The sequence below is a fragment of the Eschrichtius robustus genome, chromosome 3 (assembly GCF_028021215.1).
Source record: "Eschrichtius robustus isolate mEscRob2 chromosome 3, mEscRob2.pri, whole genome shotgun sequence".
In the NCBI taxonomy this organism is placed as follows: Eukaryota; Metazoa; Chordata; class Mammalia; order Artiodactyla; family Eschrichtiidae; genus Eschrichtius; species Eschrichtius robustus.
In genome coordinates, this window is record NC_090826.1 from 47,883,158 (window position 1) to 48,027,336 (window position 144,179).

The 144,179-nt window shown below is 43.3% G+C and overlaps 1 protein-coding gene across 1 annotated transcript; it reads right to left on the reverse strand.

The window, feature by feature from the left end:
* Positions 1–27,163: 27,163 nt before the first annotated feature.
* Positions 27,164–112,851, reverse strand: PLPP3 (phospholipid phosphatase 3). Its single transcript, XM_068539973.1, has 6 exons — positions 112,178–112,851; positions 68,333–68,490; positions 53,926–54,206; positions 53,463–53,520; positions 42,506–42,682; positions 27,164–29,073 (listed from the first exon to the last, which is right to left on the reverse strand). Exons 1-6 carry the CDS (start codon positions 112,314–112,316, stop codon positions 28,948–28,950), a joined length of 939 nt encoding a protein of 312 aa, XP_068396074.1. The 5' UTR covers positions 112,317–112,851; the 3' UTR covers positions 27,164–28,947.
* Positions 112,852–144,179: the final 31,328 nt, after the last annotated feature.

The window sequence follows — 144,179 nt, forward strand, 5'->3', positions numbered from 1 at the left end:
CTTTAATGAGAAACACGTGGAGGTGGAGGGGCACGGAGGCAGGGACGGACAGGGTTCAAGAAGATCCCCCTTGCTGGTGTGGTTGGAGGGTGGTTGTATCTCTCCAATGGCTCCACATTCCTAGCGGGAAATGGCAGGGAGCAGGAGTCCCACTGCAGCCAGCAGCCTGTGGGTCAGCAAAGGTGACTGGTGACTTCACTCCCACCATCCACATTTCCCAGCAGCTCTCTGCTCTGTTCTGGGCCTCTGTGCCCAGTTCAAAGTTATGGATTCAACCCAGAGAGGTCAAGGTCAGATCCAGGAGCTGCAGGCAGCCCCAGTCCGCCATGTGAAGAGAATCAAGCTTACAAAGCATTTTGGGGTATAACATCTCAAAAGTGGTCTAAAACTGAAGGCTCTTCTTACCCCAGGAAGCCTGCTTCCACCCCTGTGTTCTCAAATACACCAACAATATCCACCTCTCATTCAGGTGGAAAAAACTCAGTCCCTTCATTCCATCCTTGGATCATTCCCATAGTCAAATGATGAACAAAGGCAGCTGACCTTACTTGAGACACGTCTCCCCAGGAGCACTCCCTCCCCATTCCTGGAGCACCTGCCCCAGATCTGGCCTCATCACCTCTTGCATTGGTATTCTTATTGGAGCAGGCCCTCCCTCCCCTGACAACCTACCCCATCTGTTGGCGTGATCTTCCTGCACAATTAACCTGATCAGGTCAGACCCCTGCTCCAAATGCCGGGTTCCTGTTTCCCTTGAGATACATCCGGACTCTTCATCAGGGGACACGAGGCCCCGTGTAACTATAACCAACCTCACCTCCTCCTCTCCTACCACCTCCCATTTTTCTCTCCGGCAGCTCTCAACTGCTTGTAGTTACAGGCACACTTTGCCATTTACATCTCCATTCATTTCCTCATGTTATTCCCTTTTCCTGGAATGACTCTCTTCCCTCACCATCTTCCACCCGCTATTGCCCGGCCTTACTGCTACTCATTCTTTGAGGGCCGGCACAGGTAATCATCTCCTGGAGGAAGTTTTGCCAGTTCTCCCTCACACCAGGCCAGCCACCCAGCTGGGGCAGGTGCCTTCTCCATACTCCCACAGCCCCCTCTTGCTACACTGTGCTCCCAGAGTGACAGCCACCTGTTCATGTCCCTTTCTTCTGACTCCTCCTCAGGGGCCAGGGTTCTGTTTTACTTATCTCCACATCACCGGCTGCTGGTTAAAGCTCTGACAAAAAGTCAGAACTCCATAAATGTCTAGGGGCTGAATGAATGAATGGTTGATGGACTTGATGTGACTTATGAAGGAAAGTAAGGAGTCCAGGAGAGTTCCAGGTCAGAGGCTACAACAAGGGGCTGGATATTGATGCTTTTCATAAGATTGGAAATGAAGAATGAAGGTTTAGAGAACAAAGGGCTACCCCCACTGGGTAGAGACGTCCACTAGGCAGTTAGATCTATGTACACATCTGGAGTTCAGGAAAGAACTTATCTGCATTTGGGGAATCACTGCAGTGGGAAAATTGCTCAGAGAAGGGTCTAGAGTGAGAAAAAAACAGGGGAGGAACACTGGCATTAAAACATGGGCAGAGTCGTGCTTTGTGACCACCTAGAGGGGTGGGATAGGGAGGGTGGGAGGGAGACGCAAGAGGGAGGAGATATGGGGATATATGTATATGTATAGCTGACTCACTTTGTTCTACAGCAGAAACTAACACACCATTGTAAAGCAACTATACTTCAATAAAGATGTTAAAAAAAAAAACATGGGCAGAGAAAGATAGTTCCATGTAAATAAGAGAGGGGGCATGGCCAAAGAGGTAGGAGCTACTCCATCAGAATGTGATGTCACCCAGACCAAGGGAGGAGAGCATTCCGAGAAGGGGATGACCAGTGTTTCCAAACGCAGCAGTCACTTCTTAAACAATGGGCAAAGCCCTTTATAATCTAGCCCTTGCCTAGATTTCCCACCTCATCCCCTCACACCATAGATTCCAGCCTGTCCGCATGGCTTAGCATTCCCTGAATATCCTATGGCATCTCACCTTCCGGTACCTTTGTTCATTCATTTCCTCTTCCTGTAAGGTCCATATCCACCTATCCTGAAACTGTCATCACCAATCAAATGCCATCTTAAGCTTTTCCTCCTATAAAGCTTGCCTAACCTGTTGACCACTCCTTCCTCTAGGCCTCTACTCTTCTGTGAACTTGGCTCTTACACATCACCTATAAGACTATATTTTTATTGCCATGCCTCTCTTCCCCCCAAGATTGAGTTGTCTGGGGGCACAGGCTGTCTATTTATTTCTACAAGGCAGAGAGCAGACACAGGGTCTGGCATAAAGTCAGGAGCTCATATATTTTATTGAATGAGAAAGGCTGAACAAAATACTTTGCAAGTCAACATCACTCATAGAACAAATCAGTAGAAGTGCAAAAATCAAGATCCAGTTAACTGAGGGTTTTCCTTTGCTGGGTTTTGGTTAACTGAAGTTCCCCTGGGTTAATGCCTAGATTGATGTTTTACAGAATGCATTGAATTTTGCCCTGGCCTATATGAGCTCCTGAATATAGTTGCAAATGAACTAATCTGGGTAGGAGGGATCACCTTCGTGGGGTTACATAGAAACATCCATTTGTGTTGAGGCTGCCAAATTGGCTTTCCCTTAGCCCCACTGCACGGAGGGTGTCTCATAAATGTTAAATAATCATATTAACCATGCTCAAGGGGTTGTCAGTGGTCATAAAAGCTGGATTTTATGGATGCTTCTCTGCATCTCCTGGTGGGTGGCTACAACTTACACAGGCCTGGTGGCCAGAGGTCTCCATACAGCCTGCATCTAAGAGACCTATACGCTTGGGTGGCTTGGATCCAATCACAAGCTGGGACGCCCAACCATTGATTGATTGAGGAAGGCCACCCACACTGAGCCTTCTGGAATCCATTGGTGAGTCACGGGCCAAAGGATTATGTCTTCAATATGGGCCATCGGGCCTGATACCAAGGCATTTCCTGCTTATAGCTTAGCAGAGCTGTCCTTAATGAGGGTGATGACCTGTAGGTCCAAGAAATCACCAGATGAGAGGAAAACCCTAGCCTCGTTTACACCTCATGGGACATGGCTTCCTAAGCCTTTTCTGTTTGATTCTACATTCTCCAGCAGACCTCAGTTTATACTCATGCTATCATTTATCTGTTGTATTCATTCATTCCATGGACATTAGTTGAACACCTGGGCTAGATAGATGTTAGAAGCACAGAGATGAATAAGACATGGTTCCCAACCTTTTGGGCTAGCAGTAGAGAGATAAGTAAGAAACCATTCCCATGCAATGTGTTATGTATATATGGCCATAAAGGTACATACAAAGGGAAGAAAGGGGACCATGGAGGTGACATTTGTACTGAGTATTAAAGGATGGATAGAATTTCAGCTGGCAAGTGAAAGGGAAGAAGTGAGGGTGCCAGGTATCCAGGGGGGTGGAGGAGGCATTTTAAACAATTAGATACATAGAATGAGAGGGGTGCTGAAGTGGGGGTCAAAAGCAGGATCTCTGCCTCCATAATTCCAGGGATACCACTCACATCAGAGTCTACAGAGTAAGCTGGTGGTTATACGCACCTCATGGCCCTCATCAGGAAACTTGGGTTCAATGCCTGACTCTGCTATTAGCCAGCTGTATGACCTTGGGTGATGCTCTTCCTGTTCCTCACTCCCTTCAAAAGTGGAATCAAGAAACTGAACTGGATGGTATCTAAATAATCTCTTCTCTCTAGACTCCTCTATGAGTCTGTGAATCCAGGGTGAGATGAAATGACGTAGGAGTTAAAGCTTGTCATTTCAGGACTGAATTAGGCATTGTCCTTGGAAATAAAACTCTAATCTTCCCCAAACTCTTGATTTGTGTACATTTTTTACATAATGTTGGTTAAACATTGATACATAAAATATGTGCGCTAAAAGGGAATTTAAAGATCATTTAACCCAAGTGGTTCATTTTTGAAAAGGTGAGACTGAGGCCCAGAGACAGTAAATGATTCACCCAAAGGCACATGGTAGGTTAAGTCAGGACTAGGACTCGACCAGACTCTTTGCCCCAAGCCAAGCAGTTACCAAATTTGACCCCAACTCCTTCCAAGACATTGTAACTTTCTTGGCCCAAGTTTCAGGTTTATTAAAAAAAAGAAAAAGAAAAAACCAAACAAAACAGAAAAAGAACCAGTATTCTATTAAGAAGCATGATGTTGCTAATGAAGGCTGCCTGCAGATCTTCCCCCGTGCCTCTTGGACACCCTATTCCCACTCTGCTGGCTCCCAAACATCAGAGCATCCAGTTGACCAAACCTGCAGATCTAGGACCATAGCACACTTCCACCTAATATTTCTTTGAAATACAAGAATTCCAAACCCTTTTCCTCATAAGTAAATTAAATCTATGTATATATTCAAGTCACTTTACATGTGGCCAAAATATTCCAAGCACCATCCACCCAGATACTCAAATGAGAAACCCGAGTATGATTCTAGCTCCTCTTCTCTCTCCCATTCTCTCCTCCTAGTTCCAAAACATTCCCTCTCTCCAACCTCACTGACCTACTTCATAGCCTCATCCTTTCGTACCTGAACTATTACATTAGTCGCCTAACTAGTCTCCCTTCCTCTCATCCATCTTCTTCCTCCTGCCACCGTGATGGTTTTGATTCTGCCCTGCTCAAGGGCAAACAAGGGGCACTCCCACACCTACCCAGTCTTAAGCATGGCATCTCACATGGTTGCCACCTTCTCCCACCCACCTTCACTGTTTATCTCTGCCTTTGTACTCCACCAGAGTATGTACAGTTATTATTTATGGTTCTACAGGTATGCTGTGCTATCTCAGGCCTCCACACCTTTACTCAGGCTGTTTCCTACGCCCGGAATGCTTCCCCCATCCTCAAATCCATCTGCCTTGTACCTGCCTCCTGTTCAAGTCTGCTCAGGATACCACAACAAAATACCACAGACTGGGTGGCATAAATGAGAAAAATTTTTTTCTTCACAGTTCTAGAGGCTAGAAGTCCATGATCAAGGTGCCAGCAATCTCAGTTTCTGGTGAGAGTGCTCTTCCTGGCTTACAGACAGCTGCCTTCTCTCTGTGTGCTCACGTGGGCTTTGCTCCATGTGTGTAGGAAGAGAGAGCTCTCTGCTGTCTCTTCTTCTTCTTACAAAGCCACCAATGCTATGGGATGAGGGCCCCACCCTTATGATTTCATTTAACCTAATTGCCTCCCTAAAGGCCCTCTGCCTATATATAATCACATCGAGGGTTAGAGCTTCAACATATGAATCTGGCAGACACAATTTAGTCCATAACACCTCCATTATAGCACTCATCTCTATGTATTATGATGTTTTATTTTCATGTCTTTCTCCTCCATTGGATTCTAAGTTCTTGAGGAAAATTAGAATCGTCTCTGAATCCTTATGTTGGTGAAGCCTGGTCCAGGTTTTGTGAAGCCCGAGGCTTATAAAATGTGATGGGCCCTCACTAAGGAAGGGGTTAAAAGTTAGGTCCGAAGTGACTTGAAAAAGGGCTCATGCAAGTGAGGAGCCCTGGAGCTTCAGCTTCATAGCTTCACAGTTTACTGCCTCTGGGCTAACAATAAAAAGCTTCATTGGGTCCTACAAAGACCACAGGCCGGGGCACATTCAAATTTCTCATCTGACTTTGGGCAGGTAACTTCATTATCCACACTTCAGTGTTTCTGTGTGTGTAAAATGGGCTTATAATACCTGCCATGAGGTTGTTTTGAAGATGTAATTAAATAACCTGAAAATACATTAAATATTTGTTTACTTGCTCATTGTCTGTGTTTCCAACTACGATGTAAGCTCCGTTCGGAAAAGAGACTCTGCCTTGGTTGTGGCTGAATCTCTTGCGAGATGGTGCCTGGAAATGGGTGGATGGTCCATAAATATTCGTTGGGTGAAAGAATGCAGTGCCTTGTGGGACCTGAAAGAATGGTGCTCGGTAAGTTCTCCCAATTGTAACTATTGCTACTATTAATGAGTCTTAGTTAAATGAATAAGGAAGAGACAGAAAATACCAATGATCAGAAGACATAAAAAATCACTGATAGCTAGACTCTGGAGAGCATTACCATTCAAAATCTCTTATTGTCTTAAATGTTTTTAAACTGAGAATAAGAATACATCTGGAAGGAAAGAAGGAAGAAAGGAAGTTGAGGGAGGGAGGGAAGGAGGAGAGGGAGGGAGAGAGGAAAAGAAAAAGAGAGAGAGAGACAGACAAATAAATAAATAAATAAATAAAACAAAAGAACACTGAAAACCAACCAGGCAATGGGGAGAGTAAAAATAGGAAAGCCCCAGAAATTTGACATCGTTTCTTCCAGGACCAAGATAGCTTACATCAGCTCCCTTTGTGCTCTCCAGGGAGTAGGGAGTGCTGCTGGGTGTAGAATGTTCTCCAATCAGCCGTCTAAGAGGGGGCAGGCAACCTCAAATCATGTCAGGCCCCAGTCTCTTCCAGCTTGGAGCTGAAAAGCCAGTCCTCCAACTTAACTCTGAACTCCTCACCCCAATCAATTAAGAGAAATCCCCTCAAAAACCCCAAGTAAGTTTGCTTGGCCTGACCTAGCTGAAGAGGCGTTGCTCCTGCTGGAAGAATCTATCATTTTTAAATGGCACACACTGATGGTTGAGGAATTCAGGGAGAGAGGCTGAATCTCAGCACCTCAAGAGCCTAGAGGGACCCCCACACTCACAGAGGGCCCCCTTCATTAGAGATGGGGAAACTGAGGCTCCAAGACAACCGGCTACTTTGTCAGGGTCACAGAGCTTCATTATTACTATTGTTAAAAGGAATCCCTGAGACAGACCTAGCCTCCTACACAGTGCATTTAATTCTCACACTTGACTGTGTCAGTAACTCTGACTCGTGGTTCAAGAATAAGAGCCTCACCTCAGTTTCACAGATCTTGTTTCCGTTTCTCATTCTGCTTTGCATGCGCTGTGGGAGCTTGGACAAGTGACTGCACCTTCCTGGGCTTCAATCTCATCCTCTGCAATTTGTCTCACACGTGCACTGCCAAGATTAAGTGAGATAACATTTTCTTAAAAGCTGGTACTTTTCGTGTTTAAATGTTGATCTCCCACCTTCTCCCTTCCTCCCCCTTGCCCTACTTTCTTTCTCCTTCCCTCCACTCCTCTTTCCTTCCTTTGTTCTTCATAGGTGCTAGGATGAAGGCAAAGAAGTAGAACACAGGGTCCTTGCTCAGAGGAAGTTCATCTCCAATCAGGCTTCAGTTTTCACTTCTCTAACACATAAAGGCGGGGATACACAGATGGCCATTCCCTGTCCTCAAGGAGCTTATAGAAAACCAGAGCTAAATACAAGGGGGAGAAAACCCCACAGGAAGCATGACATTTTATAAACATTTTCAAGCGTTCAGAAATCACGTAGAAGAAGGGAGGGAATAGCCACATCAGGGTCCAGCGGTAAGGTGTCAGAGGGGGAAACCCAAGAGGTACTATCGTTCTCCTTGCCTGATTCAAAAAACAAGCCAAAAAAAAAAAAAAAGAAATGTTAAAGGGAAGTAGAAGTTCACCAGTCAGGGCAACTATTTCTGGGCACCACATTTTCTGAAGAGAATCTGGTGCGTACCAACTACCACATTTTTTTTTAGTCCTCTGGGTCCTATGATTATTGAACCTCACGGGAAAAAATCTAAACTTACATGAAACTGAAACAAGAGAAAGAATATGAAAGGAGAAGAGGAAAGAAGAAGGAAGAAAGGAAGGAAACTACCTTAGGTTTTCACTTCTAAGTACTAAGTCCCAGACCAGTTCCCTTTATTTATTCATTCTATGAGTGAAAAAAAGGAGGAAAAGGGGCGGGGGGCGGGGGGGAAGGTGGAAGGAAGAAGGAAGGGTGGGAAGAAAATTTGGAGATGGATATTATCTTCTGTTTAAACAAGAGGAAACTAAGGTCAAGAGAAAATGCCTTGCCCAAGGCAGCAGAGTCATAAGAAGAAGAACTAGGACTGAAAGCCAGCTCTGTGTGACTGCAAAGCTCAGACTCGCTCAGGACATCCGATTCCTGGGTCAGACTCCACTTCATCCCCCAAATGACAGCATCCGTGGCGAGGTATGGTCTGAAGAGCCAGGACATCATGGGAGCAGCAATAAAAAGCACAGAGAAAAGAGCCCTCTCAGGTGCCCAGTGAATCCCACCACTCCTGTGATTATCTCCACAAGATTAACTTCTCCCTGTGCTACTGACCAAGTTAACCCTGGGTGGGTCACTTAACCTCTCTGGCCCAAAGTTGCCTTATCTGTAAAATGGGTCCATAACATCTTCATCATTTGATGAAAGAGACTGGATTAGCTGCAATCTTGAGCTCCTATCCAGGTTGAAGTTTTTAGATGTTACTCACATCACAGAATTTCACACCTAGAAAAAAAAGTGTAGAAATTCATGTGTCTCAAGCTTGAGAAATGGCTAGGCTCTTGGCAGAGATTTCCATTTGGCCCATTTGTCTGTTCTCTTCTTTTGCATAATGATAGAATTTTTAGTTGGTCACAAGACTGCCCAACTAAAGAGATTTCTTGGCCTCCCTTGAAGGTAGGGGTGGCCATATGATCAAACTATAGGTAGTGGATGTGAAAAAAAAGTGATGTGTGTAACTTCTGCCCTTAAAAAGAAATGGTAGGCTCTCCCCTTTCCTCCTTTCCTCCTTGCCTCCTTCCTTTTGGATGAAATGCACATTTGATGGCAGGAACTGGGGCTGCCATCTTGGATCACAGGATGGAAGGCACATGATGAGGACTATAGAGCAAAACGACGGGAAGAGCTCGGGTCCTGATGCTCAAGAAACCATCATTCTATCCCTGGACCGCCTACCTGGACTTCATATATGAGAGAGAAATAAATTCCTATCTTGTTTATGCTACTGTCTTCTAACAAATACATCCTTTTTAAGGAAAAAAAAATCACAGATTGTCCAATTTGGGAAACACACTGCCCGGAAAGTGAAATGGAAAACATTTTAGACTTATTCATGGTGCTGCCATAGTCATAAATAGAAAGTCAAATGGGGCCACTGAAATCTCACATCTATACATAGAAATGGAGATGGGGGGAGGGTCAAGTAGATAATCCAAATTATGTTTATATGGAATGGGGAGAGGGCTGGATAACCATTTCAATGGATACACAAAATTATCACAAAACGTTTTAATTGCCCTCACCCCTACCCTGAACCCAGGGGCCAGAGGAGCCCAGTTAGAGGAAAAATGATCTAATCCATTCATTTTCAAACCAAATTCCACTCTGACTCCAGAACAATATCTGGTAGCGGGAGAAGTCCGGGGAGGATGAGGCAGGACAAGATGAGATCAGCAGATCTCCAGGCCCCAACACTTGCCTTAACTGCAGCATCTGCTTTTATCTGTTTTACATGCTGAGGTCCCACAGAAGAATTCAAATGACTCTGTTGTTCAAGTTTGAATAAGTTCAACCTCCTGGTTAGTAGAGGAAGGAACTAGTGCCAAGAAAGGGGAATTGACTTGTCTACAGCCACAGAGTGAGGAAGAGGACCAGTTCCCAGGCCTAGGAATCAGCCTCTTTCACCGAATCAGACCTATTTATTGATCAGGCCAGACACAGCTTCTAGCCCGGGGATAACCCTCTCTTACCCCAGAGTCAGAGCTTCCCTTTTGTTCGTGATTTTTAAGTGACTCTCTCATCCACACCGGTGCTTCAGCCAGAAGGGAAACAGCCTTGGACCACAGCAGATGCTCATAGCCTGAGAACGAGCCAGTGAATCCCTATACAGGCCCCAGGAAGTCACAGGCCATCCAGCCTGCTCAGCTGACCCAGAGAGGGTTGGATCTTTCCTGGTCAGGATGGGCCTTGAGAGTAGAGCAAGGGAAGGGGTCACATTTCCTGTCCCATCAGGACCATGACCAAAGGTGTCCTCTTCTCAGAAGGTAGGATCAGGTGGGTGCCAGGAACAGCCCCCTAAATTCCTGGGCACAAGTGTTGGTCACTCAGATTAAGATTAAAAGTGATTGAGAATTCCCTGGTGGTCCAGTGGTTAGGACTTGGTGCTTTCACTGCCAGGCCCAGGTTCAATCCCTGGTCGGGGAACTAAGATCCTGCAAGCCACGCAGTCCGGCCAAAAAAGAAAAAAACAAGATTAAAAGTGATTATTCATTGGAATGATCCAGAAGTTCCCAGTTCTCAAAGGCCTTTTACACACATTATCTCAGTTGGCGGTTCATACAGTGCTAGAGGGGAGGTGGGTCAGAAATCAATATGGCCTCATGATGCCATCATAGACACTGGAGGCCCATTAGGATCTCACTAGAATGTGAATTCCTCCAGGGAAGGGGATTGGGTTGATTTTGTTCACTATTTCCCTAGTATTGATGGCACTACACTTGGACTGATGCCCACTAACTGTTTGCTTCATAAGTGAAGAAACAGCCTCTGCCCATCTTCCCAACCTCATCTCTCCTCGATCCCCCCATTAATACACCACCCACACGTCCTTCCAGTCACTGAACCACAGGCAAGTCCCCAAGCGGAGGCAGCGTTCTCTCTAGCCTGCGGGGTTTATACACACTCCTTTCTGAGCCTGAAATGGTCTCTGCCACCTTTTCCTTCTACTGGACCTTTCTATCTCAATCTTGACATTCAGGGCTGCTGTGTTCAGATAAGCCAGTTGTTCACCAGGCAAGAGTGATCAGCCTAGGAGGCAACTGGGGACACAAAGATCTGCTTGGGCTCTGCTTGCCAAGCTGTACATCCAGGTATGAGGTTACATTTGTCCAGAAAAGGAGGAGCCTTTCTCAAATGTTCACAGAGCTTCCATAAGGGCTAGGGTCCTGTTGACATCAGTTCTTCCAGGGGGCATTTACCCATATCCCAGAGCAGCTTAGAATCCACTCCCAGTCTCTGGCCTTGATCATTTCCCCCCAGAAGCTATGAGGTCTCCCACTGCAGAGGCTGTCCTGTTAGAAGTTGTCTCAACCATTAAGACAGTGACAGGCCCACAGTAGCGCTTCCAGAAATGTGTATGGAAGGACAGAATGAGTGGATGAATAACGATGGGCTTAGAGAGATGAACTGCCTTTTCCAGGGTCACACAGTCAGTCATTGGCAGAGCTGGCTCGAGCCCCCCAGACCTCCTGGGATCTGGTCCAGAGCTTCCTTCCACAGTGGAAACCCATCTTCCAAACATCCTTTCTGGAAGCCGAGCCCTCAGAGACACCTTATTTAGCAGTGAAGACAAGCCAGATAAACCTAATTAATTTTGAGCACTCTCATGCAGCTTATTCACTCGGTCAGTGAGGGTTACTAGTGCACAGAAATATTTGGGGAGACTCATTTTTCCACCCCCAATTCATAATTCTGTCTACTCGTCACTCTTCACCCAGATTTAAGAGGTGCTAGCGAAGTTCAAGCAGGCCCCATGCCTCCAGCGCCGCTGTCCTGACCGGGCTTTGCCCCTTGATGCTTATCCTGCAAACTTAAACCAAAGGGGCTTGACCAAGTGGCTTCTCCAAAGGACCCTGGAGCTAAAAGCATCTCACACATTGGTCTTTGGGGGATAATGTGATCCAGATCCCCTGATGACAAAGCTGTGCAGGAGAAAGTGAGGAGGAATGCAGAAAATCACCACCCTGGCAGTGCGGAGACCCAGGTCCCTGTCTTGTTAGGATAGGTAATTCCTCAATGGAGAAGTAAGATTTGACTAGAGCCACTTGGTCTGCAGAGGACAATCCCAAGGCAGAGCTGTCTGGAAGATGTTAAAGACGATCAAGAGACAAGGGGCTTTGATTGCTTCTCTCTCCAAGGTGGGGGCTGTGATAGGAGTAGAGAGAACCCAGGAGTAGTCGTCACTGCCCCCTCCACCACTTTATTGCTCTGTGACCTTAGGCAAGTCACTGACGGTCTCTGAAGCTCAGTTTCTCGTCTGAATAAGGGAGATAAAAATACATACGTTGAAAAGGGTTTTTTTTTTTTGGTCACACCCTTCTTTCCTTATCTGCTTATCACTACTAGAGCAGAGAGGAAAGAGCCTGGGCTCCAGGCTCAGACTTGCAGTGTGATCCTGAGTAAGTTACTTCCTTCAGTCTCAATTTTCTCCTTTGTAAAATACCGTCTACCTCATAGAGTTGTTCCAAGGACTAAAAGAAAGGAATATATATAAAGTACTTGTTTAGGAAGTGCTGAACAAGTGTGAACAACTCTTACATTGTGTCTTACTACTAAATTACTAATACAGACAGACCACAGATTAAAGGGCCGAGTACTGGGGTTCCAGCCCCAATTTGGGCACTTGCGTTTCACGATCTTAAATAATTAAGTACCCTCTTTGGGCCTCCATTTATTCCCTCAGTAAAAAGAAGGGCTGGGGTCTCCCTAAGGGCTTTCCCTCATTACATTCTGTGGATGCCAGAATCTCTTCCCCTTTGGACCCTCTGCTCCCAGGGCCTGAAATGTCCATTGTCGGCCTGTGGAATTCCCTGCTCATCCTGTAGGGCCAGGTTAAATGAACTTCCTCTGGGCATATTTCCCTAAAGGGCACAGAAACAAGCAAGCAAACAAATTGTCATAGTGCTTTCCCTTGCTTTTAGTGGTCACCTGGATTCTGCACTTCCGGCTTTACTTAGTTCTCTTGTCCTCTCCCCACCCAGCAAACCCAGTATCCCTGGAGGGCATGGCTCTGGTAGCATAATAGATTGTACCTGGGCTTTGAAGGCAGATCAGGGCCAAGCCGAATTCTGTCCCACCTCTCTAGATGATATCGGTAAGTCACTTCATCTCTCTAAGACTCAACTGCCTCATCTGGAAAATGCGAGACTAATGTCGACATCACAGGTTGTGAGAATTCAATGCAGGAACCACCAAGAGCTGGGACATGAGAATGAGAGGCAGTCACTCCCAAGGGCTGGAAGTTGCCTTTCTCTTCGGAAACGTCCCCAGGGTGCGGCACGAATGAAGCACGAAATACAGTGTTTGGTGGAGAGCACTCTGTGCGTGGAGCTGCTTGGAAATCCAAATCCTCCGGCCGCCAGGCCTCCCTGACAGATAAACTGCCGCCACAGAGAGTTAATGTTCAATCACCCTTCCGACACCGTGCCTTTCAAAAGGAGCACTGGCTGGAAGCCCTGGACCGCTCCCGCTGGGTGCGTGCCTGCCCACCCGAGGAAGTCTGCGGAGGGCGGGGAGTGGGCGGGGAGGCAGGCCAAACAAAATCGGTTTCTGTGATGTCACCGCAAACGCTCTCCCAGACAAATGCCCAGCTACAAAGCATCTGCATTGCATGCCAAAACGTCCGGCTGGCCAGAAAACAAGAAACCAGGTCCCCCGTGGCCCGCACAGTCCCGCCACGGGCGCCCGCCTCCCAAGCCCGGGACGGAGGGACGGCAGGAGCCCAGCGGCCCAGGAAGGACCGCGGCTGGCTCAGCTCCCGGCCGCCCTCCCCGCCCCCCACCCCCCACCCCGGCCACAGGCCCCGCACCGGCTCGCAGGACAACCAATCAGCGCTTCCTTCTCCCCCAGAACCTGAAGGGACCGTCCGGATCTGCCGCGGCGGGAGGAAAGCCGGGGACCAAAACAAACAGAAACGCGAGTGCAGAGGAAACGCACAAAGCGGGCCACGCAGGCAGCAGAGGTAACGCTGAAAGAAACCGCTACTGACCTCCTTGAAGACGTTAGAAGATATTCCACCTGTGAAAACGACGACAGAAATATTGAGGACGGAAGAGGAGGAGAATCGGAGAGTCAGTGCCCTTGGGGGAAAAAAAAAATACGACGGCTGAAATTTTAAAGAGAAAGTCAATACTCCAAACGCAGCAGTTGGCCCCCCGCAGGGAGGTAATTATTCATGGATTGCATCACCCATCCCTGTGCCGTCCTTTCCCTCCTTCCGCAGCTTCAAGTCCAGCCTCCATCATTTTAATGACTCGGCCTCCACTCCCTTGCCCCGCGCCCATCAGTGTGCGCACCTGCACACTGCAAGCTAGGTAAATACAACTCTCCTGCCCGCCCTCACCTGCACCCACCCGGCTGCACGTGGCGGAAGAAGCACACCGCCTGGCTGACTCCTCTCAACAAACTCCTGAAATCAAGCCCAAGTCCTACTGCACTTCCCGAGTGAATTCGGTTCCACTCCTCTAAAGGACCATTCGACATCTTCTCTCTTGTCGTCCCCTACACCTCCTCCCCCGCCCTTCCTCAGGGCTGCTAATCTTGCTTTGATTTTACAGAAGAAATAGACTCAGTCAGAGAGAACTTCCTCCAGCCACCACCCGCTCCTCCACCCCACATGGGTATCCGCGCTTGCCCTTCGCCCATCCTCTCTGCCTTCCCTCCCGGAGTCGACCACGTCGCTCTGCCCTGTCCTTTCACGGACCTCACCTCTGCTGGTACTCTGTGCCCACGTCCTTCACTGCCCCAAGCCACCCTGTCTCCTCTCTCGCACCATCGCTTTCACCTTCCTGGCTAAATCATTCTCCTCGGCACATAAACATTCTGTAATTTCTCCCATCTTTAGAAACAGGAGCAAACCCAAACCAAAGAGCTCTTTTGGTTCCATATTTTCCTCCCGCTACCTACCCATTTCTCAGCATCCTTTACAGTACAACTTATCAAGGACAGTCTGCGCCAGCGGTTTTCAAACTGGTTTGGTTTACACACCCACAAAAGAATTTTGAAAAATTATGTACTCTAACACACATTTTACACTGACATCTAAAATTGTTCATTGTAAGTTTACATAGTTGCAAAGAAATTTATGGCAATTTGTAAATATTGAAAATTTGAAATAAAGGTACTAAGTCACTCTTAAATGATCTAGTTGAAAGTGAATATCATAGTGTTCTGATGCCTACATTTACTTTTAAAAATGTATAAAAGAGAGTGGGTTCTAGACTAGAACTCGGGTTCTAATCACAGGACCAGCCCTGCTGACAGTGTGACCTGGGACAAATTACAAAACCTCTCTGAACCTTAGTTTCCCCTTGCCCCTTTCATGCAGGTCCATAGATTCTGAAAACATGAGGAACTCTCACTAGGAACACAGACTTTTTGAGTTCTTTAACTTAGGAGAACAAAATAACACAGATTCAGATGAAACTGAATCACTAGTCACACTCTGAATTTTATTATCTTTTTTTTTTTAACTTTTAAATGTAGTAAAATACACATTACATAAAAGTTACCATCTTAACCATTTCCAAGTGTACAGTTCAGTAGTGCTAAGTATATTCACATTGTTGTGCAACCAACTGCCAGAACTTTTTCTTCTTGCAAAACGGAAACTCTATACCCATTAAACAACAGCTATCCATTCTTCCCTGCCTGCAGTCCCTGGCAACCACTATTCTACTTCCTATTTCTATTTCTTTGACTATTCTAGATACCTCATATAAGTGAAATTATGCAGTTTTTGTCTTTTTGTGACTGGCTTATTTCATTTAGCAAACTGTCCTCAATATTCATCCATGTCAGAGCGTGTGTCAGAATTTTCTTCCTTGCTAAGGCTGAATGATATTCCATTTCAGGAATATACCAACTGTGAATTTTATTTCATGCTGAGATGAAACTTGTTTATTCAAAAAATATTTATTGAGCACCTACTATGTGTATATACATCTGGATATGATGTGCTTGTGAGCCAAACAGATATAAATTTCATAGTCTAGTGTAAATGTAAAGTGGATTCATTCTCCTGTCCTATCTTTTCATCCATCAACCAAGCCTCTGGGTCAGAATATCAAGTTGGCATCACAATCCCAGTATTCCAATTTGTAGGCCTGAGACCACCTAGTTCCATCCTCCACGCATACAGCACATCTCCAGACCCTTCCTCACAACAACCCAAACCTCTGCCCCACTTTGATTCACTCCCTTATAATAGCTGCATAGGTGTCTGTATCTCTCATGAGATTGTAAACGTGTTTGCAAAGAAGAAGCAAATAAGATTTCTGTATCCCCAGCAGTTTAACAAGGTACTTGGCACATAGAAATGTTCAAGAGTTGTTTTTTAATATTTACTCATAAAGCTGGAAAATCCTTTATTTGTTCAAAATTATTCAAATTCAAAATAATTCAAAAATTACTGTTGCTTCCTATGTGCTAAGCTTTCTTCTAGGAGATTGGACTATCACAAAAAAAAAGGCAAGTTTGACCCATACTTTCATGACACGTTCTGGTTAGGGAGTGCAAGAATCAACAATGAGTTAAAAAACAGTAAAAGAAATAGCAGACAGCGATTAGAATAGGGTGCTTGAGTATCAAGGGCTTGGGTTTGCACAGCTTTATCCTGGAGGGTCAGGGAAGTCCTCTCTGCAGGAGTGTTAGTGGGGCAGAGATCTGATGAGAAGAAGGAGCCCAGCAGGGGAAGGTCACAGGGAAGAGTATCCTAGGCAGAAGAAACAGAGACTGCAGAGGTCCTGAAGCAGGAAAGTTATACTGATGCAGGTTAAAGCCATATTATTCCTAGTTTAGAGATAAGACCATCAAATCTAAGATTCAGTGACTTGTCCACCTCTCACAGAAGTGGTAGCTAGACTGGGAGTTGAGTCCAGTCAGAAAGTAATCATATTTAAAGGGTGTGCAGACATTTTTCAAAGCAGTTCAATCCTCTAAGCCATAGAAAAGATATAGTTTGACTGAACTTGATCCAAAATAAGCCCACGCATCTCATCCTACACAACCCCGCTGGGCCATCCATCTCATCCACTTCTCATGTCTTTCTCCACCTCTACCATGTCCAAGCTGTTGATTCCTAAAGGCCTGTCTTCAGCCCAGATGTCTGTTATGTCTCTTCTGAGCTAGAGATCCTAGTCCCCAACTGGAATGCAAGCTCTATTTTGTTTTGTATACTGCTGTCCAAAACCAAAGCATTGTCTGGCACAGAGTAGGTACTCAATTAACATTTGTTGAATGAATGAATGAGTAACTAAATGAACTGCAGGCCTGTTTATCCAACTATTTACTGGACACATCTATCTCAACATCTCACAAACAGGTGAAGTTCAGCATATCCCAAACAGAGTTCCTCATCTCTACTACTCCCTCCTCCAAACTGCCCTTTCCCCGTTCTCTCTCTCTGAGATCAGTACATACCCCACCTGATTGCCCAAGTCAGAAACCTGGGCACCATGTTTGATTTCTTCTCTCTGTTTTCACCCATATCTAATAGGCAATGAAGTCTTCTCAATTCTAACTCCTTATATTTCTAGAACCCGCCCTCCTGCTTGTACATCCCTTCTGGCTTTGCCTTGGCTAAAAATCTTATCACTTCTCTCCTGGGTTATTGTAATAGTTGACTAATTGTCTCATTTCTTTCTGTCTCTCCTACATAAACCTCTATTCTATACAATGCCCGTAAGAGTGATCACTTTTTAAAATATTTTTAAATTGTGAAAGCTACATATTCATTCTAAAGATGTGGAAAGTACAGAAAAACTTGAAAAAGAGAACAGAAATCACCAATATTTCCACTATGCAAAGATAACTATAGTTATTTTCTGGTTTTGGTACAGCCCCTCCCAATAGTTTTGCATATTTATTTATTCATTTGTTTATTTATTTTAAATCAAAACCAGAATCACTGTATTTAAGCTTTGAATTCTTCTTTTTGGGTTGGCATTTTATTTTGAATGCCTCCCTATGCCTTGAAATATTGCCAAATGTACTTGAATGCTTTAAAATATTGCATCAACTGGATGTATTGTGATTTATTTAATCATTTTCCAATTAGTCAACATTTAGATTGTTTCCAATTTCATTATGTGCCTTCAGCACACATTCTTGTACATAAACTTTTATCTTTATTTCTGATCATCTCCTTATGATAAATTCCTAGAAGTAACATTAGTAGAGCAAATTATATGGCCATGCTTAAGGCTCTTAGCACTTTTGCCAAGTTGCCTCAGAGAAACTTTTTAGAAATGCAAATCTAATCATGTTATTCCCTTTTGAAAACCTCCAAAGATACTAGCTCAGACTTCTTAGGTAGGTATACCAGACTGCATGATTTGGCCTCAACTTACCTCTCTGACTTCATCTGCCATCGCTTTCACATGCGATCCCTTTATTTCAACCACATCAAGCTATATATCAGCTCATGAAATGTGTCAGCCCTTTGGACATGGTTGTGTTCTCTGCCAAGAGCACCATGCTCCCTTTTCTTTATCTAGCCATCTCCTACTTGTTGTTTCAAAATTTAACATTAAGCAACATCTATATAAGATAGAAAATATCTTCAATTTAAATGCTTGTGGTGAGTTGGGCTCTATACTAAAATATCATTTCATTTAATCATTATAACCATTTTGCATAAGTATTATGTTATCTCCAACATCCAACTGAAGAAACAGAGGTTCAAGAAGTGAGGGGCTTATGTAGTTAAGTGGCAGACTGGAGATTTAAACCCAAGTCTATCTGACTCTGAACCCACGTTCTTTACAATTTGCTTCCTCTCTGATCTTCCTGTCATTTAGATTCCTCTTTTTTGGGTTTCTAGAGTAGCCTGGGCTTACTTTTGTCTTTCTGTTTGTCCATCCATCAGTCTCCCTTGTTAGACTGTAAATTCCTTGAGGGGAAGAACTATGTCTTATTCAAAGTGTAGGGGCTCAGTGAACATTCACTGAATGAATGAGGAATGAATAAACAAACACTGGTTGTACTCTTATAACTCTGACCTGCGTTTTCCTTAATTTCCTTTGCTGTCACTGATGATGACTTTATGAGCTTGTCTCCTTGGGGGATCACCACTCATTTCCTCTGATGTCTTGATTCATGCTGGGGTCCTCCAACTGAGCAGAGGTGACATCATGGTCATGGAACTCCCCTGCCAATCAAGGTGGAACCCCAGACAGCCTCCCGTGAATCAGGCAGAAAGAGAAAGATGTCGAGTGAGAGTGCCGGTAGAAAGTTTCTGTTTGCCCACACATGCCAGAGTAATGAGAGGGAAGGAAACACAGAAATAGAAGGCAGAGGCTTAAGGGGATGGAAAGAGGCCCCAGTGTGAGGCAGGAACTGGCCTTAAAGGATTAAAAAGAAAATGAAAAGTGAAAACTTGGCACATAGCTTCTACTGGAGTTAAAGAGATCAGGTCCACAGGAGTCATTGTCCCCAGAGGCTGTACCACTGATGTCAAAACTCCTTCCAACCCCTCGTCCCAACACCCTGAATTCAAGGGCAGTGCGGTGCTTACTTAGGTACAATGGATTCCACCCCCCCCAAGCCCCATAAAAGGCACCTTCCATGGGGCGAGTTTCTGAGAGCTGCTTGGACCACATATTACACAGTTTGGTCACCAAAGTGGCAATTATCCTTTATTTCCCCTCTCCGCTGTCACCGCAAACATCATAGCATCCCCACAAATGCCACCTAAGAGTTTGTGTCACCCACTCAGAAGAAGCAGAGCGAACATTCATGTACGTGCATATATTTGGACACACACACACACACACACACACACTTGCATGCATGCCCAGAGATACACAATCATGTATTGGCAAATACATGTACATCCTTGCATATATAATTCACACACACACACCCACTTCTAAACATATACTAAAGAAGGGACTCTTTAGTCACCTATTCAATCAAAAATATTTAATCGAGTACTTACTCTGTGCTAGCCGCTGTGCTCCATCCTAAGGAAATGAAGGATAACACGTTGTCATTGCCTGCAAGGAGTTCACAGTCAATAGGTGAGATAGTTGGACATCTAGTCAATTGCAGAGCAAGAGGACAGTGGAAGGCCAGCAAAGCCATCCAACACAACCTCAGGGCTCAGAGTTTTCCCAGGTAGGTAGAGGCAGATCTGTTTCTTTCTTTTTTTTTTTTTTTTTAATTTATTTATTTATTTTTGGCTGTGTTTGGTCTTCATTTCTGTGCAAGGGCTTTCTCTAGTTGCGGCGAGCGGGGGCCACTCTTCATCGCGGTGCACGGGCCTCTCACTATCACAGCCTCTCTTGTTGCGGAGCACAGGCTCCAGACGCGCAGGCTCAGCAATTGTGGCTCACGGTCCTAGTTGCTCCGCGGCATATGGGATCTTCCCAGACCAGGGCTCGAACCCGTGTCCCCTGCATTGGCAGGCAGATTCTCAACCACTGCGCCACCAGGGAAGCCCCAGATCTGATTCTTGATGATAACTAGGAAGAGGTAGCTACATATGCAAAAGCGAAGTGATATGAGTTTGGGAGAATTGCAAGCAATTCAGCATAGCTGGATTTTAGGGGACAAGGGGAAAGGTAGGTGTATCACAAGAAATAGGGGTTGAGGGATAGGGAAATCCCAGATCATGAAAGGAATCCCATGCTGAAATTCCAAATCTAGCGACATGGCAGACTTCATTAACGTAGAACTACCTCTCCCAGAAAAAACACATAGAAATACTGAATAAAATATAACAGTTCTCTCCACTGAATATAGTTCCCTTCCTCTATTAATACATGGACCAGATCAAAAGACATTCCATGTATCAGAAATAAAAGGAGAGTATAAAACCAAGGTAATACCTTCTGGCTGAAGTTGAAGTTGGAGAGGCACATAAAAGCCAAATCACACAGTCTTATATATCCATCTAATAGGACTGAACTATTTTCTGAAATCCTTCTTTAGAAAGTTTAAAAAGAGAATAACATAATTTGATTGCATAGCCCAGGGTCTATGAACCCCCTGGGATTCCTTCCTGGCGGCAGCAAACACAAAACTGCTTTTTAGAGACCAAGATGCATGGGACTCCCATAGACAAGAGAAACCCTGCTATAGATAAGCTCACAATAAAAAATTATAAACCACACAAACTCAACCTATTCAGTGTGCAAGATGAAAATTAAAATTCAGAGGGATTTTACTTATTCACACTTATCAGATTGTTAAAATTTTAAAGTCCAACAGTACCAGTTGTTGAAGATGGAAATCAAATAGAAATTACATATGCTGCTAGTAATAGTATAAATTTGATACAACTACTTCTGAGAGCATTTTGGCAGTAATATCTATTAAAGTGGAGATGCATATACTCTACCATCTAGCGATTCCATTTCTTTGTGTATTGGGACTAAAAGGAGAAATACATAAAGGAGTCTATTTCTGCACTGTCTGCAATAGCAAAAAACTGGAAACAATCTTAGCAAAAAACTGGAAACAATCTAAATGTCCATCAACTTTATAATGGATTAATAAGGTATGGTTTACCCATACAGTGATGCTACAGTGTTAAATGAACATTACAGATCTGTGTGCCATCATGTGTAAATCGCAAAAACACGACGTTGAGTGATTAGAGCAGATTATAAAAAACATACTACTTTGATACTATTTATATATATGCTTATTTAAAACTCACAAAACAATTCTATACAGGGCTTATGCATGCATACATATGTTGGGTCAAGTAAGAAAACCTGATCTGAAAGGACATGCACCAAATTCAGGATAATACTTACCTGGCGGAGAGACTGTGTGGAATGAAGAGACTGAGCTAAAATTGTATCTTAACCGCTTCTTTCTTAACAACAACAATATTTGATCTGGAACAAATAGGGCAATATGCTAATCTCTTATAGTTGAGTGGTAGGCACACGGTTCTCGTGTTATTCTCTGTATTATATTACATTATTTGAAATAAATTCAAATTTAAAAAGAAGAATAAATACCATGTGAAGGATTTTATTCCCTGAGCAGGTGAGTGACATGGTCAGATTTCTGTTTAGAAGGTTCCCTTTGGCCCCTGTATGGAGGAATTCTTACAAGAATGTAGACTGAGGCAGTGATACCTGGTAAAGAGGCTATTGCAGTTGGTTAAAAAAAGAGTTAATAAGGCCTCAAATAAGTAAAGGGAAGGGATGAGTTTGAAAGCTATTTAGGAAATAAAAATTGCCAATATCTTGTCAATCTTTTTATTTTCCTTTGGTATTGAACAAATTTCCTTCTGTTCCCTTTTTCAGTTGAAGTGTGACATAGCAATAGACAAATACATGAATCGAAATATACTGCCTAATAAATTTTCACAAAGTGACTACCACCCACATTAAGTCCTCTCCCAGTAGATATGCCCCCTAAAGGTAATCACAAATCTGACTTCTATCGCTATAGATGAGCTTTTTCTGATTTTTTTTTAAACGTTGAATTTATTGAAATAACAGAGGCATTTAGTTATCACACATAATGAGATGTCTAGATGCAGGTGGTTCCAGAGCTGATCCACCTAGGGCACTGGTCAACTGCTCTGTGAGGTTCTGGCTTTTTCCTTATGGCTGGCAAGGTAGCTGCCAGAGCCCCAAACATCATACCCTCACAGCACCATGTCGAAGGAAGGAAGCAGCAATAACCAGGCTAATGAGACATCTCAAGTGCTTTCCTGTTTTCTCAAATACATAGAACATGATCAGCTGAATGGGGGCTGGGAAAGCCAGTGACCCCCTTTTTTAGAATCTGTGATAGGAGATGAGTAGAGAAAAATAAGGTTGAGTATCATTATGACAGTCAAATAATTTCCTTGGTTTCCTACCAGGCCCAATTCAACGCTAGGAATCAAGTGGTACAAATATTTATTTTGGTTCAAGTGTGTTTTTCTGACCAAGGTATAATCATTGCTCTGGAATTTTCTGTTCTTACTGAACTCCTTGAAATGTATTATTTTTGCTTGCTTGTTTTGGGTTTTTTCTTTTTTTTCCAGTTTTATTGAGATATAATTGACATACAGCACTCTATTAAGTTTCAGGTGCACAGTATAATGTTTGACTTCCATATATTGTGAAATGATTACCACAATAAGTTTAGTTAGTATTCATCATCTCTTATAATACAAAAAATATATATTAAGAAAAATATTTGCTCCTTGTGATGAGAACTCAGGATTTATTCTCTTAACCACTTTCCTATATGCCATACAGCAGTGCTAACTATATCATCATTGTACATTACACCCCTAGTTCTTATCTTGTAACTGGAAGTCTGTACTTTTTGACCACCTTCATCCAGTTCCACCTCTCCACAACCCCTGCCTCTGGTAACCACAAATCTGATGACTTTTTCTATGAGTTTGGTTTTTCTTTTTCTTTTTGTTATTTTTACATTTCACATATAAGTGAGATCATACAGTATTTGTCTTTTTCTGTCTGACTTATTTCATTTAGCATGATGCCCTTCAGTTCCATCCATGTTGTTGCAAATGTCAGAATTTCTTCTTTTTTATAGAGGAATAATATTCCATTGTATCTATATTCCACAACTTCTTTATCCATTCATCTGCTGATGGACACTTAGGTTATTTCCAGGTCTTGGCTATTGTAAATAATGCTACTATAAACATAGGGTGCAGATATCTCAACACAGTATTTTCATTCCCTTCAGATATATACCCAGAGGTGGAACAGCTGGATCATATAATAGTTCTACTTTTATTTTTTTGAGGAACCTCCATACTGTTTTTCCACAGTGGCTGTCCCAGTTTACCATCCCGCCAACCACGCACAAGGGTTCCCTTTACTTCACAGTTGCACCAGCAATTGTTATATCTTGTCTTTTTGATATTAGTCATTCTAACAGGCATGAGGTGATATCTCATTGTGGTCTTGATTTGCATTTCCCTAATGATTAGTGATGTAGAGCATCTTTTCATGTACCTGTTGGCCATTCATATACTTCTTTGGAAAAATGTCTATTCAGGTCCATTGTCCATTTTTACATGGGGTTATTTGTTTTTTGCTATTGAGTTGTATGAGTCCTTTACATTTGGGGATATTAACTCCTTATCAGATATAAGGTTTGCAGATATTTTTTCCCATTCAGTAGGTTGTCTTTTCATTTTGTTAATTGTTTCTTTTGCTGTGAGTTTGCCTGTTTTGAACTTCATAAAAATGAACTCACACAGTATGTATTCTGTTGTGCCTGGTTCCATTCACTCAATATTCTTTCTGTGAAAGTCACTCATATTGTTGTGCATTGCGGGGGTTTGTTCATTTTCATTGCTAAATGGTATTCCTCATGTGAATATTTAATTTCACTTTTTAATGATCTTTTTAATATTTAATTTTCACTTTTTAACTCAATTGTTGATGGAGATTTGAGTTGTTTCCAGTTTTGGTGAGAATACATACATCTCTCTGTTGGGTGTATATTTAGGAGTGGAATTTCTGGGGGATGGGGTATGCATATTATTGGCTTTAGTAGATACTGCCAAAGTTTCCAAAATGGCTGTACCAATTTATATCCCCACTTGCAGTGAATGAAAGTTCAGTTGTTTCACCTCTTCACCAACATTTGTACTATCAGTTTCATCGTTAAGTTAGACAAGGATGTCACAGTATGTAGTAATATCTCACTGTGATTTTAATTTGCATTTCCCCATGACTAATAAAGCTGAGCACACTTCTATGTTTATCTACCATTTGTATATCCTCTCTTAGAAAGTTTTAAAAATAGGTTGTCTCTCTTTTTCTTATTCATTATTATTTACAAACTGTTTTGGTATCAAAAGAAAACTACCAAAGCCTCCCTGAGCCTACATTCATCTCTGACATCTGGGGCCATTCATGCCTTGTCTTTTCTCCTAAGGAGGTGAGGAGAATCCAAATGTGATGTGTGCACTCAAGTTTTCAGAAAACTGCAAAGGGCTGTTGAAGGCAAAATTATCGTCATTGGAAGGGTTGGTTCATGCAGAAGCTGGAATGTTTTTTCAGGGTTGGATGTCCTAGAAGGAATGCTTACCAGAGATAGGGAGAGGGTCCACATGGAGGACATCAAAGTCTAACTCATTCTACTTATGCTCCTGCAACACTTCCCGTGTGTTCCTCCTCCCCTATCACGCTACCGTAATTACTTACTTGTCTCTTCTCCTAGAAGTACAACTGGCAGAGCTCTTTTCATTCATGTCATTGGTGTGGATAAGTGGTGTAAACAGGCTTTGGTCCTTGGTAGATCTCAGGAAAACCACCATCAGATAGGACAGGTCCTCCAAATGACATCTCTCATAGCTTCCTGTATTCTTTCTTCATAACTCTTCTTACTTCTTAATTACCTAGTTGTGTGATTATTTGATTTTTTGCATTCTTCTCTAGCCCATAATTCCCCTGAAGCCAAGATCCCACCCCTTTTATCCACTGTCCTACCTCATGTGTTTACCAGTGCCTGGTACAGAGTACTTAATTAATATTAATCAACAAATAACTGAAATAATTTGGATCTGACTCCCAGAGCTGCGCCATACTATGGCACAGCCCTGTCTTTCCTTAAGTGCCCATGAAATGGCGTTCTCTCTCCTTGAGACTAGTTTAATTCCCCAAGTGCTATTGGAAAGGTATAATGGGAAGACAGGGAGACAAGCAGTATGGAATGACTTGATTTGGTCTCCCCAGCTCCTCCACTAACTTGCTGTGTATCCCCCTCCTCCTGCCAGGAAGTTATTTTGTCTATCTGGAACTTTGTTCCCCTAGATTTGAAGGAAAAACTTTGGACTCTGGCCTTAAGAATCTCCCTCGCTGCATTGTGGGGTCCAAAGTTACAACTCCACTTACAGGAAAAAAATGCTGAGTTAGGACAGGGACCTGAGTGAGGCTTGTGTAGCAGCGAAGAACAGGCTGACCTTGGTGGCAGAAAGGAAGCCACAAGCCACATGGGTTTATTCCCAGGCCCTGAAATCAAATGGAGTTTGCCTGGCTGCATTTTAAAATTATTTGAGACCAATGATGTTCCCTCTTTCCTTCCATTTTCTCTTTGGACTAGGAATGTCTGTAACTGTTATTCTATGCCTGTCCCATCATAGAATTTTGGGAGCAGATAACTTATTTCTTAAGTTTCACAGATTCATAGATGGAGAGCAATTGTGCCTCAGGATGGATTAAACCCAGAACCTCATCCTTACCTTATTTAGATGATGTAGTTTGATAATGAGATTTGAGATTCTGAATTGATGCTATAATGTGTTGAGACTTTGGGGAAGGTTGGGATAGGGTGAATGTACTTTGCCTGTGGGATGGATGTGAATCTTTGGCAGCCAGAGGTAGGCAGAATAATGGTCCCCTCAAAGATGTCCATGTCCTAATCCCTGGAACCTGTGAATATGTTATGTGACATGGCAAAAGAGGAATTAAGGAATTAAGGTAGCAGATGGAATTAAGGTTGCTAATCAGCTGACTGTAACATAGGTAGATTATCCTGGACAATCTGAGTGGATCCAATACCATCATCAGGGCCCTAAATGTAGAAGCGGTGGCAGAAGAGGAGAACCAGAGAGACGACAGAATGAGAAGGACTCGACCCGACGTTGCTGGCTTTGAAGAGAGAGGAAACAAACCAAAGAAAGCACATGGTCACTAGAAGCTGGAAAAGGCCAGGAAACAGAGCCCCTAAAGACTCCAGAACGAGAAGATAGTACATTTGTGCTGTTTTAAGCCACAAGTTGGTGGTAATTTGTTACAGCAGCAAAATAGGAAATGAATCCAAGCTCTGGCCTGCAGTTCACTCCTCTACGATCTTAAACATCATCTTTGCATTCCTTAGTAGTCCTTATTTCTCAAAATAAGAACTGCTGGGAGGATCAAAAGCGACAAATAGGCCACAGCGCCTGGCACGCAGGTGCTTAAACAATGGGAACGTCCAGCTTCCCCTCTTCTTCCAGGCTGGGGAGACACAGGGAAGGAAAGCAGGGGGCAAATGCCATTCTTAGCGGTGCAGCCTCCTTCCTTTGATGTCACCAGCTGGGTAAAGGACTCCCTTTGTGACCTCCCGAAGCACACCTTATCTAGAGTCTGCTCCTTATCTGCTTTTGGGGGACCCACAGCTCCCCCTGTCCCAAGGAAACCCCCCTTTTGAATACAAAAGCTCTTTAGAAGAGCCTGAGAGGAGAGCAGGACCAGAGCTCTCTCTGTTCCCTCTGCAAACAGGCTCTCAGAGATGAAAGAGCTTGGGGCATCCCTATCGACAGTACCATGGCCAACATATTTTCCATTGAGAGAATCCCACGGTGATGTCCTGAGGGGAGGCGAGGCCCCTCGAGGGGCACAGCCTTCAAGTCCCCCTCCTCCCACCCACCCACCCACCCAAGACCAACCCCCTCAATCATTCCAAGCTTCCAACTCCCTCCTTAGTTGTTATGAGCTTTTATTTAAAAAGCACCTTTAATACAAGTATAGTTTCGCAGATACAAGTTTTCACTTTGTATTCTACAAAAGTCTTTGAATATTATTCTCTTTACAAAATGGAACCTTACAAAAATACTGACAATTTAATGTTTTTATACAGTTTTCTCTAGTTGCAGTTATTTCTTTCATTGTAAAAACAATGTCTAGCACAGAACTACAATATTTTAGTTGATATTAAAAAAAAAATGAACTCCATGCTTTTGTAAGCAGCTAATGTAAATAACACAGGTCGAGACACAGTTTATAGTCATAGTGGATATAGCTAAAATTGTTTCAGAAATAATATTTTACATAGTTAACTTTTAATGTTTTATACATTATTTATATAATATTTATATATAAAAATCATAGCTTGCTATAAGTTGAAATGAAAGGACGGCTTCTGTTGTAAGGATGTGTATGTGGTTGACCCATGTGGTTACATTTAGCCCTTTGAAAGGTTTGCATCCGAGATCTGAAAGCATTTCTTCCTTCCTCCTTTCCTCAAAGGTTCAGTAGAAGCGGTCCGTGTCTGCTGCCTCGAGTGGGACCTTGCTTGGAAGGACACTTACGGAGAGAGGATGAGGAAGCTCTACGGAGATTTAACCCACGTGTTCTGCCCAGCAGAACCTACCAAGAACTGCCCTAGAGATCAACCCCAAGACAATAGTGCTTTACACAGCTTAGCAAGAGCGGATGCCCCAGAGACCCTCCTTTATCTGGAAGGGCAGCCTCTGGGATGTGAGACCGTCTGCTACTCTGGCTCATTCAGACTTTGAGTAGCCAAAGGGTTGCTTCACTTTTCATTCTGCCCCCTTCACTCCTCCATCTCTTGCATGGAAGGCTGCTTTCCATCAGCTGATGGCAGACCACATCTTTGCTCGTCTCCGGGCGCTCCCAGGCAATCCCGGTGGGCACCCAGCAAGGGTTTCCAGGAAGAAAGCAGTAACCGAAGCTAACCAGCTAAGTAGTGATACTTGAGCGTGGCAGTGCCCTGGTGATTGATGTACACAACATCAGCATCCTGTAATTGACATTTCAGCATCACAGGCTGGTGCATCAAGAGAAGACACAGGAGGGCCTGCGCCCTCAAGCTCTTCTGAAATTGTGCTATTTGTGAAATTCACTCATCCACAAAGAGTCACCTAATCACTAAAGTGAGGGGCTGTGGTTGCTGGCCTACGGGCTGAGGAAGTGAGTGATAAGGCTTCACAACTGGGAATTTGGATTCAGGATCTGATCGCTTGACTGAGCAAACTTGCTCTTTTCTTATATTTAAAAACAAAAACAAACAAACAAATAAGATTCCTGAACCAAAGTCACAGTGGAGAATCGAGTGGTGTGGACAGAGAGACACAACAGGGGAGCCCCCAATGGCTATTTTCTTGATTCAGTGCTATTTCTGGCATCGTGTGCTACAAGGTGAATTTGAGCTTTTCCAACAGGCCTGGGATTCCTCAGGTCACAAAGGTGACCGGCAGGCTCTACTCAAATCATCTTAGTGTTTGTTCCAGAACAAGCCTGTGTTCACTAGAACATGAACACTTAAACCAACTGCACATCCAGGATTCCCGCACTTGCTGTTAGTTTGCTGTTGTTTCCATATAGGTGAACACTACCTATTTTGGAAGGCCACAAGGTAAGACTTTTTTTTTCCTTTTAAAAAATCAGTCGGGCAAAAAGTTTTTCCCTACATTCTACTGTCTGATGAGATAGGAAAGCAGCAAAAACTTGCTGTCAGCAGTCATTTTCCAAATACAGCTCAGGAGGTGGGTGGCACCTACACCATGTTGTGGTGATTGTTCCTGTCGATAATGTCCACAGGTGAAAGGATGTCCTTCCTGATAGCAGAAGGAGGCAGGGAGAGTGTCGTCTTGGTCTTGAAGAGGTCAGACACGAAGAAAACCTAGAAGCACAAAATCAGAGATCCCAATCAGTCACTGACATCCGAGCCTTGGGGAGAGGCAAAGGCAAAGGGAAGGCCATAGGAGCATGGATTTTAGAAAAAGGGGCCCCCAAACTGTAGATCTTTAAATAGGGAAGGACCAAGGAGACCACAGAGTCCAATTCTTCTTGTACAGAGAGGGAAACTGAGGCCCAGAGAAAGGCAGTGGCACGCCCGAGGTTGCACGGCCATGGTAGGGGCAGACCTCACTTCCCTGGGCTCTCAGTTCAGTGCTCCCTATCTGCAAGCCCCACTTCCTTGTTTCTCAAGGTAAATGAGTAGCAGTGAAGGATAAGTTCTCAAACAAAGGAAGCAAGTCATAATTAGTCACCGTCATTAGTCCGTGATACTTTCCCTTTCCTCACAAAGGAATCTAGGGTGTAACCAAAAGAGATCAGCCAGTATGAATTCCTATCAGCAGGAGCTGGAGCAAGGAAGCAGTCGTGATCACTTTTTCCTGAAAACCCAGTGATGTCAACAATTTGATGGGGGTCAAGAAGCCAGGGTCTCTTGGCTGAAGGAGTCAGCAACTAACCCGGTGGAAAGGTCAACAAAAACTCTCCTATCGCTTATTCCCAACCTCCTTCCTCCTCCTGAGCATGTGCCCTCACGGAGTCGTTCTTAGAATCGCTGAGAAACGTTTACTTGAACGCTTACCCACAAGGGTATAAGGATGGCTCGGGCAGAGTTCCGGTCTCAGTTAGCTTATGATGAAAGATTCAAGAACTTGCTAAGTTACCAGAGTACGAAAAATTTATGCTTTGTATTAGGTGGCAAAATAAATACACAGATATCCATTTGAGCCATTAAGCAACAGGAGTTTGTACTAAGTAGCCATAAGAGGTAGCTGTCAGTCATGTAATTTAATAGGAAACACATGGCTGAGTTTAGCCACTAGTGTTTTAGCGGCTAAAACACATCAAAGTTCCTATGGCTAACGGCTTTCTGGATGGAAGAGTCTTTGTCCTGCAGATGGTCATGTGCTCGCTACAATGATGGCCCTGTGACTTCACTCAGGGCACATTATAGGCAGGAAAATGAAGTTCTTAATAAGACTGCACCAATACCAAGGCTCTGCAGCCAGGGCCTGGCCACAGAAGTGACTTGGATCCTTTGCTGAACCAATTTCCACAGTGTTCTCTCTGTAGTGATACAGCCATCAGCAAAGTGAAATCAAAATCACAGCAAGACACGGGTGATGCTGGTTACCCCAGGAGAATGGGGTGACTAGAAGGAAAATGGGAAGCAGAGGCTTATTTATTGGCCACCATAAAATCCTTTGTATTGTATGTTTTGAATTTTTGTACCCATTATATATATATTACTTAAACATTTCATTACTAGTTTTTGGTAAAAAAAAAAAAAAAAATATATATATATATATATATATATACAAAGAAGGCTAGGCGATTTCTATCCTACAGCAAGAAAGTGAAATATTAGCCAAGAAATGGAACATTTTAAGACATTTGCAGCCTGAGTGCTATTGAATGTACCATTTTGCAAAGGAAAAAATTAAGCCTTTTGCCTCTTTCTTTTCTAAGGAGGTGTGAACAGTGAGAACCGTGGCACAGAAAGGTTTGTCTCATAGCCAGGGCCAGCTTGAGAACCAGGAGAGAAAAGGTTTGTACCCAACCCTGCCAGGAGGCCCTAGGCTCCCCTGCACGGGAACCCTTTACAAACAGGTGGGGAAGGGGGGTTTCAGGTGCCCCCAGTATAAGGAAATCTGAACAAACATGATTAAAGTTATAGGAGATCATTAAACTTTTCAACTCTTCTCTGACAGGTGGAGAGCCCATGTCCTCATCTCTACCTGGAAATTACCTTCCCCTTCCTCCTTCACTTTGTCCCAGAGGGAGAGATTTCGGTCAATCTCTCCATCGCTGGCTCTGAACTCCACTTTCTCCAGCCTAGCAGCGAGCCCCACCAAATAAGGGCTCTTACGGATCTCATATCTTAGAGATCTTTCTCCCAGCCTGGGTGCCATCTGCTGAGGGCAAAGACAGCAGGGGACACTCTCACACAAACATCCCTCCCTTCAAGATCCCAACACCACCTCCATCTACTGGCTGACTTCCCAATTTAATTTCCTGAGCTCATATCCACGACATGTTAAGAGTTTCCGTTTCCGAACTGCAAGATAGGAATGAAATGAAGGTTAAAGGCAAGAATGTACTCGATAAGAACTGAACCTGTATCTGGCACATAGTTCAATGAAAGGCGTTCCTTGTGTGGGTACCAAGGTCGTGTCTGGGCCTAGAGTAAGCCACGTCCTCTCGTGTCTCCAAAACTTTGCCCATCAGTCTTTCTTCCTAATGAGAGGCTTCCTGAGGATGGAGCCCATCCCTAATCATCCCACATCACCCATAGCCCTTTGCATTGAGCCTTGCACACACCAGGAGCTTATAAAATGTTTGCTGTTGAATTCCTCCACTTCTTTCCACTGGAAGCAAGCACTCTGGCCTTGGATCTTATCAGCACGGAGAACGCCTACGGATGTCAGGGGGACCACACCCTCCCACGCCACATGCACACACCCCAGCGGCAAGATAAAAAGTGGGAGTCGGGTCCAGCAGGATCCCCCCTTAAGCTGTATTTTGCCTTCAGCGTGGCCTGAGGTTACACAAACACTTTTTGGGGGATCATGAAACACGATCCTGTCAAGACTCAAACAGGGCTCCGTCTTCATGCTTGAACAGCAGAATACAAAAAGGACTAGGAAAGGCCAGTTCTACTTCCTGCAGAAGATGATTTCCACCTGGAAAGAAAACCCAGAGGCCCAGGCTGGGAAGGGTCTACACGAATTAGGTGGCTACCCCAGGTCTGAGGGACAAACCCACTCCCAGCCCACAGCCCCACTGCACAGACCTCCACTGCGGTGTGAAAGAGCCCATCAGACGACAGTCTTGGCAAACACGAAATCTATGTGCGAAGCACCACGGAGAGTTTTAAGTTCTCCTACCCTGAGCATATGCTTTCAATTCCATTTCTCTTCTCCTCTGCCTTCACAAATTGCTTTTTTGAAAAGTGCAATCAGTAAACACTTATTGAACATCTGCTCTGTGCCAAAGCCCTGAGATGATAAATATACAGAAGAGAGAGTTCTTTGCCCTCCAAGAGCTCACAGGGCAACGAGGGAGAGATCCGGGTAAATAGAGCGGTACAATAGTGTCCTGAGGATTATGACAGAGGGAAGCCGGGGTGTTAAAGCAACACAGAGAATGTGGCATCTAACCCAGGCTGAAGGGGAGGGGAGAGGGCCTTAGAAGGCTTCCCCCAGAGGAGGTATATTTGAGCTTAGCTTTGAAGGATAAGTAGGAGTAAGCCAGGTGGTGAATGCCAGGAATGTTATTCTAGGCAAAGGGAGTAGCGCGTGCAAAGGCACAGGAGTGAGGGAGCCCAGCTCGTTCAGGAGCCGCAGGAAGCTCAGTATAGGGAGGGCTGAGCAGTCAGTGAGGCTGGAGGGGGAGCCAGATATTGAGAAGGGGTTTGGCACAGCCCGAGGAGCCACCGTCAAGGCTGAAACAGGGAAGCGGCACGTTGGGAAGACTTGCATTAAGATCATGATTATCTAAGAAGGAGAAGGCGTCAGAAAGGGAGCAGAGGGCCTGAAGGCAGGGGTCCCGGTCAGCACACTGTTGCAGAATCTAGGAGAGGATGAGTCCTGTAAGATCACCGTGCAGTGAAGACAAAGAAGAGATGGGGTTTTGAAATGTTGAGGACACAACTGCCGTTGATGGAGGCGGCATGTATGTGTGCAGGGGGACATAATGCTTTTATTTCTAGTTTTGTTTTCAACTCGAGAAATCTCTCACTTGTTCTCAGCGAAACTCTTAAAGTTTGGGTAACTATGCTAGGGAAAAAATTACAGCTCTGCTTTCCTCTGCCTTCTAATATTCTGATATTTGCTTGGGAAAGTGGTTCTGACCTTCTCCTGAGTCAGAAAGGCAAGCTTTTCTGTGATCTGAGGGTGTAGTAATCTGATTCAGACAAGCACTCAAGACAATGAAGCCCTTCCACCAAGAGCAAGCCTACACACAAACAAGGCAACTCCTGCCTGGAGGAATCCTGTTGGCGGTGATGAGATGAGAAATGCACAGGAGTCTCCTTCTAAATGGAGACTTGTTACGGTGCCATTGGGTCACCATCTCCCACTCCCCATCCTACACATGTAGCACTGATGACAGGCTTTGCTCTTGGTAGTAGGACAGACTTGTCTTTAAATCCAAGTTTTGCCATTTTCAGCAAAATACCTAAATGAGGGATACAATACCTACCTCAGAGGTTTACTCAAGGGATTATATGATGTCACAAAATGAGCAAGTGGGGCTTGTTAATAAACAGAGCCATGATCACTGGCTTGTGTGTTCAGTGCCTACCCACATCAAGTCACGTCTCTTCCCCTGCCCCCTGGGTGGAAAGAAAAGAAACAAGAGAAGGAACTAGAAACAAGGAAAATTAGAGAGGGGAAAATCGAAATGATTGAGAATATGGACAAATAGGTGAAAGCCTGTATAGATTCAAGCCAGACATGAAGACCATATGAGATGGGAGTTTTCCACGGGACGGATAGGATATGCTCTCAAAGTCCAATAATTTCTGGGGCTATTTTGGGGAATGAGTCAGCACAATCAAAAAGGAAGATGCTTCCAATGTCTCGTTGCCGGCATTCACCAGCTCTGGAGATGCCAGTGCCCAGAGCACACAGCCCAGCCTGGCCGAGGTGCTGCCTGCCTGGAGCTCACCAAGAACCACTGGCCAGAAACAAAAAGTCTCGTCTGCAGCCAGGTTTCCACTCCCATTGCTGCAAATTGCTGAGTCAGCAAGCCGAGTGTCATTTTGTTAAGGGCAGATTATGACAACAAAATTGTCCTTTAAATATTTCTGGAGTCCGAGTGTTTCAACTCCTGAGAGTGTGTAAGAGAACTCCTTGAAAGACAGGCACCACATCCTTATATATCGAAATTTTTATAAGCCCTCATTGAGCTTAGATGCCAACACAGAGCAAATAAACATAAGACTGGAAGAATTAGTAAGAAATCAGAATCAGAAGAAAACAGAGTTGTCTATTCCAGTGCTTCTCAAAGTGTAATCCTCAGATCATCTATTTCCGAATCAGCAGGATGCTTCTTGAAAAAGCGGGTTCCTGGGCCCACCCAGACCTACTAGAAGTGTGGCCTAGAATCTGCATTGAACAAACACTAGTGGTGTTTGTTATGTAGACTCAAGTGAGGAGAGCCATTACTGGACAGTCCATGGAGATGAACAGACGGGCTCAAGCCGTAGACCTGCCACTCACTGGCTGTGTGTCTTAGACATCTTGTAATCTCTCTGAGAGCAGCTTCCTTATCTATACACTAGGATCCATGAGCCCTTCCTTAAGCTGCTCGAATCTGCTCTCTTTGGTACCCACACTGAACTTTTAATGAACTTCCGTCTTAGCATGAGGCCTATAGGCTCGAGTGCAGACATAATGCTATAAATGCTATGTCATGCTTCCCCTTTAGACAATGAGATACTCAAGCGAATGAACTGTGCTCAGAGCCCAGCAAGCGTAGCCTCAACAAATCTAGTCCACCCCCCCTTGTGAGGATAGAAACCATGGGCTGCCTCTGTTGCATACACCCTGATGCCCTGGTCTTGGGATATCCTTTGGGCATCCTGCTCTACCGTAATAAACAATCTCATTGATTAAGGAATAATTTTCTTTGCCTTGGGTCTCAGCTCACTCTCATGCCCTAAGTATAAGAAGTGTCGTCTAAAGAAAAGTCATCTTTGGCAGCCCTGTCTTTTGACTAAATGGGAGTTACTTGATTGCAATAATTATTTTTTTGACCTCAGTAGAGGCCTTTCCGTGACTTTCTGGCACGGGAACTTGTCAGTGTCCGTACTGAGTAATTTCCTGGTATACCTGAAAGGGAACTTGATGAGGTAGAAAGAGTGTCATACGAGGAGTCAGGCAGCAGGATCTAGTCCCCAAATTGCTACTGCTGCATGACCCAGGCCAAGTCGCACTCTAGTCTAGACTTGCATTTATGCAAAATGAAGAGGTTTATGATTTCAGAGGATGGGTCTGCCCTGCATTTGTGTGCTATCATTATTTAAAAATCTACCTTCTCACAGTTTCTGTAAGGCTTAAATGGAAGAATTCACATGAAAATGCTTCATACCTATAAAGAGCTCTTCAAATCCTCCCTCAGTTACCATCATTCATGACCATCACTGCTACTGAGGGTCACGAAGGGAGCTGGTCCCGTAAAAAGAAGGAGGGTTTGGAGCAGCAGAGGAAAGTCGTGGGCAATTCTGGGGGAGAATAGGTGTCTGAGCCCTGTAAGGAGTATCACAGGAAGGCACTTCTTGGCTAATACAAAGGAGGGTTTCTGGTAAGGAGGACCCAGAGGGCTGATGGCGGTCACTAAGATGCTAGATCCAGTATCAGCTAGAGTTCAGGAACATGGTACCCAAGAATAACAGAGGCTGGAGGAAGGCAGGGGCCTACTTCTAGAAATCCTACCTTTTGAAGCTGAAAGGGTAAAGAGAGCTACTATTATTGACTTCCCCCAAATATTCCACAAGTTCCATCATTCTGAGCTTTTTAGGGTCACAAGATATACCATATTCCCATCCATCTCCATGTCTTTGTGTTATTCCTTCTGCATGAAATGCCCTTCCTTATCTTTTGTATCTCAGAAAATATCCATTCATTGCTCGAGATTCTCCTCCTCCAGGAATTCTTCTAGCCTTCCAGCACCCTCACGAAGAATGAGCTCTCCCCTCTCTCAAGCCCCCACTGTCCCCAGGACAGGATCCCATCCTAACGGCTGTGCCCTTCTACTGCACTTGTGTGTTTACGTGCCTGTCCCCAGTAGACCAGTGTTTCTCAAACTGCATGTCACAAGTCATTAGTAAGTTTAAAATCAATTTACTGGGCGGTTACTACCAGCATTCTTAAGGGTTAAGTTTAAAATGTTAGAATGTATCACATAGAGTAAGCGTAAGTCTTATTTTGTGCAATATTTTAGTTATGTGTGGGCACCTCTATTGGGTTATAATGTATTTCTTATTATGGATCATGGCTGGGAAACTACTGCACTCTAAGCTCTTTAAGGACCAATTCTTTTCAGCTGTGAATATTTAAAACAAGGCACCATACTTAACATGCAATACACATCCGATCAATGCGTTGCATGTGTCAAGCATGACGCACCTTTAATTCATTGAATCCTCAATCCAAAGATCAGGTGATGTTAAGACGTATCATCCCCACATCGTGGGGTGGGAAAAGGCAGCTGAGAGGAAGTGACTTGCCCAATATGCCTAAGTGGCAGGAATACAACTCCCCCTTCTGAGTTTCTGCCTCATCATCTACCCCATTCATCTCAGCAGGGGAATGAGAAAGGAGATTTTAGAAGAACTGTGCAAACTGTCATTATCTATTGGGGGGCAAAGTTTACCCCTGCCTCTGCTTCCTTCTCTCTCCCACACCCAGGGGTTCCTGGCACCCCTGCCCGCCTGAGAGTAGAGGCCCAGGATGACAAGGTCAGCCCCAGGGCTTCTGGGCAAAGAGCTAGGCTTTTGCAGGGCCAGAAGTGATTCGGGAGGTCATTTCATCCATTCCCCTGTGCCCAGGCAGTAGTGGAATGAATCCAGTGGAAACAGATGGGAATCTCCTGTTACAGAAGGAGATCTCACAAATTCAGGGCGTAGACTACATGTGTTTGGAGTTTACTAGTTTAATCCTTTGAGATAGGATCAAGAGAGCCGAGATCTGGTTCCTACTCCGCCACCATGTGTCCTTGGGTGTGTCCCATCCTTTCTCTGTGCCCCATTTTCCCCTTGGGGGGCTGTCATCACTGAACCATTCTTCCATTCACATTCTCACTTGTCCCTTCTCCCAGGGTCACCTAACTGCGGCAGAGACAAAGAATATCCTTGCCCTTCCCTACATCCTGGAGGAAGATAGCAGCACACAAAAGAGCGACTGCTGGCTGAGCCACACACCCTGCAAGAGGAAAACCAGGAAAGACTCTGCTGCATGTTTATGAAATTCACGAGCAGCTGCTTCCTCTGCTGCACCCACAGCAATGGTGGCCTGGCCCTGCCCTGACCCCTCCCAGGGCCCCATAATTTGCCATCTGTTGGAGGGTCAGGGAGGAGGTGGCCAGATAGTCAAGTTGTCACCAGATAGGAAATGAACCGATGTCTGTCGCTTCGTCCGGGTCCCTGGGTTACGCCAGGGGTGGGAATGGTGAGCCCAGCTGTAGAGTTCACATCTTGGGAGGGGTGGCTCTGTGTGTGTGTGTGTGTGTGTGTGTGTGTGTGTGTGTGTGTGTGTGTGTGTGTGTGTGTGTTTGTGAGAGAGGAGACTGCGAGGGTGAGCATGAGCCTGTGTTTGCCTTGGCCTGTCTGTGTATCTGTGATTCTGAGTGCTGGTGACGGAAAGAGGATGGATGTCTGTGTCTGGGTACGACTGGGTACGTGCCTCTGTCCTGTGCACCTCCGTCCACATGTGTGAAGATGTACATCAGTGTGCCTGCCCTTCTGCCCCTGCGTGTCCGTGTCTCTGTGTTGAGTTCACGACACCGTGTAGGTTTTTTGTCTGTGCTGGCTGCCGTTGCCTTCCTCCTCTGGAAAGCGTTCAGCTAGTAAGCAGTGAGGGAGGGGACCAAACCCTCTCCTGTTTGGCATGTGATTTTTGTCTAGACATGTCTTTTTGCTGTGACAGGACTTACTCTCAACAGACCCGGGTAAAAGTGTTTGGCTGTCATGGCCTGTTGCCCAAGGCTCTGCAGTGGCTGAGCCAACATTCTGGAGCGATGCACTGTACCCGCTGGGGACTTAAAGACATGTCATGATCCCCAAAAAGAGGCCACCTACATGGGCATTGCATGGAGACAGTTCCATCTGAGAAGGCAGGTCCAGCTCAGTTACTACAAAGTCCAAAGTCGGCTGTGCCTCGGAATCTCTGTGGGAGAAGGTCATGGAGCTAAGGGCCTCCAAGATCAATTCACAGATGAGGAAACTAGGCTCAAGAGGAAGTGTCTTGCCTGGGGTCACAGGCTAATTCATCACTCATTCTTTAGCCAATGCTTATCAAGTAGCTATTGTGTGTCAGCCACTGTACCAGGCACTGATAATGAACAACCAGAGGGTTAAGCCATGGATTCTGCCATTAAGGCACCCATAGTCTAGTTGGGGAGACAGACAGTTGAACAATTACGACAGAACCAGGCTGAATGTCACAGCAGGAAAAACATGCAAAGGACTATGGGAGCATTAGAAGACAGTTGGGCAATCTGTCGTCAGAAAAGACAAGAGAAAGTATGCTAGACTAAACAACAGCCCCCCAAAGATGCCCACATCCTAATCCCCAGGACCTGTGAATACGTTACCTTACATGGCAAAATGGACTTTGCAGATGTGATTAAGTTAAAGATTTCGAGATGGGGAGAGTATCCTGGATCATCCAGGTGGGCCCAATGTAATCACAGGGGTCCTCGTAAGAGGGAGGCAGGAGAGTCAGAATCACAGAAGGACATGTGAAGATGGAAGCAGAGGCCAGAGAGAACGAAAGAAAGAGAGATGAAGATGCTACGCTGTTGGTTTTGAAAACAGAGGAAGGGGCCGTGAGCCAAAGAATGCCGGCAGCCTCTGGAAGCTGGAAATGTCAAAGAAAGAGACTCTCCCTAGAGCCTCCGGAAGGAACGCAGCCCTACCAACACCTTGATTTTAGCCCGCTGAGACCCATTTTGCAATTCAGAACTCAAGAACTCTAAGAAAATTAATTTGTGTCATTTTAAGCCACTAAGTTTGTAGTAATTTGTCAGAGCAGCAACATGGGGAACTAACACAGGTTTCATCCGAGATGGGGTGAAACTGGAACTGTGTGCTCCATCAAAAGGGGACAGCTGTCTAGGATAAGAGCTCAGGGTGTTGAACAATCTTGATAAGTTTCATGTGCCTGGAGGTGAAGGGACGTGAGAGGGGCAGGAGATGAGGCCTTACAAGACTCTGGGATCTTCAGACCTGTCTCTGCTGGACAGCCCTGGGGTCGACCCTCTACCCTCTACCCTCTCCATGTTACTTCATCCTTCTTAGTCCCTGTTTTCTCATCTTTTTAGTGAGGACAATGATGGGTATAGGGTTCAAAATAGGATCTTTGTGGGACTGGAGATGGTCTATGTAAAGTGCTTAACATAGTGGCTGGCACGTGAGCTCTCAACGCATGTTAGCAAATATGATTTCCCTGTTGATGGGGGTCCATCGAAGCTTGGCTCAGGAGGTTATCAGGCAGAGTGGGAAATGGCTTCTGGGTTCCTTGACCTCTGTGCGGTGGCCTTGTACCTTACTGGGCTGCCTCTTCTTGGTTCTCCTAACCAACCTCAGGTAATGTCCCCGTGTTAAGATCCATTCATATCAGCCCCATTCACGGGCGAGAAGAGAACTCGGCTTTGCCTGGCACGTGCCAGGACAGCCTTGATTCTTGGGCGCAAGTTCTGCTACGAGACACAGCAGAGCAGAGACCACAGGCTCCTGCCTAGGCTGCAAGCTACCCGGTACGACTCTGGGAAAGCACCTGATAAAGCTGCAAAACCCGTGAGGCAGATGCCCTTCACCCACCTCACAGTCCCCTCCCCCAGCACGTGGTGTCCTCAGATGGCCTCTTGGTTCCCCAGACCCATCTCTGGCTCAACTCAGGGTCCCGATCCTTACACTTCCTTTGATGGGAAGTGACCCACTGCCTTCTCTTCCCCAAGCTGAGCATCCTCAAGCTCCTAGGCTGACTCCAGTGCCTTGCCCTGGCCTCTCAGGTGGCTTAAATGAAATGGCTCACTCAGTGCTGGAGTGCCGAGCCAGCCAGGACCATGAGCTCCTGAGGACCAGCTGGAAGTCAGGCACTGGGAGAAAAATGATAAATATCGAGTCCCTACCCTCATGTGTTCACAGCTAAGTGGGACAGGGAAGGATGTTTATAACCCTTTTCTAAGCCATCTTGACACTGTAAAACAGGCTTTCAAACTGAAAGCAGCAACTGGATCAGCCCGAAGGGTTGGGAAGGCCCCTGACACCCTTACATTCTGCTCTGTAAGCAGCTGCCTATGCTGCTTATGCCTCCGGTGACTCTGGCCGCTTCAGCTCCGGTGACCATGCCTCCTTGCCAAGCACAGAGGGCAAAGCTTTGGAGTCAGTGATCATCTCGGGAGCCGCTGTCGACTAGCTCTGACCTCAGATGACTTGAGTCATCTCTCCGAGCTTCAGTTACCTCATCTGTAAAATGCCCTCAGTATACAACGGTTTCGTGTCCGATGAGTAAAGGACCCAGAACAGAGCTAGCATAGAGTAGATGCTTGACAAACGCTAGGACCAAATTCCTATCCAGTGCTCCAGTGCCCCAGTGCACCCGAGCCAAACAGGATAAAAGTCAGACCCCTCATTTCCCTTCTCGAAAATAAACCCTGGTCCTCCCGGACACTTTGTCTCATTGTGCATAGAGAGTCCTCTATAAAAGAGAGGAAGGCTATGAAGGACCCCCCCCAACCTTTCCATTTTTTTAATTGGGGATGCAGGAGACTTTAATTAGGGCAGTGGCGCCGAGAAGGAAACACCACAGCAGGCCCCCATGGGCTGACCTCCTGCCTAGAGCAAAGCTCAGAGGGCACGGTCAGCAAAGGGTTACCCTGTCGTGCAAACACCCATCCCCCACTGTCACTTCACATTAAAGGACCAGGCTTCAGAGAACAAGCTCTCAGTGACAGCTGCCCTCATTAACGGTCTGTTCCCCCAATTTCTCTCCCTTCTAGCCTTGACTGAAAAGAAAAACGAAAGAAAGCAATGAATAAAGCCCTCAAAACAGCCAGTGCCTAGACTAGGGTTCCTGGGATGAGGCTGGCCGGCAGCTCAGATGCTACTTTCTTTGTGGTGTCCACTCTGATCGCCCCGGCTCCCTGGCCCTCTTCTTGCCTCGCCTGCCTGCCGAAGTGCCCTGGCTAGTCCCCATGACAGCCCCTCGTTGTACTGCAGCTCCTGTGCTTGGCCTGGCTGTGAGCAACTAGACCGGGATTGTTTTGGAAGTAAGGGCTGTGCCTTATCCATCCCTCTGCCTTCAAGAGAATGTTCTCAAGAAAGAGTACTAGCTTTGTGTTGATTACACACGCATTCACTTACTCTGAGCTAGAATCTCTGAGAGGCCTTGGTGACACAGGGAGAATAACGTATATGTTAACTAGGGTCCCTGTCCCTGAGGAACAATCGAAAGGGAGACACATGTCCACAATTTCAACACAGGGTGACGAATGCAGGAAAGCAGGGAGGTTATTGCAGGGAGACGTGGGGCTGCAGCCAGGCTGAAAAACCAGGAAAGGACCAGGAGCTGGCCTAGATCTCACCTCATGATTCTTGCCGGCAATGAGCAAGGGTTAAACTAACAATACAAGCTGCATTTGTGGTGCAGCCGCACCCAGCCGGTACTGTGTTCTGGGATTCCTGCTGGACCAGGGTGAGTGCCCCTGAGTAGGGCCCAGGAAGAAACAATGTCAGAGGAGGTGCTCAGTCGTGTTTGCTGAATAAACCCCTCAAAATTTTAGCATGAAATGTAATGTTGTACAGATTAAAAAAAAAAACAAGTTTCTCTTTTTGACTCTTAAAAACAAAAACAAAAAACTTAGCAGGCAAAAAAAAGCAGAGATTCCTGAAGAGACAGAGCCTCAGAGATGGAATGCCTCATCCCCCCTCACTGGGAGTCAGGGAGCAAGTACTGAAGGCGTAGGTCATTTGAGGCCAATCAGAATGTGGTCCATCCCAAGGCCATTCTCTAGGAAGCTCTGTGACTTGATTGTACAAAGCCCTCAGGCTAGGAGAGGGCTTAGCCTTCACCAAACTCCCTCTTCCCCAGCCAACACCTAGTTTAGGGTCTGACCAAGTCCTGTAAAGGTCACAGTGGGAAGGGCAGATGTTTTCCAAGAAGCTGGGAAGTGCTTCTGAATAGTAAGTGATCACCAAAGCAGCATGTGAGCAACATATGAGTCAGAGACTTAGACTCTTGACATGTGACCTGAGGCAAGTTTCTTCCCCTCTTGAACACTGACTGCCCTCATGGATAGAGTGAGTGAGTAGAATAACATCTAAGACCTCTTGCTATCGCAACTGTGAGCCCGAACCTTCTGTATTTCTGGAGAAAAGGAGTCACAGAATCTGTTGGATTAAAACTCCCAGGCTGGAAAGAAGCAGGAATTATCCTCATTTCACTGAAGGGCTCCTGGGGCAGGATGGCTCCTCAGACACCAAGCAGAGAAGAGGCCTGAGAGCTCCCTGGCTTTGGTCACTGAGCTGGAAACATTTAACAAGCAAGGCATCCAGGGCCCTGCTTGTGTGCTGAGGACAAGAGGCTACTTACTATGCAGCAGGCCACCAGGGCTCCTTGAGCAAACCCCGCCAGGACATCGCTGGGATGGTGCTTGTGGTCAGACACGCGGGACAGTCCTGTGTAAAAGGCCATCATGATCAGGGTGAATTGCAGGAGGGGCCGGAGCAGGCGGGCCCCTCGCCAAGTGAAGCGGGCCTGCAGGTACAGCTGGAGGGAGGAGACAAAACGAACAGACACTGAGTGGCCGCTCTCCTGCATTCTAGCCCCAGGTTGACACACATGACATCCCCACACATGGAACCGTCTGGAAGAAAGAGCATTCAACTTGGACTTGACCTCAAGCCCATGTTTTTAAACCTTGAGCCTTAGTTCCTCTATTGAACACTAAGAAAAATGGAGCTTTTCTAGGGAGGTAAGCTACAAAGAGCCAAGGAAAAGAATTCATGAGAATGGCCTTAGCACGCTGCCTGGCATGTACTAGACCCTCCAGAAACTTGAGTTTCCTTTTATCATCTTCTTGATTGAAACCAATTAAAGAATAGTAACCGGGGTTAGTAAAGGTTTCTTTTTTTACAATTGATGACAACTCATTCAATGCACATGTGTGTTTTCCTGGAGATTATGGCTATACAATCCCTACACTACCTGCCTCTCAGGAGTGTCATGGAAACACAAGCATGATGATGGGGGGTGGGAGGGTGGTTTATTATGATAGTCACAAGGGAATGCTTCTGCTTCAAAAGAAAGCAACTCTATCAAAGAACAAGCTTCTAAGTCACCACTTGGAACTAGGGGTTTTGCATTAGAATATGAGGAAACACATAAACCAACCAGACAATGCCAGAGAGCTTTCAAAGAGAGGTTGACAGAGACTGGACTGGGGTGGGTAGAAGAGTAACCTGAAGAAAAATGGAAGAAAAAAACCAAAAAAGCCGCTCTGGCCGAGCCAAAGAAGTTGCAATGACGTCAACTGGGCATTGTCCCTTGGAGTTATCTTGCTGCAGTTTCCGTTCTAACCTCTGGGCACAGCAGACTTCTCAGGTTCCTGTGGGAACTTGGGAAATGAGGGGGAAGACGCAATGGGACGAGGGGAACTTCCGACTACAAATCAAAGCAAGGCACTGGGAGACCAGAGAGAGGGGAAGAGAGCAGAGGGGAGGGGCTGACGGCCTAAAGATAGACCCGGACAGTGGCAAGGGAGTGACTCTGCCCTTCCTGAGACAAATGGACACCTTCCTTTGGGTGGTCAGGAAAGACAAGCCAGCAGCGAACCTGAGGAGACAGAAGAGTGGAAGATTCCAGAGTCACTCTTGCCCGCGTAGGAAGAACCTCTAGCTGAAACCTCAACGACTTGGAAGACAATTGCAAAAAAAACCCAGGCCTGGAAAACAGCAGGCAACTTTATAATCACTATGAAATTATATAAATGTATTATTGGGAAATGTAAGAACAACAAATAAAAAATAATAAAGAGAATGCACTGATGCTGTTGGCCACTAAACAAGTGATAAAAACCAATCGTTTTGCAAAAATAAAAAATACCCAGTTAAAAATATAAAAGAAGAGATAAAATCATCATAATGGCCAAGATGATGATATAAATAGTTATTAGCTTACCAAGAACTGCATAGAGCCTTTATGAAGCCAAGGACGTAAAGGACAATTTGAATAGATAGCTAGGATTTTTATTTATAAGAACACCCATTTATAAGAACCCTCAATTTATAAACTCAAAAGTTAATATGTAAACTTAATCAGATTCCTAGGAACATGCTAAAAAGGTTTGGAGAAAAAACCTTAAAAAATTATTCAAAAATTGACCTAAAAGGCCAAACCTGTGGAACTACCCAATAAATAAATAAACAAACACACACACACACACACACACATACACACACACAAATAGCTCAATAAATAAGCCAGGCACTATGATAGGTGCTAAGGACACAGAAATGAGAAGTTATAATTCCTGCCCTACGAGCATACAGTTGGGGGAACATATGAAAACACATAAGTGCACTTATGGGCTTTATAGAAACTATGAAAGAAGTTGGGGGGGCCAAGGTCAGTTACTAAGGGGAAGCTATACTTGACTTGAATCCTAAACATGAATAGGTATTTGCTAGGAGTTAAGGGGATGGTAGTGAGGGGGTGTGTATTCCAGGCAGAGCAAAGGCTTATAAGCCAGCAATCAGAGCTGCAGGGAACTTCTTGAAGTTCTGTAATAGCAGAACAGGGTGTATGGGGCAGGGAATGGGGGAGGGGGTGAAACACAGGGCTACAGAAGCAAGCACGGGCAGTTCATGAAGGGCACTGGAGGTCAAACTAATGAACGTGGCCTTTATTTAGTAGGTCAGTCTTTCCCAAACCATACTCCATGGAATACTAAGGGTCTTTTTAAAAAAGACTGGTAAATACTAAATCCTTATTTTCATCACTTACAAGACTTATTATTTTGACAGAGTATCTACCTAATGAATCACAATTCGGAAATGGTACCGCAAGCCATGGTGAAAAATGATTTTAAGCAATGTACTCCGTACCAGAAAAAAATAATCTGCAGGTCAAAGGCTACTCCCTCATTTCTGCTGAAATGACCCAACAAACAGCAGATTCTACAATCATGAATCAAAGAAATCTCTTCCTTTTTGAGAGTGAGAATGGGGATGATGTTGATAGTTCCAACTCAACCCGGTCTTTAGGACAATAGCAAGTTCAGGGAAGAAGGACTAGTCCATATGTACTGTGACCACCATGGTCTGGCCTTCCTCCAGCCAGACTTGGCAATGGACAGGGGTGGGGTGGGTAACTGAAAGGGCACAGGTTTTCACCAGAAAAACCTCATTGGGGAATTCCCTGGTGGTCCAGTGGTTAGGACTCCATGCTTCCACTGCTGAGGGTGTGGGTTGGATCCCTGGTCAGGGAACTAAGATCCTTCAAGCCGTGGGGTGCAGCCAAAAAAAAAAAGAAAAAGAAAAACCTCATTGAGCCTCAGTTTTCGCCCATGTAAAATAAGTGTAACAACCACTATCTTACAGGCTGTAGCACAGATTGGTGCTAAGTGCCTGGCACCATGTACTGCTCAAAAAACGGATGCTTTTATTCTCTAACCATGGTTTTTTTTCTCTTAATTTGGACCTAATAACCTCAAGGTTTTCTCATTTCCCTCAATTTAATAATCTGCAGGTCCTCAAAAAATGATTGTTCAAAATCCTCCATCTCTCCCTGCCCCCTCCATGTAGACTTTAGGTCACGGGCCCTGGAGATCAGGGTGGGACAGAGGAAGGGTGGGTTTCCCAACCGGACGAGGCACACATCTCCCCTTCCACTGACTCAGATACTGAAGGCTAGAGCTTAATATAAGAAAAAAGGAGGAACTTGAGGAGGGAGGAAGAGACTTGTCATCAGAATAGCTTCAGAAAGGGAGTGCTCAGGAATAAGAAAGAAGTGAGGGGCCACCTTGGGGGAAAGAATCCCTTCGGGAAGCAGTCAGGCATGGAATGAGTGGGCAGATGGAAGCTGGCTCCCCCAAATCCATCAGTAACTGACACACTTATTGAGAAATGTCTCAAGATCTCAGGGTGGATCCTGGTGTCTGTAGCTGGGGCACAGCAGTAGCAAAGAGAATTTTGGGGTGAGACAGCCCTGATTCCAGTCCCAGCTCTACCACTTACTAACTTCTCTAAGCCTCAGTCTCTTTCTCTGTGAAACAGGCAGGACATCTCCCTCTTAGGGTTGCCAGGATCAAATGAGACATCACAGGACCCTGCCTGGCATGAGACAGGGACTCAAGGCACTCTTCATAGAAATCCATGTCACCCTTTCGCTTTGATAGATGAGATTGACTCAATGACTGTTGATTTCACCAACACAAGTGAATTACTAAAGAAAGCGATTGCACAATGACCTTTCACCCAAGGACTGCTTTAGATTTGAAAAGTCAGCTGAGGGCAACAGGCTTTGAGGTTGATCAAAGGATCTGATAACACCCTCTGCCCCGCCCCAATCTAAGTGCTGAATGGATTGGATTTTGCCAGTTGAAAGCCCAGTTCACAAGAGGCACTCACTCCAGGCCAGAGGCTCGGGCCTCACCAGAATCAGTGAGTACATTCTGGAACACCCTGCTCCCTTGGAAACCTGACCTGGGGATACTATGTGGGTCAGGAGGCTCCATTCGTTCCCACTCCACAGGGGCAGGTAACCCTTATTCAGGAGAAGGAGTCAAACCTTGTGGCCCCAAGGATATAATGCCCTGTCCTAGACCGAATAGCAAGGAGCCTTTCCCAGAATCAAAACTCCTGCAGGGGCTTCAGCAAAGTCCCAGGCACCCTGAAAAGGGTGGTTAAGAAAGGGGTGAGCACAGCTGGACAAAACCAGAAAGCCTAAATCAGCTTGACCTCTCCTGGGCATCTGCAGCCCTGAGGTCCTGTCCTCTCTGTCTTTAATTCCCCACCTGGGTGAAGGCCTCTGGGTTCAGAGAATCCACTTCCTGTGCATCAGTGCGATGCCACAGAAAGTGCCTGACTTGCAAACAGAGCAACTGGATTTGAATCTTTTCTCTGCCACACACCAGCTGTCTGACCCTGGACAAGGCACTCTGCTTCTCTGGATTTCTGCTTTCCCATATGTAACATAAGGAGATTTGTTCACTTAAAAAAAAAATGTTGTGAGCATCTATTCTGTTAAAAACTCTGTGAAAGACACAGACATGAATAAAATAAGTTCCTTCACAAAAAAAGAATATAATCTTTCAGTCCCTTTCTGGGACTAAGATTTTTCTTCCAGTTGCTAAAATAAAACTGCTGATTGTAGATACGGAGTTTACAATAGAAAGGTGTATGTCTGTCCCCCCGCCGCCGGCCCCCCGATGTATATGAAAGTCCTTGGCACACAGAACTCACTCCAGAAATGGAGCTCTCTTCTTCCTGGTCTGAGCTTCAAAACTGGGATCCTGTGGAATTCCAACAAAACCTCCTTAGAAAGATCTGGCTGAGTTCAAGCCAGCTCAGGGCTGAACCAGCAAGTCAGACTGGGGTGAGTCTCACTGGTTCTTGCTAAGTCATTTGTGTTTCATTACACAATTTGCATACTGGTGAAACAGGTCTGTACTGTCCTCTGGCTTCATTTCCATTGCTCTTGGGAGCTCTCTGCTAAGAGTGAGAAGGAGGCTTTTGTCCTTCCTCTGTCCCTGCCCTCTTTCTTCCTGGAAGTCTGTCCAGATCGCTGACACCCACGGGAGAAACTTTCTCCCTTCTCCCATCTCCTCCATGGCTCAGGTTCACGTGCCTGGTGACTCTATGTGGTGCAGAACTGGGAAGTTATTCAACTACGTTCAGGACAAAGAGGAGTTTTGTTTTGTTTTGTTTTTGATATTTATTTTTTTTTATTTTATTTTTTTTAAACATCTTTATTGAAGTATAATTGCCTTACAATGGTGTGTTAGCTTCTGCTTTATAACAAAGTGAATCAGTTATACATATACAATATGTTCCCATTTCTCTTCCCTCTTGCATCTCCCTCCCTCCCACCCTCCCCATCCCACCCCTCTAGGTGGTCACAAAGCACCGAGCTGATCTCCCTGTGCTATGCGGCTGCTTCCCACTAGTTATCTATTTTACATTTGGTAGTGTATATATGTCCATGACACTCCAAAGAGGAGTTTTTAGTTGACTTTTCTCCTCCTTTAGAAGGGAATCAGATCTTGTTTTCTGCCACTATCAGGGGGAGAAAAAGAAACTACCGGTTTGCTGAACACTTAGACACCGAGTGAGGTGCTTTAAATTATATCCCCTGCAATTGCTACAACCATCCTGGTAGGCAGACATCATTGTGCCCATTTTACAGATGAAGAGAGCAAGGCCAAAAGAGGCCATGTCACCTGCTCAAGGTAACAATGGGCCACGATTTCCACTGAGTAAGATTTGCCTCTTTTAAGTCCATGCTCTAACCACAAAACCACCTGGCTTTCTTAGGGAATTAGCGCTTTGCATGTCGAGTATTGGTCTTTTGTATTGGACTTCTGTCTCTGGAGAAGCAATCTGAACGGACTATACAGGCGTCATGGACTAAAGGACAACCTGAATGGGACATATGGAACTTCAGGCTCCTCTAATTCACCTGTCACACACTTTTATAGCATGCACGTCTCAAACACAGGTGTATAGCTTTTGTAAGAGTTAGAATAGAAGAGTCTCTGACCTGATCTTAAGCTCAGGAGAGCCTGTGAACTGACTCAGAGCAGAGTTAATAGTCCTTTCCTCTGGGCTCCAATCCCTCAGTCCACCCCTATCAGAGAATTTAGCCAACTGCTTTGCAACTATTTAAATATTTTTCAGGCTTTCCTCACAAAATGTGAGCTCTTTTGGTGTCCTCAAGTGCTCACACAAGGTCTGGCACAGAACAGGTACTCAGAAACTGCTGGCTGGATGGATGGATAGATGGATGGATGGATGAGGCAGAGAGTAAGAAGAGGAAAAACATCTGGTGCTGTGGTTTATTCCCTCTTGGAAACAACAATCTTGTTCCCGGCAGGGGTTTCACCAGACACTCCCGGGATCTGTGGGCATGGTCTCGTGGGCATACCAGACCCCACTGCTCCAGGATTCTAAACATGTTGAACAAAAGCTCAATGACTAACAACCAGAGGCCAGAGAACATGGCTATCAGAGCACAGCCACTTCCCTGGTACCCAACAAACCCTCTGACACATCAACAGTTTTCATGGGCACCACAGTGAAGAGTCCCAAGGTAAACAGTTCGGCAAAGAGGCAGCAAAGGCCTTGCCTAGATCACACAGGCCCTTTGTGATCTATCAAGTCAGTGATGAGAAGATGAACAAAATTCTGATTGGAATGGAAAAGGAGCACGGCCTGGGAGTGTCAAAAGACGCGGGACTCATCCATCCATCCATCCATCATCCATCCATCCATCCATTCATTCGTTCATCAAACGTTCATTGCATACTTAAGTATCAGACACTGTTTGGGGAAGTGAGAGACAGCAGTGAATCAAGAGACCAAAATCCTCTCCTTCATGAAGCTTATAATTTATCTGGTGGAGATACACAAAGAGTATGTCAGATGGTGAGAAACTGGGGGAAAAAATAAGGCTGCAAAGGGAGTTAGGGAGTATAGGAGGGGACGTCCAGGGAAGGCTTCTCTGACAAAGTGTCCTGAGGAAGGGGAGGGGCGAGATGCAGATTCCCAGGAGAGGAGCTCGGTAGTCCAAGAAAGGCCTCACTCGAACTTGCTGCTGCCTGATCTGAGCTGCAGAAGGAGGAGCTGGGGCTGAGGACCCCCAGGGTCTTCTCAGCTCTCCGTGCACCCTCCACGCCCTCCTTCCTACCAGCCATCAAAGCCCTACTCAACTGAACACCTGCAGATCCCACATCACCATCCTCCTTTCCACCTGTGCACGGGCAGTCCTTCCAACCCTCCCACCATCCCGTGACTACCCTAAGGGAAGCCTTCCCTGGCTTCTGCCCTCCACTCCAGCTTAGCTAGGGTGCCACGATTCTGAGCTTCCGTAATGACCTATACACCCTGGTCCCTCCTGTAGCATGGACCAGACTATCGTTACTGTCCTGTTACCTGTTACCTGTTCCTCTAGACTGAACTCCCCAAGGGCCATGCCCATGCCTTGCCAAGCACTATATTCCCACCCCTGGCATGGGGCTTGGTGCATAATAGCCACTCACTAAATACATGCTGAATGATGAATGTTGAAAGCATAGGTGAGTTCCTTGAGGGCAGGGCCCAGGTCTGATTCATCTCGTAGCCCCAGGAGGCAGCAGCGTGCCTGGTACAACAGAGGTAACTCCAGGTGTGCTGTGTGAATTGGTGCCTGGCTCCTGTGTTGCCATTTTATCCAGACAGCCAGGTCATCCTCAGTCCCTGACCATGGAGGCGCGGGGCCAATCCAGATGTGGTCCTCGGGAGTTCAGACCAGGGCTCAAGGGTAGGCAGCACCGTTTATGTTTATATAGGCTGCGGGATTTCTCTGATTAGAATTTGCATTAATCTCTGACAAGCCTTAACCTCTTCCTTAAACCTCCATGCCCGGAGATAATTTGGTGTTTGGAGCATGGTTTTTCCAAGCTATCCATTTTACAAATCAAAACCTAATATGGAGTGCCCTCCAAAGCCACGGGAGGCTCTAGATGGTGGCTGGTACTGAAAGGCCCGGTGAAGGGATGGCTGGTGCTTCTGATCTGCCACTCTCTGCACTCCGTGGGAATCTGCGCAAAACTGTCTCTGAGTGCTTCCCATCTTCTCTTTCAGCACGTAGTCCAAACTGCTTTTAAACAGGACCACAGAGACTGAGAAATCAGAAGACACCTTCTAATTCCACCCTTACATTTGACGGATGGGGAAAGCAGGGCCTAGAGAAGAAAAGTGGCAACAACTCTGCAAAAACAGACACAACTGTCTCCCCTTTGACAGATTAGTATACTGAGGTTCGAAACCTAAGTAATCAACTCCCGGTTCCACACCTAGTAACTGGCATGGCCTGAGTCACCCAGGTCTGCCCAACTCTAAAGGTAAACACTGTCAATGCCATGCCCAGCCGGTTGAAACGGGCTTCTCCCCAAGGCTCCAGAGAAGCTGCAGATCACAGGCTGCCTTCATAAAAGCCCATGGGGCTCTGTGGGAGGCCGAGTGCAGCTCCGGCACTTCCTGCAGCCCAATATAAAAGCCCTGTGGGAGGAGTCTAGGGGCTTCTCTGACGGACTGCAGGATTTCCCACTTCCCCAGACAGGAGGCAACGGTGTTCTTCAAACTTCCTTTAGAAAGCTTTGCAAATTGGACTCTCAAAGAGTTGAGATTTCTGTGTAATATCACATCAAAAGGAGCCCTGGTGAAGGGCACTGTCCTCCTTACTTCTTAGCCCTTACCTTCAGAGGTTGTTTTAAGACAAGATAATCTTAGAGCTAAAAGGAGAGCCCCGTGTTTGCACGTTGTATATGTGGGTGTCTGTGAGTTGTGAATGTGTGTATGTTTGCAAGAGCTCTGAAGAGTGTGTGGTGTGTGCATGGGGGTGTGTGTGTAAAGATATGCTTCAGAGATGAAGGATGAAGGAGGCTCTCTTCTTTCTTCTTCTTTCCTCCCTTCCTCCCTCCCTCCCTCCCTCCCTTCCTTCCTTCCTGGAATATAAAGGCACTATAATTTTTTCCTCCCTCAAAGATGCAAATAAACATTCAATCACAATCTACTCCTCACGCATCACCCCCGCAGAGAGCTCTTGCTATAATCAGAGCTTCCAGGAGGTGATGGGCACTGGGGGTAGGGGGGCATCTCATCCATTAAAGCAGATCTGAAGAAAGGCAGGTCCCCTTCAAGCGACATTGAAATTAGGGTTGGAGCTTATATTCTGTAAGTTTATCCTGCAGAGGTTTGTTTGGCTTTATTTTTTGTCGTGCAGCACAATGAAAAGAACATACAACGATGCTGGGGTCATAAGGACCAGCCTTCAAATACCCCTTAGATTCAGGTTTGTTTGTTTGTTTGAAACTGAAAACTGTGTAATCAAAACACACCTCACCAGGTTATTGAGAGAATGCAAAGGTATAGCATGAGTGCAACACAGTGCCTGGCACATAGAAGGTACCAGAAACCTGTCAGCACTTTTACTTTACAAAACACTGAAATTATATTTTGTAAAATTGCTTCCAGCCCTGGGTAAAATATAAATGGAACCGGAAACAAAATATTGCTGCTAAACTGTCCTTCCTAAGAGCAAAGCAAAAACTAAAACAACAACAAAAAATGAAGAATGGTGGGAAGTGCTCTCCATGAATTTTTAAAATCCACATTTAATGTTTTTAGAGGTTGGGGCCTACCTCTTAGCTCTGTATCCTAGGTAACAGGAAGCCTGGAGGCCTCCACACTTGGAAAGGATTGGGGGAAAAAACAAAACAAAACAAAAAGAACTCTCTGCTGTTTTTCCAACTCCTAATTATGCTTTTCAAATAAGTTGAAATCAAAATGTTCTTTTTCCAAACAGCTTATGCTCCTCTGAGCTACATCTGACCTTTCAGCGCCTTCTCGCTCTGAACTCCATCAAAGCAGCCAAAAGCAGGACGTGCTCTGGCACACGGACCTCATTCAAGGGGAAAGGAAAGGCAGTGGGACCATATTTAATTGACAAAGAGAAACAGACCAGCGGCTGTCTGTCTGTGTGGCAGCTGGAGGGGAGCAAGGCGCTTCACCTGCACCATCCCGGCATCTCCAGGAAGCATGGCATGGCAAGGCCAACAGGGGACCTCAGACCATGGCTCTACCACTATTTGAAGGTCCTCCAACGCACTACTGGTCCTCTCTGGGCCTTGGTCTCTGGATCTGAGCGATGGGGCCAAGGATTTCCTACTTCACTGTGCTATTATGAGGTCACGTGTGCTCATGGATGCAGAAGGATTCTGTAAAACTCAGAATCACTCTGCAGTCACATAATGATTTTTAAAGCCCTTCCATCAGTAGAGGGTGGGGGAGGAATGGCACGGAGAACATTACGAGGAATTCAGGCAGAAGGCATGGATCTGAGCGATAGTTCTGGTGTCTACATAAACTTTGGCAGTTTGCTTTAATTCTCTAAGACTTACTTAGTAATCCTTTCCCACAATAGAGATAATATTACTTATAACATAAGGCTTCTGAAAGGATCAACTGAGTTCATGGATTTTCAGAAAACGGTGCTTATTACCATAAAATGTTATACAAGTGTCTTTATCACTTAATCATTCCAAAATGGGTGCTCAATCCTTATCAAGCAACCATGGTAAATATTATTTTTATTTGAAAAATGGGAAAAGTCTGGAAAGTGAAACAACTTCTGCTAACTAAGTGGCAGGGCTCAGAATAGAAGCTAATGCTTCTATCTAACCTCTTTTTCAAAGATTTCTCAGTGAAGTCTGTCCCTAATGATTCTGATGGCTCTTTGCACAGACAGGATCTAAGCTGGGGCTGGACTCCACTGGAATCAGAGTACTTACCACCAAATACAGCATGGTGTACATGGAGAAGGAGGCGTGGCCAGAGAAGAAGGACCTCCTGGAAGAGCAAGAGAGGGCAGTGTAAGGGCCGTATTCATATCCCCGATACACGTCTGTCCATCTTCCCTCCCTAGACTGTGACCCCGAGAGCAGCACTGCCTTGTTCATTTCTGCATCCTTGGTAGTGGATTGCCTGGAACCCAGCAGGCACCCATGAATGTGTGAATAAACGAAACAAAGAAAGAATGAAGGAAGGAATGGACTTAGCAATGCTCTATTGTAACTGTTTACTTACTATCTGTCTCAATCAACTGACTGTGAGTTCCTTAAGAATGTGGACTCTGCTTTACTCATCCATCTAAACCGGGGCCCAGCTCTGAACTTGGTACCCTACTAAGTAGGTGCTCACTGAACTGCCTACAGCAAAGGCATGGACACAGTGCCACGGGAGGTGGGGCCTCACCTGGCTTCCTGGACTTTGCTGTCGTTGCCTCTGCATTTGTAGTTTTGAATGTAGCCCTCGGAGCAGTTGATTTGACTGAAATCAGGGTTGCAGACGCTCAAGAAGTGAGGACGCAGGCGCCCTATGGAGACTTTGGCAATGTCTGTGAAGGACTGGCTGATGGCACAGCCGAAGAGGAAGCAGCCCACTTGCTTATAGAGGGCTGCCACATAGGGATTCTGAATCGTGGACCGGGACTTCTCCTTCAGGTAATAGATGCGGTAGAATTCCCCTGTGATGATCTGAAAGACAATGGATGGGGGGTTAGGCAGGATCAAGACCCATCAACGAAAGTGAGGCTGTAAAGGATATTTACTGACATAAGAGATACTCAGTACATAACTGCAAGTTATAATCTAGAAAATCCCAATTTTCTATTTAAGAAGTATACAGACAGAAATATGCATAGGAGAGAAGATTAATGTGCTAACACAGTCATTTTTTCCTTTTTTTAAAAAGTTCTACATGGCCATATAGTACTTTTGTAACAAGAAAAATATGCAATCGAATATATTTATATGTAAATATATAATATACAAAAATACATAATATATAAAAATATATTATACACACACACGCGTATATTTAAAAACAAAGAGAGAGACAAATAATGACTTAGCTATTGAAGAATCAAGGTCATGGTCTGAGGGCGTAAGCAAATTTCCAGATTCTGGGATTTGGGATAAAGGATCACCAACAATGATCTAACTTTACACCGGGCCTCAGTCTGGGCCATGTTGAGCCATGGCCGAGGTTTCTGTGGGAAAGGGCGAATGCCCCCAGACCCAGTCCTGGGTTTGAATCCAGGCTCTGCCACCTACCTGGCGTCCTTCTGAAATAACTTACATCTCTGCAGAGTTACTGCCGGAAATATGGTAACATGGATGGGAAATGCCCTGGGTCATAGAAAGTGATTCTTTCATTTTACTCTCTAGAAGTAGCGCATGATGAAAAGAACACTGGCCTACCAACCAAGAAACTTTTATACAAGGCACTTCAGAGTTTGTGAATGCCCAAGGCCACCTTCATTGTCTCCTCCATCCTGAAGGGCAGTGAGCAAGTCTGGGTTTTCATACCCTCCCTCCATCCCACTGTGCCCACTCCTTAATGCTTAGGGGCGATTTATCACTACTTTAAAAAGAAAAAAAAAAAAAAAAAAAAGGCCACCAACTATTGATTACCTATTGCATACCAGTATTTATTTTTTATATACTTTATTTTATGAACTCCTCAGGACCACCAGGGGGTAGACTGAAGCTGGGGGAGGGAAAGCACCTTAACCAAAACTGTCGGGTTTCACATTAAGAATGAGGGGTGGGCAGCTGACTCAAACGCCTATACTGCCTGCACAGCCGAGGACCAGTTCTGCGCTGGTGACGCACCACCACACAGCCCGCTGCCCTCGTCTTAACTCCGCAGCACAGCCCTGGCCACTTCCTGGATGCAACCAGGGTCCAGGGACAGCGACGTTCAACTCACCACTCACCACAAAGTTCCCTTCACACTTCCTCCCAGGGAAGGATGATGAGCCACACTTGCCCTTTCAGGGAACAGAGAGCATGTTCGCGACCACAAGGGAAGCAACAGACTGACACATCCGGGCAGTCCTTCTCAAAGTGTCCCGTCATTCTTTTACAGCTGGGGAAGGCGTCGAGGCTAGGGATCTGACCCAAGTCCAAGTCTCGGGGGAGGATGGCCATGAAATGCCAGCTGGGCCCAGGGGCGAGCAGGTGCAGTCATGAGAGCAGCTACCAGCACCGCTAACATTTACACAGTGATTCTGTGTTTATAAATACTTGATATTTCTAAGTGCTACCCTTTGGTTTCCTAGATCATATTGAGTCTCCTAGATCATATTGAGTTTCCTAGATCATACTGAGTTTCCTAGATCATATGACTCTATATTAGAGAGAGATGATCGAAGGCCAGTCCGGTCTGGCATCCTGGCTTAGGCATTCCCTGGGAGAACAGGGCGATCAGCTGAATGAACAGATGAATGAAAGGGAGCAGGACGGTGGTCCTCACAGTTGTTTTATTGCAAAATTGGAAATGTCCTCTAAACATTACTAAGAGTCCTTTGACAACATGCTGTAGAGATTAAAATCTGAGAAGCCTAGCCGGTCATAAATGAAAGGCTCCATTATATATGGAAGAAACTGAGGTCCAAATTTAACTCACATCTAAAGATTAGACCCAGGTGTTCTAACTCTCCACCCAGCATTCTTTCCTACCATTCATGGTCTAATTCCCCTTTTGAACCTGTTTATACTTTTACCCTATGTAACCTTACAGGCTAACACATTGCAGATGTTTGTTACCACCATCATGTTCTCTCTTTCTTATTCTTCTTTATTTATAAATCATGCCCACGTGACGTGAGACATAGGGGGGGAAAAGCACTAAACTAGGAGTCAAGGGGCCAGGGCTCGAGTCCCTACTCACTGAGCGACTTGGGATAAGTTAGTTTCTCCATTTGCAAAATGAGGGCGCTAGACTCCGTGATTCATTCCTTCATAACTGCAATGACATTTATTCCCAGCTCTCCTGTGCCACCTCCACCATAGCCTCCCAACCAAACAAAGGTAATAAGCAGTAGCAGAGGAATGGTACTTCCTCGGAGATGACACCACAGGCATGGAGCAGAACCAAAGCCCCATGAATGATCCCTGCCCTTGGACTGCTCCTGAGTTCCTTGAACCATCCACTGCCACAGATTAAGAAACTGTTTCTAAATTGGCATGGCCTGAGCGTGATTTCCTATCTGATGCTGAAAAAGAACATGTGGGTTCCCATTGCATATCAGCGTCTCTTACATCATTTTATTGATGAATCTCAGGGGAGTCACCTCCCTGCGTCAGTCGTCTTAGGGAGAAAGGGTTTGATTACACCTCAAGGACTGTTTTCAGCTCTAACATCCCTTCATTCGAAAACTTCAGTTTTCAGTGCCACAGTCTTGCAAATAGCAAGTTGCTAACTAAAATGCTTCCTCCTTTCATGGGAAGATAAAAAAGAGAATATTTGATGGCCCCTCAAATTCCCAATAACAACCCTAATAATACTAGCAATCTTTTATGGTTCTTTAGCAACTTACAGTTTCATTTAATCTGCAACCTGTGAAGACAATATACCCAGTTTACAGGTGGGAATACTAAGGCACTGAGAAATAGTGACTTATCTGAAGGATGTGAGGCTAGTAAGCTTACAGTGTTAAGAACAGAGCCCAGATATTCTGACTGTCAAGTTCAAAGACCCACAGAAGAGATACATTGAGATCATTTTATTATTTCTATTGTTATTAAAAACAATTTCCACTGTAGAATGGCAACTGCGTATTTTCGAGGACAGGACCAGGCTGAAGCCATTTAGCAGACACATGACTCCAGGACCACATGGCTTCTGGGGCAGCCCTGACAGATCTTGGAGTTAATGAGCAACAAATTATGTATTTTCTCCATCCCCTTGTACAGAAGGGTCGGGGAGTCGACAACACAGCCATAAATCATCATTATGAACTAGCCGGGTTTGGCTTCTTGTAATCCTAACCCTTAAAAGACCATTTAATGAAATTCGGGCTGCCCAAATACCTCACTTCTGCAGAAGAGGCGAGGGCTTAAATTGTTCTCCAACACGTTACACACGTAACTCTGGAGTTCCAGATTTACTGCTTTCGGACTTTATTCATTACTCACAATGTTTTTATTCCCGGGTAATAAAATAAGCTCTTCCCTCCCCCTCCCTCTCCCCCCTGCAAAGGCTCTGTCCCCACTCCCATGCTCCGGCCCCTGGAGCCCTCATTTCTGCTTTAGTCAGCAAGGTTGTGATATGTAAATTTCACGGCTGAGAAAAATGCCTTCAATGTCGATCCCTTTCTGAAACAGCAAGCAACAGATTCTGGGCGTGATGGCAGGCTGCCAGCGAGCAGAGAAGAATTCTCCCCTACCTGCCTTTTAAAGCACTTGGCACGGAATCTGGAAACTAATAAAGTGGGAAAGCATTGCAATTAAGCTACGAGGGGAGAGAAAGGGATCAGTCAATCAGTCCTTGCCCGAGAATGGCCGCAGTCTGGAAGGAGGGAGTCTCCAACTCTCAGACAGCTCCTCTTCCTGTCTTTTCTGGTGTACAAGAGCTCAACTGGCCACATATTCACAAATATTGAACTGTTCCGGAGGGGAAATTTGGAAAAACATTAGGAGAGACATTTTGGAAAGAAGAGAGCACATGGTAGTGAAAGAAGCACTGACTTCAGAGCCAGAAAAACCTTGGTCTGAATCCCATCTCTTACCTTGGACCTAGGTAAGTGACTTCACCTCTCTGGGCTTAGGTCTCCTTGTCTATGAAATAAGAGTAATATCTTGCCATGTACACACTACTATATTTAAAATAGATAACCAACAAGGACCTACTGTACAGCACAGGGAACTCTGCTCAATATTCTGTAATAACCTAAATGGGAAAAGAATTTGAAAAAGAATAGATACATGTATATAAATAAATGAATCACTCTGCTGTACACCTAAAACTAACACAACATTGTTAATCAACTGTGCTCCAATATAAAATAAAAATTTTTTTTAAAAAAGCTCAAAAAAAAAAAAAAAAAAGTAATGTCTACCTGGCAGGATTGCCAGGGGATTCAAGAAGGTGGTATATCAAATGCCTAGCACCTAGCAGAAGAGCCATGCAAACATTGTTTTTTTTTCTGCCCTTGGAAAAAAAGAAACAAAAAATTAACACAGGCATACCTCATTTTATTGTGCTTTGCAGATTTTGTGGGGTTTTTTTGGTTGTTTGTTTTGTTTTGTTTTGTTTTACAAACTGAAGGTTTGTGGCAGCCCTGCGTTAAGCAAGTCTATCGGCACCATTTTTCCAACAGCATTTGCTCAATTCATGTCTCTGTGTATTACGTTTTGGTGATACTCGTAATATTTCCAATTTTTTCATTATTATTATATTTGTTATTGTGATCTGTGATCAGTGGTCTTTACTGTTACCATTGCAAAAAGCTTATGATTCCTGCAAGCCTCAGATGATTGTCAGCATTTTTTTAGCAATAAAGTGCTTTTTAATTCAGGCATATACATTGATTTTTAGACATAATACGATTGCACACTTAATAGACTACGGTTTAGTGTAAACATAACTTCTACATGCACTGGGGAAACAAAATTTCGTGTGACTTGCTTTGTTGCGATATTCGCTTTATTGCGATGATCTGCAACCGAACCTGCAATATCTCCAGGAAATGCCTGTACTTTTATACAAGTACATCTTTTCCAAGATAGTTCTAAGAGCTCCTTGGAAAGGAACATTCCACATTAAAGAATGTGGAAGTACCACCCCTCCAGGGTAGAACCATAAAATATGGGTATGGAGATGTTGGTTTTGACCATTTTATCTAGGACGTCTTTTTCAGGGGAACAAAGCAGAAGGGAAGTCTAAATCCCAGGCAGTGAGGGCTATTTACAACAGTCCACTCTATAGATTTTCCCAAGAAAAGACTTTTGCACACAGTGTCCCAACAATCCATCTTTCAGAGCCTGAGAACTCATCTTCTTCCCCTGCTGAGTTCGAAGGACAAACTTCCCTATATTCTGATCTGCTTGAATGATAACATCTGCATAGCCTGTTACGGCTTGCAAAACATTTCCCTATCCACTGTGTTATCTGCTTCTCACAACACCCTATGGATACTAAATTATTATCCATACTTTGTAAGTGAGTATGAGTAAGGCCAGAGAGGCCATTGAATCACCCTCAGGTACAAGGCAATGGGCAGGGGCAGGGCTGTCGCTGCAGCCTGGGCCTCCCGTGTTCTGTCCAATGGCGTCAAGCTAGCTTTCTCTTAGAAGCCCTACCAGGTGGTGGCAGGATGGATGTCTCCAGGGAGACAGACGGTCCCTGAGCACCTGGGAAGGTCACATAACCCTATCAGGCACCTGCACATCTAGATCCCTGCCAGCCACAGAGCACCAAGTTCCCCCTTCACATCTCAGCTCTGTGGATTAATGAACTTCTCTCAGCCCAGAAGAGATTCATTCATTCAACAATCATTAAATGACGGAGAATAATGGAGGATCCTTTTCTTCACATTATTTCTCAGTCCCAAGGGAAAGGGAAAATGTAACGTATCTGGGTCCTCCTTCTAAGGATGGAGATAAATGTAGCTGTGTTTTCTTTGGGCTGAATGCTCCATCTACTACAATGAAATGCAGTATCTTTAGTGACGAGAAATAACTGATGAGAAATTTAATATCCCATTCTTCTCCCACTAGGTTGTCTTCAACCTCTTGGCAGGAGATCGGCACCTGACAGATCGGGAAAGGCAATGGGAACCTAAATCTGTCCAAGGCCACCAGTGGAGTTTCTGGGCTTTATGGGTAGGTCAAAACTCCAATATCTAGAATAATGGACAGCAAAGAAGCCAGAGAGAGGTCACCATAGAAGCTATTAATGGTTGAAATCAGTAGTGGCTGCCCTAAGCCCGCAAGCTTTACAAAGAAAGCAGTTTGAAGCGTGAAGCATCGTATTTTCGAAAGTCAGGGACTCACAGCCATGTGTCTCCTAGATGACCAGCTCTGCCTATCCATGCAAGAGTCTCCCGACTGTTCTCTCTGTAGCATTGCCTATTGCCTACCTCTCGTTCCTTTTGACCTTGAATTTCCTAACATCCTTCATATCACCACTGTGCTTTTCTTCCTATTTCTCAGACACCTTTCTTCTTCCAGTGGCTCCACTTTTGGGTTCTACCAGATAAAGGTAGGTCTTCCTAGGGTTGTATCCTTGCCTTTTCACTGTGATCTCAGCTGCTCCAATAGCTTCAATGATTACCTCTGTGAAGATGACCTTCAGAAGGGCATCTTTCTCTCTCTAGTTCCAGCTTACCATTTACCCCTATCAGTCTTGTTCCAATTTTCTGCCAAATCATCCAAGTAGTTAGTTATCAAACCGATGTTATCAGCATGTCATCCTGACCAAGTCACACTCATTCCAACTTCTGCCCCAAACCTCACTTCTCTTCCCTTCATTTCTACTCAAGATGCCACCAAACATAGAACTGCAAGGACAGGAAATCTTAGACCCTCTGTCTCCTTTACCCCACTGTCATCAAATTCTGTTCATCCCACGTTTGCCAGGTGTCTCACATCCATTCTTGTCTCTCTCTTCCCCTTGTATTACCACCACTGTGGTTCAGGCCTCATCCTTAACCTTGGTTGGAAAATTGGCCCAGTAGGCTGAAAATACTTTCATCCATCTCTAGGCAATTAATTGGAGTAAAAACTCCTCAGCACTCAAGGAGTTTCACAGTCTTGCAGTTATCTCTTCCTACCTTATCTTTGTCTACTCCCTTACACTCTATTTCTCCAGCCAAACGGGTCTGGCTCGACTATTCTTGAAAACACCCTATTGTTTCAGTCATGGTGAAGCCATCCCCTCTGCCTGGATTATCAGGATCTCTGATGAAAGTCTCACCTCTGCTTCAAAGTAGAGCTCAAGTGCCGACTAGTGCACTGGGTTAGAGTTTGGGCTCTTTTACTCAAGAGTCTTGGACAACTGAGCTCTATGACTCTCAGCCCTCTTATGTGTACAAAGGGGGATGATATGATGACAGTACCAAGAGCTCAAGGGTTGTTGTGATGTTAAATGGGACAAGTGCTCCATGAAGGATGATGATGATGATGATGATGAAGCCTTCACCAATGAAAACAACCTTCAGTGATCTTCCTCTCAACTCCCATAGCACTTTATTTACACCTGAGACCATCTATAGCATTTGGCCTGTTTTGTCCTTGAAGCTCTCACCTCTCTGGGGCCCACCACCCTGCACGGCCCTGACTCTCTTCTAGTTCTCAGACCAATTCTTTAGTCTCCTTGAGGATCTAATGGTACAGTCAGTCTTGTACTTGCCCTGTTTCCCCTTTATACCATAAGCTCCAAGGACAGTATCTATGTCTTGTCTATCAGCTTCTAGGCCAAGAGGAAGCCTAGAAGCTTCCTGCTTGTTCTAAGGAAGGTCTCACCCAGAGATGCTGTACAAACCACTTGCTACAAAACACCATCCCACACTGTCAGTCTCGGGCAGTCATCTGCCCGGTGGTCTAGATGTTTCGTCTTCCTCTATACATTGAGCTCTCTACACCAGGAACTAAAGATCTTCTAGCTCACTAAATAAAGAACACTCTGCATAGCCCCTGGCACAGAGGGGGTCTTCAATGTCAGTTCATGTGCTCGGCTCTGAAGCCAGACAGACCTGGGTTTTCATTCCTGCTCCCCATTCATTAAGCAGAGTAACCTCACACAGGCCACATCCCCCTTGTAAGCCTCAGGACCTTCCCTCATTTGTAAAATGGGGTAAATAATACCTACCCCCTGTAGCTGTTGAAGAGGATTTAAGATAAGGCATATTAGTTTCAGGCCCACTAGATAGTTCATCAATGGTATCCGACCCTCTACCCCATCCCCTAACACTGACTCACACAAACAGATTTCCCAGGCTCCTAAGCATTATCACTTAAAGTGGAGAATATCATCACCTTCATATTAGATACATACTCCAAATAAACCTGAACCTTAAGAGTGATAGTAACTAAGGAAGAATTTCTGCAGAGTGTGGGGCGTGGAGGGGAAAGGGAGAAACCTAAATCCTAATCTCAATGCTTGTGTTTGTTACATTGCAAATAGGGCCCCTCCCCCCACCTCACCCCCAGGGGTAAGAAGGTCTCAGAAGAACTCTGTAGCTGTCTGATCCGGGATGACACATTTGAAGGATTAACATGGCCACTCTCTGTTGGTGGTCTTGGTAATTGCACAGATGTAGTGGATTGTAAACTGGGGAACTGGGTCTCCCACCAAGGCACCACTGGGCCAGCTCGACTTCATGTTTTTCAGAGTTGAAGACTCGACTAACCTTTAATGAGGAAGCAATCTTGGGGAACCTTGTTTTCTTGGCAGTGCTCTCTCAGATAAAGGGAGATGGGGGGGTGGGGAGGAAGTAATGAAGTCCAGATGTGGGCAAACTGAAGCCTGATCCTGAATAAACAAGTCTCGGAGCTATAAGCTCTTCTTCTTGTCTCTCCAGCTAGAAATGTGCATATGGTAGAGAGCAGGCCCCCATGTGCATCAGGGACCATAGTGAAGATTTTAGGGAGATAAACAGGACACTTGTCCCTGCTTCCTAGGTCCTCTGACATCTTTTGGCCTAATGCTTGTGAGTTTCTGCCCAAAATGCATGACCTCCTCTGTGATTTTCACAAACATATATATTGAGCACCCAAGTCTGTGCCTTGCACTAGCAATACAAAATCAAATCAGACCGGTCACTACCGTGATGCAGCTAGCAGGATAACGAGGAAATAGACAATCAAACAGACATGACAGTTCAACACAGTGACTGCAACGACAGCGGTGGGCCCGGGGACCTCTGGGACCTCTGGAAGGTGGGGGGAGGAGGCAGCCAAGGGATGCTTCCTGGAGAAGAGGTGATATTTGCTTGGTGTTTATTTAGTACTTACCATGTGCAGGAGGAAAAGACCTGCTCTCTGCCTTGCAGGAACCTATTATCTAGCTGGGGAGACAAGACGTGGACACGTTACAAGGCGATGTGTATTGAAGGTGCTATTTGTCTGCTTGAGATGGGGCAGCTTCTGGCAGTTTAGTGACAAGAGACAACACACAGATTGTTGGGCTGAGGTTCAACACTGCATCCCCAGCACCTGCCACGCCCTGGGGGCTTGATAAGTAATTGTGGAAGGGGAGGCAGCCTTTAGAAGGCAGTAGGGGTGTCATTATTTTTTTAAAACGCCTTGCCTTAGAATCCAGAGGACTACTGGTCTGGCCCTGCCACTCATTAGTTATGGGAAGGTCACTTCATGTCTTGATTCCCAGTTGCCTTAGCTGTACCAATCTACCCCCTAGGATCACTACCAAGTACAAGTAAAAGAATATGCATACGAAGGCTACTTTGTATGCACAGTACAAAGGCTACAGTACGACACTACAGAAAAGAAAAGGCTGATTCTCACTGATGACACACATAATGTCACTTGATTTGACTCCCAGAACTAGCCTATGGAGTTGGTGAACTATTGTCACCAATTTACAGTAAAGGAAGGTATAGCTCTTTTCCAAAGGGGTCAATGGATTGCTCGAAGTTGAAGGACAAGTCACAGAATGGATAAGCTCAGAAGTTAGGCCATGAGCCTCAATCAGATGATGCCAAAGCCTGAGCTTTTTCTCTAGTCAGGAATATCATGACAGAGGTCAAAATCAATGGGATCTGAGGAAAAGTAGTGTTTTTACGGCCAGAGGGAGAAGGGGATTCACTTGTGATTCATCATGCTTCAATTCCTAGATATTACGGATCTTTATTAAACCCCTTTCAGGGTCTGACCAAGGCAAGCACTGAGCTCATGTTTATTTAAAAAGAATACTAAGCATTTTTCCATATTAAGATCTTTGCCCATAATTCTCTTCACAGCGCAGTACAAGGCAAATCGAGAGAAAGCTAGATAGGAGATATGTACTGCTTTTGCTCCTAATCTCACTGCTGCTAGAGTCATTAAACCCTTACAAGGCAGGGATGGGAACCACTGCCTTGTGGATTTGGAAGGAATTCCTATTATGCTATAATTCCAGAATCTGCGCTACATCTGAAAAAGAGGTCAAAATGACTAGATTTTTCCACATCTCCTGCCATAGAAAGGTGTCTGCTTTCTCTATAACTTCTGATATGTGCATCTCTAAACCACACTCTAAACCCCACTGGCATGCGATTCCTTTGTTGTGGGGACTCTTCAGACTGGAACAAGGGCATCCAAATCAGAAAAGGCTTCTCTTGTTGTTTTAAACAAACCTGACATTCGGTGGGAGGAGACCGGGGCAGAAGGTAGCAGGATGATTAGATTTCCAGCTCTGGGTTCCCCTCCACCCTCCCTGACTGTCATTCACGCCCTCTGATCAGAAGCAGATTCTGGACGGGGCCAGCCAGGCTCTCTGGCCAGTCACAGTGGGAGAGAGGGGTTGCTATTGCTGCTGAATTCAAGTCGTATAGCTTTTCCAGAATTGAGAATATATATTAATGGGAATTAGTCACTTTTCCTCCGAGGTCTTTGCTTTTCCTTTTTTCCCCTGAGCGCTCCGGTCCTTAATGGCAGGTGAGCGGGCAAGCAGACCTCATTAGGAGCCCACCTCTCACACATGCCTCCAGCTGAAAGGCAGGGGCAGCTGGATCAGGAGGTAAAAGTTTTCTTGCAAAGAGCACTGGAACGAGAGTCAAGAGACCCGGTTTCTGACGAATAAACTACAAGGAAAGAGCGGGAGATGTGACGAGTCCAAAGGCTGGAGGTCCTTTCCTGATGCTGCTTATACCGGGTATAAGGTCTTGGCGAAGTCACTTCACGACTTTGTGACTGTTTACTCACTTACAATAAAGATAGTGACCATTTACCTACTATACTGCTTGTGTCGGGCCCTAAGTTACTTTCCATACTTTAGCTCATTTATTTCTGAAAACCTTCATAAGTAGACATAGAATGTCCATTTCACAGGTGAGCCCACTCAAGCGCAGTGAGGTTCATTCATTTGCTACAACGTTCCATAGCAGAGGAGCTCAGGGATGAACCAGCGCTTATGACTTTAACCCCATGAGAAACTGAGACACCAGAAAACCTCGTGTCAGGGTGGCGGGGGTTTCTACGAGGGCAAAAGGCTTGAACGCGGTCTCAGGTTTCCATGGCACAACAGTAGCCCCTGACAAAGGACACCAATTATTGCCGCATTTGCTTGGCTGGCCTTTTTCCGAACCAGAGGGAAGCCCCACCAAACCGATTTTGCTAACCCTGTGCGGGAGAAGGAAGCATTGCTGCCGCCCATCCTATATAACCAAGGCCACAGCACATGACCATTTCCAGGAAACCCGGGAGGTCAGGGAGCATTTTAATTAAAACATCCACGTGACACGAGGAGAGAGGCCAGCCACAACTAAGCTCTTCAAAGCAGATTTTTCTTAGAAATGCTAGCATCTCGTGAGGAAGAAGGGGCTCTTGGCAAACAGCAGGGAAAGAGCTGCTGACCAGGAATTTTGCTTGAGGAAGGAAGGATGGAAGAGACACATGGACCTCAAAGAGGCTACTTGAGCACCCTGGGTCCACCCAGCCCACTGCAGCCAAGCATGTGCCCACGGAAGGGATGGCATTTGATTCCCACAGCAATCCCCAGGAGTGAAGTCAAACAGCACTCTCATTTTACAGACGAGGAAAACGAGGCCTAGAAGAACCAGGGATTCACCTAATTCACGTAGCCAGAGGGGCCCCAGGCCTCTGAAGAGTGTCTCTCTCCACGGCGCCACGTCTAGGAGCAGCCCACTAGGCAAGCCACTGATAATCGCACGTAAAGAGTACGAAGATCACAGAACAACCCTGACACTGTGCTATTCTTATCTCAACCCCTCCCGGGTTAGAGTCGGCTTCTAAAAGCATTCAATTAACTGAGCCTCCAAGTGTCAAAAAACACCTGTTCAAACCTTAGCACAAGATACTGTATTAAGTATTCAAACGTTTTTTCCAGGCAAAGCCATTCTTCCTAGAGAACTCAACCCCGCATTGTTAATTTGGAGCAAAGAGTAAAATTAGATTTTATATTTCTCAGCTTCTGAACACAAAGATCCTTAGTCCACCTTTAAGAAACTACTTCAGTTGCCAAATGGACTGTTTTTCTTTTAAAGGTTGGAAAGAATTCTACTAGCCTCCCTGCCCCCTCCCCAATGTCAAACTGTTGACTGCGTGCCTTGTTTACGATGTTATTAAAAAACAAAGAGGGGTCTCAAAGTAATAAGCAACCCCCAGAGTGGGGAAGTCAAAAGAAAAACTTCATGCACTGTGCTCCATGACAATCAGCAGCTTACATTTGATGCAGAGAAGGCAACAGTAGCTAACTGCCCATCCCACTGAGCACTTGGATAGGATAGCCAACCTCCAAGCCTAAATCAAGCCTGCAAGATGGACAGAGGGTTTGGGAATAAGCCAGGTTTAGGCTCGAAGTTTTACTTGCTTTAGACTTTGAGCATGTCACTGAACCCCTCCAAGAGCTTCTGATCTTCCATTTGAATGAGGGGGATACTAAGCCCTTATTTCACATGCAGTGTTCTTAATATCAACTCCTTCCTTCTTGGCTTGCTATTACAGGCCAAAGATAAGTTTCCAGGCTAGGATGAATACAAAGATGACTCAAGGATTTGAAACAAAGATTTTCGATCTTGGTGGATGTGATCCCATACCCTTTGCCCATATGGCTGAGGTTCAAGGACAAAGAAAAAATTTAGAAAATACTGGAGGTGTGGAATGGATGGCTGTGAAAATGTATGAACTACAAATTATAGGACTGGATTACCCTCAGTTACTCTCCCCCTCCCCTGCCCTAAATGGACACGTCTAAAACAGGGCAGTGAACTTCTAAGTAAAGCCCAGATAGACCATACCCTGATTCCCATGAGGCTACCACTGCTCAAAGTAATTCTGGACCTTGTCAAGTCGGTGGCACATTTTGGCATCTTCAATGAGGGCTTCATCCTCTAAGGGAAGATCTGGATGTAAGTCTAGATTTTACACCGGCGTATGAGCAACCTGGTCAGCAATTAAGAGTTTGCCAATTACTTCAATGTTCATGATCTCTTTTACTTCTGACTGCAAAGTTTTGAAGCAAGATGGCCACCCCTGATTTTAAGGATGTACAGCTTGGCAGTGGAGGGCCAGGTCTGGAACCTAGGTCCCTGGATTGCAAGTCTCATTCTATTTTCACTTTGACACTACAACCACTGGATGAGAGAATTAAACAATATGCCAGAGAATGTCAGGGGCATTACCACTGTCAGAGCAGCACCACGAGAGTGTGGAAAGAACACAGAAAAGGCCTGAGATATTTGGTAAGGTATTACCCCCATCCTCTGGGGCTCAGATTTATAGCACAATGGCTAAGAGCTCAGACACTGGGGTAAGGGACAATGAGGTTCAAATCCCAACTCAACCACTCATTAACTACGTGACCTTGGGCAAATTATTTTTACTCTGCGGACCTCAGCTTCTTAATTTGTAGAAGAAAGATAAGAACGATATCTAGACTTTGTTAGATTGTTGTAAGGATAAGGTATGCAAAGCATTGTAGAAGGTTGCTTAGCATACTTTTATAATACTTATAGTATATATATATATATATATATATATATATATATATATATTTAGTATTTTAAAATACTTTTAGTAATAGTATTAACTGCATGAAACAGTGTTAATCAAATGAAATTCTACTCGATCTTCCAAACCTCTACTAGATTGGATAGTCCACGACGTGCTTTGCACACGGCGGTCTGGGCGCTTACCGCGAGGATGGCGATGACAATCCCCACGGCGCAGAGCACAGCATCATTGATTGTCTCACCGGTTTTCAGCGGGTACTTGATGCTCTCGTCATTGCAGTAAAACCCCCGGTGGTAAGGCTTGATGGTGCTAGTCTCGATGATGAGGAAGGGCAGGCCCGCTGGTCCAGACGGAACCATCATCGCATATACCAGAAAAAAACAAGAGAGAGGGAAAAACATCAGTGCGAGGAGGCCAAAGAAGAATGACCTACAGCAAAGACCACCCCAGATAACAACATCGACGGCAATGTTAATTCCTTGCATTTGATCTACCGCCTACAGAGAGCCTTCTCTACATGCACCCCCTTCCCTCCTTTAGTTGCCACTAAGAAGGGTATAGTGTGATCCTCTTGTCTTGTCCAAGAGCACAGAGGGAGGCGGTGGAAGTGGCAGGGCAGGAGCTTTTCCACTGCTCTACAACATCCTGCTAAAAATCAAAGCCCGATTTGTAATTATTACTAACAAAGCCCCAAATCTAATGAGGTCTCATGATGCCTCCAAGTGCCTTCCTCTCTTAAGTCAATCATTTCCCCCTTTGAGAAGCTCATCCCAAGACTTTGTGGCTTGGAATTCTGAAGACTCTGGAATCAGACAACCTGAATTTGAACCCCAGATCCACCACTTCCTAGCAATGTGACTTCTGGTTCTCTCTCCATCTTCCTGAGCCTCAGTTTCCCCATAAATGAATTGTGGTGATGACTAAAGGGGAATAGGAAACAAAGCACATAAAACTCCTAGTACAGTGTTCGCACATAGTAGCTGCTTAGTGAATGCCATTGCCAGTGTTTTTCTTTCACTGTTCAAAGAGTCTTTGACAAGACTGAGCAGAGCTGAGCTGGGCCTTCCTGCTTACAGACCTGGAGCAGAGCCCAAGGGCATCAGGGGCACTGAGGCACTCTTGCAGCTGCTGCTAGTTTATCAACATCCAGCTCAGATGCCATTCTCTTGAAGGTCATGGAAAATGGATTCCATCACCTGCCAGGAAAGGCCCTCATAAGCCTGAAGCAAAAAGTGAAGGCCCACAATACCTCTTTCTTGGACACGGCGGCAGCTTCCAAATTGGTCTCCTGGCCTTCCGTGCCTCTTACCCACATCCACCAGCTTGCTTCCTGACTGTAAGTATGTCATGGCCATGCTCAAGCTTCTTCAATGTTTCCCCATTGCACAGGACAAGATGACATCCCTAAGTATGACCTCCAGAGTTCCCCACGACCTGAACCTCCTTGATACACCCTCCAACAAAACAGGACACAGAGCCTCTGTCTTGGTTCATGCTCTTCTTTAGGCTGGAAAGACACTTCCTCCCCTATATCCAAGTTCAATACCTAGCCCCAAGGCCACCTCACAATGGTGAGTAAAAGGTAAAGTAAAAGTGCAAGGTGAGCCACTGAATGTCAGGACTAAGGAAGACCATGAAAACCATCTTGTCGAAGATAACAGCCCACCACTGCTGTGCACCAACAACGTGTGAGGTATTTTGCATCCATTTTTGCATTGAATCTTCCAACAACCCCGAGTGGTCATTTTAAAATCATTTAAGCACTACTATCACTCATCTGCCAGTGGAGAGAATAGAGGCTCAGAAAGAATGCTTAGATCACTCAGAGTCTCTTAGTCCACCCCAAAGGGCCTAAATCCCTAATTTAACTTTGCAAATTGGTTTCATCCATATATGACTTTCATTAGTGGAAAAAAAAAAAAAACCCACGATAAGCAGCCGTTTAAAAGATAAGATTCCATTTTCATGTTTTTTCAAAAAGAGTTAAGCTCATGTCATGTGGCTCGAAGGCCCAGACGCCCTCTTAAAGAAAAAAAAAATGTACCATGAACTCCACAGTTTTTCAATGACTTTGGTCCAGACTGGCAGCGATAAAAATGCTCACTTTCTAAAAAGTGTATTTATGTATCACTGTGCATACACACATGGATTTATTTGGTTTTATTCTTTGGATTTATTTGAATTCTACGGCTATTTATTTTGTGACCCCACCCCCCCCCCCCACAACTGCTTCCTGCTAGAACAACAATTTACTTTATCAAATTCATACTGGTGCTTTGAAAAGAAAGCCACCTTCGTAGAGTAAACACAGAGGGGCCCTGGAAGGCAACAACTATTAGCTCTTGAAACTCGGTCTCTGCGATGGAGAAGAGAAAGAAAGGGAAACAGGGAATCCATGTCCCGGCTTAGAGATGGCAAGTGCAGTTAGCTGATCTTCTTGGGTTTGGGGCTGGGAGAGAAAAGATATCACGTGGGCCTGAGCCGTCTTCATTCCACTGCCTACACATTTTGAAATGTGGCCAAGTTGGCTACGAAAAGGAGCTGTGAAGCCAGCAGCATGATATTAATAGTCCACTTTTAAAGTTCCACACATCGTGACAAACACCGTTAGCTTCACATCTGAGCCCGGTCACAGTCTCTGTGGTGCCGAGGAGCCAAAGCGTTGCTAATAAAAGGAAGGGAACAGACCCCAAGTTCCTTACATTTGTGTTCCGCTCTTAAGGCCCCCAGCTTCTATTTTTACTAGTGTTCACATGATAGGCCTGTAAAACATATGTTCCTAAGGACAATAAAACACATATAAAAGGGCTGTGGAGTCAGACTGAACTTGGTTAATGATCTCAACCCTGCTCCCTACTACTTGAGCAAGTTACTTTCCATCTCCAAAACCCCCCTCTCATCTGCTCAATGGGAAAAACAAAATCTTGCTTTGGGATTGCTGGGAGGACATGATAATGTATTTGTTCATTCATTCATTCAACAAATATTTATTGAGTCTTAAATATGCCTACTAAGTACAAGGACTACAAAGATGACACAAGCCTTGCCCTCAGGAAGTTTACAATCTAGCAGGGGAAGACACATATCATGGAATAAAATCAGTACCGGAAGTTGTTTTAGTTGGAAGAAACCAGGCAACAGCACGGGGTAGTGTCAGCACCGAGTCTGGCACACACTGTGGACACTCAAAAACGCTAAAAGGAAGAAGGAGGGGAAAGTCCCACAGAGAAGGTTAGGAAAGAAAATCTGTCTGGTCATTTCCTCTGTACTCTTAACCTGGGAACAATCCAAATCCTTTTCCTTCCTTCCTTGTCCAAGGCTTGGGGAGGGTTTCCGGTTCCAATTATGTAGATGATGACCACAAACAGACAAGAAGTTGGATCGGAATACGGTCCATTTTATTTTCTTGAAAGGCGTGGAGACAGCATTTAGAAAACCCAGTGGCCTTTTCTGTCTCCCCTACAAACTTGTGGTATGATTGGGGGTGATGCCAGTCAAATCTTGACTTGGCTCGGGGAAAAGAATAACCTCAGATCCCCTTCAGTTGATGGGAAAAGCATGAACATGTCCCCCCAATGGGGCAGCCAGCCCTCAAGAGACATAACACCATGCCTTGCCTCTCCACGACAGAGAAGAGGCGTTCTTTTCCAAAACAGGATCTCCATTTCCAACGTTGGCACCATCTTTATTACCAATCACTGCAGTCCCTGATCATTTCATTTTAAGAAAATTCCCAGTGTTAGCCACTGGGAATCAAGGGGTAAGTACGTCAAAGTACAGTACCTGCCCTCAAGAGGTGCATGGTGTTGTAAGAAAGTCATGAAAACAAGTGCACTAAAACATTTTTAGTGTGAGGACTGATGGATGTAGAGAGTACAGCGAGGGCACAAAAGAACACTCTACTAGAGACGCTAAAGATGGCCCAGATGGGAGGCTTAATTTGACCCTTATGTGAGTCGGAGGTTTCTGGGGTCCAGGGGCTAAATACACTCATAAAAACAGTGTAGTTTAGGGACTGCAATAGGCCATCAACAAAACTGATGGCCATTGCCATCACGAGAATACAATTTTAAGTTTGGCTACAGAGCTGGGAGAGAAACACAAGGTACCGAGGATCCCCACATAAACTGTGGCAAATCTGACAAACCTGCTGCCTGTTCTGTTCTCAGCACTGATGGGGCTACTGAGTTGGAGTCCCAACCTTCCAGTGGCCCAAAGGCCAGCAGGAGGAGCAGTCATAAAAGCTAACACGTTAAGTCACCCTAAGGTTCAAAGGGATTCAAGTGACTTACCAGAGTCCCTCTGTCAGCGGTAGTGGTGGACAGGACTCAAATGCTCTGACTCCTGGGTGCTTTCTAAAGTAAATGAGTCACTTAAAATAGAGGGAAGGAGGCACCTATGAGTTTAATACATTAATTGAAGCCCAGCAAATCTCATGGGCTTTGAAGAAGAAAATGCTTTGTTTGGAACAGTCAAGGCAACAGCACTGGCTCCTGCTCCCTGAACATTCACTGTGCTCCACACACGACAGTACTGAATATAATGAAAACTCCGAAGCCAATATCCTGGAATTTAGATTTATCTATAATGAAAGGTACATTACAAGCTTTCTGCAAAGCAGAACCAAAATGTATGTAAATACACACACACACACACACACACACTATCTGGTGGTTCTAGACCTCAACTCAAGCATTTCTCCTTCTTTTAATCAAGGATCAATTAACTTCCTAAACCTCCAGGGACCTCTTGGGATGTGTAGGCTGCAGAGGAGGCGAAATACGAACTCACTGACAAACACTTAATGGGCAGAAAATCAAAGCATGAAGAAAAGCCCCTGTGTTGGGTTCAGGCCTTTGAAAGCTCTTGGGCTTTGAAAAACGAACACTTGGGCAGGTTGGGCGGTTTGGGGGTGGGGTGTAAGAAAACATGGGATAAGTTTCTGTGGCCCACCCATTGATAAAGTCATGTGGGAAGTGTTACCAAAGTGACCCAGCCCCAGAGCCCTGCTCCCTCCAGCCACAGCTTCAAGTTGGTGCAAAATTAAACACAGCCTCCTGCTCTCAAAGTGCTTTTTAGAGAGCTCTTGTGAGGGTAGGAAAAGAGTGGGGGTGGGAGAGTGAATGAGAAATTTTTGCACTTTTGCATGACCGAAATCAGAGCATCAGGGAGAGATTTTCCCATCGCTCCTATGGACCATGTCCTTCAAGTGCCTTTTCCAGAGTTGTCCAACTTTCTACTTCACCAGAGCTGTAGTTACCTTAAAATAAGCCAAGTCGAGCATCTGTGTGAGTGATAATTAAACTAATATCTGCAGAAAGCCTACATATATGCTCACAAAATAATACTGGATATATAGAATCTGTGTGTAGGTATCAAGCACAGTCTAGTTGCTCAAATGATTCTGTGACAGGAATTTATGCATCTTACCTACGGTATAGAGTTCTACCAACTTTACTGTTTTACTCACTTTACAAGTGAAAAATTAAGGCTCAGAAAGTTTAAGCAGCTCATCTGAAATCAAAGCAAGTAAATGGCACCAATTTGGACCAGATGTTAGAAGCACAGATGGACGACGCCGGGCTTCTGATTTCAAGGAGTTTAGAATCTAATTAGGAATTAATGTATTTTCATCACCACAACAGCTCTGAAAAGTTACAGGCCATTATTTTCATTTGCACCCAACAGAAAACTGAAACCAGTAGTTTTGTAACGTGGCCAAGGTTCCCAAGTGAGTCCATTGGTTGCTGGGATTTGAACCCAGATCTGTCTTTCTTTTGGCTCATGTTTTCTTACTCCATGACCTGACCCTCCCTTTCTTTATAAATGTCTTCCCTGTTAAAATATGACCACCTGATTTTTTTTTTAATCACTTAAGGCCAGAATGGTCAACCCAACTACTACTTAGAGGTTCAAAATACAAATATTTATGTTGCTTGTAAGTGACAAGGTTTCTATTTAAAGTAATTAATTGCTACTTGTCTTAGAAGTGTGCAAACTTTCTTTAGTTTACGATATTTGTCCAGATTTCTAGACTGGACACAATCCAAATGAGACAAAACTAAGTTTACTATGAAGGCATTTCCCACCTTTGAAAGAGGCTGCCACGAAAAACACTTGCTGTTGGCTGGTGTGAACATGCAGTATTCTGGGTCTAGAGGTTCTCTTTGACAAATGCTCAGTTCTTCGGTACTGGAAAGTTCAGTCCCTTTCTTTACAAAAAGAAGACTGTCAGAACTCAAAGCAACCACATGGCAGAAATGAAGAAAGGAATGGCAGATCCAATCCTGCTCCCTGGGTTTCCTGAGCCCAAGTCCTTGGTCTCAGTTGGATTCCACAAGCATGTATAGACAATTCCTGAGTATAGTTTCTGGGCACTGTGTGAGGGGCTCAGGACACAACCTTGGGCACTGTTTTTGAGTTCCTCAACTTTGGAAAAATCTCAGGTTCCATGACAAAGAGACACCTGTCTTTAGTCTAATCGTGGGCATGAAAAAGGACTTTGAATGATCTTTCTTATTTGAAAGGGCTTAAAATAAAAACATTTTATCCTTTAAAATAAATAACATCAGCCACCTTAAAACCCCCAGCTCTGGCTGTTTTGGCTTTTGCAGTTGGATTTCTAAAGGGCTGCCATATCCACCAAGAACTAAAAAATCAACCAACAGCCCATGACTCATACCTTTCACTGAGAGAATTCCAGACCTCTTTTGTTGCCATTATGTATTTCACAAACCAGAGATTTTATTTCTAGTACTACACAACTACTAGAGCCTGAAGGACTAACGATTCCTCTGCCCCAGGTAAAACTGGGTCACTTCCCAAGACCTCCTTCCTCTCTTTTGATCCCTCTTTTAAAAGGGTGAGAGTAAATTTACATTCATTGGGCACCTATTATGTGCCAGGAGGTTTGGATATATCAATTGATTTAACTCTCCAAACAATCCTCTAAATTAATTATCAGTCTATAGCCAAAGCACTGAGGGTCAGAGATTATAATTTGCCTCAGTGCCCACTATGCTGATAAGAGGTGTAACCAGAGTACGTAATAGAATACTCTGACTCTAAAGTTCATTCAGAGACAGGGCCAGTTAGCCTTTATCCTTAAGTATACATGAACTCTGTCTATGCAGATTATTCACAAAGCTACAAAGCTCCGGAAAGTGTAGGTTGACCTTGAACAAGGATAAAAAAAGCAAGGCTCCTCCTTAGATGCTGAGATGGATTTGTACAGATCCGGCCACTCTCCTGCCTCAGTCTCCCTTATGACCCAGATGTGTTCATTTGCAATACACTGCCCAGAACTAGTACAGAGCAAGAATCACATGCGTGCAGAGGGTTTTACAGCTCTTACATAAATGATCACCTCTGATCTTCCTGACAACTCTGGGAAGTAATGTTTTTAACATCTGGATTAAAGTACCACTGGCAGACTCTGATTCAAGACCTAAATATAAATATCTTTTCTACAAAGGAGTCACTTAGCCACGTAACCCACTCTGGCAGAGTTACTTTGTTCCAATTTAACCAGGAGCTTCAGAGTCAGGCAGACAGGATTCCACTTCTATCACCTGTCATGCTTACTGCGTGACCTCGGGCATGTCAGTTTACCTCTCCGAACTCCACCTGCATCATTGTGCAATTGGCCTTTGTGTAATAGTTCCCAACATAAAGAGTGGACTGAGGACTAACTGGGACAATTTATAAAACAACCAGTAATCGCTGGGCTCCATAAATGTTAATTCTTGCTTCTGTATGTGACAGGAAGCCATGGAAAGCTTTTAAGCAGGGATAAGATGTGATCAGAGTTCTGTCAAAAGCCACGGGCCCACCAGCCTCTTCCCCAGTGCAATCTGATCCCACGGGAAAAGCATGCTCATAAAATCCTTTAATTCCAGGGACTTCTTGGGATTGTGTAAACAGAAGGGGCTTCGATAGTGGTTAGCAGGACCTGGCACCCTGACACAGAGAAGAAATATCACAGCAGGAACCCTGCCCCGTATTCTCAAAGATCACAGGAGGCTGAATGGGAGGTAAGTCTATAATAAGGGTGAAAAAACATTTCTTCTTATTTTTCCAACAGTTAAACATACATTCCTCAGCAGTGTGCTCCCATCCAAGCCATGCTATCCAGGTGTACACAAAACACCAGGTTCACGTGGCAGTAAAATAAACAATATGGAGACTGGCAGGACATCAGACACCTGGGAGGGCCAAAGTTCGAGATAGTCAAAAGGCAAGACCGGAGCCAGATGCAGTGCCAAAAATGAAGAGCTGAAGCATTACTGGAGGCCTTACGAGAACAAAGTCATGCGGGTAGGATATCCAAGGCCGTCAGGGTATTCCAAGTTAACCCATCAGGCTACACGGTCCTACCAAGTTCTAGGTTGAAGGTGACACATTGGCAGTGCATGGCCGAACCTGGCCTGCAGAGATGTTCTGCTTGGCCAACCCAGTGTTTAAGATTTTTAAAATTCGTTGTCAACATTTAATAACAAGTGGTCTCACATAACATTCAGATTTCAGCTTCTTAAGCCAGCTCTACCGCCCTGTGGCAATCAATGCAGGCAGTGGTAACTGGCTGCACAGATTCTCCAGGGCACCATCATGCCCTAGTGTCTCCCTGACACCAAGGCTGTGCCTCAGTTCCATTCCCATTGAGCGTGTACTGTCAATCTTCCTATACCTGGTCTACTTCAGTCATTTATGTTAACTACCTGGCCCCTGGAGACGTTTGGCTTTTCCATCCCTACTCTAGAGAACATAAAGTCCTTGGCTGAAGCCATAAAAATAGAAATAATGAACTCTTGATTCAACAATGTCCTCCATGATAAGTAATGGCTACATTAGACATATATGGATGAGTACGTGCATGTGCATATGTCTTAAACTTAACCAAAGACTGTGCCTCCTATCAACGTTTTCAAATCCAAAAATTGTGTCAAGTCATCACTGCAAGGCAGCTAATAACATTTGCATTTCAGACGTGAGGAAACTGAGGCTCAGAAGCTAGGTGACTTACCAAAGTTCTCATAGTTAGTAACATGAATGAGGGTTGCTCTTGCACTGTTGGTGGGAATGTAGATTGATACAGCCACTATGGAGAACAGTATGGAGGTTCCTTAAAAAACTACAAATAGAACTACCATACGACCCAGCAATCCCACTACTGGGCATATAACCTGAGAAAACCATAATTCAAAAAGAGTCATGTACCACAATGTTCACTGCAGCTCTATTTACAATAGCCAGGACACGGAAGCAACCTAAGTGTCCATCATCGGATGAATGGATAAAGAAGATGTGGCACATACATACAATGGAATATTACTCAGCCATGAAAAGAAATGAAACTGAGTTATTTGTAGTGAGGTGGATGGAGTTAGAGTCTGTCATACAGAGTGAAGTAAGTCAGAAAGAGAAAAACAAATACAGTATGCTAACACATATATATGGAATCTAAGGAAAAAAAACAAAAAGGTCATGAAGAACCTAGTGGCAAGACGGGAATAAAGACACAGACCTACTAGAGAATGGACTTGAGGACACGGGGAGGGGGAAGGGTAAGCTGGGACAAAGTGAGAGAGTGGCATGGACATATATACACTACCAAATGTAAAATAGATAGCTAGTGGGAAGCAGCCACATAGCACAGGGAGATCAGCTCGGTGCTCTGTGACCACCTAGAGGGGTGGGATAGGGAGGGTGGGAGGGAGACCCAAGAGGGAGGGGATACGGGGATATATGTATATGTATAGCTGATTCACTTTGCTATAAAGCAGAAACTAACACACCATTGTACAGCAATTATATTCCAATAAAGATGTTTAAAAAGAAAACAAAAATGAATGAGGGTTGGAAGCCAAGGCTTGTTGAACTACAAAGGCCTTAGCAAGTTTATTCCATGAGGCTGGTGGTAGGGCCAGAATGAATCTGCCTTACTGGCCAGTTAAACAATGTGGACGTGTTAATAAATTACATGGTTATGCTTCAGAAGAAAGAAGTGTACCCAACTTACACACGTCTATGTGATACTAAGTAAAGGTATCCGAGTGTTCTATTTTTCAAGGCAATAGTATTAAAATGAAAACAAAGCCTCTTCCTGATAGAAGCTCATTCATTCTAAAAAGTCAAAGCCAAGTGAGAAGGAATTTACAAATTAAAATCCACCAGATAATTGTTGGTATTACAAACCTTACTCTAGTGGAGTCAGGAACATTTCAGTAATACGCTGGTAAAATTTTGGAACTACAAGAGATCTGAGGTGTCATTTATTCCATTTACTAGACGGGAAGGCTGAGACCCACCACCCCCTAGCACTGTAATGACTCTTTTCTGGTAAGTCTCCTCACCAGCTGAGAGTCTCTTCAGAAAAGGGTCGATATTTTATTCATCTCTGTATCCCCAGCACAAAGAATAATTCCTGGCACTTAGTGGGTGCTCAACGCATGGCTACTGAATAATTGTATAGGAAACAGACTAAAATTCCGAGGATATGGCTCCGCCCCCAATACACTCTATGACCCCCCCCCTTAGATTCTCCCCAACACCTCCCCCTGTTTCTGAATTTAATCTAATCTCTCTCATATCCCCAAATCCTGTTTTTTTAACACAATCTCCCAAAGCAACACAGTACCACATACCCTCACAAAGAGCAGACAATTGCACCAGGAGTAAATTATGGAGAACCCAACCAGCTTCAAGTCTCAGATGAGTGGTTGAACTGGATGATCTTTAAGACACTTAATCTTCAGAGTTCCCCAGACATTTAGGTAGTGAAACTATCAGAAGATACTTGCAAGGGGTAAACTGAGGAGAGGCTGCTGCTCAGTGATTCAGTGCCACACCCACCCTACCTTGCAGGCCAGGGGCTAAAGGATCTTTTTTTTTTTTTTTTTTAACATCTTTATTGGAGTATAATTGCTTTACAATGGTGTGTTAGTTTCTGCTTTATAACAAAGTGAATCAGTTATACATATACATATGTTCCCATATCTCCTCCCTCTTGCGTCTCCCTCCCTCCCACCCTCCCTATCCCACCCCTTTAGGTGGTCACAGAGCACCCAGCTGATCTCCCTGTGCTATGTGGCTGCTTCCCACTAGCTATCTATTTTACATTTGGTAGTGTATATATGTCCATGACACTCTCTCACCCTGTCACATCTCACCCCTCCCCCTCCCCATATCCTCAAGTCCATTCTCTAGTAGGTCTGTGTCTTTATTCCCGTCTTGCCACTAGGTTCTTCATGACCTTTTTGTTTTTTTTTTCCTTAGATTCCATATATATGTGTTAGCATACTGTATTTGTTTTTCTCTTTCTGACTTACTTCACTCTGTATGACAGACTCTAACTCCATCCACCTCACCACAAATAACTCAGTTTCATTTCTTTTCATGGCTGAGTAATATTCCATTGTATATATGTGCCACATCTTCTTTATCCATTCATCCGATGATGGACACTTAGGTTGCTTCCATGTCCTGGCTATCGTAAATAGAGCTGCAATGAACATTTTGGTACATGACTCTTTTTGAATTATGGTTTTCTCAGGGTATATGCCCAGTAGTGGGATTGCTGGGTCGTATGGTAGTTCTATTTTTAGTTTTTTAAGGAACCTCCATACTGTTCTCCATAGTGGCTGTATCAATTTACATTCCCACCACCAGTGCAAGAGGGTTCCCTTTTCTCCACACCCTCTCCAGCATTTATTGTTTCTAGATTTTTTGATGATGGCCATTCTGACCGGTGTGAGGTGGTACCTCATTGTAGTTTTGATTTGCATTTCTCTAATGATTAATGATTTTCAGCACACCCCAACCTAACCCATTTGCTGTGATCCTCTTGGGAATCTCTGCCGTGAAGAAAGTTCCCAGTAAGAGGAAGGGCACAGATTTCAAGAAAGCAACAGACCCGGATTTGAAAACCAGGTTTGCCACTTATCACGTAGGCAATCTTCAGCAAATTGCTTAACTTCTCTGAGCCCCAACTGTAAAAAGAGGACGCCAAGAGCCACTCTGAAGAGCTGTGAGGATGAAATACCTTACGGTAGGTATTTAACAAAGGTTCGTTCCCTGCACTCCCAGTCTGAAAATCGACTCTCAGGCTCTTTCCATGCCAATCAACCGGCTTGACTGGTTTCCTCAAGAAGGTCGCCTGACCAACCTGGACACCGCTGTGTCCGCTCAGACAAGGACTGTCACTCGAGCTGCGCAAGACTGGAGCAATTCCAGTGCGCGGTGGAGAAGACAGCCCTCACCCCAGGAGCATATTCCCCACTCCCAGCCCTGTCAATGTTCCTTTTGTAAAACACAGAAACCTTCTTCAAATCTGACAGCTGCCACCTGCACAAATAATTCGGGGATGTAATTTTGTAACTGAATACAAGCCCTGAAAGCTGAAAAGTTTGAAGTCCAAAATAATCCCTTTGACCTTCTGCCTAAACACTCACTAATCACTTTTTAATTTGTAGTTTATTTCCTCTCTCTGTGCTGTCCTTCTAGGCTATATTTTCATTTTAGACATATCCCGGGAGTGAATGGCATTACAGAACACCTGATTAAAGTACAAGTCAAACTTCTCTCCCAGGCATCTGAGGCTTGGTGCATGCCCCACTGAGTCCTCCAAATTGCAATGGGTGGCAAGAAAGTGAAGGAGAAAAAGGCTGCTTTGAAGGAGGAAACTCCTCACTGAGAGAATTATGAGCTACAAAAATTAATAAGAAGTGGTCCCTGCCCTCTAAGAAGGCATACTCTGGGGACAACTGCCCATGATGCCACATGACCGGAACTTCCACGGAGCATTTCTAAAATATTCAGGGAGCACGGAAGATGCCCTTTAGCACATGACTCAGCAGCCAATAGGTATGCAATACCGGTTTATAGACTAGCTCAATAAATGCATTTCAAAGATTCCTTGCTGTTATTTGAATGCTAATGATATACTTAAAGCAATACAAAAAAAAACAAAAAGAAAAATCCAGAACTGGAAAGTCTCCCCCACCCCCAAAAAACTGCTTCAGAGTTTCACCCTCATCCCCTACCCACCTCTTACTCTTGAGGCAAAATGAGAAAAGTAGTTTGAGGGAGCCTATCTAATTCCTAACACACAGATGCTGAAAAGATGCTAAAAAGGAAAAACTGAGAGTTAGAAATGTTATTCAATCCGGAAGAAATTTCTTCCTTGGAGGAAAAAGGTTTCTAACTTAATCATCACTAGGATCGCTATAAATTATAGTAAGTTGAAGGCAGATAGATATATTGGGGTCATTCTACTTTGTTCTAGCAAATGAGCCAACCTTTCACCTACTGAGCAAGAAAGAGTCTCAAGTAGTCTGAGCTGGGTCAGCTCAGCCAATATTCTGGAAGGAAAATGATCTCCACACTAGTTTTTGATTCAGTGAAGTAATGCCTGGTAGCAATAAGATAGCACAAGTGAGTTTGGGGCATTTAGTCAAAGTTTCTCTAGCCAAGGCCACCTTAAAACAAATACTAACCAATGGTAACTGATAATAAAAACTTGTATTCATCAGTATTAACTCTGCTGCTAACTAACTATATCATTGCACTTCTGCTCTCTTGGGCTCTATTTCTTCATTTGCAAAATGAAAGAGGTGGTCTTACCAGGTGTCTTAGGGACCTTCCAAAGCTTTCACCTTTCTCCAAGGAGTGCAGGGCGTCATCTGAACAAACTGAAGGCTTTCTTTCCACGGCATCTTTACAGAGCAGATGGGCATCACCTCCTGCCCACTATTTCGGCTGGGGTAACTGGGGAGCAGGCTACTTTAAGTTTGTGAAGGTAGCCTGGCCAAGCAAAGCCTTCCAGGGTTCAAGGATGCTCATTAATAAAGAACAGCCCCTGCAGCCCTCCTCTCCTCATGACCCTGCCCACCTGACCTCTCTATTGCAGTAAATCCCCAAACATCCCCAAATCTGCAAACCTTCAGATACAAACCAGATTCATGATTGGCAGCTCTTGGCTCAAAGAAGTAGGTATCTATCAGCAATACTGCAGTGTGGGTTAGAGGCAGGAGGGAATTAGCATCAGTTACTCCTGCAAACTGGATACTATTCTAGGCACTTTGAGCTGGCTCTCATTTATCCCTCCCAATAATCCTTTCCAGTAAGCAGTACCGGCTCGATTTTGCAAAGGCCAGAACGGAAGATGAGAAATAAGGTCACAGAGCAGCAGGGCAGAAACGCCGCCGGGTCAGGCTGGCTTTGCACAGTGCCCTGCAGCCATCACATTTCCTACGTTTAGGTGCCTTTGACTGGACCTCAGAAGGGGTACTTCTCGTAAATGGGTCAGCCCTCCAGAGGTAGAAACCCTTGTGCTCTGGGGTCGCCCTTGGTGGCTCTGGCAGAGAGCCCCGCCCCTTCCTCACCAGGATCTGGGAAACAAACTGTGGTCATCCAGATGCACGTGGGAGAGCGGGCTGCAGGGAAGAACTCCTAGGTGGCTTGCTATAGTAACCCTATTGTTGCAGAGGGAAGCTCTTTCGCCAGAACTCTCCAGGAAGCCACTGCTCCATGATGCATTTTTCAGCTGTGGCGAGAAAAGGGTAGTTCCTGGGATGTTTCTTCCACGGTTCTGGAAGCCAGGCCCTTAATCCTTGCAAAGCAGCAAGGAGCCAGCTTCTCTCAGAGGGACAGAACGTCTAGAGCCCTTCTTCCAAATAGAAACATAAAAACTCTCAACATCCCCTTTGCAACCTCTCAAAGTGAATGAATCAGGAAAAGGGGGAGTAGAAGGTATTGAAGCCCAAGGAGGGGGCTTTGAGGCCTTCCCTGCAGCCCTCCTCCCCTCATGACCCTGCCCACCTGACCTCTCTATTGCAGTAAATTACAAAGCCCGCACTGTTCTCTCTGCCTATCCTCTCCCGCCTGTCCCACCCGCATCACCACCCCCGACACACACATACACTTTCTTTAAAGGGCGAAATGCCAAATAACATTATTCTCCTTCACCATAGTATCGCCATGAGAGCTGCCTGGTATGTCTGCCTGAAAAATGGAAGGTTTTCATAGAAATCTCGGCCTCCACTACAGCTCTCCCTTTGTGGCAATGCACTTGGGAAAAAATGGAAGGAGGCCCCACTGGAACCTAATTGGGCAGACAAGAGCAGAGGGCAAGGCCCCTGGAATTGCTCAAAGGCCCCAGGAATACCTGACTGCGCCTTTGGCAGCCAGTCAGAGGCCTTCGCACTCCTGCAAAGCCACCCTCTGCAGCCCCGCTCGGTCCCTCTGCACAGCATGGCTCTCTGTGATGGCAGCCTCACCCCCTGAGCAGGGACCCTATTATATAATCTGAGTAGGGAGGGGAACACGTACAGTACATATATCACCCAGGGATGCAAACAAGTCTTCCCGCACGGGATGTGAGTCTCAGAAAAACCCTTACACTGCCCAGATTCATCAACTGAGCACCAAGAAAAATTAAAAAGGGTCTTCCAGCTTTGGTTTGGTTTGGAGCGAGCAGACCCAGGTACGAGTCCCTCCCCTCTCCGCCAGGTGTAGTGGTGTGACCCTGGACTAATGAGTTCTCAGGACCTCCAAGTCCTCATTGGCAAAACGTGTCACGCAGTTTGGAAGGGCTGCTGTGAGGATTTCCTGAGATGGTGTGTCATTCAGCCCAGCTCTAGCAGATGCGCTCTTAACGTTTCTTCCTTCCCCTGCAAGCGCACAAAGGGGAGGGGGACAGATGCCTAAGGATAGGACAGGATCCATGAGAAACCATCTCTCCTATCAGGCACCAAGGACTGCTGAGAGCAGAGCTGCATATATGGTCTCCAGCCTGTCCATCAAGACGACAGAATGGGTCTTGGGGAATTAATTATTCCACAAACTCGCCCTCCACAAATCCCATCCAAAGGAATGGTTTGATGCCTTTTAGTACACTGACTATACAAAATACTGAAAGAGCAGTGCGCTTCAAAAGCCTCACAAAAACCCAGGCCTGGGTTTGGCAGGAGTTCCTCAGCCACTGGGTTTTTCTGTGTGTGGTTTATAATAACATGCAAACCTGATGCCAGGTCCTAATCTATTAAGGGACTGCCAATTAGCAGGAGGCTTAGAGCTGCAGGTTTGAGCACTGGGGAGCAGGTCTAATTAGGCTTGCAAATCATTTCTATCCATCACCCCTCTCCATCTGACCCAGGCTATACTGGCCAATTGTTCTGCATATAGCCTTTCTGTATTCCTTTGCACACAGCTCTTTGTGTGTGTGTTTGTTTTAAGGTTCCAGGCCTGAAGGCCAGTGCTTATTTTCATGTCTGTCTTTAAGGGTGACATGGGGGATCGAACAATGTTATCCTCTGGAGAGTGACTCTCAGATTTGGCCAATCATCCAAACCATCAGGGGCACTTATTAAAAAACACATTCCAGGCACTGCCCAGAACCCACTCAATAACTCAATCAGAATTTCTGCGGCGAGGGCCTGAGAATTCTCCTTTTATAATAAGACCTTGAGATAATTCTATCCCAAGGCGATCTGGGAATCACTACTCTAAAAAGTAAAGACCATTTCATGTTTGAATTCAAGGGGTTTTACAATGGAATTTTTATATGCACACACCAAATAAACAAAATTTTAAAGCATATTGAATATCAAAGGTTTACTGAGCGCCTATTTTGTGCTGGGACTGGGAAATACTGAGATGAATAAAACAGGGCTCCTGCCCTCAAAGAGCTCCCCTATTTAGGGGGCTGGTAACATTCCCATAGAAACCCCGTCTTTCCTACTAGGGGTCCCCACCTGCAAGCCTCCTCTCACTTTCTCTTCTGGCTCGTTGTGAATCTAGTTTTCCAATGTCTTTGCCAAAACAGCTCTGAAAAAGAAACAGAACGATTTCAGACACCAAACATCAGAGGCCTATCTTAGAAGGGGAGAAAAAAACCCTACGAAACATATGGTTTCAAGATACAGGAGAAAATATGTGGTTTAGGACTGCCTGGTCTGAGATAGAAGCAGAGTGGGGAGTGACATTAGGGGGCCTCTGTACAGCAGAATAAGCCCAGGGCTGGGTCTTGGAGCCCAACATTGGATTCTTCAGTGTCTTCAGAAAGTCCCTTTTCCTCGCCAAGCCCCCTTATCTATTAAAGAGGGGAGCCTGCACTACTCGGTTATATCCCAAAGCATATTTGGCACAAATTGTTCTCCCTGGAGACTTCATCAGAGTTCACTTTTGAATTTCAACAGGGAGATGTACAACCTAGGAGAACCAGAGTTCTCCAAAGCCCTTGCTAAGAAAAAAGCTAGCCTAAATGGTCTCTAACCAGCTCCAAAATTATGTTTTGAGGGTATGTCTTTCCAACAAGACTGATTTCCTAGCCAGCAGGGACGGTGTTTCTTATTCATCCTCTACACATTGCTGGGTGCACAGCAGACACTCAAAATAAAGGAATACGTGTGGGGTAGACAGTATGGCCAAGTTGTGTTTGAGAAAGAGCACCCTGGCAGCCATGGGGAAGAGGGACTGGAGAACAGGTCTTTACATCTAAAGCTCCCTGCTCACTGACACATGACAAGCATCTTCCCAAGGTAAAACCTTCTGCATTCTCTAGACACATCCCCATCTGCCCTGAATAAGATGTATGAAAGCGTCTCACATCCTGGACGCCAAGCTAGGTCCCGGACAGCACAACTCAAATAAACACTGCCTGCTCTCCAGGAGAGGCCGGGGCTGTTCCCCTCCTTGCTTCCTACACCTCTCTGAAACTCATTGCTTGTCTCAGACTCTCTCAGTTTACCTTAACGCACAGCACTATTCAAAAGCATTACTAGGTGTAGACGAGAAGTATGAGGCTAAAGGGGGTGGCAATCTATCTGTTGGCTACTGAAGCACATGGCAAAGAGTAGCATGGTATAGCTCCACGTGTGTGTATTCTGGAGTCAGACACACCTGGGTCCTGTCTCCACCTTAAACATGCCAGTTAACTTCTCATAGGGATATGACATAAAAAAGATACTGTGTGAGAACATGTTTCATACAATGCCTAGCACACTGAAATGCTCAATCGGTGTTACTGGTATCATGAATATGGGATGGTGTGTCTTCTGTAAGAAGGAGAGAGACAAGTGTTATCTTGGCCAATAAAGAAATCTACTATGTACTTCACAAAGAGTTACTGAATATGTATCATGAACGTCACCAAGCCTTTGGGTTTTTTATGAGATGGGAGTGGGTGACCGACAATACAGACTACCAAGAAAAGCACGGGCTTTTGGGGTTAAATGGATTTGCTTTTGAAGTTCGGATCTGCCTCTTTTTAGTCCTGTGACATTGGGTAAGCTGCTAACCTCTCCAGGCCATCTGTAACATGGGGCCAGTGGAGGGGTTACTACGAAGTTTAGAGGTACAGTACCATATACAGAGTGCACTCAATTCATGAAGCTATGGTTATGGCTCCTGGTTTCCCCACAAAATACATTAGAATGAAGAAAGATGACTAGGGTAGCCCTATGTCCCCACGTGGCAGTTCTTCCTTTCCTTTAAAGCAGGCAAGGGCATCAGTATATGTAGAGTTTTCTAAAATTCCATTGTCTTTTCAATGTTTGATTATTTCCAGCTAAAGGAAAATAACTGGGGATTTTCTCAGCACTTCATGCTGGTTTGAATGGAATGTCAGTTGGATCTTCCTTAGTTCACATCACGCTATGGACACTATGTGTTCACTTTCTTTTCATTCATTTTTGTCCAATAGATATTTATTATGCACCTACAATGAACAAAGCACAGATGTAAGAGCAACTGGGGAGATGCAGTGATCATAAGTCAAATCGTTTTTTTTTTTAATTCATGTGAGGAAATTAAGAGTAGTGACTTGCCCAAGTGCACTCAGTGACAAAGAGACACAGGTACAGGTATCCATGTGCTGTACAACTGCACCATGACTGGCTACATTAGCCGGTTATTGTTATGTTGGTTCTAGCCTTCCCTGGGGCCTAATGATGTGTGTGTGTGTGTGTGTGTATACACATATATACATATATATATATATGGGGTATGAGTATGTGTGTGTGCAAGTGTGTGTGTGTACGTGTGAGTGTTTGTGTGTGACTTGCCATAATCACTAATGCAGGAGAAGGGAAATGAAGAACTAAAAGGAATCTACAAAAAAGATAGACAAACAAGATAAAAATTGGTGACCAATATCTAATACTGATTGGTTTTGCTATAAAGTGTGGTCCAGTTGCCAGGGAATTAATGGGGTGCTATAAAGCCTACAGGTCACTGTATTATAAGTACCACTACTTATCAGGTACTTTCAGATAAGAATGGAAGAGTCCGTGCAACAGGTTTACCAAATGCTTTAGAGCAATAAAACATTTTAACTAAGCATAGTGTGCTGTACTTAACTCCATTTTTAAATAACATGATTTACACAGGTTTCAAATAGTCAAACTCAGTTAAATTTAGCAGTTAATTACCATCAAACACTGTCTCACGCTAATTAAATTCAGATCAAAGAATTTTTTTTCCCTTTGTTCATGGTATTTTCAAGTCATGGGGAGAAAACAGGATGTGATGATAATGCATCACTCCAGATTCACTTAGGCCAAAATTAAAATCTCCAGCTACTTGGCTTGGGTCTCAATTTCCTCATATATAAATGGGGGGTGTTAAGGTTTGAATTATGCCCCACCTCAAAAATTTCATGTATTGGAGTTCTAACCCCCAGGACCTCCGAGTATGACCTTATTTGGAAGTGGGATCTTTACAGTAGTAATCAAATTACAGTGACGACATTAGGGTCAGTCCTCATCCAATATGGCTGGTGACCTGCTGCAAAGGGGATATTTGGACAGAGAGACACGCATACAGGGCAGACAGGGAGAAAGCCATGAGAACATGAAGACGGCCATCTACAAGCCAAAGAGAGCAGTCAGGAACAGATCCTTGCCCCGCAGCCCACAGGAGAAATCGCCCTGCATCACCTCGACTTCAGGCTTCTATCTCCACAGCTCTGAGACAATACATTTCTGCTCTTTAAGCTATCCAGTCTATGGTACTGTCACAGCCGTCCAAGCAAAACAGGGGCAATAGTACCTATACCAGCGTTAAGAGAAGAGAAAGGGAGTGAAAGAGAAATCTATGTGTGATTAAAGGGTGATGCTTAATTCTGAATGATTGTGAAGGGTCATACGGTCAAGTAAAGACAAAATAATTTTCATTATGGTGACTATCAGCAACATAGAAAATTGTATGTAGGACTTCCCTGGTGGCACAGTGGTTAAGAATCTGCCTGCCAACGCAGGGACATGGGTTCAAGCCCTGATCTGGGAAGATCCCACATGCCGCGGAGCAACTAAGCCCATGCGCCACAACTACAGAGCCTGAGCTCTAGAGCCCACAAGCCACAGCTACTGAGCCCGTGTGCCGCTACTATTGAAGCCTGCATGTCTAGAGCCCATGCTCTGCAACAAAAGAAGCCACGACAATGAGAAGCCCGCGCACAACAACGAAGAGTAGCCCCCGCTCACCGCAACTAGAGAAAGTCCGTGCACAGCAATGAAGACCCAACACAGCCAAAAATAAATAAATAATTAAATAAATAAAATATATAAAAAAAGAAAATTGTATGTAGGACTTCCCTGGTGGCACAGTGGTTAAGAATCCTTCTGCCAATGCAGGGGACACAGGTTCAAGCCCTGATCTGGGAAGATTCCCACATGCTGCAGAGCAACTAAGCCCGTGCACCACAACTACTGAGCCTGCGCTCTACAGCCAACGAGCCACAACTACTGAGCCTGCATGCCACAACTACTGAGCCCACGCGCCTAGAGCCCGTGCTCCGCCACAAGAGAAGCCACTGCAATGAGAAGCCCACGCACCGCAACAAAGAGTAGCCCCTGCTCACCGCAACTAGAGAAAAGCCTGCGCGCAGCAACGAAGACCCAGCGCAGCCAAAAATAAAATAAATTAAATAAATAAATTAAAAAAAAAAAAAAAGAAATAGAGAAGTAAAAAAAGAAGGTCCCTGCCTCAGATTTCACTGTCAAGGTTCCACATAAACCCTCACTTATTCTCTATACCTCTCCAAATATACATAGGAATACAGTATTTTCCCCAAATTTTAATCTACCATACAAATACTCTAAATCAAAAAGCAAGAGAGAGAAAAAAAACAACAACCGAAGAGCAAGAGAAAAGCTATGTGTGTGGCCTGGTATCTATCTGTAAACACACCAGAAAGTTTTCTTCTAAATGTTGTTCAATCAACCAATCAGACATTGTCACTTCTCTGATTAAGTCCTTTCATCAAAACCACCACCTTCAGTGGGAATCAAGACATCCCTACATCTGATGACAACATCCAACTAATATTAGGGGAACCTGTATGCAGATTCAAGGCCCTGGCACCTCTGAATTCAAGAATGTTTGCATTGGTTGATCAAGCCTATGTCTGTAAAACTACTGTGTAGGAACAATCAATAGTTAAACTGGCACATAAATAACGCTACAAGGCAGAGACTGAGTAAGCTTGGATTCTTGACTCTTGGAAGACACGAACACATGGGCTACATTATCGATACACATTTGGGGCACAGAGCAAACATTTAAGATCACTAATACATGAAAGGTTGTCCCTTTTTGCCTCACATCTTTGAGCCCTTTCTGTTCCAGAAAAATCAGTTTTCCAAATGTACAACCCAAAGCCACTGCGCTTCTTCTACGGTGACGGGTTCCAGCTCCCAGGCTCTCCAGCGTAAGTTCTCTTGCCAGGGGTTCTGCGAAACCCACCTTTTTCCTTCTGTTATTCCTACTCTTGTGTTCCCACTCCCCTCCCTCCGTCTCACCAAGCATTTGACAGGAAGTGGGTCTTTTCTGGTCATGGAAGCTTGTGCTTAATAGGTGAAGTTTAGATATATCAAAATGAAGAACAGGGAATTCCCTGGTGGTCCAGTGGTTATGACTCGGTTCACTGCCAGGGCCCAGGTTCAATCCCAGGTCAGGAACTAAGATCCCACGAGCCGCATGGCCAGAAAAAAGAAAAAGGAACAGGAAAAAGAAAAAAAAAAAAAAAAGAACAGAAAAAAAAAAAATGAAGAATAGAATCCACCAGAATTTAAATTATTTTCTCTTTCTTAAGCTCCATCATCGAGCCTTCCCCCGTGCTTACAGCCCTTCTCTACCTGAACTGGACTCCTTCTGTTGGTCAGTGTGTTGCTGTTTAGAATATCTGTAAAGGTGAGTATTAGAAGTTTCACTTCAGGGAATGTCAAATGTAAAATCCTGTGTGCGTGATGGAGGAGAGGAAAGTCATGTGTGCGTGAACACATTGGGAAGTACTTTAAGTTTTGGTTAACTAAACGTTGAGCTCCTTGAGCAGGAATTGTGCTGGTTAACTTTATAGCTCCATCAAGCTAGCACGTAGCAGATGATCAGTAAATATTGCAATTAAGTGAGTGAATGAATGAATTCATGAATGTGGTTGCTTTGGGTCTTGAAAGAAAACCACTGGTCTTCAGGTCAGGCATCTTGCTAGAATGGGAACGTCCACATGTACCTTGGAGGCTCATTTTACTTTTCTGCTCAAAGACATACCACGTTGTTAAGTCCACATTTTAGAGGCATGCCGATGAAGCAGACAGAGGAAAGATAACAGCTTCCGAAAGCAACTTTCGAGGCTTTGGAAAGCAAATCTCACTGTATGGAGAAACTTCATACTTCCTCCCATCCATCTCATAGTCCCTCTTCTCCTCAGAGAGTCCCAGGGCGTTTTTCCAATCCCACATTTCTCTGTGCTGAAGCCAAAGCCCAGTTTCCTGCTTCAAAAGGCCCTTTGTTTGGACTCTATTTCCAAATCAGCGCATCCTGAGCTTGAACCCTCTTGCTTTTGAGAACTCTGATGCCTTGGCAGCAGAAGCCTTTGCCAGCAGGTTTGTGGTCCTCACAGCTTTCAAAATCCTCAGTGTGAGGGTATGTCTATAGCTAAAAGCTCTTTTCATGGGAGGAGGGGCAGAGAAAGTATTATTTTAAGAGTTGCAAAAACAACTGCAAATTGACTCTTTAGTCTTTCATTGCTACCAGAAGACTGAGAACTTCTTGTTCCATTGTATTCAATTAAGATGATAGTTTTAATGAACTTTAAATGATATTGGTTCATAGGCTCTGCTCAATCTCTTGGGCAAGTTTTGCCTCAGAACACTGGAATGCATTAAAGACAAATTTCCAACACGTTCTCTCCAAATTGGAAAACACCTTCCTTCAGCAAGTGCGGACAGAAAGGTAACTACATCTGTACAGCTGCTCGATGATTCCCTGGAAGGACTCCAAAGTTATTTTTGGCAGATCAGGTAAACTGCATCTAATCCGTACTCTGTACACTGCACATCCTATAAATCCAGGTAGCACTCTCTCTTATTCCTTGTGAAGCTTGCCAACTGTGACAGAAAACAGTTTCTAAACAAAAAGGTTTTAAGGGAGTAGGGTAGAGATTAATGTGGAAGAGCCTACTGTCTGCATCTCCCAATCCTGGGACACTCTGTCAGATAGGAATTGTTGTCCTTATTTTGCAGATGAGGAAACTGAAGTTCAGAAAGGTTACAACCCTGGCCTCGGGTTGTAAGCTAGCAAATGGTGGAGCCAAGATTTGAGTCCAGAACTGTCCCCCAGGACACATCCTCTTTCCATTGTGCCATATTGCCTCTGAAAGTTTAAAACTTTCTAACTCTTGAGCTTAAACTGTGGGAACTTCTTAGGGTGAATCTCTTTATCTCTCCTCTTATGTCGCAACCCTGTACAGGATTCAGCAATTCAACACGGATCAAGACATCTAACCGTGAAGCCATGTCCTAAGTGTGAAGTCTTTTATATTTGATGACCTCAGCAGAGCTTAAAGATCATCTAACTCAACTGCCCCATTATTTAGGGAAGGAAAGTTAACCCAACAGAAAGTAAGTGATTGAAGGTCGCTACCTAGTGTCGCAGCTGGAAGGACTTGAAATGAGAAGGTGAAAGTTCCCCAAGGTTGGAGTAGTGAGGGTGTGGGCTGAGCAGAAACCAGACGAGAGATGAATACTCTTTCCCATAGGCAGAGAAGAAGGGGAAGGTGCCCTGAAGAGCAAAGGCATGACCCAAGGCCAGAAGGCAGACATCTGTAGGGTGTGTCCAGGAAACAACCAATATGGATGAAGGTGGACCTGTGTATTCAAAATAAGGCTGGCAGGAACTACAAACTGTTAACAGTAGCTGCCTCTGGGGAGTGGAATTTGGAGGGATGGTGGGAGGGTTATCCACTTTTAACACAGTCATATTTTTGGAATATTTTTTACTGTAAGAGTATATTGCTGTGCTTTGGGATGTTATGTTAAGGTTTTAAAGGCTCTGTAGATTATGACACATGGGGTCATCATCTGATTTGCAGAATAACCAAATCCACAGCATAAAGGGATGCTTTAACATATGGCATATATTCAATTTAAACTTGAACCTGCACAAGGTAAGGGTTTTATTTGCTCTGGATTTTACTCATTTTCTAAGAGACTGAGCTTCTCTGAGCCTAGTTTTCCCATCTATTCAATGGGAGTGGGCAGGGGAAAACGATTGATGCTTAGGCCCCTCCACTCCTGCATTCTAAGATTATTCTAAAGGGTGGTCATTGTACCAATGGTTAGAGCTGAGGCAGAGGAACCACTCTGCTCAAGAAAGGTCTTCAGTGAAATGCCTTCTTTGACAATGGTGCCTAAGAGCATTCTCCTGAGTTGCCCATCCAAACAACTGTGACGAGACTGCCCCCAGGCCCCCCCCAGTTCGATTCTGTTACCTCTGTACTGTGTCTGTGTTGTATTTCTAGAGCTGCATCTGACCAGTGTCTCCTCTAGAAGACCCTAGAAGAACTACATCCAATTCATCATTAGACCCCAACAGCAAGCACAGTACTTGGTACATGAAAGGTGCTCAATGAATATTGCTTGAAGTGACGTACCACCACCATTTATTCAGGAGCTTTTAATTATGAAACTGATTGATATGATTATTAATGTTAATAACGACTTACCAGCAGAGTACCAAACATAGCCGATGCTGGGTTAAATTTATAGGAAGGTAGATTTTATATTAACATAATATTCTGAACAATTAGAACTGCTATAAAATTTACCATCACTGAAATTATTAAGCAGAGGCTTGACACTAACCAAGAAAAGATGGTTTAGAGGGATTGCCCCAGATGCGGGTGAAAGTGGGAAGATTGATTAAATGGTCTTGAAGCCTGAGTTTTGAAATAAGATACACAGATCTGGGGTTAATTCCTAGTAACTAACCTCTTCATGCCTCAGTTTTATCATTTATAAAATTGGAGTAATCCACCCATTCCACAAGGATATCACAGGGATCGAATAAAACACATTAGGTGCTCTGTACTGTTAGTTCCCTTCTCTTCTGAATCAGACATTTTGGTACTACATTCTCAGCCCTCTCAAAATTAAGAAAAGCAAGATTAACCCAGATTAATACCTAAAAAGGTAAACATACAAATGTGCATTGTCCTAGTATACAAGGGGATTGTTTTTAAGTTTTTCCAATGGTAAAAGCTATGAACCAAATACTTTTGAAGGGACAGAATTAAGAAAAAGTACAGCAATATGATCAAACAGAAAAGATTTGAAAGGAGAAAATCCTTCCCTTCCTCCTTCAGTGTGAACTTCATAATATTTTAAGGAACGGAGATAGAGATTTCAGAGGAAATGCCCAGTTGGACAAAAGAACAAGAGAATTCTCCATGCTGGAAGATTTAACTGTCCCATTTCACAGATGAGACAACAGAGTCACAGAGAGGGAAAGTTACTTGGCTAAAGTGACTCTTTCCCCAACAGGATGTGTCTGCTCTCCTCATTCAGAGCCTCTCCTTAAAGCACGACTAGGATGAGAAAAATCACTCATCCTAAAATACAGCCCTGGCTTTTAGGGTAAGTTCAATTTTTTTTTTAATGGAAGTTATTATGGTTAGTACAAATTCAGTCTGTTGACCAAGTTCAAAACACTGCATGAATGCAAAATTGAACTTAAAATATCTAGCTGCCTTTAGTTAGCTACATACTCCCAATCTCTCAGGTTAGTTATATATTATGGGCTGTTATAAACTCTAGAAAGCGAAGGCTTTTTTCCATTCCATCACACTGATTTGCAGGAAGTATGTCTTAAGCATCCAGTGTTTAGCTTTATAATTATACTTAATAATAATTCAGCCGTTTATAGGAAGAAGAGATACTGTGCCCATGGCTACTTTAGGACTATGGTAGGATAAGCAACAAAAATTTTATTTTTCTTTTTGCTTCTTGTCTATATTTACTAAATAACCTTTTATTGACATTTTCTTCAATGTCTTGACTTTAATAAAAATTTTCAAGCACCTGTTATATACAAGGGAATCATAATCTATTAAGATGGAACTGTACAAAACCATAAAACAAGCCAAAAAATTTGACACAAGAAAGGTCAATACAAAGTGCTATGATAGCCTGAAGAAGGGCTAATTCTGCCCAGAGGAAATCAGAAAAGTCTTCACAGAGGGGGTGGCGCTTGAATTGATTGTAAGAGGTGAGTAACACGTATCAAGCAAAGAGAAATGATTTGGTGGGAAAGTTCCTGGAAGAGCCACAGAATGGAGATGTCTGGGACAAGGGCATAAAGGGGGGAAGTGGAGGGGGATGGGAAGGGAATGGGGAGCAGAAAGGGTTGGTGGGGGCCAGATTCTGAAGGGTCTCAAATATACTAATAAGTTTTATTCTGTAGTCCACGAGGGGTCATAAAAATCATGAAGAGAAGGGCCTATGTGATCCGAATTACAGTTTTGAGAAACGATTCCTGTATAGTTACTGCATAAATAATATATGGGGGGACACCATCCCCCTAAAACTAAGATCTGTAAGGGAATGTTTTCAGATCTAGGTGTATGACAGCATGCACTTAAAATGGGATAGAAATAGGGAGAATGGAGGAGAGCAGATTCAGAAGACTCTCTCTCTCACTCTCTCTCTCTCTCTCTCTCTCTCTCTCTCTCTCTCTCTCTCTCTCTATATATATATATATATATATATATATACACATTGTACAAATATGACTTTACAGTTTCAAAGCATTTTCCTATGTATATGTGATACCATACCCTTGGTCTCAATAGCACCATGAGGTAGGCAGGGAATGAATCATCATCTCCATTTTGCCATTCCTAAAGTGGCAGTGATATGCCAGGGATCACCCAGCTAATACAGCAAAGTTGGGAACACAGCCCAGGATCAGCGTGGAGCTGCCTCTTAGACTTTCTAAGACTCTTTAAAATTTCATTTAATGATCAGCTCAAGACACCTGGCCACGTTTTCTCCAAGAATGAATGTGTGTCTATCTTCTCATCTTCTCTCCTACACTTTGAGGGCAGGATCTGCCTCTAGTATTTCTTTGTTATCTCTTTGTATTTATCTCAGTAAATACCGAAGGACAGATAAGATGGACAGCTGAGTCCCAGGACTGTTCTCATCTGTAGTTTCCCCCGACCACAGAGGATGATAAATAGACAATGACACATTTTCCCCTTGCTTCTGTGAGCATTTCCCATTCATCACCAGTCCACAGTGGAGGAACAGCGCTTGCCATGACTCCTGTGATCTAAGCTGCCTCCTGCCAGCTGCTCTGCATTCTAATTGTGAAGGATCTGGACAAAACGGGCTTGCTCTCAGTCCTGTTTAACTTTTCCATCGGTCTGCGTTTGTCAAAGCTTCATGCCAACTCTGTCAGAAAAAGAAATGCCACAAAACTTCTTTGAGGAAAGGGAAAAAAAGACCTACTTTATACCCTTGCTCTCATGCAAATCACACTCCCATTCAAATCCCAGCTGAATAGGAGTCCTGCAATAGCCTGGGAAATACACAGAGCCTCTAACCCAAGTGTAGGCTGCTTCACTCAAATTGTTGCATTCCCCTGCCTTTTTAACTCCTTTGGAGAAAACCGATAGGAAGAATTAACAATACAATCCGAAGTTGCTATCCCCCAAAGTCATTCCATTTCTGTACGAAATCGGCAAAGTAGTCCCCTGCCATGGTTTTCTGCCCTTTTCTTCTCAGGCTCTACAGAATTGGAGTTGGGATGCTCTGTGACATATTTTCAATCAAAGCGGATGCATGGTCCAAGCTACCAGCTCCAAATAGATTCTAGCAAAGCAGTTCCCCTGGAATCTCAGTAAACAGTCTCTGCTAGTGATGAAGTAGCTGAATTATTAATACAATGTGTTATGCCACCCACCAAAAAGAGTTGAGACAGGCAGAGCCGACCAGGTTCTGAGAAAACTGAAATGAACTCCAACCCCCTCCTCCTCCACAGGTTGTTGTGAAATTCAAGCCAGTTAACAAGCCCCTTGCATGACTGCCTGCCAGGGATGTACAGCAAAGTTCATGCCCTTCCCCCTTCCAGCCCAGAGGTTTTGAGTCTAATCTTTATCCTCTAGGAATTTACAAAGAAACAGGCAATACTAAAACGGGCAAAAGGCTTTAACCCACAAATCACACTTGAACACTTGACAAGGTCTGGTCATTTCATTTTAAAATTTTCTGGCTGGCTTGCTTGCTTCATATGCTTATTGTTGAAAATAGCAGTCGGTGCAAATTTCAATGCGAGTCTTCACTGTGGGAGGAAAGAGGAGACATAGGTGCTGGCTGGTTCTTGTCCCAGGCATTCCACCATTTTCCAGATGCAGGAGCCCCAGCAAGTTCCTCGACCTTTCCCAAGGGCAACTGCCGCATCTGTAAAATCAGTTACAGCAGTATCTCCCCTCCACAGTTGCAGGCTTTGATGAGATGCGTGAATGTGCCTGACTATAGTGCAAGGGTTCAAAAATGTTCCTTTCCCAGACTTTTTCCTGTTGACATTTGGAGAATGATATCCTGGGTTGGGTGGTTTGGGTGTTTTGTTTTGCGGGCTTTTCAGGGCTGGGGAGCTGAAGAAAGAGCTAGAATGAGAAAAATGAATTGAGGCAAGAAGGATATTTACGTTCAAATTTTCAGATGCATATGTTATCATTTGGTAGAACTATTCAATGAAAGGGATTATTAATTAATAATAAATGTTTGGATTTCACAGCTGAAGTTAACACAACCGCAAACAACCAATTTAAAGCAAAATTATAATTAAAAGGTCTTCAACTCCGTCAGTGGCCTTTGGAAAATTAAACCCTAAAATCAAGAGGGCTTATTTTCCCCTGGGATTGAAAGCCCTGTATTTTGAATGCTTTGACTCAAGAAGTATACTTTAATTTCCCAGCCAGCCCCAGAGAATTCTGCATTCACACAATGCCTACAGTACAGACCGTCCAAAGCAAAGGTTTACTAGGGTGAGTGGGACCCATCATCCCTCCTGCTGTGGCATTGGAGCCACTCTCTTCAAACAGATTTAAATGAGAAAACTGGTACACAAAAGATTCAAGTATAATAGCCCCCGCCTTATTTTCGGGGGATACTTACAAGAGCTCCAGTGGATGCCTGAAACCGTGGGCAGTACCGAACCCTATACGTACCACGAATTTTCCTGTACATACATCGTTATGATAAAGTTTAATTTAAATTAGGCACAGGAAGAGATTAACAACAATGACTAATAAAATAGAACAATTACGATAATATACTGTAATAAAAGTTATGTGAATGTTGTCTCTCTCTCAAAATATCTGCTTGTACTGTAGTCTCCCTTCTCGTGATGATGCGAGATTATAAAATGCCTACATGATGAGATAAAGTGAAGTAATGACGTAGGTATTGTGACACAGCGTTAGGCTACTATTGACCTTCTGATGATACGTCAGAAGGAGGACCATCTGTATCGGGTGATCCTGGATCATCAAGTCATAACAATGTGGACGGTTGGATGTCAGTAGCTGACTAGGTCACCAGTTGGGGATCCTGGCGAGAGATTTGATCACGCTACTCAGACAGCGTGCAAGTTAAAACTTATGAATTGTTTATTTCTGGAATTTTCCGTTTAATATTTTTGGACTGAGGGTAACTGAGAACATGGAAAGGGCAACAGCAGATAAGGGAGGACTACTGTAAGTTGGTGACACCTTTGGAAATATTTTAAAATCTCAGCCTGCCAGAAGTTCCTCCCTTTGATTGCGATACATATGGCTGCTTCAAAAGAAGACACTAGGCATTTAATCAAAATATCCACTAAGGCGAAGATGACAGCAAGACACATGCAAGGATGGACAAAGAATGTATTAGGCCATTCCTCCCTAGAAGCCTACGAAAGCCAAAATGACCAAAACAGCTACTTTGGGCCAGTGTCTAATGAAATCCACTGTGTGGCTGGAAGCACTCCTGCCACTTCCTGTCAGTGGTTGCTAACTTTACAACAATGTGGGTCATTTGTGGGGAAGAGGCCACTGGGGGAAGTTCTATTTACTGCATTTAATGAAGATGCCGCATCCACAGCCACTAACCAGAGAAGCTCACAATTTCTCAGTGTGACCCAAAGGTTACACCAAACCACCAAGACAGCAGACAGAGCCCACGGGACAAACGGGGTCACTAACAGAGAGACCCATTACTGCTCCCTGATATGAGTGACAAAGGCCTTGTTCAAGTCCCTCCTTCCTTTAAGAAGCCTTCCCAGGATCCAGCGGGCTTCCTCTGCCCTAAATCCACAGAGCTGCTTGTGCATTCTAGAATGTCCAACCTTTTCACCATCAAAGATGCCTTGCAGTTCCTTCTTGACCCTCTGTGACATCTAGAAGATGTCTTTATTTACCAGGTAAACTATATTTAAATCATTTCTCCACTTCTCTTAATCAAAGCATGGGAAGTGTCAATCACATCCCCCTGATGAGTGGAAATAACCAGCAAGACCAGAGTGATCTGCCAGTATCACACCACATTCAGATCACAGCACAGAACGCCAGTGCTTTGACCAGTCCAGGCAGAGGCTGATGTTCTCAGTTAGTCTAGGCAAGTTAATCATTGAAAAATGTACAGGACGTGTTAGGTATTTTTGTTTGAAGTCGTAAAAAGAGCACGAGATGCCCTGTGATTGCCCTAACAGACCTTGGCAGGTCCAGAGAACCCAGGGTGAGAATCATGAGTCTAACTCATTTTGGACAATTCATCACGTGTTGCTGATGTGAAAGCTGGCAGGGAATAGTGGGGAAAACCTGGGCTTCAGAAACACTTGAAGAACAAAAGCAGGAGAGCCTAACAGTTAAGAATGGCCTCAAAGCAAGAGGGAGGGGATATGGGGATACATGTATACATATAACTGATTCACTTTGTAATACGGCAGAAACTAACACAGCATTGTAAAGCAATTATACTCCAATGAAGATGTTAAAAAAAAAAAAAAAGAAGGGCCTCACGAGACAGACTTTTCAGGTCTGACCCCAACTCAAACTCACCTGCTGTGTAACTTCTGGTGAGTTATTTTTTAACGTCTCTGAACCTCAGTCCTGTCAATGGAGATAATAGTAATAAAGACTTCATAGGCTCATTGGGAGAATTAAATAAGAGAACGCATGCACACTGCTTTGCCCAGTGAGAGGTACATACTTGCACTCCATAAATGTTAGCAATTGTCATTATTTAGTCAGGCTTGCTTGAGTCCAAATCCCAGGCCTAACACATATTAGCTGTGTGAACTTGAGCAAATCATTTACCCTCTCTGAGTTGCAAAACCGGTTATTGACATCTACCTTATTCTGTTATTGCAAAGATTAAGTGAGATATCATCTAAAACTCCTAATAATAAAGGTTGAGTGCCTTTTCCTCACCTTCTTGTATTATATGTGGTTTAATTTTTCACGCACTTATAGCTTAATCTTCACTGTAATTTTCAACTTGACGCTCCAACCAGTTTCTAAAGATCTGTGCTTGTGTCTTATACTCTTTAATATCACCCAGCATCCAGCACATGAATCTAAAAGATGCACAGTAATATTAATTTTTGAGATGATAATCATGTATACAGCCATATCTCCAGGGGGGAAAGGGGATGGGGAAAAAAAAAAATCAACCTTATCAGGAACTACAGTTCTATTTCATGGTCTTAAAAATATCGTAAGGCTAATCCAAGGAATATAGATTTTTAATATTTGTACTTCTAACTGTTTTCAGGGTACTCTGAAGATCTAAGGCTGCTTTTCATTTTGCTGAAGCAGGAATCTGCTTGTGACACACCCTGGTTTGTGGAAGTATGTTACTCAGCGGGTGAGGGGGTCTAGCTGACTACCAGCATCTATTCCTCAGGCAGCTTTATTGTTCTGTGCTCACTCATCTTAAACCCAGTGACACTGCTAAACTGACTGAAAACTTTGTTTCTTTGTGAAATATTCTCTGACAAACAAAGCAGCACTAGAGTGGTTTCATGAATATGTTAATTCCAAAGGTCTTCGGTAAACCTTTTGTATTTTTTCCATACATATTTTAATTAATCTTAAGATACTTCCAAAATGGTGTAGGCACTATGGAAAATAGTTTGGCAGTTCCTCAAAAAGTCAAGCACAGTAACCATATCGTCCTGCATTTCCACTCCTAGGTAAATATAACCATGAGAATTGAAAATCTATGTCCAATAGCACAGGGAGATCAGCTTGGTGCTTTGTGACCACCTAGAGGGGTGGGATAGGGAGGGTGGGAGGGAGGGAGGGAGACGCAAGAGGGAGGAGATATGGGGATATATGTATACGTATAGCTGACTCACTTTGTTATACAGCAGAAACTAACACACCATTGTAAAGCAATTATACTCCAATAAAGATGTTAAAAAAAAGTAGATGAAGTACTAATACCTGCTGAACACACATGCTGAACATACACGCTACGATATGGATGAACCTTGAAAATATTATGCTGAGTGAAAGGCAAAGAAACAGAAAGTGTATCAGTAGTTGCCATGGGATGGGGGGAGGAGGAAGGCAAATGTGGAGTGACAGTTAATGGGTACAGTTTTTTCATTGTTGCAGTGATAAAAATGTTCTAAAATTGATTGTGGTGATGGTTGCTCAACTCTGTGCATATACTAAAAGCCAGTGAACTGAACACTTTAAATGAATGAATGTTATGGTACATGAATTAGATCTCAGCAAAACTGTCTTAAAAATACCATTATAACTCAAGGAAAACCGTTTCTCTAAACCAAGAGGATTTCCAATGGCCCATTTATTTTAAGGGGCTTTGAGAAATTTAAAGATTCCAGAGCAAAATATAAATTAATTAAATAAATAATTTATGTATATAAAAAACTTACAGCCTCATCTTTCTAATAAGGCTCTGACCATAAAGAAGCACTTACTAATCCTATAATACAGGCTTCATAAATCTTCTACAAACACTGCATTTAAAGTGTTTGTGGAGGGAGAGGCATCACCATGGTTCAGAGGCTCCCAACCAGGAGATCAGGAACCCCACCGCCACCACCATCCCCCTCACCCCCCCCCCAATCTCCTTTAATCTCCTTGTCACCCATCCTTCTCCTCTCTGTCCCCAGCACCTCAGGTTCATCTCTAATCTGCCTCCCAACTGATCTCCCTCCTTGGCCTCCAATTTCCCTCCCCTCAAACACAAATCAGATTAAATTAATCCCCTCTTAAAAACTGCTCATGAATATGTTAATGCCAAACGTTGTCTGTAAAACTTTTGTAATTTTTTTTCCTTACACATTTTAACTAACCTTACGATACTTCTAAAATGGTGCAGCTGCTATGGAAAAACAGTTTGGCAGATCCTTAGAAAGTTAAACACGGAGTTACCATATGACCCGGCAATTCCACTCCTAGGTATATACTGTGTTTGGTTTCTGTATGAAATTTTCCATAATAAAAAGAAAAATGAAAACAAAAATACAACCTCATTCGCTGGTCCTCCAAATTAAAGTTCAAGTCCCTTAGCGGCCTGCCATTTATAGCTCCCCTTTTTAATCTGGCTCCTAACTATCTCTCCAGCCTCATCCCCAACATCCTCTTTCCCCGCCAACTCAGTGCAAATACACAGCACTTACACTCCAGCCTCCAACCACTCACCCTTCCCAAAAACGTTCTTGTTTCTAAGTCTCAGCATCCGTTGCTCCCTCTGCTGCAATACCCTTTCCCACTCCGTGTAATGTAGGCTATTATTTCTCTAACAAGGCCCAGCTCCAAGCCCTCAGGCAAACTCATTGCTTTTCACTGTGCAGCTATAGCCCCTCCCTTACCATGCCCAAATCAGCAGCACTAAGTGTGTAAAATTACGCAAAAGTCTGTTACCCTTTCCCAGCGTGGGAATTCATAAAGCACAAGGAACCCCACCCACCAACCCCACCCCAGGGGAAGAAGGGACTGAGGTGTGTTGCACATAGTAGATGCTCAAGAAACAACTGCAGAAGACAAGACATACTTGAAAGACAGGTGCAAACATAGACTTAATTAAATAGGCTCTTTAGAAATTATACTGATTGATGCTAATTTGGGGGCCAGATATAAAGAAACCATCAATGAGAACAGCTTCCTTCGTGTCAATATAATCATGTGTATTATGTGCTTTAGGGATACATAAACAGGAACCAAAGCATACTGCTTATTATGACAAGGCGCTTACACTGATTTGCATTTCTCTGCAAAACTCTCTAAGCATGTAATTTTGTTAATTTGTGACAAACCTCAAAAACACACTTCCCACCAATACTGTGATTGCAACGTATACTCTCAAAGCACACAGAAATCATCAAGATCCTTTCATAAGGTGCCAACTGGATCTTATGTGTGTTGTTTGGTTTGGTTTGTTTTAAATTTGGGAATTTTAATGCACATCATAATTTATAATTTAACTTGGACCTAAAGGAAGAACAGTTTCACAAGGATGTTTCAGAAACTGACCTAGCCTTCTTTTGAATGTTGGGACCACCAGCTCATCCATGACCTTGAGAAAATCATTTCATCTGAGACTCAGTTTCCTCCTCAGTCAAAAACAAACACTTCGAAAACGTGGGCTTCTCTTTCTTCTCTCCTGGGACACGTCATTTGAAAAAGATGGTGCCTGTTCAAGTTCAAATCAGTCAGCAGTGATCTTTGGTAACAAGCACCTTCTAGAACAAGGGCCAGTTGGAAGAAAAGTGATATATCAAAAAAGCTGCCTAATCCTTAAATTTGCCCCATGTGTCTCTGCCCTCACTAAACTATCACCCTCTGATTTGGGTTAAAAGTTAAACCTGTTTGTCTTGTTCCTCTTTTAATTGACCCAGGAAAGAGAAAAATGAGAATAGGGCTCTCTGGAGAACTACCTCATAAATGATAATCAAGTTTCAAACTGACAAGTACACACCAGAAAAGCAAAATGGTATAAAGGCAAGACCTTGGTTCTAGGTCCTGCCCTTTCACTATCACCAGACAATTACTAACCAGTCCAAGCATCCAAGTCTTCCTATGTGAATCAAGGGCACTGACTAGGACATGGTGACAATGACAACAGCAGCTGGTGAGTGCACAGCGCCATACACTATACCAGGCATCGCCTCACAACTTCACAACACATATTATCCCATTTTACAAATGAGAAAACCGAGGCCTCAGAGACAGTCACAACTTGCCTAACCACGTACAGCTAATAGCCCTAAGCAAACTCCCACCTATCTGTCTCCAAAGCCTGGGCTTCCCCCTTGGACCTCCCACCTGTCCCCTGTTCAAAGAGGCCTATTTTTGACTGAGATAAAAAATGACTTGGTATTGTTGATAATGAAATCCCCAAGGTACTTTCAAATTCTAAAGCATCCATGAATCTAGGCACTAAAGAATTGCTCCGATGGAATTTTCTTTATTACGTCCACCGAGAGGCTCAGTCAGCACACTCCAAGCTGTTCTGCAACTATTTATATTGGGCCCTGCAGAACATATTTGTACATGTTTGGACTCAAGAAAATGGAAATAAATGAAATGGAATGGAATTGAAAAGAGGGAGTCTTCATTGCATTAACTGCATTGAAAAGTGGGCAGCAAGGTAAGCTGACAAGAGTTCTGGAAAACTTAGTGACTACTTACTAGCTGGGCACCGTTGTGCAAGTTACTTAACTTCTCTGAACTGCAGTTTCCTCCTCTCTAAAAGGAATCTAATATCTATATTACATGGTTGGCCTGAACAATAAATATGTTCACTACCACAGTTATTCCCTTCCTCAAGAGATATGGAGAGTGCCCTGGATGACAAGCATTTTGATTATTTTCAATCATGTTGCTCTTTTTAGTTATTTTTTTCTTCCTCTGGGCTTTCAAAAGACACATATAAGAGTTGACCCTAAAATAGGCTATTTTTTCAAATTCCTTCCCCGACAAAGGTGTATTTGTCTTTCCCTTAAGATGATATAGCCACGTCCCTTCCAGAGGGGAAGAAGGTAACCACCAAAGACTCCTGAGGTTCCCGCACTGTGACTTTTCCCAAACCTGCCACTGCTTTTCTCTGGCTAATAGAAAACATTTGTGTTCCCTCTGTCTGGTTTTTTCTTGGGATTCTCTTCACAATTGTTTCCCCTAATATATTTCAGGTAACTTTGCTGCCAAAAAATTAAATTCATAGAACCATCGAGGAGTAAGAACACTGGGAAGGAAAGGAAAATTCTACTATTACTATGAATAATAAGAGCCACATAATACCCGATAATGATTTAGTGCTTTTTAACTCTTCGAAGTGCTTTCAGATTTGTGATCTCATCTGAGCTTCACCATATACGAGTGTCACAAGGTTTGCTTTTGTATTTTACAGATGAGGAAACTGAGGCCTGAAAGGTTAAATAATTTTTGCCCAAGTCACATGTGTAGATGACTTTATGTCAGGATTCAAACCCAGACCTGGGTGAATCCAAAGCTTGCGTTGTTGCTACAATACTTTGCCAAGCTAACTTTGATCTTTTAAAGGCTCTCTTTAGAAGTCTAATTCATTCATTTCACTGTTTACTCATATACAAACTTCAATACCTCAAAAGAAAATATGTATAGAGTTAACACTTCATTTATCCAAAGTGGTCACTTGGCCTACAACACTACAGAGAACTCAGTTTAAAAATAAATAAAAATCCCAGACTCTTAGCAGTTAGGAGACACCAGCAAGTCCTTGCACTAAAAATCAGACCTTCAGGCCAGCACCCAGAGGTAATTTTTCCTTTTGAAAGAATTCTAACAATCTTAAATATATTTTTTTTAATTGGAGTATAGTTGATTTACAATGTTGTGTTAGTTTCAGGTGTAAAGTGATTCGGTTACACATATACCTATATTCATTCTTTCTTATATTCTTTTCTCATATAGGTTATCACAGAATATTGAGTTGAGTTCCCTATGCTATACAGTATGTCCTTGTTGGTTATCTATCTTGTATACAGTAGTGTGTGTATGGTTATCCCAAGCTCCTGATTTATCCCTCCCCTCCACGTTTCCCCTTTGGTAACCATAAGTTTGTTTTCCATATCTGCAAGTCTGTTTCTGTTTTGTAAATAAGTTCATTTATATCATTTTTTTTAATAGACAATAACTAACCTTTCTTAGCAGTTAAGTATTTTAAATTTTTATTTATTTATTTATTTATGGCTGTGTTGGGTCTTCGTTTCTGTGCGAGGGCTTTCTCTAGTTGCGGCAAGCGGGGCCCACTCTTCATCGCGGTGCGCGGGCCTCTCACTATCGCGGCCTCTCTTGCGGAGCACAGGCTCCAGACGCGCAGGCTCAGTAGTTGTGGCTCACGGGCCCAGTTGCTCCGTGGCATGTGGGATCTTCCCAGACCAGGGCTCGAACCCGTGTCCCCTGCATTGGCAGGCAGATTCTCAACCACTGTGCCACCAGGGAAGCCCCATTTATATCATTTTTTTAAATTAGATTTCACATATGAGAGATATCATATGATATTTGTCTTTCTCTGTCTGACTTCACTTAGTATGATAATCTCTAGGTATCTTGAATATCTTTACTGGAAAAGACAGGTGTACTGGCCACAAACAGAAAGAAAAGTACAGACAACCTAACAATTCAAAAAGTGCCAGAACATGCGATCCCTCTATATAAAACAACTGCCCTTCCTCAACTGCCTTTAAGACATTAGCTATTAAACAACACAGTGATTCTCAAATTGGCCTGATAAGAATCACCAGAAGCTTTTATAAGACACAGAATCCTAGGCCCTGGTCCAGAGCCTACTGAATTTGAATCTCCCGGGAAGGAGCCTGAGAATCTGCATGTCACACCAGATGGGTCTCCTTATTAGCTGAGTTGGTGAAGTACTGACACAGTAGGCATCCCCCAAATTATCACTCCTCAAATAATGTGTACCAGGTTGAAATGACACCTAGGGCAGGGTGTCTCCATAAATATAACAGCCTACACGGGGAAGAAGCCCTCAACTATGGTATCATTAGCATCATGCTATGAACAGGGCTTGCCAGCCCAAACAACTGCACAGGAAGGGGGAAAGAAAGAATCTCAAATTGACAGGAAGTCAAAAGGGCTAAAAGTGGAAAAGGCCACCAACTCTGGCTTTAACAGTCTCCCACAAAGGCAGCTATACCCCCATGGTATATCTCAAGTATAAGAGAAAGGGATGGAAGAACTAAGGAGAAAAAAAAACGAAAAACAAAAAAAACTAGCCAATCCAGACAATAAAGGTTTTCACCCATCCTGGAAGAGTCAGCAGGGCTTACCTATGAAAAGGAGACTCCCTCCTCATTTCAACCCATGCAGGATGCTTCTTGGCTGGGAGGTTCACCCATTACTTAATGAAAATTTGTTTCTATATTCTCTGGTTTACATGGTAGATTAAGTTATCAAAACCTATTGGGTTATTAAAAACACATACTTAGTGAATATAATAACTGAGTAACGAAAAGAAGGGAAAAATCACCTGTTGGGCTTGCTTCCTTGTTTGCTTGTAATTCCTATAAATTTTAGGAAGCAGATGAGAGGACACATCTGGCCAGGGAAAATCTAGCCAGTTTCTCAGCATATTGGATGAACTCGAGGAAAAGACAGTGCTCATTTTCCCTCCTGAATGAACCCCAATTTAAGCTGTCAGCAATACTTCTTTGATACAAAAACATAAAAATTCAATTGATGATAAATAATCTATGAGAAGCAATGACTGTGTTTCTACATCACAGTTATCTATCAGCACAGACTCATAAAATGGTTAGTGCTAGAAGGGGTCTGAGAGATGATCTAATCCCTTCCCTCTGTGATAATTATCAAGAAACCAAGGTCCACAAAAGTCAAGGGAATGTTCCCAAAGTCACACAGCGACGTGGCGGTACAAGACCAGAGCTCCTATTTCTAGGCCCTCATCCTTGGGATGACTCCCTGAGCTAAGAGACAACCAAGAGCTAAGCACAGCGCACGTACCAGGTACCAGGTAGACATTCAGTAAATCCAGGCGTCATTCCTCTCTACTAGAAATCTGTCCCAGAATGTCGTATGGCAGCCTTTGACATTAGATATCATTCCGCCCAACCAGTCATTTCACTGATAGAAAAAACTGAGACCCATAAAATCAACTTGGCCACAACCACACAACTAACTGGCGGCATCGGCCGCCCTGGAACCTGAACTTCTGGCTCCAAGTCTCCGGTTCTCTTCACTACATCATACTGCCTCCCTCTCACTATTAAAGGTGAAGAGTTTAATAATAACACATGATAATTTTATTTATCCCATAGATGGAACCAGTTTTAGAATTTTATCTCGGCCATTTAACTGCAAATCAAGAAGCATCCAAAAACATTCTAGAATGACTAAATTATATAACATAGTTGCTGACCAAACAAATTCTCTATTTTTACCCATTTGAGCTTCTTTCTCTTTGCCTCACTGACTGTGTTTCCTGGTAGGGAATGGCACAGGAGTTAAGCCTTTCATACCAAACCTGCCCGAGCACCTGTTCCTTCAAAGGTCTCCCACCTCCACCATAAGCTCAGTTACCCCACCTTCCGGTATCAAAAGCCAAAAGAGGAACAGTCTTTCTGAGCAAACGAACCTTTTCTAAAGAGGGCTCAGAGTATACTGTGAAGATTAGATGGCTCAAAATGCTGCTAAATTTTAGGGGTTGCCTTCTCAGCTGAAGTTTAGATCAACAATGAATAAAAATCATCTGTCTTCAACTTACTGACTGGGCCAATATGACCTCCTCTTGGAAGTGGATGCTTTATGGTCTTCACTGTAATATCATTATTGAGTTTTTAATTTCATGGTCTCATCTACCTATGATTCTGAGACACAGTATATAAAGACAACCACAAAACCTTCATCGGGGCTCTGGGTTATAAATTCCTTGCATTTGCCCAAGTTTTGAGAGATGACAAATAACTTTCACATCCAATATTTCCTCTGATCCTCACAGCAATGTAATGGAGTGGCCACTCTGATCACTACCTCGCAGATGGGCTAACTGACTTCAGAGGATGAAGGACCTTGAACAAAGCCCAAGGACAAAAAGCTGGACCTGTCTAACTCTGCCTACCCCTTAAATGCATGGGTTGGAAGGAGGCACTCAGTAAATATCTGGGGAGGGGGACAAGGAAGAGACAGGGGACAGAGCAGAGAAGCTCCACATGGATTTACCAAATCCCTGCATTTGTGCTATAGCCGTGCACTGCCATTCGTGCTTTCTTCTGAACCACTGTCTCATGGGGTAAAAAGGCGCCCTCAAAATTTGGGAATTACTTAGTGTTAGAACAACCCCAAATCAAAACGATACCTTGGGGCGACGAGACCGTATCACTGAGCAGAAGAGTTGAACCACCTTTATCCATCTGCTTTGGTGCAAATGACTAACTGGAAAATGTGGAGAGGCAGGACTTTCTGTAAACCGAGCTTTAGAATTTTCTAATGATCTGAGTTTCAGGGTTCTTCAGATGAGGGAAGAAAAGGGGGATGGACTCCAGTCATGCTCACTGAGGATTAGAGATCAACTCAAATTGACTTCAGTGTGAATCTCAGTTTTCTCATCTATAAAATGGAGACAATCTCATCATCAGAGTTGAAGTGAAATGTACGTAAACTAATGCATCTGAAAAAGAGGCTAACAGAGCTTAGAAAGACAGTAGATGCTCCTTCCTCTTTGCCTGGGAATATTGTCTGCTGCTCTCTTGTAACCTGGTAGAACAGAAGGAGTGCATAAAAAAGCAGAAGGCCATACTTTTATGCAACTGAAAGGAAAACAAAATCGATTTCAGAAAAACTACTATGCAAAGATTCATAACTGTGTTTATTTAAAAGCAATAATCGGCAAAGATAGCTATTTTCTGAGACATAAACTCCCATTGGTGATTCTCTGCCACCAGATTCCTTTGGTCCTCAAAGGAGAGTGGACTTCTGTTTTTTCACCAAGAATTTAACATTCCAAAAAGGTATGTGAAACAAGTTAAACTGCTTGCATATTTCCACTTACATAACATGTATATTGCACATCAGCTTTTATTTTTTCCAGACACAAGGAGAGGAAGCTTGGTATATATTCCTGTGAGAGAATAAACAGAAAAATGTCTCCCTTTTTCATATATTAGGGCCTTGTAATCCAGACCATATGATCAATACACTATATAAAAATTAAAACATACTGACAGTCCCAGGCAAAAAGTGAACCAAGTAGAAACAATTTTTTAGGACTGTGATGTGTGGAATATTAAAATCACATGTTGTGTTAATAATTTTCTTTTAGAAGCCAAATAGAGTTCTCCTGCATAAATTTCTCAAGTAAATGTTTACCTTACAGTGTCTCCTATTAAGGGTGGTCGAGAGGCATTAAATTAGTGATATTGTAATTTGGCCTATGCATAGGGGAGACACTTTGAAAATGACTTGGTTGACATTATGTTAATGGCAAGGCACATACCTTAAAACAGAGAGCTATGTGCTCCTTATGGTAAAATACAAGGTCCTGGTATCTTATTAACTTTTTTTTTTTCAGTAAACAAAAATCATTTGCTCGAAGAGGCCAATAGTGAGTAAACTTAACAAACAGCTAGGTATAGAATATTAGCTTTGGAGGGGACACAAGGGAGAGTTGGGGCAGATGAAGAGCTGAAATGTGCAAACATACACCTTACTTAACACCTTCAATGCACAACAGTGTCTTGGGATTTCTGTGTCCCCCACTAAACTATAGCTGATAGGTGTGTCTTTTTGCAAATTCCTTCACACTCTTTCCTTTGATAAGATACACCATCTCGTGGGACTGCCTTCTGAAATCAGAAGAGTGGAAAGAGGAGGGGAGTACAATAAAACTGTCCGAAGGCTGTCAAGTGTGTTCTAGCTCTGCTTTCCTAATCACCAAGTAGGAGGTAGGAGGGTACAGGGAACATACAGTCTAGAAAGAATTCACCCTACCACCAGGGAACAAAACACATCAGTGAACACTGGGAAGCCCCAGACAAGTTTACAGCAAACAGCTTCAATGTGTTTGTGTTCCTGGCACTCCCCCGGACCAGGGAAGGTCTCTTAAAAATTCAATAGCTTGGCAAGGAGACTTTAAGTACTCATCTCCCCACTGTGCATAATAAGCCAGTGGCCTTCAGGAAGGTAGGCCCCCCAGTGACAATTCCTTTACATAACATCTTAATGCTGAATTGATACGAAGAGGTGGGAATGGGATTTGCCACCTGAACTACAGTCACCTTTCTTCCCTTCCGCAGAGCACAATTTGATCTTCAGCTGTCTCTGCATATCTAAAGGGGGCCATTCTTATATTTAAACTCCAAGAGTCCCTTCTTTCTCTGACTCTCAAAATTAGCTATGGACAGTCAAGCCAAGGACAGATGGACCTCAGTAAAGGTCCTGCTACAGAGTCATGAACACAGGGTCATTGGACTCCAGCCCAAGAAGTCTCTGGTTTGCACACTCTGCATGGACAAATCCATTTCAAAGGGGACTTGAGCTTCCGTGCAGGAGTTCTATTTTAAGGGAACTGAACAGGGAACACAGATGTTTCTTCAGTTAGCAGAGTTGGCAGAACAGCTCCTGGACCAAATCCGAGTTCTTAATGCAGGAAGGGGCCTTAGAGAGCATCTAGTTCAACCCACTCACTCAACTGATGAGGAAACGGAGGCCAGAGAGGCAGTTAGGTGGCACCCCCAGCAAGTGGCAGAGTGGCGGTGTCCTGATGACAAGTCCTGCACGCTTCCCATAACACCATGATTCGCTTAAAAAAAAAAAAAATCTACACTGACTTCAACCTTGGAACTCCTGTAGATTCTTGTCAATAGCCACCCCCTGCCCCGGGGGCGAGTTCATAAAGCCTCCTTACCCTCCCACTCCATTCCATTTACTCCTGCTCCAGCTGTGGCTTCCAACTAGTTTGGAAAACAGAAGCGGGCTACAGCCTCAGCTTTCTGGGAGTGCAATTAATTATGGTCCCGATGCATGAACCGTGGCTAGCTTTCCCAGTGCCTCAGTTGCCTCATCGGTGAAATGGACCTCCTCGCCCGTGTTGCACCGAGTCAGGGAGAGGCAGTACTCCCTGGCACACAGTAGGCGCCTAAAAAGTGACTGCTGGATCGGTACTCCGCATCACGCCCCTCGAGAGCACCCTCCCAACCCCCGGGGGGCGTTCAGGATAGCGGCAAGTGAAAAGGCCCAGGCAGCCCCGGCGGAAGGGCTGGATGTTTACATTCGGCCGGGGGAAGGCAGCGCTCTCCAGGCGGGAGCCCAGCGCTCCAGGAGATCCATCTTACTTGGATGGGAGGCAACCAGCTCTACGCCGGCTCCGGGTCCTGGTTCCACCGATTTCCCCTATCCTAACAGGCCGAGCCCACGCCTTTTCGTGGGATTCTGGCCGGGCTTCCAACCGGAGATCGGCTTTTAGGATTCGGTGTCCAAGTGGCCCGCGAAAGCCTACAGCGCTCCCGACACTCCTTTACAGGCCGGGGAGGCGGCGGGAACGGGGAGGGCGGGGACCCGGGGACCGGGAGCGGCGCGAAGGCTCCGCGAGAAGCCTGCGGGCGGCCCCCGGGGCGGACTGCACGGCGCAGCCGGGAGACGCGGCCCGGCGCGCAGCCCCGGTCGGGCTGGGACGCGCGCCGGGCGCCGAGGGCCGGAGGGACAGCGGGGCTGGGCTCACCCATGAAGAGGCAGAAGAGGTCCAGGCAGATGAGCAGCACCCGCTTGCTGCCGCCCTTCCTCGGGTTGTTGTTGAGCGCCGGGCTGCCGCCGTTCTTGCTCTCCGCGACGATCGCCTTGTCGTACTTGTAGTTTTGCATGGCGCTGGTCAAGACGCCCCGCGACAGCAGTCACACACCCAGACGCCCGGGTCGCCTCCCGGCCGAGGCTGCTCGGGGCGCGGCGGGAGAGTGCGGCCCCGCTGCCCGCTTCCAACGGCAGGCGGTGGTGCTTTCTGCTCCCCTGGGGCTCCTCTGCTTTTCCTGCCTCAACCCCGAATCGTTCGAAAGTCCAGTGGGGAGAGAGCCAACTCCCGAGCAGAAACTTCTGCAGCGCCGCGCTGCTCCGGACTCGCGGGGCTCCCGTGTCTGTGTGCAAAGCAGCGAGCGGGCAGCGCGGACGCTTGACCACCTTCCTCCGCGGCTGATTGCTTAATGAATGGGAGCTGCGCGGAGTCCAGCTGCGCGGAGCCCAGCCACGCCGAAGCGCTGCCGCAACTCCAACTTTCCTCCTCCTCCTCCTCCTCCTCGCTGCTGCTGCTGCCGCCGCAGCTGCCGCTGTGATCGCCTGGATTTGTTTTCGGCAGTTTTATTTCAAGAGGTCCTTTAAAAAGAGAGAGGGACCTCCTTACTTGGCTCAGAAGAGATTCCGAAAGCACAGCCCCTTCCTTAAGCAGCCGAAGACGTAGGATAATTAAGGCCACATTTTCCCCCACCCCTTTCCAAAAAAAAAAAAAAATCCTAAAAGGAAAAGTTACTCTCAAACCAGAGAATCCGGGAGCCCCTAGCGTTCAGAAACACTAAAGTGTCACAAAAGGAAAAATAAATAAATAAGTAAAAGAATAAAAAGAAACATTTTCTTGCTGGCCTTGGGTCAGGCAAAAGTTGAGGCTGTGCAGCTCAAAAGCATTTCTCCTCCCTGACACATTTGGGGCTTTCAAGTCTTCATTTTGATTTTAATCATATTATCCCGAAAATACTCAAAAAAAAAATTTTTTTTTAAAGATCTTAACACCCAGCACCGGGTACTGGGGTAGATTCTGAGGATACGAACAGGAAAAGGACTGCACAACTCGAGCTAGACCCTGTGGACTGGAATCTTGGCCATGGCTCTGTGCCTTGGTTTCCCCATATGTAAACTGGAGGTAATAACTGTTTCGCCTAAATAGAGTAATTGTGAAGACTTAAATAGCTAACCCATATAAGCGCCTACAACAGTGCCAGGTATATAGGTGTTAACTATGACTTTTACTCCTGTTTCCAGGGTGAACGAGTCCCAATCCCTACAACCCCCTGCTAGTTCAGCTGGCCCCCAGCCTGCTTGTACAACTACGGGGAGTAGTTTTTGGGGCAATCTAATGCTTTGCCTTAGAGGCTGTCATATGCTTTTAAATTAATTATTTTATGTGAATTAATTTTTCTTCCAGGTAGACTATAATCATTTCCAAGGCAAGGGCCTTTCCTTCTATCTTCTGTAGTGCCTAGCAGAAAACTGGGCACACAGTACAATAAACAGGCATTTCTTCCAGATGTCTCTTTTTGTACATCCAGAAATAGAAATAGTTGTAGCTTTTTTATATGTTATATTGTTCACGTTCTTTTTTTATCCTGACTTGTTACGGGGTTCAGTAACCCTATATCCAGCCACCAGCAGCCACTTGACCTTTCTCCAATAGTCTTTTCCCACTCCACACCCCGTCCTCCTTTTCCCTCTGCCTGTAATGCACATCCATCCCTCCTCTAACTACCAAAATGCTTCTCTTGCTTTAGGGTACTCTGAAATGTCACCTTCTCTATGAGCCCTTTCTTGATCTCTAGACAGAATTAACTTCACTTTCAACACTTTATTTATAACACTCTGGTGGCACTCATCACAGTCTGATTTGGCATTATACTTAGTAAAGGCTAGTCCGCTCTACAGTTTATCAGCTCCAAAGCATCTCCCAGGTACCTCGCACAGAGTCTGACGCCCGCAGAATTAAGCTTAAGTCCAGACTGCACAGCAACAATTGGGCTGGCAAAGAAAGGCAAAATCGCTGTCTTCTGGAAGCAAGAGTAATTGAATCTCTGAGACAGTTTTGGAGCTGGGGTATCTAGCTGCAGATCAGACACAGCATTCTCAATCAAAGAGCAGCAAGTAAAAGCCAGGGAAACTAGAAGAACAAATTCCTTAGACAGCTTTACCATGAGAAATACCTTCACTTGACATGTTAAAATAGCAGAAAGAATACAAAACCGATTTCACCATTACTGACATTCTGAAAGGAATTCTGGGATCCTGGTGTCTTCCCTTGCCCACTCAACGCTCCTTGTTATGATAATCATCCTTGAAGTTCTAAGTCACCAAGCCACATCTTTGGAATCCCAAACGAAAAGTAAGAGCAAACCCCTGAAAATTCAGCAGCCCACTCTGATCTTTCCCTCCTCTGAGTTTCTAAAGTCCTAGGGCATCTGTGTCACTGACAGCCACTAATATTCCACTGTAGAGTCCTCTGTTCTTATTTGAATTTTATAGTCACCTCCCTTTACATTTCCTGTCTGTTTTGCCTTCTCTGTGAAATGACTTTTATTAATTTAAGAACAGACATTTTTAAAAGCCAGACTTTTACTGTAGCTAAATGGTATTATAACTCAGCAGTCACTGCTGGGCTCTTTAAAGTTACTGGGTAAGATTGATGGTAAACTTCAGCTGGCACTAGATTGAATACTAGGAACCTTTTTGGCTTCAAGGTTCCCTGGATTAAATTCAGCTACTTATTAAGAAAGATAAAAATCTGTTATTCCAGGAGCGCATAAAAGGGAAAATAAATGGATGTTTAAATAAGAGCTTTATATTTCCATTTACAAGGCTCTGTGGGCTATTTTTTTCATAACAAAAAGATCATAGTGTTAATTGATGCATGTCGTTGGGTGCAAACAATTATTACATTTGGATAACTCTTCAAGGGAACAGAACACTACAGATACTCATTAAAATGAACTTGAAATCGTCATAAATATAGTGTCAATATCATTCTTTACGTACTAGGAAATAAAACAGCCTCCCCAGATACATCTGAAGGCCTCTTTGCTTTAAATCCTAAAATCGAAGAGTCCAATTAGCAAGTAAAATGCAACAGAACAGACTGGATAGTTTAGAATGGTGTCATTTCAAAGTAATTACATAATCTAAATTCCTGGTAAACATAGCCCACCAGAATGCACACGTGAAAATGACATCCAGTTCACTAAACTAGTCTGCATAGAAACTATAACATCAGCGGGGATAAATGCCTTTTTAAGATTAACTTATTATGTGTGGCAACAACGGCACATCATTCTTAAATAACTGATACCTCCCAAGAGATTTAAATGGCCTTCATTTCTAAGATCTCTCGTTACCTCATAATTTTATTTCTCTCTCTTTTTAACCCCTAACATTTAATAATTAATCATTTTTTATTTTTTGAAAAGGCATGAATTGGCTCTGGAAATACTTAAGGGAAAGGTAACTGAGTTCCTTTACATAAAATTGTGTAGTCAAAAGGTCAGAGCCCAAACTTCCCAAGCCATTGAAATTCACTTAAAGAAACCTAAGTTTTAGCTAACAAGTACCCATTTATCCAAGTTCTTTAAAAGTGTTACATTCCATCTCTGGTCTTTACTAAACAAAACTTGTTGGCTTGCTCCTCTAAGTGTTGGATTCAATATCACGAGTGCTCCCACTGGACTAAATAGAGGCCTCCAGAGTAACACTGGAGAAAAGGCAGGAAGGAGCAGAAGCTTTGAGGTCTGAACATCTTGATGTGCTGTTTGATCTGAGATATGCTCAACAACCTCTCTGAACCTGAATTTCCTCAACTTTTAAATGGGACTGACATTTTTCTCTGGTTCTGGGGCCTAAAACATTAATAATGAAATAATACGTTTGAAAATACCTAGTACACAATAGGTAGTTGACAAATGTTAATTGAATGTTAATATTTTAAATGAGCACTTTATTTCTACAATATACCTGTTTTAAACACAGATATTAAAAGTTATTCAGTATAGATTAAGGATTAAAGTCTTGGTGGTTCTTGTATCAGACTGCCTAGGTTGCAAATAAAGATGTGGCAGAGATCTTAAAAGGTGTTTATCCAGTACTAACTCTGAATGTACCATTTAATTTTATTCATTTTTCCCTAGATGCAAAAACACCTTCAGCATCTCTATATCTATCTTTTTTTGAAATGTGCAGTTTCTTGAGAATTCTGAAGGTATTGAATCAAACAAGCTTATTTCTTTTAGACAATTTAGTTACACATTATTTTCTTCAGGATTGTTTGTGAAACTCAAGAAAAGCTATTTGCTTAAACTAATAATCTTGTACAAGTGGGAGTACTTTCATTTTAAAGGCGCTTTCACACCTATTATTTTATTCTTACAGTTCACCGAAGTAGGTGGGGGGGGGGGTTGCTATCATTAGCCCATTTTATAGATGACAAAACTGAGGCAAGCCCATTTAACTGGATAGAAATGGTTTTCCTCGAAGGTAAAATGGAAATGATTCTAACATTAGCTCATGCGGAGTAAAATAGAACCCTTCACAGTTTATAAAGGCATTTACATTCACTGATCTCATTTCAGGTAGATAAGGCAGAGATTATTATCTTCGTTTTAGAAATGAAGGTACTGAATTTTTGAAAGATAAGAGATTTGCTTAAAATTGGAGGTAAGGAGATTCCTGAAGGACTAGAATGCCAGATCTCTTAATTTCTAAACTAAAATTCTTTTCTTTACATCCTCAAAGGTGCTCAGAAATTTCTGCTGCTCAACCATGGTTTCACAGAGTAATTTAGAGGGACTGCAGAATTAGCCTCGCGTCTGTACTAAAAAGATGGAGAAGTTTTATGTTGTTTTGTATTTTCTTATAGACTTGGAAAGGAACAACATTGTTGCACCTTGTGTCACTGAAAAGCAAGAATTGGGTTCATTGTTTGTCAAGCAGTTATTTGTTACAAAAAGGGAGTTTGAGAACACAAAACAGTAGTATTACTGTACAGCAGCCTCAATTCATGTCAATATGTTTACCTTTCTACAAGCAGTCATCTTTACTTTAGCTAGAAATTATAGCAGTTAAGAGCTAACTTTATGATAATTCAAAGAGTGAATGCTGTTCATTAAATTAAAAAAAAAAAAAAAAAGCAATCTAGAATGGACAGAGGAACTTGCAAATAAAGATGTGGCAGTTTGTCTCCAGAATGGGTAAAACTGGAGCATGGCTGATAACTCAAAAGGAGACCGATGCTGCCACCTTGTGTCATTGTAGAAAAATGCTAGGACTCCCAAAGTGAAAATTGTCATAGTTGGGGGATGGGGAATGGTTGAAATGGGAATTCAGAATTTTTATATCATATGTGAAATAATAATACTCCAGAGCTTTTGATATTTTCCTGATCCAGTACTTATCATTCTTGTGACAGGTATATATTGAGTATCTGATATGTACCAAACAATTTTAGGAGCTAGGGATATGGCAATGAACAAAGCAGACAACAATTACTGTCCTCATTGAGGACCGATAATTAGGTCTCTAATTATCTTATATGTATGGACTCATTAAACAACTCTATGAGGAAGGTTTTCCCATTTTACAGATAAGGTTACTGGGGCACAGGGAAGTTAAGAAACTAGTCTAAGACTATGAAGTTACTAAGTGGTAAAGCCTGGATTTGAACCTGGGCCGTCTGATAAAAGAGCCATTGAGACTTTAATGATTAATCCACACTGAATAAATTTGTCCTCTGTCTAAGGTACACAAGGGAAAGATCAGTGGTTTCCCCAAGTGGCACTTTAGCTGTGTGTGTCTGGGAAGAAGGGTAGAAGATGTGAACAGTTTTGTGTTTGTGTGTGGGTATACACATACATATACATTTATGTGCATTTACTGAATTCATATGTATACATATTCTGTATACCTATTCACATACATTATGTGTGTATTTATTCACTGTATATATATGGGTGTTTATTCATTTGTTTAATCACTCACACATTTTCATGAGCACCTGTTCTACACTAGAATTCATGCTAGATGCTAGAGATAATCAAATGAAAAGCTTATGGTCCCTTTCCTCAAATGACTCATTTTTAGTAGGAGAAAAACATAACCAAATACTTGCAATATTATCCTGACTCTCATCACATTTTATTATAAAGACTTAATTGGTTTCTTCAAAAGCCTGTACTCTTCAGACAAAAGCCAAACCTTTGTGCCTAGCATGGTACATAATAAGTCGTCAAAAAGTAGTTGTTGAATAAAAGGCTAGCAGAGAGTTATAAGTTCCACATAGGGCCATCAGGGAAAGTTTCACAAAGCAGATAAGGCAGGGCTGCATAATAAGGCTGGAAAAGACATGTAATAACTTGAGTACATAGAAACAAAAGAGTTAAACCATTCATAAAACTTAATCCCAGAAGGATCATTGATATAAACATGAATGATAAAATACAGCTTTTAGAATCGAACAAAGGAGAACCTATTCATGACTGTGGGGTAGGCAAAGATTTCCTATATGGGAATAAAAAACAATAATGACAAAAGAAGAGATACAAATTGGAATATTTTAAAATTAAGAACTTATATTTATGAAATACATCCGAGGTCACTGAACTATGGCCTGTAGGTTAAATTCAGCCCACTACATGTCTTTGTACAGCCTGTGAGCTCAAGATGGTTTTTACGTTTTCACATGGTTGAAAAAACTCTAAAGAAGAATAATATTTCGTGATATGTGAAATGTATATGAAATGCAAAATTTTGGTGCCCATAAATAAAGTTTTATTGGAACGCAGCCATGCTTATTCATTTAATTGTATGGCTATCTACAGCTGCTTTTGTGCCACAAAGGCAGAGTTGAGTAGTTGCAACAGAGATCACATGGCCTACAAAGTCTAAAATATTTTCTATCTGGCCCTTTATGGAAAAAGTTTGATGACAGCCAAAATACACAAGCAAGAAAGTGAAAAGACAATTAGGACAGATTAGGAAAAGATGTATATCCGCAAACAGAATTTATATCCAGAATGTATAAGGAACTACAAATCAATCAAAAATACAGACAACCCCCCAAATTTTTAAAGGTTCAGGGGAGAGGGGCAAGTCTTGAATAGGCACTTCACAAAAGAGGATATATGAATGACCAATAAGCGTAGGACAAGGTGCTCAACATAATTAGACATTAGGGAAATGCAAATTAAAAGCACTGTATATCTATCAGAATGGCTACAATTAAAAATCCTGACAATATCAAGTGCTGGTGAGGATGTGGACCAACAGGAGTGAAAACTGGTATAGCTGCTTTGAAAAATTCTTTGGTAATATCTACTAAAATTGAACATATGCGTATCCTATGACCCAGCAGTCCCACTCCTATGGATGTGCCCAACAAAGATAAAGGCATATGTCTATCAAAAGACTTGTACAAGAAGGTTCAAAGCAACTTTATTCATGATAGCTCACAAACGGAAGCAACACAAATGCCAATCAAAAATAGAATGACTAAATAAATTGGGATATATCATACAGTGGAATACTATGCAGCAGTGAAAAAGAATGACCTGCATCTACACAGAAGAACATGGATGAATCAGGCATAATGTTGAAAAAAAAGAAATTGACATGCAGAAGCCCTAAGAAACTAATACCTTGAGTTACTGAGTATATTATTTTCTTCAGTCCAACAAAAACTTTTCTTTCTTTCTTTAAATGTTAGAGGGTGGGGAAATGGGATACAGAGGGTAGAGACAGGAAGATGCGGGACCTTTGCACTGAATGTTCCCTCTGTTGTAATGTTCCCCTCCTTCAGCCCTTTATTCACCATGTCCACATCTCTCCTGACGCCATTAATTTATTTTTCTCCATAGAATTCATGCATCTTACTTGTTTGTTTCTTTCCTGTCTTCCTCCACCAGACTTCAAACTCTATTAGAATAAGAACTTTTGTCTTTTTTCACCTTGTGTCTCCTTAGCGCCTGGCACTTAGCAAATATTTTTGAATTAGTAAATAGTCAACTTAGTAACTAATTGAATTACTAAATACTCAAACAAGTGAGTGAATGAATGAATGACCAGCTGGGATGGCACACACGAACTCTTCAGGAAGAGTTAATGATAAGTTTAGATATTGTCAAGTCAGAGTCCTCACGGGACGAGGCCTGCTTTATTGATATTCATCAGATAAAAGACACAGCTGTGGAGTTTCATCTCTTAGCAGCCAGTGTCCCAGACCAACCCAACTCTTCTTTTCTCAGCAACTATAGTGTCTGCTTCACTGTTTAAGCTGAATTCCAAATTTGCTAATTGCGTTCTATCTTCCCAGCCTGGACTGTGCCTCCTCTCTCAGACATTCCTTTTTCCATTGTCCCCTCTTCGGCAATGTTAACCGGGCTTTATCTCCCATCTTACACTGTTGGGCGGTATAGTGGGCTTTCCAGTAGGAGAGGGTGTCTCAGGTTAATCTAATCTGGATAAAAGCTAAAAGTTTGATTAAGACAAAATTCCGGTGGAAAAATAAGGAAAGAAATGTTAGTCCCATTCTTCGAACATCTATTACACACTGGTGTCTTTCATGTATATTATCTCATCTCTTCATGTTAACCCTGTGAGATAATAGTAATAGTTACCACTTATATCAGGATTATATGCCAAGCCCAAAGCACTTTGCTTGTATTATCTAACGCAGCAGTCCCCAACTTTTTGGCACCAGGGACCGGTTTCGTGGAAGACAATTTTTCCACGGACGGGGTTGGGGGGATGGTTCAAGCGGTAATGCAAACGATGGGGAGCGGCAGCTGAAGCTTCGCCACTCACCTCCTGCTGTGCAGCCCGGTTCCTAAGAGGCCATGGACCGATACCAGTCCGCGGCCCAGGGGTTGGGGTTCCCTGATCTAATGCATGTACTATTTAATGCCCCTAGGAGATAGGTGCTTTTATTAATGAGATTCAGAGAGGTTAAGTAACTTGCCCAAGGTCACACAACAATAGTCATGGTGGATCCAGGATCCAAAACAGACAGTTGGGGTCCAAAGTCTGTGCTCTTAACCAACAAGCTTTAATAACCCAATAGGCTATTATTTGACTATTAGAGGGTATTGCTATCTCCTGATGAAGGAATCAGGAAAAAAATAATTTTACTCAATGTCACAGTGCTAGTAAATGGCAGAGCCAATATTTGAACCCAATTTAGACCATATATCAAACTACCTATGTACATAGACGCTTTGTTGTTTTCAGATGCATCTCAAATTTAGCATGTCCGGAAATATACTATCCCAAACCACTCTTCCTCTAGGGGTCTCCACCTAAGTAAATAGAATCTCCATCTACCAATATCCTTCATGCCCTACATCCAACCAGTCACCAACTTTCATTGCTTCTCCCTCCAAAGTAGATCACAAACTCTATCTCTTACCTCTGCCTCAACATCAACCATCCTTTCTTCCTTATCTACTGCAATAACCTTTTAATTGCTCTGGTTTTACATTTGCCCACTTCTAACTCTCCACACAACAGCCAGAATGATTTTTGAAATGGGAATTTGATTATGTCACTTACCTGCTTAAATCCCTTTTAAACTTTGAGGCTTATGATAAAATTTAAAATCCTTGATAATGTGGTCCTTAGCTAACCCTCCAGCTTATTTCCCACCTTGCTCATACACTCTGGGGACACTGGCTTTCCCTGTATTCCTCAAAGATACTAAGTTCCTTCCCAATTTGGAGTCTATACATATACTGCTCCTCTTATTATGTTCTTTCCTCCCTTCTATTGCCTTCCATTTTTTAACAGCTTTATAAAGACGTAATTCACACATCAAAAAATATGCCCATTTAAAGTGTACAGTTCAATGGTTTTAGTATATTCACAGAGATGAGCAACCATAACAACAATCAATTTTAGAACATTTTTATCATCCTCAAAAGAAACCTGAAAATATATATATGTATATGTATATATACATATATATATATAATCAATTTTAGAACATTTTTATCATCCTCAAAAGAAACCTGAAAAAAAAGAATATATATATATAACTGAATCACTTTGCTATACAGCATAAATTAACACAACATTGTAAATCAACTGTATTTCAATAAGATAAAATTTAAAAAAAGAAACCTGTACCCATTAGCAGTCACCTCCCTATTTCCTCCAATCCCTCCAGGGCTAAATAGTCACTAACCTATTTTCTGTCTCCATGGATTTGCTTATTCTGGATATTTCATATAAATGGAGTCGTATAATATATGGTCTTTTTTGACTGGCTTCTTTCACTTGGGTAATGTTTTCAAGGTTCATCCAAGTTGTAGCATGTATTAGTACTTCACTTTTATTTTCTTACCGAGTATTATTCCACTGTATGGGTACACCACATTTTTGTTTATACACCCATTGGGTGACATTTGGGTTGCTTCCACTTCTTGGTTATTATGACTAAAGCTGCTCTAAACATTTGTTCCACTGAGGGACTTTAGCCTCTACTCAGAATGAAATGAAAGTCTATTTCAGAGCTGGAGTCAGAGGAGTGATGATCAGACTTGACTTTTAAAAGAATCATTCTGGATGTTTTGAGAGTAGACTGGATGTGGGCAAAGGTAGAAGCAGGACTCTCTAGTTTAGAGACTATTGCAGTAATCCAAGAGAAAGACAGTTGTGGGTCAATTTAAGGCAGTAGGTAAAGAAGGTGATGACAGAGGTCAGATTCTGGAAATACTTCGAAGGTAGAACCAACAGGATTTGCTGACAAAATGGATGTGTGGTAGGAGAAAAAGAGAGACGTCAAAGATGACTTGGAGGCTTTTAGCCTGGGTAACTAGAAGGATGGAGTTGCCATTCCTAGAGGTAAGAACTGAGAGGGAAGCAGGTCTGGGGAGGGAAGATCAGGAGTTCAGTATTGGACATGGAAAATTTGAAATATCTATTAGTTGTTCAGGATGTCAAGTAGACAGATGTATATTATAGATATCATTTTATTTGTCCTTGTAACGTCAAATAACATACTACTAACTTAATTTTTTACTCATTCAGTGAACAATTAGTGAATGCCTAGATATTTAAGGCACACCTGTAGATATCCAATAAAGATAATCTAACTCTGTTTATGCCTCTGACAGTATTCTACATACTGCCAGTGAATCAGTGAAAGCAGCATGGGGTGTGGAGACAAGAATGTTAGTTCTGTCTCTGTTGCAATTGATTATGTGACTTTGGGCAAGTATCTTCATTTGTTTGTGCTTCAATTTCTTCAACTTTAAAATGGGGGGGTGGGGTTGGACTTCCCTGGTGGTCCAGTGGTTAAGAATCCGCCTGCCAATGCAGGGGACACGGAATCCATCCCTGGTTAGGGAAGATCCCACATTGCCACGGAGCAACTAAACCCATGTGCCACAACTACTGAAGCCCGCGCACCTAGACCCCGTGCTCCGCAGCGAAGAGTAGCCCCTGCTCGCCGCAACTAGAGGAAGCCCGCGTGCAACAATGAAGACCCAGCGCAGCCAAAAATAAATTTTTTAAAAATGGGGGGGGTTGTGCAAGATGATAGCCAAGATTCCTCCCCCACCTCCAGCCTTAAAAGTCCTTCAATTTGCTTACCTTAATTGAAACCTAGTTTTCCCCAGTTTACAGCATTTCCTTAAACTTTGCTGAGGAAGGCAGCTACTTTTCTTTCTGTTAATTCACTAAACAAAGAAAAAGAAGTTGGTCTATATATTCCTGACTCTCCACGGCCACTTCCATAACTTTGTTTCTCTTTCATAAATTTAACAATCTCCTCTTTAAAAAACAAACAAATGAATCTTTTTATTATTATTACAAAAGTACTACATATTCAATGTAGACAAAAATTAAAATTTAAAATTATGTTGCGTCTTCTTTTCCTTTGCTAATTTCTTTTTAAAATTTTTTTAATTATTTAAATTTTTAATTTTTTTTCATCTTTATTGCAGTATAATTGCTTTACACTCCTGGGTTAGTTGCTGCTGTATAACAAAGTGAATCAGCTATATGTATACATATATCCCCATATCCCCTCCCTCTTGTGTCTCCCTCCCACCCTCCCTATCCCAACCCTCTAGGTGGTCACAGAGCACCGAGCTGATTTCCCTGTGCTATGCGGCTGCTTCCCACTAGCTATCTATTTTACATTTGGTAGTGTATATATGTCAATGCCACTCTCTCACTTCGTCCCTACTTACCCTTCCCCTTCCCCATGTCCTCAAGTCCATTCTCCACATCTGCGTCTTTATTCCTGTCCTGCCCCTACGTTCTTCAGAACCTTTTTTTTTTAGATTCCATATATATGTGTTAGCATACAGTATTTGTTTTTCTCTTTCTGACTTACTTCATTCTAGGTCTATCCACCTCACTACAAATAACTCAATTTCATTTCTATTTATGGAGTAATATTCCATTGTATATATGTGCCACATCTTCTTTATCCATTCATCTATCGATGGACACTTGGGTTGCTTCCATGTCCTGGCTATTGTACATAGGGCTGCAATGAACATTGTGGTACATGACTCTTTTTGAATTATGGCTTTCTCAGGGTATATGCCCAGTAGTGGGAATCCTGGGTCATATAGTAGTTCTATTTTTAGTTTTTTAATGAACTTCCATACTGTCCTCCATAGTGGTTGTATCAATTTACATTCCCACCAAGAGTGTAAGAAGGTTCCCTTTTCTCCACACCCTCTCCAGAATTTATTGTTTGCAGATTTTTTGATGATGGCCATTCTGACTGGTGTGAGGTGATAACTCATTGTAGTCTGGATTTGCATTTCTCTAATGATTAGGGTTGTTGAGCATCCTTTCATGTGTTTGTTGGCAATCTGTATATCTTCTTTGGAGAAATGTCTGTTTAGGTCTTCTGCCCATTTTTGGATGGGGTTGTTTGTTTTTTTAATATTGAGCTGCATGAACTGCTTGTATATTTTGGAGGTTAATCCATTGTCAGTTGCTTTGTTTGCAAATATTTTCTCCCATTCTGAGGGTTGTCTTTTCATCTTGTTTATGGTTTCCTTTGCTGTGCAAAAGCTTTTAAGTTTCAATAGGTCCCATTTCTTTATTTTTATTTTCATTTCCATTTCTCTAGCAGGTGGGTCAAAAAGGATCTTGCTGTGATTTATGTCATAGAGTGTTCTGCCTATGTTTTCCTCTAAGAGTTTTATAGTGTATAGTCTTACATTGAGGTCTTAAATCCATTCTGAGTTTATTTTTGTGTATGGTGTTAGGGAGTGTTCTAATTTCATTCTTTTACATGTAGCTGTCCACTTTTCCCAGCACCACTTATTGAAGAGGCTGTCTTTTCTCCATTGTATATTCTTGCCTCCTTTATCAAAGATGAGGTGACCATATATGCGTGGGTTTATCTCTGGGCTTTCTATCCTGGTCCATTGGTCTATATTTCTGTTTTTGTGCCAGTACCATACTATCTTGATTACTGTAACTTTGTAGTATAGTCTGAAGTCAGGGAGCCTGATTCCTTCAGCTCCGTTTTTCTTTCTCAAGATTGCTTTGGCTATTTGGAGTCTTTTGTGTTTCCATACAAATTGTGAAATTTTTTATTCTGGTTCTGTGAAAAATGCCATTGGTAGTTTGATAGGGATTGCATTGAATCTGTACATTGCTTTGGGTAGTATAGTCATGTTCACAAAGTTGATTCTTCCAATCCAAGAACATGGTATATCCCTCCATCTATTTGTATCATCTTTCAGTGTCTTATAGTTTTCTGCGTACAGGTCTTTTGTCTCCTTAGGTAGGTTTATTCCTAGGTATTTTATTCTTTTTGTTGCAATGGTAAATGGGAGTGTTTCCTTGATTTCTCTTTCAGATTTTTCATTATTAGTGTATAGGAATGCAAGAGAATTCCGTGCATTAATTTTGTATCCTGCTACTTTACCAAATTCATTGATTGGCTCTAGTAGTTCTCTGGTAGCATATCTAGGATTCTCTATGTATAGTATCATGTCATCTGCAAACAGTGACAGTTTTACTTCTTCTTTCCAATTTGGATTCCTTTTACTTCCTTTTTGTCTCTGATTGCTGTGGCTAAAACTTCCAAAACTATGTTGAATAATAGTGGTGACAGTGGGCAACCTTGTCTTGTTCCTGATCTTAGTGGAAATGGTTTCAATTTTTCACCATTGAGAACGTTGTTGGCTGTGGGTTTGTCATATATGGCCTTTATTATGTTGAGGTAAGTTCCCTCTATGCCTAGTTTCTGGAGAGTTTTTATCATAAATGGGTGTTGAATTTTGTTGGAAGTTTTCTGCCTCTATGGAGATTATCATATGGTTTTTATTCTTCAATTTGTTAATATGGTGTATCACATTGATTGATTTGCGTATATTGAAGAATTTTGCATTCCTGGGATAAACCCCACTTGATCATGGTGTATGATCCTTTTAATGGGCTGCTGGATTCTGTTTGCTGTATTTTGTTGAGGATTTTTGCATCTATGTTCATCAGTGATATTGGCCTGTAGTTTTCTTTTTTTTTGTAACATCTTTCTCTGATTTTGGTATCAGGGTGATGGTGGCCTCGTAGAATGAGTTTGGGTGTGTTCCTCCCTCTGCTATATTTTGGAAGAGTTTGAGAAGGATAGGTGTTAGCTCTTCTCTAAAAGTTTGATAGAATCGCCTGTGAAGCCATCTGGTCCTGGGCTTTTGTTTGTTGGAAGATTTTTAATCACAGTTTCAATTTCAGTGCTTGTGATTGGTCTGTTTATATTTTCTATTTCTTCCTGGTTCAGTATCGGAATGTTGTGCTTTTCTAAGAATTTGTCCATTTCTTCTAGGTTGTCTATTTTATTGGCATAGAGTCGCCTGTAGTAACCTCTCATGATCCTTCGTATGTCTGCAATGTCAGTTAATACTTCTCCTTTTACATTTCTAATTCTGTTGATTTGAGCCTTCTCCCTTTTTTTCTTGATGGGTCTGGCTAACTGTTTATCGATTTTGTTTATCTTCTCAAAGAACCAGCTTTTAGTTTTATTGATCTTTGCTATTGTTTCCTTCATTTCTTTTTCATTTATTTCTGATCTGATCTTTATGATTTCTTTCCTTCTGCTAACTTTGGGGGTTTTTTGTTCTTCTTTCTCTAATTGCTTTAGGTGTAAGGTTAGGTTGTTTATTTGAGATTTTTCCTGTTTCTTGAGGCATGATTGTATTGCTATAAACTTCCCTCTTAGAACTACTTTTGCTGCATCCCATAGGTTTTGGGTAGTCGTGTTTTCATTGTCATTTGTTTCTAGGTATTTTTTTATTTCCTCTTTCATTTCTTCAGTGACCTCTTGGTTATTCAGTAGCATAATGTTTAGCCTCCATATGTTTGTATTTTTTACGGTTTTTTTCCTGTAATTAGTCTCATAGTGTTGTGGTCAGAAAAGATGCTTGATATGATTTCAATTTTCTTAAATTTACCAAGGCTTGACTTGTGACCCAAGATATGATCTATCCTGGAGAATGTTCTACGAGCATTTGAGGAGAAAGTGTATTCTGTTGTTTTTGGATGGAATGTCCTATAAATATCAATTAAGTCCATCTTGTTTAATGTATCATTTAAAGCTTGTTTTTCCTTATTTATTTTCATTTTGGTTGATCTGTCCATTGGCGAAAGTGGTGTGTTAAAGTCCCCTACTATTATTGTGTTACTGTTGATTTCCCCTTTTACAGCTGTTAGTATTTGCCTTATGTATTGAGGTGCTCCTATGTTGGATACATAAATATTTACAATTGTTGTATCTTCTTCTTGGATTTATCCCTTGATAATTATGTAGTGTACTTCTTTGTCTCTTATAATAGTCTTTATTTTTAAGTCTACTTTGTCTGATATGAGAATTGCTACTTCAGCTTTCTCTTGATTTCCATTTGCATGGAATATCTTTTTCCATCCCCTCACTTTCAGCCTTTATGTGTCCCTAGGTCTGAAGTGTGTCTCTTGTAGACAACATATAGATGGGTCTTGTTTTTGTATCCATTCAGCCAGTCTATGTCTTTTGGTTGGAGCAATTAATCCATTTACATTTAAAGTAATTATCGATATGTATGTTCCTATTACCATTTTCTTAATTGTTTTGGGTTTGTTTTTGTAGGTCTTTTCCTTCTCTTGTGTTTCCCGCCTAGAGAAATTCCTTTAGCATTTGTTGTAAAGCTGGTTTGGTGGTGCTGAATTCTCTTAGCTTTTTCTTGTCTGTAAAGGTTTTAATTTCTCTGTCGAATCTGAATAAGATCTTTGCTGGGTAGAGTAATCTTGGTTGTAGGTTTTTCCCTTTCAGCACTTTAAATATGTCCTGCCACTCCCTTCTGGCTTTCAGAGTTTCTGCTGAAAGACCAGCTGTTAACCTTATGGGGATTCCCTTGTATGTTATTTGTTGCTCTTCCTTTGCTGCTTTTAATATTTTTTCTTTGTATTTGATTTTTGATAGTTTGATTAATTTGTGTCTTGGTGTGTTTCTCCTTGGATTTATCTTGTATGGGACTCTCTGCACCTCTTAGACTTGATTGACTATTTCCTTTCCCACATTAGGGAAGTTTTCATGTATAATCTCTTCAAATATTTTCTCAGTCCCTTTCTTTTTCTCTTCTTCTGGGACCCCTATAATTCGAATGTTGGTGCATTTAACGTTGTCCCAGAGGTGTCTGAGACTGTCCTCAATTCTTTTTTTTTTTTTTTTATCTGAAGGGTTGTGTGCTACGTTGTACACACATGGTAATACTGATTGATTTTTACAGTGAAAATCTGCATTCTATGACATGTAATTTATTTCTCAATAAAGCTTCCTGATATAAAAGAGACATAGTCAGGTGATTACTACATCAAAGAAGAACCTGAATGTAATATATCAGAAGGAGAAAAGAAAGAACTTGGGGGAAAAATTGACAACTGAGAGATTTACAGTAGGGGTTTTCATGAATCCATTCAAGTTTGAAAGAAGAAGACCAGTAAGATCTCTAGGATATAATCAAGCCTTATTAAATAAGTCTCAAGGTAACACGTTTATTCTAGGTGAGGGTGCCTGTAAGGCATGGTACCAGGAAGAAACCTGCTCAAAAGGTCCCAAAAAGAGAACGGTAGATGGAGTCTGTATTTGGGAACAATGAGAGTGTATCTCCACATTGGTTTTGCACTAATGATGGAGGTGAGGGGGAATGAAATGCTCTGGACTTTATTTTTTATTTCATGTATTTAACAACACAAGATCACAGGGGTAAAATATAGCACGGTACGTTAAAGTCATCTAAGCTAGAAAGCAAAGAGAAATAGATAAAAAGAAGGCAATCAGATTAAATAATCATTGGTGGTTTTTTATGGAGTAAAAGTGAGACTACAGTTATAGAGTGAAAATAAGGCTAAACCTATTCAGATAAAACTTTCAGAAAGGTCAGAATTCAAGCCAAGACATGGAAGCAACCTAAACGTTCATTGACATCTGAATGGACAAAGAAGATGTGGTGTGTGTGTGTGTGTGTGTGTGTGTGTGTGTGTGTGTGTGTGTTATATAATGGAATACTACTCAGCCATGAAAAAGAATGAAATAATGCCATTTGCAGCAACACGGATGGACCTAGAGATTATCGTACTAATTCTTTCCTCAATTCTTTCCGTTCTTTTTTCTTTATTTGCTCTGTGGTAGTTATTTCCACTATTTTATCTTCAAAGTCACTTCTCCATTCTTCTGCCTCCATTATTCTGCTATTGATTCCTTCTAGATAATTTTTAATTTCATGTATTGTATTGTCCATCATTGTTTGTTTGCTCTTTTGTTCTTCTAGGTCCTTGTTAAACGTTTCTTGTATTTTCTCCATTCTACTTCCAAGATTCTGGATCATCTTTACTACCATTACTCTGAATTCTTTTTCATGTAGACTGCCTATTTCCTCTTCATTTGTTTGGTCTGGTGGGTTTTTACCTTGCTCCTTCATCTGCTGCGTATTTCTCTATCTTCTCATTTTGCTTAACTTACTGTGTTTGGGGTCTCCTTTTCCCAGGCTGCAGGTTCGTAGTTCCCGTTGTTTTTAGTGTCTGCCCCCAATGGTTGAGGTTGGTTCAGTGGCTTGTGTAGGCTTCCTGGTGGAGGGGACTGGTGCCTGTGTTCTGGTGGATGAGGCTGGATCTTATCTTTCTGGTGGGGTGGGCCGCGTCCAGTGGTGTGTTTTGGGGCGTCTGTGAATTTAGTATGATTTTAGGCAGCCTCTCTGCTGATGGGTGGGGTTATTTTCCTGTCTTGTTATTTGTTTGGCATGGGGTGTCCAGCACTGGAGCTTGCTGGTCGTTGAGTGGAGCAGGGTCTTAGTGTTGAGATGGAGATCTCTGGGAGAGCTCTTGTTGATTGATATTACATGGGGCCAGGAGGTCTCTGGTGGACCAATGTCCTGAACTTGGCTCTCCCACCTCAGAGGCTCAGGCCTGACACCTGGCCAGAGCACCAAGACCCTGTCAGCCACATGGCACTATATTAAATTCTCCCAGTGGTATCTTGTTCTTGAATAGTTGTTTGTTGTACTGCTTCTCTTTCCCAGAAGAGAATGTAAAATCCTTGAGTGATGTTTCCTAGTCTCCCAGATACCTGCTGGTCTTGGAGGGTCTCCTGGGAGGGGTGGGGGGGGGGATGCAGCTGTTCATCACTTCACTCAGGCTGGGGAGAAGTACAGCAGCCACGACTGGGGTGTGTACAAAGTGCCTGTGGTGGCAGAGACCAGCAGGCAGTTGCAACAGACTCCTTTGCTAATGTCTTGTAACACTGTACTCACAGCTCTGGAAGCATCTGTAACATTTTGTCTGCTATTATAGTTATTTGTGTACCAGGAGATTGTACATTTCATGAGGTCAGTGATTGTGTCATACACATTTTTAGTTCTCATAGTGTTCAGTTCATTGCCTTGTCGATAACAGACACCCCAAAAATGTATACTGAATTAATGAGCGAGTCAATCAACCAACTATAACAAAATAAAATTTAAAATATTTAATATAGAGGGGCTTCCCTGGTGGCGTACTGGCTAAGAATCCGCCTGCCAATGCAGGGGACACAGGTTCAAGCCTTGGGCTGGAAAGATCCCACATGCCACAGAGCAACTAAGCCTGTGCACCACAACTACTGAGCTACTGAGCCTGTGCTCTAGAGCCCACAAGCCACAACTACTGAGCCCCCGTGCCACAACTACTGAAGCCCACGCACCTTGAGCCCATGCTCCACAACAAGAGAAGCCACCGCAATGAGAAGCCTGCAAACCACAGCAAAGAGTAGCCCCCGCTCACTACAACTAGAGAAAAGCCCATGCACAGCAAAGAAGACCCAACACAGCCAAAAATAAAATAAATAAAAAACATTTAATATACAATAAATTAAATTTCCCAGGAAGACAGTTTTGACATCTGTGGATAGTTTTTCTGCTCTTTTTGAGTTTTTATGTAATATCATTAAACTGCCTTTGATTTTATATGTACCTATGAGATCACTGGAATTATCTCTGGCACAGGCAAGATATTTCTAATTTTTGAAAAAAGTAGCATAATGGAAATATCACAGCACGTAGAATCAGCAATTTGAATTCCGATCAGTCACTAAGTAGCTGTGTGACTTTGGGCAAGTTGCTGTCTCTTCTTAAGCCTCAGTTCCCAGTGTGAGAAAGCGAGAATTGCAGACCTTATATTCTGGGCTGATGTGGGAATACAATGAGATAATTAATGTGGAAATTCTTTGCAGACTGAAATGACCATAGTAAAAAAATAATCTTTTAAAAAAATTAATTTCTGAGAAGATATACTATTATTACATTATTTTTACTGTTAAAAGGATCATAATTCTTCAATGGAATAGGTTAGCTGACTCCTAGTTTAATGCTAAGATTTGATAGAGATTTTACTAGAGAGGCATGTTTTGTAATTTTCAAATAAGGGGACAGAGAAATATGTCCATAAAGATTTTGGAAATGTATAAAATCTTAGGGTCACCACACGTGGTTACACAATTCCAGGATCTCCAGCCACGTGGACATATATGAAGGCCCCTGGTCTTGTATAGCATAACAGTCTTGGTAGTCAGCCATGTGGTTAAAAAGCATGCAGAGTCTTAGAATGGAGCACCAGATAAATTCTGTGGATATTTTCAGAGATATATTTATAATTTATAGATGTTTAAGCCTCAAGGAAAAAAGGTGGGGGGGGAGATAAAGACCATCTCTAATTTTTATGGGGTAAAATCTTCTCGAGGTAAGAAAGACTTAAGACAGCTTGGGGCTCAATATGATCGTTTGACAAGAGGAATTGTTTTAAGCAAGACATTGAATCACTGTCAAATATGTTTCATTCCAGCCAATGGGGAAAAACTTATAAAGCCCTTTGTGAGCCAAATTCAGAGCTATGAATGCTGGAAGGGGAAGACCCTTTTCCATTCCCAGTGATACCAGGAAGGGAAGCAGCAGCAGTTTTGGAATGAGCCCAGCAAGTGTCAGAGCAGCAGGGAGACCTGGAGTAGCTGTAGCACCAGGAAGAAAACTTCATCCAGGACCCCATGTGAAAGGCAGCCACTTGGGGGCTTGGGATCCCAGTGACCTCACTAAGAAAGTTTAACAATATTAAAGGTGGTCCCACAGTAACAAAAAGAAAGGGTTTACACAAAGGGACTTGTCACTCAATCTTCTATAAGAATGATAAGCCTGTTTATCTTCTTTTTTTTTTTAATCTTTTTTTTTTTTTACAGTATTATTTAAATTCAAATTTTCCATTTTTTAACCCAGTTGGTAATATAGTCATAAAGAAGATATTATCTTACAGTTGAATGTGGGCAAAGTATTTTGTCTATTGCCCTAATCTGTGAGTTGGAATAAAGGTAAAGGTCACTGCCTCAAGGTAATCACACATAAAAGTTTGTGTTCTTTCCTTGATTATTCTTTCTAGGTCATTCTTCTGGGATAATCAGTAGTTATTCAGGTTTCAGGATTTGATACAGATACTGTCTCTTGAAATAGGGCAGGAAACAGAAAACAGGAGAAAATATTAGGACTGATGTTTGAGGAAGTTCCTTAACCCTTAATAGGCATGTTTCTGAATTTATTTTTTTTAATTTGGAGGATAATGGATGTCTTCCTTGAATTACGTAAATGATTCATTTGATTAAACTTGATATTACGATAGTACAGAGTCAGGATGAACTATTTACTAGCACGTGTGACCACGGGCAATTGACTTCAGCTCTCTGTCCCTAGAGTTTCCTGATAGTAGAATGAGGAGGCTAGCTCTGCTTTGAAGTGCTCCTGGGCAGACTAAATGAAGAATGTACATAAAGTCCCAAATAACATGCTCAATTCACAGTAAGTGTTTTATATTTCAGCAATGTAATGGGAGGACTCCCTAGAAACTACATTCTGTCATGAAGGATTAATGCTTCACATACGGTAACTAACTGAAATGCTCAAATTTCTAAAATGTATAGACAAATGAGAAAGGAAACTTAGTATTCTAAACCAGGCAAACAAATTCATTAAAACAGAAAGAGAGCTAAGGAGGAAAACAAGACTGTGAGTTCATGTAGACCAATAAAAATCTTCCTCTGAAAAAGCCTGGGAGGCTGTTGAAATTCTTCCTAGGCTTTGTCATCTGACCTCTAGATTATTTGATTGTATCTAAGTAGGAGGAAGGGTGATAGGATCTATACTCCTCCCCTCTGCAATTAACAAGTTGCAAAACTGGTCTGTGACCACCTTTGCCACGGAAATAAGGTATCTCAGCAGAATTAATTCTTTAATGCATAAACATCATCAAATTTTAGAGCCCTAAGAACTCTTAGTTGTAGTGTGGACCTCACTTTATAAGAAGGAAGTTATTTTAGGAAGACTAAGGAACTTGCTTAAAATAGAGAAAGACCAAGATCCCAGATTTGGGGTGATCTGTTTTTTGTTCTTCTGTTTTTTTGTTTTTGTTTTTCAGTTTAAATGAATTGAATTTTTTAAAAATCCCAGATCTTCTCATTCCTAGTCCCGTGCATTTTTCACCACACCACATTGATTTTATTCCTGTTTTGTTTTGTTTTACATGTAAAGGATTCTGTTTCACCAAAGAAATCGAGGGGAAAAGAGACTTTACATTCATATACCTATTCCTCTGCCTCCTAATCCATAACTCTTATACATGTGGTTTTCAATCAGAGATATTTAGAAACATAGGATGATATTTTTTAGTAGTAGTGCTAAAATAACTTAGCACTCTTTTTAAAAAGACATCAAAATTGATACCTGGCACCATAACATCACAATGTCTAGATTCCAGTGAAAAATTGCAAAGAAGCAAAGAAACGTGCAAAGAAGCAAGGAAATGTGACCCATAATTAGGAGAAAAATAAGTTAATATAAACAACTCAGAAATGACAGATGTAGGCACGAGCTTTAAAACAGTTCAAGAATTTAAAGGAAAATATAAATACAATGCAGAGGAAATTAAAAATTTGAAAAAGACTAGAATGGAAATTCTACAGTTGAAAAATACAATATCCTAAATTTTAAAAATTCACTGAATGGGTTTAACAGCGTAGGTACTACAGAAGAAAAGATGAGTGAATCTGAAGACATAGTAAACTGAAATATAGCTAAGTGAAGCACAGAGAAAAAAGACTGAAAAAGAATGAGCAGTTACAATGACTTGTGGGATAACACAGGCATATCTCGTTTTATTGCACTTTGCTTTATTGTGTTTTGCAGATATGCATATTTTACAAATTGAAGGTTTGTGGCAACCCTGCATCTATTGGTGCCATTTTCCCAACAGCATTTGCTCACTTTGTGTCTCTGTGTCACATTTTGGCAATTCTCCCAGTATTTCAAACTTTTTCATTATTATTATATTTGTCATGGTAATCTGTGATCACTCATCTTTGATATTACTTTTGCAATTGTTTTGACATTTTTTAGCAATAAAGTATTTTTAATGATGATACAGACATTGTGTTTTTAGACATAATGCAATTGCACATTTAGTAGGCTACAGTGTAGTGTAAACATAACTTTTATATGCACTGGGAAACCAAAAAATTTGTGTGACTCACTTTATTGCAATACTTTACTGCAGTGGTCTGGAACCGAATCTACAGGGTCTCAGAAATATGCCTATTTGTCATGTAATATATACGTAATTTGAATCCCAGAAGAGGAATAAAGGCTGAAAAATCTCCAAATTTGATGAAAACTATAAACCCACAGATCCACGAAATTCAACAAATAGCAAGCAGAATACACACACACACACACAATGGCACATCATAAACACATTACTGAGCACCAGTGTAAAAAAAAAAATCTAAATGCAACCAGAGGAAAATAGACATATTACACATATGAGACATTGTCAGAAAAAATTCTAGCCAGAAAAACATATAACAATATACTGAAAGTTTCTTGGAAGGGAGACGTCAATCTGGAATTATATACCCAGGAAAAATATCCTTTAACAATGAAAGTGAAATATAGATTCTTTCAGACAGGAACATGAAATCTATTGCCAACAGACCTGCACTACAAGAAATAATAAAGGAAGTTCTTCAGGCTAAAGGAAACTCATCTCAGTGGATTGGGGCATGGATTGTCCCTGATCCAAGGTTGTGGCCAATTGCTAAAACCCTTAGGTGGTAACTTGAAAGGATGTTCTGGTGAAGGGGATTCCTTGGTTGGTGTAATGATTCAAGCATGGGAGTGGGAGGCCATGCATACAAAGACAATGGAATTGGCTAGTTGTTACTAAGTTGTATCTTACAGGTTCTCCCTCCCACAGAGGGATAATGAAAAGCTGAGGGCAATTAACAATGGAAAATTAATTGTGAAGGCCAGAGATCCTTTGTGATGTCTTAGAAAGAGTCCTACATCACCTGCAGTGAGAAGCAGAAAAAGTTAAAACCAAAAAGAACTAGAGAGAGTTCCTAACTTCAAAGACAATTGAACACATAGCCAAAGAAGGTCCATCATGCCCATGTCAGTGCCCTGGTTGGGAAAGCCTAGGATCCTGACCCATGGAATAGAGATAACTGCATATCCCCTGAAGATTTTTGCTCCCCAGACTTATCTAAACCCTCAGAACCTACAGAGGTGGCCTACCCTTCCTCACTTAGAGCCAGCATGCTCTTCATAGAGGAGGACACTCGAGGGATCTCTCCTTGACAGTGCACATGGACCCAGGTGCCAAGCCAGTTGCTCCACAGAGTAATAGCATAAGCCAGCTGAGTTCATGTTGAGCCTGGTAAGAGAGGATAAGGTTAGCACTCCAAATGCACTGTGAGAATTCATAAGCATGTTCCAGGTGGAGCCAGGGGTTACCTGTGGTACTGGATTTTAGAACATTTTATCAAAGGAACATAAACCTGAATAAGGGAGAGTTTATTGACTTGGTGGGAACTCTCTTGAGATATTGGCTGTAACTCTCTTGAGATATTGGATGTAACACCCTTCTAAGACACTCAAGCGACAGTGCAAACTCACTGCCAGGGTGGCTGCAGGAAGTAATGGCTTATGCCAAGATAAGTAGAAATGCTTGAATTTCTGTGTATATGGTGGGCAGAGAGGGTAAAAAGTTCAGGCAATGGATACGCTGGGGTAGACATACCATGTAAGGCTAAAAGACCCACCAGAAGACTTCGTTCCAGGGAAGTCCCAAAGATCATGCAATTTACCAAGGCCATCAGGTATACACCAGTGAGAGAGGCACCTGCATCACTAAGAAGTTTAGTGGTGGCTTTCCTCTAAAGGGCAGGTCTGACAGTATGAGAGGCATGAGAACTTAGCTCATTGTTAGGAAAGGGGATGAGGCCAACAGGTAGTGTTTAACCACCAGAAGTCAAAGGCTCACAATGATCATAATAATGGGCAAAGTTGATGTAGCATCTAAGATACTGACCCACAGAATTGTAGAGATGGTTAATAGAACACAGTATCCCTGGAGGCAAAACAGATGGGCAGTTGAAAAAAGGTACTGCTTTATGCCTCTAATAAAAACAAAGCAAGAATAGATAAACAGGGAGCTGAACACAGTGACCTCAATAAAAGTTGATGATTCCTTGATCAGTCTCTGACCTGTGGCAGATACCAAACGTGGAGTCCAATTTTTTCAGTCTGGGTGCAACCAGGAGATAGAAACCACACTGTGATTTAAACAAGGGAAGTTCAATATAAAAAATTATCAAGCAATGATAAAAGAGTAAGTATAAGATATAAATATACCTTGGGGCTGAGGGAGAGTAACCAAGAAACGACAAACAAGTACAGGAGTTCAGACCTCACTGGAGAATGTGTAGCTGCCGTCCACTAGATGATGAAAAATTCTCTGATTTCCCAGACCACAGCTGGTCCACAGTCTCTGGGAAAGCAGGAAACAACCCTCTGGAGCATAGGCAAGCCGAAAGGCATGCATAGGCAAGCATAGGCATGCACAGGTTGTAGGAGAAAGCTACTTCCCTGAGTAAGGGAGCTGAGAGCTTGAGTTTGTCATTTTTTTCTCTGTATGTGCTGAAGTGCTCTCAAAAGAATCCATGCCATACCAGAGTCCTTATAGTCATCTGATGGTCACAGTGGTCAAACACAGTAGACACTCAAGTTTCCAAGGCACATGCTCCATCTGGCATTTCATCGCAATCAACCACAGCTGGATTAATTGCGATGCCATTGCATGTCATGGGTTACTAGCATCCCATTTCCCATTACCAATGTGCTCAGCACTGCACTCAAGCCCATGATCAACCCAGTCCCCAAATCCTAAATTTCTGGGACCATTCCCATCCTATATCAGTCTAAGTCCAATTAAGAGACAGAAACCACACCATAAATTGAAGAGGGAAAGTTCAATATGAAGAATAATTAAGCTATGATAAAAGAGTAAGTATAAGACATTAGTACCCTAAGGATGAGGGAAGGTACCCAAGAAAAGACAACTTGTAAAGTGGGAGGTCTCTCCTGAAGACTGGGTTCAGATCTTGTTGGAAAAGGTATAGCTGCGACACACTGACTGGCAGGGACATGTGCTGATCTTCCTAGGCCAGGGCTGGACCAGTTTCTGGGCAAGCAGGGAGACAACCCTTTGGGAGTGAGGATGGCCTGCAGGGGGAGTCAGGGTGCCAGTGGAGATGCCATGTCTGGAGAGCACAGCGTCTGTATCAGGAAAGCCACACCATTGCCGGGGATGTAGGAGACACACCTCTGGGGGGAGGGGTGGAGGCCAGGAAGAGGTGGGGTGCTGGTGCAGGCAGTATGCTTTGAGGGCACAATGTCTGTGTGGAGAGGGCTTTGGGAAGATCATCAAGCTAGGCTGGAGCGGTTCATTCTGGGAGCGAGGCTGGGGCAGAGGATGACACTGAGCAGCCAGAAATAGTGAAATAAGCCCTTTCCTCCAGCAATGCCTCTCTAGCGCCCTCTACTGAGAAAGCTTAGCATTTGGCTCACTGTAAAGAACAAATGTTTAAAAGGAAGGATTCCATCCATTTTCATAGAGTATGTATTAATGTGTAAATTTAAAGCTGGGAGGTAATAAGTTGTTAACTAGTACACCACTGAATAAAGAGGTGATTGTCTTCAGGAAGAAGGATCCTGAAATACCACACTAAGTATATACTCAGATTCCCCAGACCTTTCCCAAAGGGACCTAGGGCCATTTGCTTGGGTGACTGTACAGTGGGGAAAGAGAAATACCAATACAGGTTTTAAACTATTGGAAAAGGGTCTGACTTTTGACATCGATACTGTGATGGTTAATTTTATGTGTCAGCTTGGCTAGGCTGTGGCGCCCAGATGTTTGGTCAAATACTAGTCTAGATGTTGCTGTGAAGGCATTTTTCAGATGTGACTAACACTCAAATTAGAAGACTTTGAGCAAAGCAGATTACCCTCCAAAGTCTGAGTGGGCCTCATCCAGTCAGCTTAGGCCTTAAGAATAAAAAGATAGGTCCTCTGTAGGAAAAAGTAATTCTTCCTCTAGACTGCCTTTGGACTTGAGTTACAATAGCAACCCTTGCCTGGGTGTCCAGCCTGCCAGCCTGACTTGCAGGATTAGACTTACCAGTCCCTATAATCACATGAACCAATTCCTTCAAATCTCTCTTTCTCTCCATACACACACACACACACACAGACCGTATTGGTTTTGTTTCTCTGGAAAACCCAGGCTAACATAGATACCTAGAGACCCAATGTCATCCTAAACTTCTGTACAGTGGATGCAAGAGTGAGCCAAGCAGTAAGTGGATTCTTGGCCAAAGTCTGACTTAAAATCTGTATACTAGGCCTGGGCACCCACCCTGTGGTTATTTCCCCCATCCTTGAATGTATAATTGAGATTGACATACTTGGCATTTGGAATAACCCTCAGCCTGTGGGGTAAGGGATATGAAGGTAGGGAAGGCCAAGTGGAAGCCTCTGAAGCTGCCCCAACCCCACCTTTTAATCAAGATAGAAACAACACTGTATCCCAGGGAGGACGGAGTGGATTAGTACCACTCTTAAGGATCTCAAGGATGCGGGGCTGGTGATCCCTACGATATCTCCATGTGTCCAGCCAGTCTGGCCTCTGCAGAAACCAGACGATAGATTCTGGAGAATGACTACTATGAGCTCAACCAAGTAATAACCCTAATTTCAACTAGCAGACTGGACATAAACCTTTATAAGAGCACATTAATTATGGCCTTAGGTGTATGGTATGTGATCATTAACTTGAAGGATGTATTCTTTTCTATTCCAATCGAGAAAAAGGACCAGAACCAGTTCACGTGGAATGGATAATTACGTACGTTCACAATTTTGTCCCCAGAGCTACCTTACCTCTTCTGCTTTCTGACATTAATACAGTCAAAAGAGATAAGGGCTTTCCTTTCTGGATGTTCCACAAAACATCACATTGATCCATTGCAGTGATGACATCATGCTGATTTGGCAAGATGAATAAGAAGTAGCTAGCACACTAGCTATTCATGTTCTCCAGGAGGTGGGAGATATATCCCATGATAATTAAGGGGCCTGCTATTTCGGCAAAGTTTTTAAAGCTCCAGTGGTCAGGTACTTGCCAGAACAACTCTTCCAGAGCAAAAGACAAATTGATGCATCTTGCCTCTTTCTATAAAGATAGAAGCACAATGCCTGGTAGGTCTTTAGGTTCTGAAGGTAGTACACTCCACACCTAGGAATACCACCCGTATGTTGGTGTCATGAAAGTCTGTCAGCCTTGAGTTGGGCCTGGAATACGAAAGGGCTCTGCAGCAGATCCAGGCTGTAGGGCAAGCAGTTCTGCCACTTGGGTCAGACATTTGGTAGAGCCTATGTGTTGGAAATAGTGGTGGAAAAAATTGCTGTGTAGAGTTTGTGGAAAGCTCTAGTTGTAGATTCACAATGCAGGCCCTAGGGCTTCTGGAACAAAGATACTCTATTCACAGCAAAGAATTATGTGCCTTTTGAAAAACAGCTCCTGACATGGTACTGGCTCCTGGTAGATGTGGAATGCCTTAGGTCACTAAGGACTTAAGGACCAGGTGTTCAGAACTGCCTGTCATGACTTGGGCTCTGTCAGACCCACCAAGTGATAAATTTGGGCAGTCCCAATAGTAATCCATCATAAGATGAAAGTGTTACATCTGAGATCAAGCATAAGCAGAACCAAAGGGCACAAGTAAACTGCATAACTGGGTATCCCAAACATCCAAAGAACCCTGGAGGAGATATCCCCTAGGGACTGCATGACACAAGAGCTGGACTGTAGTGGTCATATTGGTGCACCACTTAGCTCTCCCTTCAAGAAGGAACTTGTTGTCCAGCCACAGTTGCAAAGAGTGAAGTCAGTTGACAGCTTCCAGTTTCAGTGCCTTCAGGATTCATTTTGGCTTTTGAACTGAGAACTTCCTGTTTCCAGGCAACACCAAGCCAATGACTAAACACAGTGGAGGTGTGTTATGGACTGAATGTTCGTGTCCCCCTTCTACCAATTCACATGTTGAAGCCCTAACCTTCAACGTGATGATGCTACGGTCTGAATGCTTGTGTGCCTCCCAAATTCATACGTTGAAATACTAATGCCCAGGGTGATTGTATTAGTAGGTGGGGCCTCTGGGAGATGCTTCGGTCAAAAAGGAGAGTTTCTTCAGTCCTCTGAAGATTAGTGTTCTTATAAAAGAGTTCACTAGCCCCTCCTGCCACGTGAGGACACAGCACAAAGTCTATGACACAGAAGTGGGCCCTCACGCAACCATGCTGGCACCCTGGCCTCAAGACTTCCATCCTCCAGAACTGTGAGAAATAAATTCCTGTTATTTACAAGCTACCCATTCTGTGGTATTTTGTTAGAGCAGCCAGAACAGACTAAGACAGATGGTACTTGGAGATGGACACTTTGAAGTTAATTAAGGTTAGATTAGGTCATGAGAGTGGGGCCCTGATGGTGTGATTTGTGGCCTTCTAAGAAAAGGAAACTAAAAGGACATGTGAGGATGTTGAGAGAAGGCAGCAGTCTGCAAGCCAGAAAGAGAGCTCTCACCAGAGACTGAACCCTGTCCGACTTTGATCTTGGGCTTCCCAACCTCCAGAACTATGAGAAAATGAATGTCTGTTGTTTAAGTCACCCAGTCTAATGGCCTTTTGTTATGACAGCCTGAGCAGACTAAGTCAATATACTACAGCCTGGCCATTTATGTCCAACCAGAACCCTGAATCTTTGCTCTAGAGCTCCTCATTGGATTGATTAAGACTTTGTCAGCTCTGCATTTCAGTCTTATGCCCCTGCTTTATTGGTAACTATTCAAGATATATATGGTTTGCAATTTTGTTTTTTTTTTGTTTGTTTTTTTTTTGTTTTTTAAAGAAATTCACGTTCTTTTATTTATTTATTTATTTATTTATTTATGACTGTGTTGAGTCCTCGCTTCTGTGCGAGGGCTTTCTCCAGTTGCGGCAAGTGGGGACCACTCCTCATCGCGGTGCGCAGGCCTCCCACCATCGCGGCCTCTCCCGTTGCGGAGCACACGCTCCAGACGCGCAGGCTCAGCAATTGTGGCTCACGGGCCCAGTTGCTCCGTGGCATGTGGGATCTTCCCAGACCAGGGCTCGAACCCGTGTCCCCTGCATTGGCAGGCAGATTCTCAACCACTGCGCCACCAGGGAAGCCCCTGCAATTTTGTTTTTTAATATAAGCAAATACTAGTATATATAGCTGAATCCTCCCCTCCCATTTTTAGATAAGTGATAACATACTATATGCTTTCTCCTCCTTGCTTTTTACACTTAACACTATATCCTGAAGGTAACGCCATAGTAATATATGTCTTTATTCCTTTTTTTTTTACATTTGCTTGGTACTCTATTATATGAATGTGCTATAGCATGCTCATCTAATTCCCTGTTGATGACACTGGGTTGTTTTCAGTATTTTGTCATCAGTTTATGTTTAGGATAGAGTCTTAGAAGCATAATTGCCAAGTCGAAGAGCAAAAAAATATGTAATTTTGCAAGATATTAACCGGCATTCATTCTTTAATTTGCCATGAAATCCATTTCTGCTCTTTAATTTACCATCTTCCCACAAATAACCTCTCTCTATCCAGTCGAACAAGTCAGACTTTTGGAAATTTCCTCCAACCTTCCTTTTATTCCCTGCCACCATCAAAATAGGTATACAATTAAAATAATTTTGCTTTCCAGGGATGTTTCAAATTGGGTTCTGACTTTGAATCCCTAAAGCCACTGCTTTCATTCAAACCCTTGTAAACTGGACATGCTCTCTCTTACATCATATTATTGGTGTCTTGGTGTCTAGGATGGAGTGTACAGTAGGAATTTGACTTAGCTGGAAAGTCAGAGAATGCTTGCATTAAAAAGATGATTTCTAACATTATACCTGAAAACTGAACAGACATTAACTAGAGAAAGGGCATTCTAGGCAGAGGGAAAAGCATATCCTAAGGTACTGTGGTAGGAGGACGCATAAAGATTGGGAGGAACTGAAAGAAAGCCAATGAGTTAGAAGCACAAAGAGCAAAATAAAATAAACTGAAGAGGTAGGTAGAGGTTAGAACATGCAGAATTTGTAGGCTAGATTATGGATTCCTTGCTTTATTCTAAAATATATAGAAACAATTTAAAGATTTTAAGCAACCGGGTGACTCAGTCAGATTTGGAAATTTGAAACATTATTCTGGCTGCTGGGTCAACAAAAACTGGAGTAGTCCAGGCAAGAGATACCAGACTGGTAGCGGTGGTGGCGGCGGCAAAGTAGACAGATTCAAGAAGTATTTTTAAATAGATTTAATGGCAATGAAATTAATTAAAATACTTTAAAACTCTACAAATAGACACGCTTAGTGATGGACTGGTTAAGGGGGTACTTCCCCCTTAACCACATTTCTGCTTATATGACTTGATGGTCAGTCACACCAATCATTGAAACAGAGAACACCAAAAGACAACCAGGTTGGGCAGAGTGGAAGGTGGGCTGGAAATAGTGAGTTGGTTTTTTGGACACACTGAGCCTGCAGTGCATTTGAGATTCCAAGATAAGAGAGTAAGCACAAAATGGAAATAAGGGTCAGAGGAGAAGTCTTGCTTGATGAGATATACTTGGGAGTCATCTGCAAATAACATAATTTGAAATCAGGGGGGTATATGGGAATGCCTAAGTATGTAATGAGGAGGGAAGAGGCGTAGGCCAAGTCCTGAGGACTCACAGCATTAACAGGCAGAAAGAGGAGGAGGAGCACACAAATGTAATAGAAAAATGGCAGCGTGTAAGTGGGGTTAAAAGGAGGCCAGGGAAAGAGTGTTTAAAGGAGAGAATGCTGAGTTGTGTTGACTGCTGCTTGAGGCTGAGTTAAAATGAAGCCATCAATAAAGATCATTAGATTGAGCAACAGAGAAGTCCTAGATAACCTTTATAAGGGCAGTTTTAGTGAAGTGGTAGACGTGGAAGCCCAATTGAAGTGAGTTGAGGGG

Excerpts from the sequence above, each read along its gene's own strand:
- PLPP3 (XM_068539973.1), bottom strand. The coding sequence starts at position 112,316 with ATGCAAAACTACAAGTACGACAAGGCGATCGTCGCGGAGAGCAAGAAC. Across the intron at positions 53,521-53,925 it reads AGCAAAGTCCAGGAAGCCAG|GAGGTCCTTCTTCTCTGGCC; the intron begins GTGAGGCCCCAC and ends TTGCTCTTCCAG. Across the intron at positions 42,683-53,462 it reads ACACCATGCTGTATTTGGTG|CTGTACCTGCAGGCCCGCTT; the intron begins GTAAGTACTCTG and ends TCCTCCCTCCAG.